The sequence below is a fragment of the Monodelphis domestica genome, chromosome 1 (assembly GCF_027887165.1).
Source record: "Monodelphis domestica isolate mMonDom1 chromosome 1, mMonDom1.pri, whole genome shotgun sequence".
Taxonomy (NCBI): Eukaryota; Metazoa; Chordata; class Mammalia; order Didelphimorphia; family Didelphidae; genus Monodelphis; species Monodelphis domestica.
In genome coordinates, this window is record NC_077227.1 from 608,737,908 (window position 1) to 608,882,086 (window position 144,179).

The following is a 144,179-nucleotide window of genomic DNA, read 5'->3' on the forward strand; positions in this document are numbered from 1 at the left end:
AAACAATTTAGAAGTATGCCCCAAAAAACCATTAATTGTGCATATCCTTTGACCTAGCAATACCACTTCTAGACCCAAACAAATGATCAAAGGAAGAAAAGGATTCAAATGGACACACAAAAAAATTTATAGCACTTCTTTTTTTATCATGGTTAAAAAAGTTAGAAACTGAGGGTTTGCTCACCAGTTGGGGTATGGGAGCACAAGTAATGGTTTACAAATGTAATGGAATGTTATTATAATATGAAATAATATATAATAAGAAATTATGAAGAACATGGTTTCAGAGAACTCTGGGAAGGCACATATGAACTAATTCAGAGGAAAAGAAGTAGAAACAAGAGAAAAAATTATACTTTAACAATATTATAAAAACAAACAACTTTTGAAACACTTTAGAACTCTGATCTAAATAATGATAAATTATAGTTCCAGGGGTCTGAAAATTAAATATTTAATTACTTCTTTGCATAGGTGATTTTTTTTTTGGTATCAAGTTAAATTTTTATATTTGTTTACTTTTAAGTTTACATTTACTATATTAATTCCTATTAACTTTCTCTCACTCATTCTATCCTTGCTTTGTCTAAGTCCAAATGGTGTTTCTCTTCATACATTATAGAGGAAAGAGGCAAGACCCATAGAAATGAATGTACAGAACTTGAGTGTCTTTACCATATTTTGAACTCCTTTTAGCTGTGGAAGTTGGTTGTGTGTGAGAACCCAGATGCTGGCAAGCAGGGTGAATGTTTAAACTGATCTCTAAGTCTGGCAGAAAATGTCCTAAAGAAACTGGTGTGAGCTGAGCATGTGCAATGTGCCTACAGAATCAGGCATGGGGTTGTTCAGAATTTTTGTTTCACCAATGCCTTTCATGCAAGAGTTTTTATTTAACTTAAACAACATGCCAGTAAAAGAAAGCATAATTCATTTCATGAGAGTTATGGTTGGCTATAAAAGAAAATGCAAAACTTTTTTCCCCTTATGGAAGGTTAAATGTTTATCTTCTAATTCTCTGGTATTCTTTCTTTCAGCATTTAAAACTCTAATTACTGCCTTGGCTCAAGCTTTGCATTTTCAACTGTGCTTGACTGAAATGTGCACCATATTAGAAAAGTTAAAGAATTTGAGCTTCACTCCTTCTGTTGTATTATTTTAAATTACACACAATGTTCTCTGCCTGGTTTCAACTCCACAGAACAAGACAGACCTGCCAAGATAAGTTAATCACTGCTAGCCTTACCTCCTTCAAACTCCACTACTTTCTTATTGGAGAGATAGAGGTGGAACCATAAGAGGTGCTACAGAAGCTAAAAATCTCTTAATGTTTTCCTTTTTAAAGGATAGAACCTGGACTCTCAGATCACTGCATATACTGTCCTATCCTGGTTAAACTCCATGGAACAAAATAGAACCTGATGGGCCCTCTCATGCCAATTTTTGTGTGCTATATTCCACCATTGTATTGTCTGGGTAGTATAGAGTAGAAAGAGAGATAGGAGCTTTTGCAAAAGTCTGATGCATGATTTTGCAAGGCAGGGTCTGTGCAGGACTTGGACTCATTATGGAATGTAAAAGAAGAATTCCAGAATTGGGGTTAGGGATAGAAGGTGGAACCTGAGGATCAAGGGGATCCTTTGACTTCTGGGAGCAGTTCCTGACTTCCTGTGGCCATCTTGTTAAAGCTCGAGGGATAAATTGACTTTCCTGACCCAACCTTGGAGTTTCCTATCATTGAGATATTTCTGTGTTGTTTTTCCACTCCTGACCCCAAAGATCATCTATGATTCTGTGAGCTGAGATATCCCTGCACCATCCTGAATTCTGTGTATATGAGCTATGGAGACCCAGTGAATTTACAAGAGAGCATCCCTAACATCTTGGTGAGGTCTCAGGGGCCTCAAGGAGGTGAACTCAACTTGATATTATTAATTTATCCTAATGAACTATTTACTTGTCATTATTTCTGAGTAGACCAGTTAAAATGGGATTTAAATAACTAGATTTTATTAGGCAGTTGAGAGTAGAGAGAGTAGCTATCATCTTCTATGAAGACAGTCTATGAGGAATCTTAGTTTGGGATTTGGGTGGAATATTTAGAGTATAAGATTTAGGAACTCCTAAACCCTGGTCCACTAACCCATCCTTAGAGTTTGAGTATTTTAATGAATCAACAAATTTTTATAACAATCCGTGAAGCAGTCAGATTTAATTGTATCAACAAAGATAGGTTAGGCCCACCTGTGGCCTCCATCTTGACTCCAATCAGCTGTGAAACATCACTGGGTTCATAGGAAGTTACTAATCAACTACTTCAGCTCCATACACTAATTAGGTCATTTATCACCTAATTATTTCAGTAGAGACCAACTTTCTCTTTCATATATATATATATATATATATATATCTAGCACTTAGTTCAAAGCCTGGCACAGGAGAGGTGTGTAGTAAAAGCTTATTGAATTGTATATATGTATAAACACACATATATTTATACATACACAAACATATGTAGTAAACTTGCATTTCAATTGCTCTGTTTTTAGAAAGTCATTACTGGAGGTGTAAAGATTAAAATTTAGGGGAGACTGAGGCAGGTAGAAATTAGTTTCTCTCTGTAAGGAGTATTATATTTTTATGAGGTTTATTAAAGATTAAAGAAAATACAGGATAAGAAACACGTCCCTAGGCCAGAGAGACCTAGACAAAATAATCTCACATCATGGAAGAGCTGCATCTGCTCCAAAACGGAAGTCCAAAAGAGACCTCAATAGGTGGAGAACTCCTTTAAATAATCATTTGTGTTCTCACCCAGGCGAGAATTCAGTGTGATTACAAAGCACTCTGGGGACATGGAGAAAAGGATTCTGGGGATTGGAGTCCTGAATTCAAGTCTATTTTTACATTCCCCATTTGATCGTTTGAAAAAAATAATTTTTTCCCAAAGGATCATGAAAACATAATCAATTTAAAGATTACAATAATTTGAGGATAAGAGAAAAAAAAAGAATAAAACCAATAATTGCTGAATGCATTGACAAAAAGCCAGTTGGGGGCAGTCCCCTTTGGCATGAAAGTATACATACAAATAAATGTTCAATCAACCACATCCTAAGTTCAATTTTGTGCAGCTGGCTGGTCTGGAGGCTTCTTCATTGTATCTTCTCCAACAGTTCAGTTCTGGATTCAGAGAGGTAGCATCTTCTTTATCTAAAATTCTTCTCAACAAGAATTTAAACTTTGCAATTTAAATAATGATATTTTTTACATTCCCCTGTTAAGAGGGTGATTGACAAATACAGGATCACTTAGGGATGCATGGCTGAGTTATGAGGTATATGAATCAATTGGCAAGAGATATTAAAAAGACATCAGAAAAATCGAAATAAAAAAAGAAAATACTGGATGAAAATATAGACTAGCAAAGTCTTATGTGTAAAAATTCCAAGTGAAAAGAAAAATAAATCTATAACAGGTCCTTGAATCAGGGCCCAATCAAAATGATCTAAGCAATGATGCATTTACCCAGTCAGTAGCCAGGACTACAGAAAGGTACCACACTATGAGAGGCACAAAAGGGGACCAGATTATCAGAGCCAATGTTTTGTTGATACTCATCTGTGAGTATCTTCAGAGTGAGTGTGGACACAAGGAAGGCCTACATCTTAACATAAGTCAAGTGTCCCAACCCCAAGTCTCACACTAGGTTCAAAACTTTTGTATTGGCCTAGAAGTGCATCAATCCATCCTGGATTGGCTTTTCTTTGGCCCTGTGCAATGGCTCTTGTGTGTATCTCTTGTCCTGGATCATACAGAATCATTAAGCAAAGTCCCATAATTTTTTTTAAATAATTAGTGGCATTGTTTTTATAGTCACAAGCTTTTTAGGGCATGCATTAGCAAATGTATCAAACTTGTAGTACTGAAAAATCAAAAGGTTAAAAAAAATCTTAATACTGGTGACATTTGCTTCAAATATAAAAAAGAGAGAAAAAAATTAAAAAACTGAAAATGTATATTGCACATGCAAGAAAAATATAATAATAAAAGAGCTTTAAAAAATTCAACAATGTAGCTTATAATCATTGACACTCTGTGTCAGATAAGAAAATATAGAATACAAGGCTTTCTCACCAAAAATGAGATCCATTTCCTCTTAATATCTGGCCATGCTCCACTGTGATTGAAAACAAATTAATTGAACAAGGTAACATTTTTTAAAAATAAAGAACAGTAGTATAAATATGTAGATATCAATATCCCCAAAATTCTCAATAGCCCAATTAATTACAATAGCAAACAAACACACTATCATATTTCACATAAGTTGCTCTATGGCATTTAAAAAAAAAAACCTATGAATTGGTGGACATTTGTCAAAAGTTTTTACAAACATAGCAATCTTTCAACCTTGGTATTCAAACATATTTTTTAAACAAAGTAAAACTCATCTTGGGTTAAGAACATAATCAAGAAATCTATATATCATTCTGGTGGAAGTAAAATAGTTAGCTGAAGAGTATAAATAAAGGGGTGCTCCTTTTTGGAGGCTTTTTAGGGGTACAAATGCCCTGAGATTAACTGCCCCAACTTCCATTCACATATTTAGAAATGCAGGAAGGTTGTGTGTTATAAAATGTATTTCACTTCAGCTACTAGAGTGAGCCTTACACCTCGTGGTAGGGGCAGGCAAAATAAGCAGAGATTGTTAAAAAAATTACAAAAATCATATTTAATAAACCCTTAAAATCATTTCAGATATTTACACATTAAATTTTCCAAAGGTTGTTATACAATTATAACCAGTCCTGAAGTCCATCTATCCTTTATGTGACAATTTACAAAGTCAAAAATAGAAAAAAAGCTGTTTTTTTTTCATATATGGGCTTAATTAATCTATGAATTTTTCAATATGGTTATAGGGGAAAAGCAACAGAATTTAACAGTAGTTAAAACTCAATACATTAAAATGAACAGCATAACAATAATATTGAATCCAGTAATATATGAACTTAACATCACAAAGTTATATCTTAAACAAAACAATAAGGAAAAATGCAATAGAATACAGAGATTTTTATAACCATTGGAGTCTGAAATGCCTTAAAATATAGCCTCTAGTCTCTTCGAAGTTCTTTAGGTGTTTTTTTTTTTGGTTTGTTTTTTAATTAATTATCCATTTAAATATCTATTGTCCGAAGGCAGAGTAGTAAGGGCTAGGCAATGGGGGTTAAGGGATCTGCTCAGGGCCCCACAGCTGGGAAGTATCTGAGGTCAGATTTTAACCCAGAACCACATGTCTTTAGTCCTGGCTCTCAGTTCGCTGAGCCACCCATTTGCCTCTTCAAAGTTAGTTGAATCTTCTCCCTGACGTGCAGGTAAAGTCATCAATGCTATTACCAGAACAGTCAAAAGGTATCCTTTTAAACAGCCCATTGCTTTTTAAGTTCCTGTTTGAAAAGTCTGTTTCTTCTCCTCTCCCCTTTTTTTTCTTCTCTCTCCCCTCCTCTGATACCTCCTCCTACCCCAGTCCACGTGGAGCCCAGGCCGCCCACATGAAGCCAATACCCCTGTTTTGTTTCCAGCTGGTAGAAATGAGTCTTCAGCGATCTGCTCCAAGGATCTGGGTTTGTTGGGCAGGTAGGTCACCAGGTGGTCGAGATCTGGATTAAACAGGGATCGGGTGCACCGGGGTAGGCCAGGAATGACAGGAACAAAGGCAGGGCCAGGAGCCGGAGTGGGCAGCTGGGGTGGGCAGGTGAGCTGCAATCTGAATGCACAGAGGTAGAAGCGGATGAGCTGGGTGGGGTGGGCGGCAAATGCAACAGGTCCAGAGCGAGCCTGTGAGCTATCTAATGGCTGGAACGAGCAGCAGCTTTGCAAGGGTAAAAAACAAACAAACAAACAAACAAACAAACCTTGACCAGAGAAATGTGGCTCAAAAAATTTCTAGGCACTAGCTATTAAAAGCTGTACTTAAGATCAGAAAAGAATCAGAAGATTGACAATATTTTTCATTTCCCCGAAGTGGTAACACCAACTGTAAAGATTAAAATTTAGGGGAGACTGAGGCAGGTAGAAATTAGTTTCTCTCTGTAAGGAATATTATATTTTTATGAGGTTTATTAAAGATTAAGGATTAAAGAAAATACAGGATAAGAAACACGTACCTAGGCCAGAGAGACCTAGACAAAATAATCTCACATCATGGAAGAGCTGCATCTGCTCCAAAACGGAAATCCAAAAGAGACCTCAGTAGGTGGAGAACTCCTTTAAATAATCATTTGTGTTCTCGCCCAGGCGAGAATTCAGTGTGATTACAAAGCACTCTGGGGACGTGGAGAAAAGGATTCTGGGGATTGGAGTCCTGAATTCGAGTCTATTTTTACAGAGGTAGTTGGGGGACTCAGTGGATTGAGAGTCAGGTCTAAGTACAGGAAGTTCTGGGTTCAAATATGGCCTCAGACACTTCCTATCTGTGTGACCCTGGGCAAGTCACTTAACCCCCATTACCTAGCCCTTAACACTTTTCTGCCTTGGAATCAACACAGTATTATTCTAAGATGGAAGGTAAGGGTTAAAAAAGAAAAATAGAGTCATTGAAAATTAAATGGTAAGAAAGTCATATGACCTGAATTTTAAAAACTTAAAACTTGTGACTGAGCAAATCTCCTCAACTATGTCTCTTATTCCTTATCTGTAAAATAAGATGTTTGGACAAGAAAATCTCATGGCTCCTTCTAGCTCTAACATTCAGTGATTTGATAACGTGTATCATAATAGCCCTCAATTGACATCAGTATCCTTTCAAAAATGAAAACTATAAAATGTAAAACACCAAGTTACCACAAAACCTCTATTTTCCCATCATACTCCACATAACTAATGCAGTTTACATCTCTAACCAGTGAGGAAAAATTCTACAAGGAATTAGGAGCTCAGAGGGGAAAAAGAACAATTTTTTAATTAACTTATTCTAAAGTCCAGAGAGTGACAGGATGAGGCAAGGCCCTGACAATTCATGGAGTCAGCCTCCTTAGGGTAGGCATTGCAAGAATTCTGGGCCCAAAGGCTTGAAGTCTACTAGACAGTGAAAACTTTTAGAATTTAGTTAAAGAAAATTAAAAGGCTAAAAAAATCAGCTTCTTCAAGCACTAAAAAATTCAGGAGCCTATTTATTCTAAGATATACTTCTTTTAGGCTCACCACGGATGTTTGATAATACCTGAAGAGAGTTATGAGGAAAGCATGGCTTTTAGACTTGGGAGTCTTGGATTTTAAGTTCTGTCTCTAAGACTTAGTACATGTATGATTTTTGGGCAAATCAGTTTCTTCATCTACAAAATGGGAATAAATAATGCTTCTGGAAAGGTGTCTACTTTGCTTTCTTTATTTAAAGGACATGTCTGAATGCATTGGAGCAGATGTGTTTGGGTAGGATGAATGGGAGAGAGGTACTTTTACATTCTCCCTTTCCTACCCTCCAGGAAGAGAAAATAGGATGAACCAAAGGGAAGAAGGATATTAATTTTCCCATGTAGCCTAAGAGTGATGTCAACAGTTTGTTATTGACAGAATTCCTGCTTCCTGAGTCCCAATCGCTTGCCTAGAAGTTGAATTTGAAAGTTCCCAAGTAGTATGATCCCAGAATCTAGCTTTCTAGTCAGTTAAGGAAGATTTCATGGGAAAACACCATGAAAATATCATGCCTAATGGATTTGAAAGTCTCCAAGGTCAAGAGTTCAGAGACCATATTTGCTAGGTTGGTGAATGGGTGAATGAATGTCTGGTAAATTAATATTTTTTTCTGTCATGAATCCCCTTGACATGGGTAAAGTCTATTCATATATTTCTTTTCAGAATAATGTTTTTAAAAACATAAAGTAAAATACATAATATTTAAAAGGAAACTAATTACATTGAAATAGTTATAATTTTTTTTTTAAGCTGAAGGACTCCATGGCAGGAACCTCTCTGTAGAGAAAAAATGGATTATGTTCTGAACTCTCTGGAGTTTTTGTGGAAAAAAAATAGGATGAACCAAAGAGACCTTCTTGACTTGAAGAGTAGTGAAGGGAGATTCATAATTTTAGAAAGCCAGTGATCTGACACTTAGAACTCAGTCCCCTCAGTTATTAAAATTGGTTGTTTAGCCAGAGGTGTTTTATTTGGATGGAAGTTGCTTGTATGTACTTACCTTCTCATGACATGATAGTGGCCATACTTTATGTCTTTAGCACCATTTTATAGCCTTATGAAAGTAGTCCAAGTCTGTTCTGTGTTTGTATACTTGTTTATGAGCTACTACAAACCTTTCATTCATCTATCTTTTCTGTAAAAGTGAACATTGTTTTTAACTTCTAAACATTGAACTACCTGTCCCAAAGGACAAAGAGAGTACATACTTTTATACTACATAAATATGAGGTTAGAAGCAACATGGTTTGGTGGTTACAGGACCAGCCTTGAAGGCAGAAAGAGCTTAGGTTAAGGTATCACTCTGGTTTCCAATACATACTAGCTGTGTAGGCAAGTCACATAATCTCTGTATCCCCAGGAAATTCTCTAAGGCCATAGATTGCAGATGAGTTAGTTCCTAACATGCATCCATGAAAGAATTTTCCATACTAGGAGTGCCCCATACTTTTAAAATCATAGATTTGTGAAAAGAAAAAAAAAACAGCTATGATTATGACCCCACCTAATCCCTTTCTTCCTCCTCTTTTACCCCAAATCCAAATACTTCATAAGAATCACAGTGGGAAATTTAGAATGCTTAGAGAATAAGATGTTCTCATGATTTTAATTTTCTGTTTAAGTGAGGATTAGCTCTAAGCCCTTTTCTTTATTTCAACTTTTGTTTATATTTTAATTTAATCCATAAGGCATTTGAGTGCTTAGAGTTCAATCACATAAAAAAAAGGAATCACCATAATCACATGTCAAATGTTAGCATTTGAAGGGAAGGAAGTTAAGAGTCCAACTCCCTCCTTTTATACATGATAAATACAAGGCATGAAGAGAGGAAGTGACTAATTAGTGACAGCCAGTTCTAGAAGACTAGTTTTCGTTTTACTACCTTAATTTTTTCCTCTCTTACATATATATGTAGTATATGAAATGTTTTTTATAATCTCATTGGAAGAATAATAACATCTTAGAGTTTGAAATTATATTAGAGATAGGCATTCCCAGACAAGCTAGAAATATGAATCCAGCATAAGATAGATAAAACTACAGGAAGGCACATGAGAAAGTGTGCAGCATTCACCAGGGCAAATCTGTGCTTGAAGAGTTGGGGGGAAAGAGAGATCTACATGGGATGGAATGATCAGATCAAATGACATCTGAGTTTTCAGTTCTTCTAACATGTTTCTTTCTGCTATCCTGCCTTAGCAACTACTATATATTATTGATGTGTTCCTTACCACAATCCCTCCATTAAATCTCTGACACTTGCTTTATTTGTCCTCTAGCCTCTATTCTTTTTTTAACTAAAAGTGGGACAAGCCTGTGGATGTGGTTGTTTGTAGGAGAGCTTGGAGAGGGGTCCAGTTGTAATACTGATAACTTCAGGATTCAAGGGTTAATAAGGAGACAGTAAATCAAGGTTATACAAAAGTTTCAATGGCTAGAGTGTTCTGGTGTCGCATTTCTTATCAGATGACATACTCAGTTTTGGGTGCCATATTTGAGAAAGAATAATAAAAGTGGAGTATATCCAGAGGAGGTGGGAGAACAGAAAACTATCATAAGAGAATTGATTGAAGGAGCGATATTGGTTAGCTTGGATAAGAGGAGGCATGATAGACATCTTCAAATTATTTAATGGCTATTATAAAAAGAAGGATTAGGTGTATTCTGCTTGGCCCTGGAGGGCAGAATTAAGAGAAATAGATTGAAGTTGAAAAGAGGCAGATTTAGACTCACTATAAGGAAACTATCCTAGCAAATATAGGTATCCAAAATGAATGAATGAAATGAGCCATGCACAGAGGTGGTGAGTTTCTGATCTCTGATGATATTCAAAAGAAGGCTAAATGATTACTTGTCAGGATATTATAGAAGAGATGAATTTGGATGTGGTTTACTAGATTACTGCAGAGGTTTTTTCCCTTTTTCTGATTCTGGAATTCTAGATTTGATGGTGAAACTTGAATTTTGCACATATAATATAGATAGTTGGATTAGCTTAGCCTTTAAAGAAAAGTAGGATCCCCAGTGATGAGATCTGGGTATTTGGGGCTAATGCAAGTCTATACTAGTAAGAAATAAACCAGGGGTTAATATACCAAGTTCAATCTGCATGATTCTCATACAGCAGTAAGAGACACCCCAAATGGGTTGGGTGTGGAAAAGACATCTTAAGAACGTCCTGAAGCATAGCTTTTAATCATTTGATGCTGCTAGGGTTTGACAACAGGAGGAACGGCCCTAGATCAGGTACAGTCATTATAAACTTTAAGGGAAAATTTTGAGAAAAGTTGTTGGGAGGACCTTCATTGGAATATTAGATGTAGAAGCATCATATCTGTAAACTGAAACTCATACTTTCTATGCATAAAAAACAAATAGTCATGAGGCAGAACTTTTTTTTCTAAATCACAATGAATATGAAACATGGTGGTTCATTTGGGGAGAGAGCAAATAGATGTTTGTTATTCAGTAGCCTTTGTGATTGTAACATTAGCTCATCAGTAGGAATCATTGGAAATATATATTTGCTTATTATGTTTAGGGAGGTAAGGAAGCACATTAAAATTTTTAGAAAGATTTCCATGAAAGTAATTACATTTTAAAATTGCTTTGGTTCTTGAACTTTCCCACTCCTAATAGACATTTACATCTAAAAACAAAACTAATAAAACAACAAAAAAAAATCTCACTTGATCCTGTCACATTCCCTTAAGATATCAGCCTTTATTTTTTCTATCCTTTTATTATAAATTCATAGAACTAATAACTTACTGATGCTATCACATCAATACTACTCACTTCTCAACTTCTGGAAATCTGGCTTTCTGACCTGATCACAGTCCTCCATTGAAACTGTTCTCAGCTTACAAATAACTTGTAAATTGCTAAATCTTACAATTTTAATTTGTCTTCATACTTTTCAACCTCTGTAGCTTTTAAAACTCTTGATTTATGGATACTCTCCTGCATTGCCTTCTATATTTTCTCTTCTGCTCTTCCACTCTACTTGGCTGATCCTTTTCTTTGTCTTTTAATTAATCATTACTCATAGTTTGCCTCTCAGCATGGGTGTTCCCCAAGGTCTAGTCCTTAGCTTCCCTTACCACCCCACACACCTTTTTCTCTCTGCATATGCTATGTCTGAAATCTCATCATCTCCTCTAAATTCAAGGATTATCTTCATTCCAGTGACTCCTAAATCTATGTATTTTCTAATCTCTAATTTCTCTCCAGAATTCTAGTAAAGGATAGTTATCTTCCTGTTTGCTGTTTCTTCTTCAGTATCTGATAGGCATTCCAAACTTAACATATCAAAGATGGAATTTAGCTTTCAAGTCTAAGATTGTAGTTCAGGTTTTGCCTCAGTCATTTATCATCTGTATGACTCTGGACATCACCTGGAACCTGTTTCCTCATCTGCATAAAATAGAAGTAATAATAGCAGCAACCTCACAAGATTGTTGTGAGGATCAAATTAGGTCATCCAAAAAAATCACTTTACAAACTTTAAAGTATCTTCTAAATATCAGACATACTGAATGCCATCTTCTATATACTCTCCTGTTTATTAAATACTCCTTAAAATTTGATGCTTAGAACTGAATAAAATCTTATGAATTTTACCATGGCAGAATAAAGTAGACCCATTACATCTTCATATTTAGATACTAAGCCTTTCTTAACATAGCTTGAACACATTGACTTTTATTGGCAGCTATATCACACAAATAGCTCATATTAAATTTGTTATCCACTAAATTTTGAGACCTTCAATGTCCTACTTAGGGAGATTTTTCCATTTTGTGCTTGGGAATTATGGGGGGGTATGTCAGTGTGAGTTTTTTAATCAAAATATAGAATTCTGCTGGACTTTGAGTTATAAAGACATGACTTTGCTATGTCCCCCCTTCAATAGTTTGACAAATATTGGTGTAAGAAACTTCCTATTAAGCGACAGTCCCAGAATACTGGGGACAACATTTTCACTAAGGCTGTCCATTTCAAGAAAGTTTCAGTTGATTTTGGGGCCAATATTTTCTACACTGTTTTTACTAAGGATGTGATACTTGATCAGGACATGGCACCTAAAGGAAAGAATTTTCAGAGGCATAGAATCAAGGACCTTGAGGATATGTCATTAGGGAAGTTTTCCTTTTCCTTTTCCCATACATTAATGAAGAATACTTTTATTATTGATGTGGCCACCCAATATGGACAGAAACCACTTGTGACCAAACCTGAGTACAAACTTAATATATAACATTTCCTAAAACTTCTAATTTTACCATAATTTTGCCTCATCAAGGGCAGCTGGGTGGTGCAATGGATAGTATAGAATATGGAATCAGGAAGACTCATCTTCCTGAGTTCCAATTTGGCCTGAGTCTCTTAACTAGCTATGTGACTTTGGCCAAGTCACTTATGCCCATTTATCTCAGTGTCCTCATTCATAAAATGAGCTGGAGAAACTAATGGCAAACCACTCTAATATCTTTACCAATAAAACTCCAAAAGGGGCCACAAAGAATCAGACATGATTGAAAAACAACAACAAAATCCCTCTTATTATCAAATATATGATTTGAGACTGAGGAAATTTTAGAACTTTAGAATCTAAGACAGGATTCCTTTCTGAACCTTTATATTTTGTCATGGACCTCTTTGAAAATACGATGAAGGGTATTGATCCTTTCTCATAATTATGTACTTGGAATTTCTGTTTTTTTTTAAGTAAAAATCATGATTGAAGGAAATGATATATTTTATCTCTTATTTTTTAAAAATGTAATCTTTCCCTCATGCATGCTCATGTACCCATTTTCAAGAGTTCTGTAGACTACAAATTAAGAGCCCATGATCTAAGATGAAACAGAGAGTTTTCAGTGAGAAGGTGGTGGAGAGGACAAGTCACTAAAAGTAGAGCCCGGAACTTATAGTTTTCAATTTTCATTTTTTATTATGTACAAAATAATGTACTCACAACCATCTTGCAAGATAGGTCACACAATTATTATTGGTAACCTTTTCTAAGCATGATCTTAGATCTTAAGTGAAAAAGAACTTCAGAACTATTCTAATTCTTTTATTTCATACTTTAGGAAACTAAGAACAGTTTCCTAAAGTCAAGGAGGTTAAGTTCGTTGCTGCTCAAGTAATTTTTGGAACCAAAACTTGGATTTATTCATTTTAATTATCTTTTTATTTAATAAATTTTAAAGCACTATGTAAACTACATGCTAATGTGTTATATGATTCTTACATGAAACTTATTTTAGGTACTTGATTTGCAGTATTTTAAATGCATCAGAGCAACTAGTCCCATAAAACCTCTCTCTTCATGTCTCTATCACATAGGAGAAGACTAATTTATCATTAGTTCAAGAAAAAGTTTATGGAAATTTTAGTTAAAGAAAAACCTCATATTACCATCATGTTATATGACCACTGAAACAAATTCATTTCATCTTATTTCAAAGTTTCAAAATTTGATTGTGATTTGCTTAGTATGGATACTTTATTTATAAATGCAGATTATGCCATCCTTCATACTTGATGCCTGTTAATTTTATGTTTTCCTAATTCATTTTCCTGTAGATAATTTCATAAAGCATAACACCAATAATGTAAGATAATCAGCTGTGAATGACAACTATTATGAGCAATGAGAAGATCCAGGGCAATTCCAATGGTTATTCTATGAGCTGTCAGTATTCTTTCAAAGGCTTAAAAGAATATGTAGCACAATGGAAAATTTTGGATTCGGATTTATTCCCAGGACTTGGGACAGCTAGGTGGCTCAGCAGACAGTGCTTGGTTTAAAGCCAGGAAGACCTGAAATCAAATCCAGTCTCAGAAACTTATAAGCTGCATGACCCTGGGTAAGTCACTTACCCATGTTTACCTAATTTTCTTCATCTGTAAAACAGAGAAGGAAATGGTAAACTACTTTGGTATCTTTGCCAAAAACAAAACAACAACAAAAACAAAATGGCATCATGAAAGAGTTGAATAGCAGAACTGAATAGCAGAAGACATTGGTTCAATTACAGGATTGATTACTAATTGCCTAAGTAACCTTGGTTAACTTCTCTAGTCCTCAGTTTCCTTATCTATAAATAAAGGTGTTGTACTAAATGATTTCTAGAATACCATTCAGTACTAAACTCTATAATTCTATAATCTTTTACTAGGTCACATCCATTTTTATTCTCTAAACTTTAATATTACATATGGCTCTGCTGTGGACCCCTAAATTTATTTTCTCTCCAATCTATTTCTTTGAAGAGGAAGTATGATATATGTTGCCTCAAATAGTAATGACCACCAGAATATGAAAGTGTTTAGACAAAGAATAAATATTTGTCATAAAATTGAGAAAAGGATGAGGTGATCCATTCAAAGGCCCTTAGAATTCAGAGTGGGAAGAGGTCTGAGAAATCATGTAGCCAAATCCCTTCAAATGAAAGATAAGAAAAATAAAATCTGGAGAGATAGAATGAAGTTATAAAAGTCTCTCTTTGGTTTCCTAACCCAAATTTTCAGTCAAGCCTTCCTTCAACTCAAAGCCTCTCTTGATACTCAAATGATCCTAGAGTACTTGTGGATTTCCCTTTTTCCCATATCTATCTAATATCATATTAATTTGAAATTAGGTACTGTCCTTTGTATTAGATTATAATATCTTTAAATACTATTTTTCTTATTTTTGTATTTCTGTTTAGAGTATAGTTATTTTCCCCTTTAAAAACAGGTGAAATGAAAGCATACTCTTTATAGTTGTCAGACATTAATACTTTAGTATAAATTGATCAGTTAGTCCATTGAAAAAACTGAGAGAAGGTTTTAGTAGAATGTAGAAACAATGATAGAATGTTTCTAGACATAGGACATTAAGCCAATAACCTAGGGCAGCTAAGAGGCAGTCTCAAAATAAGGGGGAAATATATTTATTGTTGTTGGAAAAAGGTAGGAGGGTAGATTGCAGACAAACTCTAATGACTTCACCACTTTTCTTCCCATCAGACCTAAACCTAAACAGTATCTCTCTTTAATCAGTTATTGACATCAGGAATGTTTTTCATTCATGAGTGGTGTTGAGAACATTTCCACAGGTAGGTATTTCAGGAAGCAATTGACTTGTTTTTCCAGTTTGCAACTGAAGTGGCCAATGGAATACTGTGCTAGGCAGAATTTCACTTAGGAAAACTGAAATTTTCTAGATAGAAGAAGAAAATTATTTAATGAATTCTTGTAAGTACAAGGACATTTTGGAGAAATTTCCAAAAGTATATATATACATATATACACAAATTCATTTTGTAAAAATCCTGTAAATTACAAATATAATTATTTTTTGAAATTAATTAATTAAGAATATTTTTCTATGGTTACATGATGTTCTTTCCTTCCCCTCTTCCCTCCCTATTCTTGGAGTTGATGAGCAATTCCACTGGGTTATAAATGTATCATTGTTCAAAACATATTTCCTTGTTATTCATATTTGCCATAGAGTGATTTTTTAACTCCCAAACTCCAGTCATATGCCCATAAAACCACGTGAATGATCATATGCTTTTCTTCTACATATCTGTTTTCACGGTTCTTTCTCTGGACATGGATAGTGTTCTTTCTCATACATTCCTCTGGATTTTCCTGGATCATTGAGTTGTTGCTAGAAGAAAAGTCTATTATATTCAATTGTGCCATAATGTATCAGTCTCTCTGTATGTTGTTCTCCTGGTTCTGCTCCTTTTGCTCTGCATCAATTCCTGGAGGTTTTTCAGTTCACATGGAATTCTAACAGTTCCTCATTTCTTTTCACACAATAATATTCCATCACCATCACATACCACAATTGGTTTAGACATTCCTCATTCAATGGATACCCCTTCATATTCCAATTTTTGCCACCACAAAGAGCATGGCTATAAATAATTGTGTGCCTATATTTTTCCTTATTATCTCCTTGGTGTACAAACCCAGTAGTGTTATGGATGGATGAAAGGGCAGGCATTCTCTTAAAGCCCTTTGCCCATAATTCCAAATTGCCCTGCAGAATGGTTGAACCACTTCACAACTCCACCAGCAGTGTATTAGTGTCCCAATTTTGCTATACCTCCTCCAACATCTGTCACTTTTGTTTGCTGCCATATCAGGAGGGATTTAGAACACTTTTTCATTTGATGATTGATAATGTTTATTTCTTCATCTGCAACACTCTATTCATATCCCTTCATCATTTGTCAATTGAGGAATTGCTTGATTTTTTGTTAATTAGATGTGCTTACTTATATATTTGGGAAATTAAAACTTTATCAAAGAGTTTTATTATAAAATTTCCCTTAGTTTGTTGCTTTCCTTTGTATTTTGATTTAAAATCCAAGAATTTTGATTTTTTGGTTGAGATTGTTTTTTATAAAATTCCAAGATTTTGATTTTGTTTGAGAAAAGATCTTCAAGGAAGAAACTTGATAACTCCTAAATCCAGAGAATGAACTGTTGCAGAAAGATCCTGAAAAATCTACACTACATCAAGAAGATCAAGAATGAACTTTGGATATGGTTGATTGAACTGAACTTTGATTGAACATTTATTGTAAGGGTACACATTTATATGCCAAAAGGGACTTTTGTTAGATAGTGTGTTCTTGTTCCAAAAGCTGAGATCTTTGGGTTTCTCAAACACTCGCTTGCTGAGGTCATTTACCCCTAGTCTATTTCACTGATCCACCCTTCTGTCTCTTAGCAAGTACCATATTGTTTTGATGATCAGTGCTTTATAGTACAGTTTATGATCTGGTACTGCTAGGCCCCCATACTTCACATTTTTTTTCATTATTTCCCTTGATATTCTTGATCTTTTGTTCTTCCAGATGAACTTTGTTGTAATTTTTTATAATTCTATAAAAAAGCTTTTTCATAATTTGATAGGTATAGCACTGAATAAGTGGATGAATTTGGGTAGGATTGTCATTTTTATGATATTAACTCATCCTACCTATGACCAATTAATGTTTTTCTAATTATTTGGAAACAGTTTTAATTGTGTGAAAATGTTTTGTAGTTATGTTAATATAATTCCTGTGTTTGTATTGGCAGAGAGATTCCTAAATAATTTATGTTATCTAGAGTGATTTTAAATGGAGTTTCTTTTTATAACTCCTGCTTTTGAATTTCATTGGAAATATATAGAAATGCTGATGATTTATGTGGGTTTATTTTGTATTTTGCCACATTGGTAAATTTATTGATTATTTCCATTAGCCTTTCAGTTGATTTTCTAGGTTTCTTTAAGTATATCATCATATCATCTGCAAAGAGTGATGTTTCCTTGTTGCCTACATTAATCCCTTCAATTTCTTTTTCTTTTCTAATTGCTACTGCTAATATTTCTAGTGCAATATAAAATAATAGAGGTGATAATGGACATCCTTGCTTCACTCCTGATCTTATTGGGAAGACTTCTAACTTGCCACATTGCAGATGATACTTGCCAATGGTTTTAAATATATACTGTATATTATTCTGAGGAAGGTTCCTTCTATTCCTATACTTTCTAGTGTTTCTCATGGGAATGTGTGTTATATTTTGTCAAAGGCTTTTTCTGCATTTATTGGGATGACCATGTGATTTCTGTTGGTTTGATTATTGATATGATTAATTATGTGGATGGTTTTCCTAATATTAAACCATCCTTGCCTTCCTGGTATAAATCCCACCTGGTCCGAGTGGATAATCCTTGTGATAACTTGCTGGAATCTTTTTGCTAGTATTTTATAAATATTTTTGCATCTATTTTCATTAAGTAGATTGGTCTATAGTTTTCTTTCTCGGTTTTTGATCTGCTTGGCTTTTGAATCAATACCATAGTTACATCATAAAAAGAATTTGTAAGACTTCTTTGCTTATTTTGTCAAATAATTTGTATAGTAGTGGTATTAGTTGTTCTTTATTTTTTTAAACATTATTTCACTTCGTCATTTCTAAACATTATTCATTGGAAACAAAAATCATTTTCTTTTCCTCCCCCCCCCCCCCCCACCTCTCCCATAGCCGGTCCATGATTCCACTGGGTATCACATGTGTTCTTGACTCAAACCCATTTCCGTGTTGTTGGTATTTGCTCTAGAGTGTTCATTTAGAGTCTCTCCTCTGTCATATGCCCTCCACCTTGTAGCCAAGCAGTTGCTTTTCTTCAGTGTTTTTACTCTCACAGTTTATCCTCTGCTTGTGGATAGTGTTTTTTAGATCCCTGCAGATTGTTCAGGGACATTGCATTGTCCCTAATGGAGAAGTCCATTACCTTTGATTGTACCACAGTGTATCAGTCTCTGTGTATAATGATTTCCTGGTTCTGCTCCTTTTGCTCTGTATCACTTCCTGGAGGTTGTTCCAGACTCCATGGAGTTCCTCCACTTTATTATTCCTTTTAGCACAATAGTATTCCATCACCAACATATACCACAATTTGTTCAGCCATTCCCCAATTGAAGTGCATCCTCTCGTTTTCCAATTTTTGGCCACCACAAAGAGTGCAGCTATGAATATTCTTGTACAAGTTTCTTCCCTTATTATCTCTTTGGGGTACAAAACCAGAAGTGCTATGGCTGGATCAAAGGGCAGACAGTCTTTTATTGCCCTTTGTGCATAGTTCCAAATTGCCCTCCAAAATGGTTGGATCAATTCGCAACTCCACCAGCAATGAATTAGTGTCCCTACTTTGCCGCATCCCCTCCAGCATTTATTACTTTCCATAGCTGTCATGTTAGCCAATCTGCTAGGTGTGAGGTGATACCTCAGAGTTGCTTTGATTTGCATCTCTCTGATTATAAGAGATGTAGAGCACTTTTTCATGTGCTTATTAATAGTTTTGATTTCTATGGCTGAGAACTGCCTGTTCATGTCCCTTGCCCATTTATCAATTGGAGAATGGCTTGATTTTTTGTACAATTGATTTAGCTCTTTGTAAATTTGAGTAATTAAACCTTTGTCAGAGGTTTTTATGAAGATTGCTTCCCAATTTGTTGCTTTCCTTCTGATTTTAGTTACATTGTTTTTGTTTGTACAAAACCTTTTTAATTTGATGTATTCCAAATTATTTATTTTGCATTTTGTGACTCTTTCTAAGTCTTGCTTGGTTTTAAAATCTTTCCCTTCCCAAAGGTCTAACATGTATACTATTCTGTGTTCACCTAATTTTCTTATAGTTTCCTTCTTTATGTTCAAATCAATCACCCATTTTGAATTTATCTTGGTGTAGGATGTGAGGTGTTGATTGTAACGTTTAAAAGAATGGGAGCCATAAACTGTGAGAGTTAAAATGGTTGGAAGATAGAAATTGTGATAGATATAAGAGTGGGTGAGTAAATTGTGACCGCAGGAAATATGTTTTCACTACAGTGTCTTGTTTTAAATCAATATTTATGGTGCTCACCAGGGAAATATTCCCAATTATGAATATACCCAAGACAACTGGGTTTTATAGAGAACTTAATTAATAACACAATGAGGAATCAAAGAAAGAGAGAAAGAGTAAGAAAGGAATAAGTATGCCTTGAGCCAACATGGCCTAGACCTAAGTCTTAAGAGAGAGAGATCAGTCAGTCTTTTATCACTCACCACAAGATCTGTCTAAGCAATGAATCTAGTGACACCAGACCAGCTCAATCTCAGCTGACTTCACCAGCTCAATCCTCAATCTGAATGTCCCCAAGGAAGTCTTGAGAGAGACCCTTCAAGGCAGCCTTTCCCAGCTGACTGTCTTCAAGAGACTTTTTCTTTTCCTTTTATAGGGAATTTTTTCCTTTGTCACCTCCCCTAAATTCTTACATCTACCAATCACTGTAGACATTTTCCAAAGGACAGCCCATTCTTAATTCACATTTTGTTATCACTTTCTTAATTCACATCTTGATCTCACCTTTTCTGAGTAGACTAAAACTTCTGAGTAATTCACATCAGGAAAGCTCTGAGTAAGTTTTCACCTCTTTGCTCCTTGTAAGTTCACAAGTTGCCTGACCTTTATAGGTACTTACCACCCCCTTTCTAAAAATAGGCATGTCTTAAGTATGGGTTTAAGTACTTTTCATTGTTCTGCAAGGAGTTTTTTCTTCCCTAAAGCAGTCGTAAGTACGGGTGGAGTAGTGGTCTTCACATTTCTGATCTAAGTAGAGTTCTCACATTTTAGAAGGGGAATGGTCCCTAATAGGGAATTGTCCCAATGAAAGATTCCCCAATGGGGAATTTTTTAACATTCACAAGTCTGAGAAATTTCAAGATTCACATGATCTAAACCTAATCTTTCCAACACTGTCCTCCACTTTTCCCAGCATTTTATGAAATAGTGTATTTTTATCCCAAAAGCTGGGTTCTCTGGGTTTGTTGTATACTGTCCCGCTGAGGTCATTTACCCTGAGTCTATTCTACTCATCCTCCTTTCTGTCTCTTAGCTAGTACCAAATTGTTTTGATGACCGCTTCTTTATAATATAGTCTGAGATCTGGGACTGCAAGGCCCCCTTCCTTTGTATTTTTTTTTCATTGTTTCCCTGGATGTCCTTGATCCTTTGTTCTTCCAAATGAACTTTGTTATGGTTTTTTTTAAATCAGTAAAAACAATTTTTGGAAGTTCAATGAGTATGGCACTAAATAGATAAATGAGTTTGGGTAGGATGGTCATTTTTATTATATTGGCTCGTCCTACCCATGAGCAGTTAATGTTCTTCCAATTGTTCAAGTCTAGTTTTAGTTGTATGGAGAGTGTTTTGTAGTTGTGTTCATATACTTCCTGTGTTTGTTTCGGGTGATAGATTCCTAAGTATTTTATTTTGTCTAAGGTAATTTTGAATGGGATTTCTCTTTCTAGTTCTTGCTGCTGAGCTGTGTTGGAGATATATAGAAAAGCTGATGACTTATGGGGGTTTATTTTGTATCCTGCAACTTTGCTAAAGTTGTTGATTATTTTGATTAGCTTTTTGGTTGAATCTCTAGGATTCTTTAAGTAGACCATCATGTCATCCCCAAAGAGTGATAACTTGGTCTCCTCCTTGCCTATTCTAATGCCTTCAATTTCTTTTTCTTCTCTAATTGCTAGTTCTTGTGTTTCTAGCACAATGTCAAATAATAGAGGTGATAATGGACATCCTTGTTTTACTCCTGATCTTATTGGGAATGCATCTAGTTTATCCCCATTGCAGATTATATTAGTTGATGGTTTTAGATATATACTGCTTATTATTTTTAGGAACAACCCTTCTATTACTATGCTTTCTAGTGTTTTTAATAGGAATGGGTGTTGTATTTTATCAAAGGCTTTTTCTGTGTCTATTGAAATAATCATGTGATTTTTGTTGGTTTGTTTGTTGATGTGGTCAATTATGTGGATGATTTTCCTAATATTGAACCAGCCCTGCATCCCTGGTATAAATCCTACTTGATCATGGTGAATGACTCTTCTGATTACTTGCTGGAGTCTTTTTGCTAGTATCCTATTTAAGATTTTTGCATCTATATTCATTAGGGAGATTGGTCTATAATTTTCTTTCTCTGTTTTTGGCCTGCCTGGCTTTGGGATCAGAACCATGTTTGTGTCATAAAAGGAATTTGGAAGAACGCCCTTTTTGCTTATTATGTCAAATAGTTTGTATAGTATTGGGGTTAGCTGTTCTTTGAATTAGTTGTTCTTTAAATGTTTGATAGATTTCACTTGTGAATCCATTTGGTCCTGGGGGTATTTTCTTAGGATGTTCCTTGTAGGCTTGTTCAATTTCTTTTTCTACGGTGGGATTAAGTATTCTATTTCCTCTTTCATTAATCTCCACAATTTATATTATTGTAAATATTCACCCATTTCACCCAGATTGTCATAGTTATTGTCATATATTTAGGCAAACTAATTTCTAATAATCACCTTAATTTCCTCTTCATTAGAGGCAAGATTACCCTTTTCATCTGTGATACTGTTAATTTGATTCTCTTCCTTCTAATTTTAAATATTTGATTCACTAGGACTTTATTTTATTTGTTATTTCAAAGTACCAGCTCCTACTCTTACTTATTAGTTAAATAGTTCTTTTATTTTCAATTTTATTAAGTTCTTCTTTGATTTTTAGACTTTTCAATTTAATTATCTGGGGAATTTAAATCTGTTTTTTTCTATTTTTTTAAGTTGCAAGGCCAATTCATTGACCTCCTCCTTCTCTATTTTGTTGATAGAGATAACCAAAGATATAAATTATCCCGAGTACTTCTTTGACTCTATCCCATAGATTTTGATTCATGTTATCTCCTCATTGTCATTCTCTTTAATTAAGCCTGTAATTGTTTCTATGATTTCTTTTTTGTCCCATCAGTTTTGAAGAATTAGATTATTTAGTTTCCAATTATTTCCATGGCCCCTTCTTAATTATAATTTTTACCACATGATGCTTTTTTCATGGCTGCTTGAAGAATATCTCCTTAGCTTGGTGGCCCCTGAATTTAGCTATTAGATTCCTAGAAGTTCTCATTTGAGGGTTTCTTTCTGGGGATGATCTGTGAATTCTTTCAATTTCAATTTTACTTTCTTGTTCAAGGCTCTCTATGCAGTTAACTTTAATAATTTCTTTTAATATGATGTCCAAGTTTTTTTCTTCATCATGGCTTTCTTGTAGTCCAATAATTCTCAATTTGTCTCTCCTAGATCTATTTTCTTGGTCATTTGTTTTTCATTAAGATATTTCATGTTTTCCTCTGTTTTTTCATTCCTTTAATTCTGCTTTGTTGTTTCTTGATTTCTTATGAAATCATTAGTTTCTAGATGGTCAGTTCTGATTTTTAAGACCTGATTTTCTTCTGTCAGTTTTTGGTTCTCCTTTTTCACTTGGTTTATTTCTTCTTGAATCACTTTCATTTTTCTTTCTCACATTTATTCTGACTGTCTTAGTTTTTGAAGTGTTTTTGAGCTCTTTCAGAATCTGTGTCTAGTCCATATTTTTCTTTTGGACCTTGAGTGTGTTTCCTTTGCGTTAACTATCCCCTTCTGTGTCTGTACCTTGCTCTTCATCTCCATAAAAATTCTTTAGAATTAGGTGATTTTTCATTGTTTGATCATTTCCCCCATCTAATTATAGTTAGGATTTATTTTCTGGGAAGTTGGGGTACCCTCTTAAACTTCAGTCCTTTCTTGAAGTTATTCTCAGCTCATTTTCTGGGTTTTAACAGCTTTAGTTCTTGGAGGCTGATGTTATGGTCTGAGAGCTTAGAGCTCTGAGAGCCCCCTCTCCCTGCTGATTCAATTGACCCTTGAGATGCTAATGGCTTAAGGACTTGTCTCAGGCTTGGGGCTACGCTTTTGATTTCAGTCTGAACTTGATCAGGTCAGGGATGATCAAATTCTAGCCCTAGGTTTAGCCTCAAATTTTTGGTCTCAAGGCGTACTTGGTCCAATCAGGCAAACCCTTGATTGACCTGTCCTGGAGCTCCACTCTTAGTTTTGGCAAAAAGATCCTGCCCCCCTCCTGCCCCGACTTTAAAAGAAGCCATCTACTGAGGAAATCCTCTCCAAGAATTTTCTCCATCTCTCCCTCCCCAATCTGTCCTGAACACCATAAATTAACCAGATTAGTTCAGGAGTAGGGATATGTCAGCAACTGACCAGAAAAAGGGTCAAAGTTGAGAGCCTTGACCCCTAAAAGTTGGGGAGGTCAGACTTTCAATATTTGGGGATTCCTGCCACACACTTTCCTTACCCAAACTTCCAATTTTCCCATCCCTGAGTTATTCTCTATTAAATTGTTACTATCTTGATCAGGTCTGCCTACTTTCTGACACCAAAGTAGGGGACTTAAGATTTGGGGAGAAACATACCTCTCCCTAAAGAAGAATTAACTCAAGACTAGGGCTGAGGAATGAACTCAGATCTCAAAGGGAAAAGTGGCAGTTGGGGTATTGGGGAGGATCCAGAGAAAGAAAACTCTATCCTGCCTCTCAACAACAGCTGAGATCAAGAAGGGAGACAGTGGGTCTTAATTCTCTCAAACCCTTTCCTCCAGTCCTTAATCTCCACTTCCCAAACCCAATCTCTGAGAAGACCTACTCTGCCCCTCAGGGAGATAAACTCAGGTTCTCTTCACTAAGGGGAAAAGAGAAGATCAAACTCTTATCCCCTCTTCATTCTCTCCACACTTGCTCTCCCTCTCCCAATTCACTGGTGTAGGTGAGGGTAACCTCCCTTATTGGCCTATATTACATAAATCTATATATACATACACACATTTATATTATATACATAGTACATATAATTACATACATTTATACATATTATAGATAGAGATGATAGTTGTCCTTCATAATTGAAGAGTACCAAAATTATATAATTCTGTCATGGGACAATATAGAGTATGTCTGACTGTGATTAATCAGACTAATATGAGCTCAGAAGGTTCTGCCTTAGTCAGGCACAAATAAATACTCACCATGTAATCATTTGGAGTGGAGATGTCTCTAAATCTGCACACCTCATTTGAGGTGTTTTGCTCATAGACCACAATACTTTCTTTAATGAAGGCATGCCATGCTGTACAAGTGTCATCCATGTCTCACCATCAATAATAAAGTTCTTCAGGGAGACTTTGAAACTATCATTGCATGTGTATACTCTGGAAAATATATTATCAAAGTAAATGAACTTATTTACAGCATTAAAAATTTATTCATTTGCTATAACCAATGGTTCCATATATAATTGGCATTCTTCTGGCTGGTAGAGAACCTCTGTCTTCTTGACTTAATTGTTGTCAGGTGAAAATTAGCACAAGAGCAGAGAACTGATCCATATTCTGTTGCATCTCAGTGTCAGAGGCTGCACTGCATGGATATTTGTATGGGAACAAAAAGTTGAGCAACTTTCCTTCCATTTTAGGTTTGAATTGCATCCTTTTCAAATTAAATAATTTACTATGAGTGTAGTATCTTCCCTCAATGCTGTTTTCATCCTCTTTGAGAGCATCTGATGAGATTTCAGAAAACATTATGCTAAAAATCATGAGAACAAGCACACAGCCATACTTCACTCCATTGATTACTGTTAAAGCAGGAGTGAATTGACCATTATCCCGAACTGGTATAAGCATGCTGTCATGAAGTTGTTGTCCAATATTGATGAACTTTACCAGGCAGCCAGTTTTTGCCATATTCCACAAAGCCTCCTGACTCATAATATCAAAGACCATAGTAAGATTGATGAATGTTGTATACCTCTGTTCTGCCTCTGACATTTATTTTGGAGTTGTTCGACAGGAAAGACCACATCAACTCTGTCTCAGCTCTTTTGGAAGACACATTGACTCTTGGGTAAGTGACCATCTTCCATCTCAAGGATCAGCCTATTAAGGAGGGCTCTGGCAAGAATCTTCTTACTGGCAATGACCACAAGAGAAAATTCCTTGTGATTGTCACAAAATAACCTAATTAATTTTCCTTTATAGAGATGGACAATGTAGAAATCCTTGGGGTCCTCAGTAATAACCTCTTCTTACCATTTACGTGGAAGATTTCAGTCAGTTTTTATATGAACAATGCATCTCCTGCCTTGTAAATCTCTGTAGTAATGGAATCAGTACCAGGTGCTTTGCCACATAAGTGAAAACTAATGGCATTCTAAACCTTTTCTTCAGTTGGAATTTTAGTTAGAGAGGGATTGACTTCAATCTCAGGTATATGGTCAGTGAGTTTAGCATCAATTGAAGATGGTCTGTTGAGAACACCATGGTAGAGTTCAGTCCATCTTTCCAAAATCATGTTATTAATATTAATCATTGTGGTTCAATTGGTCCTGAAAAGTTGAAAGAGGCCATAGATGTTTGGTCCATAAATAACATGATAGACATGCTTTGGATTGTTACTAAATGGGGCTACAATTATTTTTAGTGGCCTTGCTTTTTATTTTTTTACCCAGAAATTCATGATTTATAAATTGATTCTTTTTTTGAGTAAAACAGCACCAGTCTGTCCTGTACAACAATCAAATTTTGAAATGGTTCAGCTCTTAGTTCACAAGTTTATTATGAAAAATACTGCAATGACCCTGTGAAGTAACATCTTATAGCAAAAAAATAGTTAACTTTTTCAGGCAACTCACTGGTGTTTGACAGTAACAAAAGGAGAGTGTAGGCCTGAGCCTGGGAATAGACTGAGTGCAGAGAAATCATACAATTAAATTAAATAGTATTCCGTGAAAATAAACAAAACAATTTCAAAACTCACAAATAGAGGGGAGGCCTTGGTACTTATTTTTCAAAATGTTCATTAAGCTCCAATCATTGTTTGGTGTTGTCCTTATCTACAGTCATGTTGAGTAAAGCTATAGCTAAATGGAAAGTAAAATTGTATTCACACTGTTAATGTTTATATCTTAATATTTGCAGTCTGTCCAAGAAAGCAAAAGTAACTACAAATAGGCAATGCCAGAAACTTGTTTCTTGACCAACAATGTTGCCTCGGTGTTCTGGCTCATTCTAAAGTGGTCATGGTTATTAAGGTCAATAGGCTATGTATTTTTTATATGGCACATCTTTTGGTCCATACAAAAACCAGTTTTTTGAATGTTAACTTTTTTCTGACCCTGGAGTTACTGTTGTTCTTCCTGTTTCCTTTAGGTCAACATATGGTTCATGGCAATATTATACAAGTTTAGAATTTTATTACAGGAAATAGTCTGGGGTATGATGAGTAACAGGTGGTTCACCTTTATGTGGTGCTGGGCCAAATTGCAAGAAAGAGTACTTTAAGAGTTTCATCAAGTTCCATCATTGCAGCTTGGTCGTTACAATGGTAACAGTAATTTGAAGCACTAAATATTGTACTGCATTACTATCATGGCCCTAGTTATATACCTCCATTACCATCTGGTAAGGTATGGACACCAATGTGAGGCCATTGGTATGATTAAATGTCTCTGAAATATCTAGCTCAAATGTATATCGAGGATCTCAAGGAGAAATACTCCAATCACCAGGGTCATCTGGATCTGTCCATAGCAAGTCTCACATTGAACCCTCATAGGAGGGTTATTATAGTGGTCAAGTGCTCTGATATGATCCAGTGTATCTATGAATGATGAAAACCTACTATGTAGAAAGAAAATCTGACCTTCCCTCAAGGCAGTTAGAAAACTTTCTTTCAATATATTTACATTTTCTTATTTCTTTAAATACTCATCATAGAAACCTGAAGGTAGAGGAAATCTGATGTTTGTTGGTCATGGCACAATCAGAGGATCCTGAAAGATCTGGGGAATGGGGAGCTGGGGGTTGAAAGAGGAGAATCTTTTGGCTCACTTGTTTCCTGTCTTCTTTTCTTGGCTCATCTCTGTCTGCCTCAGTCTGTCTCTGTCTGTCTGTCTGTCTGTCTGTCTGTCTGTCTGTCTGTCTCTCTCTCTCTCTCTCTCTCTGTATCTCTGTCTCTCTGTCTCTCTCTTGCTCTCACTATATCTGTCTCTGTCTCTGTCTCCCTTCTCTGTCTGTCTCCCTTCTCTGTCTCTGTCTCTCTGTCTTGCTCTTTCTCTATCATAGCACCACTTATCTATATAGCCATCATTGGAAAGTTGCTGAGTGGAGGGACTGTGCTGGGTTAGTATCTGGGACTTGATCTTATTTTAAGTTGAAAAGTCAGGAAACCTTATTTCTATCTTTCTTTCTTTTAACTAATAAATACTTATCAATTTAGTATAAAGTCCAAGATTGATTTTTATTCAGAACAGGCTCTTTGGAACACATTGTTTATGACTACTTAATGCACAAGGAAACTCTTCACATGCTTGGGGCAGAGACTTATCCCTAACACAGATGAGTTCAAGGCTCATGGGCCAGTGGGAGATTTTGTAGAAGGGAGGATTTAGGAGGAAAAATAATAAATTCAGTTTTGGACATCTGAGTTTAATGTGTTCAGTGGATATCTCTTTCAAAATGTCTGAAAAGCATTTAGAGATATGATTGTAAATGACCAGTGAGGTTGGGACAATAGTTATATTTGAGTATCAGAGTAGAGAGGGTCACTAAATCCATGAAAGCTGATGAGGTCATCAGCTTAGGTAGTTTAGAGGGGCAGGAGAGGAGGGCCTAGGGCAGAACTTGTAAGATATCTGTGGTTCTTTGGGATGGTGTAGATGAGGATTTAGCAAAAGAAGCTTGGAAAGAGTAGTTTGATAGGTGGAAAGATTACTGGGAAAGAGAAGAAAGTATTAAGGAAAAGAGAGTAATCTAGAATATCAAAGACTGGAGACAAGTCAGGGGAAATAAGGATTGCAAAAAAGCCATTGGATATGGAGATTAAAATACCATGGTTAACTTTGGAATGAATAATTTAGGTGGAATGATGAAGCTATACGTTAGAATGTAGTCAAGAAAAAGTAAAAGAAACAGAAGTGGAGTTTCTTATTGTAGATGTCATTTTCAAGGGTTATAGCAACAAAAAGAAGGGGATAACAGCAATGGATAGATTAAAGATTGAAGAAGTGAGTGAGAGGAGAGAAATGGAAGTAGCTATTATACATGCCATTTTCAGGGAGTTTAGTCACAAAGGGCAGGAATATAGGAGAATAGTAAAAATGGAAAGGTCAAGTGAAGATTTCTTTTAAAGGATGGGGGATGTTTGTAGGTATGTTTGTAGACAGTTGGAAAGACCCAGAAGATGGGGAGAGATTGAAGGTAAATTATAGGAAGACAGTGAAAGAGAGGGTAATATATTAGAGAAGATGACATATATTAGGATTTCTTGTATGGGTAGAAGGTTCGACTTAGTAAAGTCTCTTCTTCATGTGAGACAAAGATGAAGGAAGATATGGCAACAGAAGGCAAATGAGTGATATGAAATGACAAAGGGGAGAAAATATCTCACAGAAAATGGCATCAACCTTTTCTGTAAAATATGAGGCAAGGGTCTCAGATGCAGAGGTAATAGAAGGGAGACATGAAAGGTTTGAGAAATGATGAAAATTTTGGAAAAGTCAGTATGAAAATGGAATAGTGAGTTATTAATGAATGAATCAATAAACATTTATTGAACACTTAGTATGTGCCAAGCATAATAGAGATATATTGTAAGATTGCCTAGCAGCATTGAGAGCTCAGTGGATGTTATATAATATACATTTTTAGTGGATCTAATCAGAACGATTGATTGTTTCTATTCAGTAGCATATGTGTAAAAGTGAAGGCTGCAGATGGTAGAAATGATTCAAAACTGAGGCTTGGCAGGGTGCAAAGGGGCCTAATGACTCATGAGAAGGAACTAATGTGGGTTAAACTGGTTCACCAGAAAGTCAAGGTGGGGAAAAAGAGGATGAGAAGTGCAGAAGAGATGCTTTGAGAGAAAAAAAAAAGAGGAATCAAGACCCGATTACAGGTTATAATGCAGACGAAGAGTAGGATTTAGAAAGAGAAAGCAGAAATTAAAAGCCAATAGATTCTGATCAAATGTGGAGATTTCAGAATTTTGGAATATGGAGGGGCAGAAACAGTAGGAATTGAAAGAACTGATGTCAAAGGGAAGGTAACACTTCTTTGCACTGAAGGTTTTCCACACTGTGATTGAGAGAATAGACTGGAAGCAGGAGATGGAAATTACCTTTTGTTGATAGATGAAAGTCACTCCTCTGGCTTCTAGCTGCCTTTCCTCAGAGTACACATACAATAGGGCACTGAAGAACTGGGGTTAGAAGAAGGCTTTGGACCTTTTTTCCCCCCAGTTTCTGATACCTGTTGTTCCTGTGAGGAGTCAATGTGTGAGGAATACATTTTTAAATTTCTCATTCAAAATAGCTAGAAGATATCAATCATTATTTATTAATAATTATGATTTTGACTATGGAAAACATCTTTGTTAGACAATGTATATTTTATAGTTAATTGGTTGCTAATAATGAGAGGATCATCAAAATTATTTCTCTTTGCATCATTAAGTAATATTTCATAATTTAAACAAATGCATTGGAGACACTTTGCTCCCTTTGGAGAGCAGGGTTTGCTCCATTAAGTCAAATGTTGTCTTTTTTTCAGTCTATAACAATGAATATAGTGGAATCTTTGAGTGCCTACACTTTCCAGTCAGTTGTACAAGTCTAAAGATGTGAGTTGCTGTAGAATATCATTTGCAGAAGTTTTCTTGTTTCATTTTCATAATTTCACTAATTATATTTGATGGATGTATTACTTTTTTTCCCTAAAAGAGAGAGAGAGAGATATTTGCTGCTCTGAGGTGATTGTCACCAGAGTCCAAATTGAAGAGGGATACTGATTTCACAAAGCCACAAAATATTTCTGTTACCATCATGAGATAAATGATTGGTCAAAAGTATTTTAAAGGATCTCAGCTAAAAGAGAGTTTTAGGATGAAGGGAAGTTTGTTGCCTATGGTTGGATGATCATTGTCCTTTATACTCAAAGAGGATCTTGATGATTTCTTTTGACTCATGCATAAATTTAATTCAAGTAAGGTACAGTTGCTTAAAGTCATCACACTTCTTCCAGAGTCATCATTGATCAGTGGCATGATAAGGTAGGATGACTAGAGATGGCCAGGGATGTAGGGATGACCTGTATGCCTGGCCAGACTCTAAGTACCCATTAGCGCCTGCTTCAGACACCCTTATGGCCATTGGAACAAATTGTTCTCATCAATCCATTCTGCCAGGGAAAATTTTTGCATGCCTAGGGTAGATACCTCCCTAATTAATTTCTGGATTTGATGCCTCAACCTTGTTTAGCTTGTCTGCCAAGATAGATTACTGGGGTATGACTAGTGAGCATGCTTCAGCTTCTTGGAATCACAGGTGAGAACTGGATGACAGATGAACATCAGAGGAGGAAAGCAGCCCTGAAAAGAGCTAAGCAAGTTCTCAAAGCAGAGGTACTGGTCTTCCTTGGATATGTCATGCACTGCTGCCTATACTACAGGCATTCTAGAGGGAATAATAGAAATGATGGGTAATGTTTGGTTTGAATTCTGAGGTGAGAAGATTTAAAGAAGTGTGAAAAATAAAAAATAAGGGATAGGCAATGGGGTTGGGTCATTAACTTATAAGGTTTTAAAATCACTGTGATGTATAGAATATGACCACTTGTGATAAAAACTTGGACAACATTTATTATATATTTATTGTGTTCCAAACACTATACTAAGGACTGGTAATGTTAAAATAAACAATAAGAAAAGCATCCCTTTCATTCAAGGATTTTTTAAATAGGGGAAACTAACACACAAATGGCATCCAAAAGAGGTGGGAGGAGAATGGTGGAGGAAGTGGGAGTGGTGACAAAGAACCAGGAGTCAGAATCAAAGATGGAGGGGAATGGAGGATTCAAGTCTGAAAATTTTCTCTTACTAAATCCTATCAAAATTGGAGGTCTTAGAAAGAACATATCAGTGATAGAAGGTGACTGATATGAAAGAATGATGTAGGGTGAGAAATTTTACAGTGGAAGCTGAAGTATGAAGACAAATTCCTACAAGAAAAAAAGACTATCCCAAAAGAGGAAAAATATGGATCAACAATTTTTCAGACAATATGTATTTGGATGGACATGCCATAGAACTAATACTTCTGAGATAAACTTTATCTCTGGACACTGACACACCAGGAAAGTAGATTGAATTGCATTGGGGAAATTGTAAGTGCTGCTTTGCCTGGTTTAACTTCAGGGAATAAGATATTCCTTTCAGGATAAGCTTATTACTTCTAGTCTCACTACCATGCTTCCAGCTCAAACCTTGATTGATACCACCTCCCTCAGTCTCATCTCCCCTTGGAATGGAGAAACAAGAGAGCAGAATGACAAACTCCTTTCAGAACCATCCCTTATAAAGGGGAGGATCTGAACTCTCAGATCACCCCACTTTGCATCTACTCCTCTTCTTGGTTTCAGTTTCATGGAATAAGATGCCCCTATACTAGTTACTTTCTGATGTTGTCCTCTTCATCTCCTGTTTTCTTTTTGAGCATTGTCTTCCTTTTTAGATTTTGACCTTCTTGAAATCAGGAACTGTTTTTTTGTTTGTTTGTTTGTTTTGCTAATTGTATCTTAACTGCTTAGCACAGAGACTGAAACAGAGTTGCTTAATTAATTTCTATTGGACTCAATTATTGAGAAAAAAATTATTTAATCCTTTTGTGACCTGAAGTTTCTCCTGAAATAAAGGCATTTTAAAAATACTTTTTTGCAAGTAATATGGTGAACCTGAAGTCCACTGAATATTAATACTACATGGGTTTTAATTTGAATGTCACCCAAAAGGCAATTCAGATTTGCCTGAGAGGTACAAGTAAACTTAAACACATTACCAACCATAAACTGTGCAAAGATAGTTGATCAAAGAATGTAATTGGAGGGATATATGACCCAAAATAGAGATGGGCTAGTCATGAAACAAAAGTAAAGGATAATTAATGGAATGACCACCTGTTCAAAAGGTATCCATACATTTTCAGAAGATCCTTAGCAAGGTCGGTTTATCCTTAAAATGTCTGTATTTTTATAAATATTGTACTTATTGAACCATAAATGCACAGAAAGTTAGAGCTGGAAGAGACTTTAGGGACTACCTGGTCTCAATGGATCTATCTTATAATTTAGATGAGCACTCCCTCCAGTGGTATAGATTGAAGTCCATGACAACTTTTCTCAAAATGTGATGCTTTTGCATGTCCTACAATAAATCCTCATTAGAAAGCTTACCCAGTATTCTTGATGTCTTCCTCTACATATAATATTTCATGGACATCAGTGTAATATACACACTGTCTAGATAGATGGGACAGAAGTTTGAATGCTGAATTTGGATGCAAAAAGACCCAGATAAATTCAGCCTCAGACACTTTAAAGCTATGTGATCCCAGGCAAAAAATTTAAACCTTCACAAACTCAGTTTCCTCATTGGTGAAATGATAGTATAGCATATACCTCACAGGCTTGCTATGAGAATCAAGTGAAATAACATATGTAAAACACTTTATATTTAAATAAAAATATAATTATTATTAATATTATATCCATTTCATCATTCAACCATAACTTCAAATATTATAGAACCCTGGGTAATATACAAATATGGCATCTCCCCAGATTTTCACCTAGATAATTCATTGCTATATATTTCTTGCCACACAGTTTCTCAGACCAAATCATTCTAACTTCTTAAATGCTTGTAATAATTTAAATAATATTTCAATCAAATTAGACTATTTAATTTCAAAGTTTTTTTTTTCAGAGTATTACATCTTTGGCATACAAGTAAATTCCCTAGGTTGAGGTCAACATTGAGGGGAGTTCAGGAACCAAGCTGATCAGAGAATGTCTTCAGAGGAAGGATCATTATCAATAATACAGAAAACAATGCCAAGTTTTACAGAGGAAGAAACTGAGTCAAAGAGAAATTAAGTAATATATTCAAAGGAATACATACTCAAATAATCTATTAAGAACAAGGGATGACATTGGCTCCTAGAGTAAAGCCTTTCTCCAGAAACCCAACTCTGAAATTTTCAAAAAAAGGTAAATGAACCAATATATTAAAGGCCTATAATTTTATCAATGTGAGAACTCCCTCCGCTGATATAGAAAGAACTCATTTCTGATGGTCTTACAGAACTTGATTGTGGTTCAGAGATTGTGACTTTTCCATGATCACATAATTAATAGTTGTCACTCTACTATAATACATTGCTTTTCATTTAGGTTAAGTTTAGTTAAAATCAGTCAAAAACAAAGGCAGCTTTAAAGAAAAATGTCTTAACCAATCAAGGAGTATAAGAGGCAGGAAGAAAAGTTGCTCAAAATTATGGACTTTGGTTTCATGATTGTGGAATGTGGGGTTAGAGATGGATGATAGGTATCAAATTCTTAATCTTTTAATTAATTAGCTTTTATATTTTTCATTTTATTATTATAATATTGAAAAACAGTAGCAAAATGAACATTTCTATATAAAAAGAAGAGAAAAGGGGAATTTCACAAGAAATCATTGATCTGCATTACTTACAGTTTCTATTTTTTAAAAATAATATATTTAACATAGCTCCAAAACTATTTAGCCTATCTGTGTTTCACTCTAAACTTCTCCTTTCCTTCTCTCCTCTCCACTTTTTGCATTTTCTTTTCTTGAATAACTATTACTATACTTTTCTCTCTCTCATAAAGACTCCTCTCCCATTCCATTAAAAAAAAATCCTTCCTTCTAATATATAATCAAGTCCAGGGCAGTGTGATTCATCTTCCTGAGTTCAAATCTGGTCTCAGACACTTACTAGCTATATGACCCTGGACAAGTTTCTTAACTCTGCTTGCCTCATTTTCTCATCTCATCTCAAAATGACCTGGAGAGGGAAGTGGCAATCTGCTCTAGTATCTTTGCTGAGAAAACTCAAAATGGGGTCATAAAGATTTGAAGCTGAATGAAACAGGTGAATAACAATAAATAATTAAGCCAACAAATTCATGAAGCATCCTGTTTCTCATTCTGCATCTCTCATCCATAACCTCACTGTTAAGAGGCGGAAACCATCATCATCTCTCAGCAATTATAGGTTTGTTTTTTATTACACTGATCACATTTCTTAGGTCAAATCTGTTTTCTTTTACATGGTTGTAGTCATTTGTATTAATTGTTTTCCTGGTCCTCCTTGCTTCAGTCCTCAACAATTATAGAAATCCTTTTAAGCACCATGAGGTATAGCCTTTTCAAAGGTGAATAACATTTGGAGATGGAAGAACCTTACAGGTCATGTTGCATTGGGGATAGGGGATGAGAAAGAGGTTCATAGAAGTCTTGTTACTTGCATAAAATTATAGAAGTGTCCAGTGATACCTCTAAGTCATTAGCTTAGTTACAGTTGAAGCAAAGACCGTTGGAGTGGTTTTGCCCTAGCCTAATCTCTACAAAGATTGCACCCAAGATCAAAACAGTGGCATCTCATTGACTACATAATTGTACACCGGTGAGACATCCAGGATGTAAAGATCACCAAAGCCATGAGAGGAGCTGAATCCTGGACAGAACACCGATTGGTTAGAGTGACTCTTCAAATGCGCATTGCGCCTCGCCATCCAAAACACGCCCAGACAGTTCGCTCATTTTACAACATGAGTCGTCTTAGAGATCCATCTTATTTGCAAACATTCCAGTCCTGCCTGGACCACAAGCTGTATGCCAAGGGACCACTCACTGGAAGCTCAACCGAGAAATGGAACCAGTTCAGAGACGCAGTGAAGGAAACATCAAAGGCAGTCCTAGGCCCAAAACAATGCAACCACCAGGACTGGTTCGAGGAGAACAACACTGCTATTGAAGACCTATTGAGCAAGAAGAACAAAGCCTTTATGGAGTGGCAAAATAACCCAAACTCTGCTCCTAAAAGGACAGATTCAAGTCTCTCCAAGCCACGGCGCAGCGTGAGATCAGGAAGATGCAAGACCAATGGTGGGAAAAAAAGGCAGAAGAAATCCAGCGGTTTGCTGATATGAAAAACTACAAACAATTTTTTAGTGCCCTCAAGACTGTCTATGGGCCATTAAAACCCACCACCACTTCCTTGCTATCCTCTGACGGTGACACTCTCATAAAAGATAAAAAAGGCATCAGCAACAGGTGGAAAGAACACTTCAGTCAGCTTCTCAACCGACCCTCTTCAGTCGACCAAAGCGCCCTTGACCAGATCCCCCACAACCACACCATTGAACAACTTGGCGTCCCTCCTTCAATAGAGGAAGTCCAAAAAGCCATTAAACAAATGAGTGCAGGCAAGGCACTGAGTCTCTACATTGTCTTCATAGACCTGACAAAAGTGTTCGACACAGTGAACAGGGACACATTGTGGGTGATCCTCAGCAAGCTCAGTTGCCCAGCAAAATTCGTCAAACTGATCCAGCTCTTTCATGTTGACATGACAGGGGAAGTCCTATTTGGTGGAGAGACTTCTGACCCCTTCAACATCTCCAATGGTGTGAAACAAGGCTGTGTCCTCACTCTGGTACTATTCAACCTATACTTCACTGAAGTATTACAACATGCTGTGATGGATCTAGACCTGGGCATCTACATCAAATACCGACTGGATGGCTCACTATTTGACCTTCGCTGCCTGACTGCAAAAACAAAGACAAGAGAGAGACTCATCCTGGAAGCTCTCTTTACAGATGACTGTGCTCTCATGGCCCACCAAGAAAATCATCTCCAAACCATTGTGGACAGGTTCTCCACCGCAACAAAACTGTTTGGCCTGACTATCAGCCTCAGCAAAACAGAGGTGCTGTTCCAACCTGCACCAGGGAGGCCAACGAACCAGCTGTGCATTACAATCGACGGCACGCAGCTTTCTAACATCAACACTTTCAAGTACCTGGGCAGCACCATCGCCAACAACGGGTCCCTAGATCATGAGATCAATGCCAGGATCCAAAAGGCCATCCAGGCACTCGGGCAGCTGCGCTCCAAAGTCCTCCAACACAGCGGTGTAAGCACTGCAACGAAGCTCAAAGTGTACAACGCAGTGGTCCTCAGCTCGCTCTGTACGGTTGTGAGACATGGACACTGTGCCAGAAGCACATGAAACAGCTGGAGCAATTCCACCAACGCTCCCTCCAGTCAATCATGAGGATCCGATGGCAGGACCGAATCACCAACCAGGAAGTCCTCGACAGAGCCAACTCCACCAGCATCGAAGTCATGGTCCTCCAAACCCAGCTACGATGGTCTGGACACGTCATTCACATGGACCCACAGCGAATACCAAGACAGGTATTCTATGGTGAACTGTCAGCTGGACTCAGGAAACAAGGCCGACCAAAGAAAAGATTCAAGGATCAGCTAAAGTCCAACTTGAAGTGGGCTGGCATTACACCAAAGCAACTAGAACTTGCTGCCTCTGACAGAAGCAGCTGGCGAGCCCACATTCACCATGCTGCCGCCACCTTTGAAGAGGAGCAACTTCGACGTCTTGCCGCTGCACATGAACACCGACACCAGGCCACAACCGCACCCCCCGTAACAACTGGCGTCCCATGCCCCATGTGCCACACACTGTGCGCCTCAGTCTTTGGACTCCAAAGCCACATGAGGGTACACTGTAGATGATAATGCGCAAAGACAATAGTCATTCTCAATCACCGAGAGACTACCACTATACTATACAATCTGTACAAAAATAGAATTGAAAATCACAGAAATATATCTTCAATCTGGTTCCTATTTGCAGACATTAAAGTCTCCATTTTACCTTTCTATCATCAGTTCTCCCAGCTTTCAAAACTGCTCAAATGAGGACAAGACAGAATCAAATAAGTCTGCTGAAACTTCCAAAAGTTTTCAACAAAACCCCACACACTGTGTCTTCAGACATTTATACACATAGCTAACCCCTTCGTCAATACAGGGCATCATTCCAACTGTACACTGCTTGGCGAACTATCAAAATGGCTTCATATTATTAGAAATCTCCAAGGCTTACAGAGGCAAAAATCTTGGACTCTTACCCTACATATTAACAGGGCTTATTCCACAGACTCATCATAAATCTTTATAACCACATATGGTTGAGTTATAAATATCATCTGTGACGAGCAATAAAAATGAGGCATACGGAAAGGTGTCTACAAAGTTTTTAAGATTTAGACAGTACTTCAAAATATATTTTTAACAAGATATAATAGACAAAAATAAAACGACTAATGAAAAAGAAAGATCACTAGAAGGATCTTTAATATAGTAAGGAATTATTTTAACCATGATATGATAGAAATTCAAAATACTATACTAGGACATTTTAAAATAAAATAAAATACTCCAAAATTATATCTCTTGCACAAAAGTCTTTAACTGACATAATAGTGGTAAGGTTTTTATTGCTTATTTTTTTCTGAAAGGGGAATCAGGGTTTGGTTCTAATAGATCAGCGAGAATGGATACTATCACTTTTTTTTTTTTAATATGGGCAGTACAGTCAGTGAAGTGAATTAATTTACTCAGTCACACAAAGAGTTAATGCTTAAAGCTCAGACTATAAGCTCTCATTCCCAAAAGGCCTCTTTATTTTTGGACCCACTGAATGATTCTGTTTCACGGAACATGAGAACAACAAAATATTAAAGAGGTAACTCAAAGATTCTGGCAGTTTTTCAGTCACTGACTTCTGAATAAACTGTAGCTTCATAGTTCTTAAACATTAACTTTTCTTTGTCTGTTTTTAATTACTTTGAAATAGTTAATTTGTTGGTGTGAAATGAGTAGTTTGGCTTTTTTTGAGATCATGCTGAAAAACAAATATTGTTATTTGGAAATAATTTGTTTAAATGAAAATATATTTAAATGAATATTTTAATAAATGAATATATTACTAAATTAGTAATTTTTTCCTTAGAAATGAGAGATTTACTTTCTATCAAACTTCTTCCCATTTCTAATGTTTCCTCTTTATTTCTGGAAAATTTGTTTCTAAAAAGTATTTAGTAGTTTCAAGTTGAAATAGATATTGCTCATAATAAATTCTAAAACAATGGTCTTTTATGTTCCCAGAAAAAAAGTTTTCTAAACAATAACAAAAATGTTTTTTTCAAACTGTAGAGAATATTATGCTCCTCCTTTCTCTTGATTCCATGATTATATTTTGTATCAGATTTGATGTGATACAAATCACTCAAGTATGGAAGAAGTCTCATATGTGGAAAAGAATTGTCCTTGGGAGTCTTTTGAACTAATAAGTGCATTCATAAATGTATCCTTGTTGCTTCTCTCAGTATGAGTCTAAATGAATGTTTTATAATCCATAACTAAATTTAAATTAAAAAAGAAAATAGAACCATATCTTAGCTATGTTGCATTTTTGTTAAGTAAGTACAATTTATTATTAATAGGAAATTGGAAATAAAATTTCATTAATAAATATATTTTGAAATTTTAAAAAATCTATGGAAAATTACTGCTTTTTAACACTTGTGACAAAACAAAAATAGTTTTGTTTGCTCCATTTAAGCTTTATAAATGATTTTATATTGTAAAAAATGGTTAAAGAAACCTAATCAAATAAAATATGTAATTAATTTATGGGGTAAAAATAATGCAATCAAGTTTATAAACTCTAGAATAATAAGTACAATTCCTTCATAGAGAATAGAGAATATTTAATAAAAATATTTTAAATATTTTCTTGGAAGACATAAATTTGAATGTGTCTACTGAGAAAATAGGGATATTATATTTTTAGTATTAATAGAACTCGTTGAAAAGTGAATGAGTCATACAGCCAACTGTTTTGCATCTTTGCAAGTGTTTTTTTCTATCATTGTCAATATTATGAAATATATGAATTTATCTTTTGTAAATTGTTTTGGTGCTACAAAACTAAGTGAGTTCACCTCATCTTATACTTTGTATTACTATAAGCTGTGTAGCTAATAATTATTTGTCTGAAATTTGAGAAACTGTATTATTGTTAGTCAAATAATAAACATTTTAATCATCCTAGATTCTTAATTGGTACCTTTCACAGTGTTTTTCTCATAAATATTTGTAGGAGAAAGCAAGGAAGGGCAGAAAGAGGGAAGGAAAGGAGTAAAGGGAGAAAAGGAATATTTGTTCAAAAATCTTTAAATTTATTAATTTTTAAGATAAATTGCTCTGCCTTTTTAATCAATGGCAAATTTCACACTGGTTGAATATGTCTTCCCTATAATTTAAGGTGTTAATGGAAACTTCTCCTTTGTGGTCAATTAGCTATGCATTGTCTGACATCTTGAAATTTCCCATAAGGCTCTCTTAGAAATCCTGACACTACACCACATTTCAACAAATTGTTACAAAGTTCTATACAGGACACATTGCTATATTTATGGTAATTTCCCTCCAACTACCCCAAATCTATTATTTCCAAGTTACATGATTATGTTTCCAAATGACATATTTACAAGTTTAGTTAGTAGATTTTTTTTTGGAAATGAGACGACCATTGTGTATCATACATCTTCTTTCAGATTCTTCCCCTTCTACCACCAAAAGCTATTTTTTTCTTAAGAATTAAAAAATGGGAAGAAAATAACATGTTAACAGTCTGGCTGCAAATGTCCAATGCCAGGGAATTCAAAATAGGCTGAAGTTCTGGGCTCAGTTTACTATTTAAAAGATTTGAAGTTTATATGGAGAATGAAAAATTACCCATGGTTCAGGGACCTCTATAGTATCTAGGAACCAAGGGGACTTGTTGAGGAAGAAATTTCTTCCTTGACTTGGAGTTTCCTGCATTTTGCTGTTTTAAGTTGGACATTTAAGAGCTGTAATAACACATAGAAGTTTTTATGCAATATTACATTAATTTTTCATAATCAGTAGATAAACACGAATTCAACATAAACCCGGGTTCTTGCTGATGCTTGTCTGTCTTCTGGATTTTATATTTGCTGACACTGTACTTGAGATTTCTCCTCATGGCATATCATGAATTAAGTAAAGAATTTCAGTCCCAGGTACCTAATCTGAGCAAAGTACTGATCTATATTCTGGGGATACACCAACAAAAAGAAAAATTATCCCTGCCCTTAGGGACTTTATATTCCTCTGTACTTAAAGGGGAGAGCTTTACTTTTGGGGTTAAGTGTGGTTCAAGGAATACAAGACTGTCATGATCATACTTAATTCACTTCAATAATAGGATTTTTATAAAACTGGAAATATTTTTTTTTATTCTTTCAGAATCAAAACTGATTTCCCCCCAAAGGAATATCAAGCTAATAATAGTAACTGACCATTATATTTTGATAGTCAGTATCAGGTAGTAGGTAGAAAAATTTATCTTAGTGTGAGAAAAGCCTGTGTTCAAATTTGGCCTCTGACACATACTGACTTTCTGATCTAGAGAAAGTCAATCAATTTCTCTGTGGTCTAGGCTACAGATGTCAAATATGTGTTCAACAGGCCACAAGTGATCCTCATTACCCACTAGTGTAGCCCAAACTAGATTAAAATGTAATTGGGAAATATTTAAGAAAGTAAATTAAAATACAATAAAAGAGATGACATTACATTTAAAAACTAAACCAACATATTGTTCATAGGAAGCCTTATATAATGAATTAAAGGTTCCTATTTTGATTAGGGTTTAATGCCATTTCTCTTGACAACTATAAGGTGAAGAGGTGATGCTGACTTGCTTTGTGGTTTCCTCTACCAGTGAAATCACCTTTTTGATCCCTCTTCCTTTATACTCAATATTTCATTTGACTCTCGCATTTTGTAGATGAAGCTGCTAGAGCAGCCTCTATAGTTTGACTGTGATCAGTGCTAGAATTTGAACCTAGTTATGTCTTAATTCTAAAGGGCCTATAACTGCTCTAGCATACTGCTCCTTCATACTGAATTGATTTGGAATAGACTGCATTTTCAAGTCACACTAAGGAAAAAATCCTTTAGTTCACTCAGGTGAGGAGGGAACACCTTCTCTTAACCAGGATGGGACATAACTAATTTCTTTTAAACCCATAAGTACATTTTGAGATGCTATTTGTCACTTAGTAATCCTCTTTGACTAGTTTAGGGAAGAACTTTCAACACGTTTTCAGCTAAGTCTCAAAATTAACTTGGAGAAATTTGCTATATTTAGATATTTGAGCAGGCATGTTTTGTAGATAATCCAAATCAGGGTGTTGGCCCTGGGTGTCCACTAATTTTTTCCTAAAGGAAAAAAAGTGCTTACATAGTCCTATTCTGCTCTGCATAAGTGATCCCCTCTCATCAGGCAGCACAGTTGGGGAGAAACTCCTAAAGATAGCAGCCATGCAAAACACATGTGCTAAAATAAGCAGACCTTTCACCAGCATGTTTGACTGAGCCCATTCTACACTAAATTTGTGCCCCTATCCATTTCCAAAAGCCTAGAATTTGTGCTTTGTTTGAAAAAAATGATGGAAATAAATAGAACAAACAGTCTTATAGAGGAAGGATGGCAAAAGTATATGTATATATATATATATATATACACATATATATATTGTATATGGCCAACTGATAATCAAATTGAAAGCCGTGTTCTACTGAATATTGGATCTATGTAGAGTGAAAAAGCATTTGTCCTCATTTTATAGGCCTCAATGCATTTTCCAAATGTAATTGATTCTAGAACCATTCAACATGGATCAATATCCAGGAGCATATTTGAACTTTTTTTGAACACATGATTTTCTTAGTATTAATAACACAATTTGAATGTGTGACATGAATTTAATATATATGTATATATATATTACTTAGAGGGCATCAAAATAAAATAAAGCAAAAAAAAACCACCTACTATGTGCCACATACCACTATTATTAAGGACATGCTATGTACCAGTCACTATGCTAAATGCTGTGAATATAAAGAAAGGCAAAAGAAACTCCTTTCTTTCAAGGAGATCACAGTCTACTGGGGGAAAACATGTGAACAACTGTACAGACAAGGTACCTATATTTTTCACACACACATATATGATATATTGGTAATGACCTTAGAAGGAAGGCACTAAGTTTAAGAAAGACTAGGAAACACTTCTTATAGAAGGTATGATATTGAAATCACTTTTAAAAGACTGATATATATTAATTTAAGGTCACCAAGGATTTTACTTATGAAAATCCTAAATGGAATACTCAAGTCAGAATGGAGTTTTATGGTAGTTTAATCACAATGGGAGTAAGAAAGGAGAGGGAAAGAAGGAAAGATGGGGAGAAGGAAAGAGATTAATTCAACCTTCTGGCAGAGCCAGAGGGAGTGTAGGCCTTGGAAGGCCAAGGTAGAGAAGGGAATCAGTCCTTCACTCATGTGACTGATCAGAAGGAAAGCTGCCTGCAGGCCTCTTCCCTGCTCAAGCTTCTAGAACCAACTGGCACCTAGCCCTGATCGCAGGAAGTCCACGAACTCCAGAGGCTGTTCCCTCCCTCACTTCCTGCTCCTCACATGTGCCAATAGTGGCTCAAGCTTGGCTTAGGACAGCCCAGGTGGGCAGTTAGTTATTTCTGATTTGTCATTGACTAGCACATGCCTGTGTAGTGTGGGTGTGCATAATTTTGGATGCTAGACCAAGCAAGATGGAGATTTAAAAGTCACAATCCCCCCTGATGATGATTGGGGGACCAGTCTGCCCACTTGATCACTAAACATAAGAGTCCTGCACCCCTAAAAATTCTATCTGCAGGTGTATACAAAATTTTACCCTCTAAGAGGAAAACTACAATAGTTGTAGATAAGGGGAAATAGAGGAGAGAGAGACAGCAAAACCAATGTTTTGCTTGGCGCATTGACAAAAGCCAATTAGGGGGCAGTTCTTTTTGGCATAAGAGTGTACATTCAAAATAAATGCTCAATCAACCATACTCCAAGGTTCATTCTGGATCTTCCTGTAGTGTAAGGGTTTAGGTATCTTTCTGCAAACAGTTAATTCTCTGGATTCAGTTAGTTAGCAAGCTTCTTCTCTGAAGATCTTTCTCAAACAAAATTTAAATCTTGGATTTTATGAAAATACAATCCCCCTGAAGAAAGTGTTGAAAAAAATACCCAGTACAGCTGAGGATGCAAGGTTTAATTATGGGGGTGTGTGAGTAAAAACACAAAAAACAAAAACAAAATTGAAAACAAAATTTAAAAAAAAAATGTGGATGCATCCTGTACATGATTTATTTAAGAATTGGCTTGTAAGTTCCATAACCAAGTTTATGAATTTACTAATAGGTGTTTCTCTAGGATGGCTCTTCTCAGAGACTTTATGGCTATATGTGATCCTCGCACTTCTCTTCCTTGGGATTTTAATTGTTGGAGTTGTAATAATATATCTAATTTCCTCTAAGAGCTCCCTGGAAAATACCTTACATAAGATAGAGACACAAATAGGATTATGTCAGTCTCCCCCTCAAGATCATGTTTCCCAACCAAACCAAGCACTTGTTCCTTCTATTACTCAACAATTTGAGGAACAAAATACTTTTATTACTCAACAATTTGTGGAACAAAATACTTGGTTTGAACTTATGGAGAAAATATGGGGGAGTTCATAGCTTCTATGCAAAGCATTAATGGAGACTTAAGGGCATCTCTCAATAGGAGTGATTTATCTCTCCATCGTCCATCATTATCAGATTCCCTGTCCCATCCTGCCCTATGAAATTTGGCTCCTGATTTTCAAATAGCACCCCCCACTTCTAACCAACCCGCCCCCCCACCTCCTCAGCCCTACCCCCTGCTCCCCCTGCTCCCTTGGCTGACCAACTGGCAGCCCCCCTGCCCCCTGTTCCTGCCCAATGTCTTGCCCCCTCAGGCCTTCCCCCTATATGTCCAGCCCCAAGTCTTGCCCCCTCAGCCCCAGTCCCTCCCACCCATGCCTTTTACATTGCCCCCTCAGCCCTCCCTGCCACTCAGGCTCCCATTCCCAACTCCTTTTCCCCGACACCCAACCATCCCAACCCTTTCCCTTCTCTTACCTACCCCATTGAAAACAGAGCAAGAAGCCTAGAAACAGGAACACTAGATAATTTGGATAGAAGTTTATTTCCATTGAGGGAAGTACCCACCTTTAATAAAGATGGTAACACGGTATCTGTAAGATACTATGCACCTTTTAAACCTGACGATTTAGAAAAATTCAAGCAAAATGTTCCATCATTTGAGGCAGAACCAATATTAAGTATAGAAAAATTAGAAAACATATTCAGGACCTTTGACCCCTCTTGGTTGGATGTGGAAAATTTGTTAGATACATTTCTGACAAAGAGAGAGAAAAATAATGTCATCTCCCTAGCTAATCAGAAAAGAGGTAAAGTAGCACACCATCAGCCAACTGTAGATCCACACTGGAACCCCAATGTTGCACAAGATCACACAAAACTAGCCCTGGCCAGAGAAGCATTATTGAAGGCCATGAGAGATTGCTCTGATAAATCTGAAACATGAGAAAAATTTGAACTGTCCCAAACAGGAAATTGATGAGACCCCCTCCCACTTTATGGACAGACTTATTGAAGAAGGAACTACATATATGGACCTTGATTTGACCAGAGAAAAGGACATTAAACATATATGCAGACAATTCATTAAGAATTGTTCAGAAGTAAAAGACTACTTTAAAACCAGCTGTCCTAATTGGGACTCTATGGACCTTGAAAAACTGAGGAAAGTAGCAACCTATGTCTATAAGGGTCATGCAAAAAAACCCAAGACTCACAATAAGTCAGTGAATGACTTAATGAAAGAAATTGAAAGGATACAGGAACAATTGAAAAATAAGGGAAAGACCATAGACCCTTTGTAGGAATCCACAGATAAATCATTAACATGCTCTTTAATATCCTCTTTCTGTAGGAAGAGAGGCCATGCAATGATGGTCTGTAGGAGCTAGCTACAGGAAAAAAGAAATGATAACAACTTTAGGAATAATAACTATAGGAACCATAGTGCCATTCAAAATAACGACAGTGCTCCAAATGCAGAAAATGATAATACTCAACACAATGCCCAACAACAATATATAAGAAATGGAGCTCGACCACGCTACACTCAGGGTGAATACCCCCAACAGTGTGGAGAATCTCAAAAAACTGCCCAAGCATCTTTATGAAGGTGTGAAGGAGTGGGGAGGGCCTTGAAATCAAATAATGAAACCCTTGATTTTCCAGACCCTGATATTTTAATGCCAATAATCCCTATGCATTCCCCCCAAATAGTAAGGAACCTCATGTAACTTTAAAGATAGGAAATTCATACTATGACTGTCTTTTGAACACTGGAGCATCTAGGTCAGTTTTGGTAAGCAATTATTGGTTTTGTTCTTTTTTTCTCTTATCCTCAAATTATTGTAATCCTTAAATTGATTACATTTTCATGACACTTTGGGGAAAATGTTTTTCCTAAAAGCTCAAACGGGGGATGTAAAAATGGAGATTTGAACCCCTGACTTCAAACCCCAGAAGTTCTTGCTCTAGTTCCCAGGATACCCTCTAATCTCACTAAGATTCCCATCTGGGCAAGATAAAAAAAAAATTCTATTTAAACTGGCTGTAAAGCCTACTGTGTCTCTTCCTACTTCTGCTTCTTAGCAAAAGCAGCTCCCTACCTAGCAGGCAAGATGTGAGTGGTTGTGAATGGGCTCTCTGGGCCTAGACACATGCTTTTTTATTTTGTATTTTCTTTAATTTTTAATCTTTAATAAACCTCATAAAGATATATTTTAACTGTTACAAAGGTTAGGTTAAATCTTAGTTAGGTAGAACATGAAGAAAGCCAGAGAATTTTAGAAGTGACGAGGTGGGAGGACATTTCAGGCATAGTGGACAACCAGTGAAAATGTCCAGAGTTGGAGATGAGGAATTATACAGGAGAAACAGCAAGGAGCCAATTTCACTGACACAGTATATGTGGTAAGGAGTAAAGTGTAAGAAGAATGGAAAGGTAGGAAGAAGTTCATAGAAAAGGTTTTAAAAGCTAAAGAGAAGATTTAATTTTTGACCTTAGAAGTAATCATGAACCATTGGAGTTTATTAAATTGAGGAACAATGTGGTAAGATCAAACTTATTTTATAGGAAGATGAAATTGACATCTGAGTAGAGGATAAACTATTTGGAGGAAATACTTGAGGCAAGGAGTCTGACCCACAGGGTGTTACCAAATTTTAGGAATAAAGAAATGAAGATTCATACCAGTATAGTACCAGTATCAAAGGAGAGTAGGTGATGTATTCAAGACCTGTTGTGAATGTAGACTAGACACGACAAGGAAAATAATTGGATATGAGGGAATGAGAAAGAATGAGGAATAAAAAGTAACCCTTGGGTTGTGAGCCACGTTGATGGGCAAGAAGATGGTATCCTTTACAGAAATAGGGAAGGCAATGGGCATTTAGATAGCAACTATTATGCCAAGTGCTTTACAAATATTATTTCATTTTGTCCTCTCAATATCTCTGGGAATAAGTGATATTATTTTCCCCATTTTAGAGTTGAATAAATTGAGGCAAATAAAGGTTAAGTGACTTGTCCAGAGTCACTAGCCTAGTAAATGTCTGTGACTGAATTTGAATTTGAATCCTCCTAAATCCAAGCTTAGATTTCTAACCATTATAACACCTGAAATTCCTAATATGGGAGTTAAGATGTAGGTAAAGTTTTGAAAGAAAATAATAACAGTAATAATAGTAAACTTTTGTATATCACTTATTTTATACCTAGCACTGTGCTAGTATAATTATGTTTATAATTTATAATTATTACCTCATTTCATCATCATAACAACCCTGGGAGTTAGGTTCTATTATCCCCATTTTACAGATGAGGAAACTGATGCCAATAAAGGATTAGTGATTTGTCGAAGGTCATATAAATAGTAAGTGTTTGAGATTGGATTTGAATTCAGGTTATCCTTACTCCATGACCGGTGCTCTGTTCATTGCACCAGTTAGCTGCCTAATGCATTATGTTGTGGACATGCAGAATCCCAAATGTTTGTAAGACTTCCAGTTCAAGATATCCAAGGGGTATTTAGAGATGTGAGACTGTAGGTTAGGAAAAAAGTTAGAGCATGATAAATAGATTTAAGAATCATCAACATGAGATGACAGTTGAATCTATGGGTACTAATGAGATGATCAATTGAAATAATATGGGAGGAGAAGAGAAGATGGTCAAGGTCATTGATTTATGGAATATAATAGAATATGATATATCCTATTTTCTTCTATTTTTAAAATTAAATTAAAAATTTTTAATTAATTAATTTGGAATATTTTTCCATGCTTATATGATTCATGTTTTTTCTCTCCCCTCTTCCCTCTCCCCTCTCCTAGCTGACAAGCAATTCCACTGGGTTATACATTTATCATTGTTCCAAACCTATCTTCATATTATTAATATTTGAAATGCAGTGATCATTTAAAGTGAAAATCCCCAATCATATGCCATCAAACCATATGATCAATCATATATTTTTCTTCTGCATTTCTACTCCCACAGTTCTTCCTCTGAATATGGATAGTGTTCTTTCTCTGTTCTGTCACTCAGAATTGTCCTGGATCATTGCACTGCTGATAGTAGAGAAGTCCTTTACATTAGATTGTGCCACAGTGTATCAGTCTTTGTATACAATGCTCTCATGGTTCTGCTCCTTTTGCTCTGCATCAATTCCTAGAGGCCATTCCAGTTCACATGGAATAATTCCAGTTCATTATTCCTTTTAGCACAATCACATTTTTCATCACCAATAGATACCACAATTTGTTCAACCAGTCCCCAATCGATGGACACCCCCTCATTTTGCAATTTTTGCCACCAAAAAGAGTGTGGCTATAAATGTTTTGTACACACACTTTTCCTTTTCATCTCTTTGGGGTACAAACCCAGAAATGATATGGATGATCAAAAGGTAGGCAGTCTTTTAAAACCCTTTGATCATAGTTCCAAATTGTCCTCCAGAATGGTTGGATCAGTTCACAGCTGCACCAGCACTATGCATTAGTGTCCCAATTTTGTCACAACCCCTCCAACATTTATTATTTTGCTTTGTTGTTCTATTGATCAATCTGCTAGGCTTGAGGTGGTACCTCAGCATTGTTTTGATTTCCATTTCTCTAATTATGAGAAATTTAGAACACGTTTTCTTGTGCCTACTGATAGCTTTGATTTCTTCATCTGAAAACTTCCTAATCATGTACCTTGACCATTTATCAGTTGGGGAATGGCTTAATTTTTTGTACAGTTGACTTAGCTCCTTATCAATTTGAGAAACTAGACCTTTGTCAGAAGTTTTTAGTGTAAATATTTTCACCCTAATTTGTTGTTTCCCTTCTAGTTTTGGTTACATTGGTTTTGTTTGTAAAAAACATTTTTAATTTAAATCAAAATAATTCATTTTATGTTTTGAAATATTCTCTATCCCTTACTTGGTCTTAAATTTTTTTATTTTCTCATAGATCTGACAGGTATCCCATTCTATGTTCACTGAATTTACTTATAATTTCCCTCATTATATTTAAGTCATTTATCTATTTTGATTTTCTATTTTATCTATTTATCTATTTTGATATTCGTCTATTTAAACTTTATTTCTCCCACACTGTTTTCTAATTTTCCCAGCAGTTTTTTTTTTGGTCAAATAATGAGTTCTTGTCCTAAAAGCTGGCGTCTTTGGGTTTATTGTACATTGTCTTGCTGAGGGCATTTATTGCAAGTCTATTCCATTGATCCACCCTTATGTCTCTTAGCCAGTACCATATTGGGTTTTTGTTTTTTTAAAACCCTTACCTTCCATCTTGGAGTCAATGGCAGAAGAGTGGTAAGGGCTAGGCAATGGGGGTCAAGAGACTTACCCAGGGTCACACATCTGGGAAGTGTCTGAGGCAATATTTGAGCCTAGGACCTCCCATCTCTAGGCCTGGCTCTCAATCCTCTGAGCTACCCAGCTGCCCCTACCATATTGTTTTGATGATCACTGCTTTATAGTACAGTTTAAGATCTGGTACTGCTAGGCACCCATCCTTCACTTTTTTTATTAGTTCCCTTGACATTCTTGACCTTTTGTTCTTCCAAACGAACTTCATTACAATTTTTCCTAATTCTATAAAAAAGTTTCTCAGTAGTTTGATAGGCATGGCACTGAATAAGCAAATTAATTTTTATAATATTGTCATTTTTATTATATTAGCTTATCCTACCCATGAGCAATTAATTTTCCCTATTATTTAGATCTAGTTTTGTTTGCTTGTTTGTTTGTTTGAAACCCTTACCTTTTATCATAGAATCACTACTGGGTATTGGTTCGAAGGCAGAAAAGTGGTTAGGGCTAGGCAATGGGAGTTAAATGACTTGCCTATGGTGGCATAGCTAGAAGTGTCTGAGGCCAAATTTGAACCCAGGACCTACTGTATATGGGCCTAATTCTCAATCCACTGAGCCACCCAGCTGCCCCCTTAGATCTAGTTTTAATTGTGTGGAAAGTATTTTGTAGTTGTGTTCATATAATTCCTGTGTTTGTCTTGGCAAATAGATTCCTAAGTATTTTATATTGTCTTGGATGATTTTAAATGGAATTTCTTTTTCTAAATAATTGCCAAGATATATTGGAAATATGCAGAAGTGCTAATGATTCATGTGGGTTCATTTTGTATCCTGCAACTTTGCTAAAATTGTTGATTATTTTCACTGGTTTCTTAGTTGATTCTCTAGGATTCTTTAAGTAGACCATCATATCATCTGCAAAGAATAATAACTTGGTCTCCTCACTGCCTATTTTAATACCTTCAAATTTCTATTGCTAATGTTTCTAGTACCATGTTAAATAATACAGGTGATAATGGACATCCTTGTTTCACTCCTGATCTTATTGGGAAGCCTTCTAATTTATTCCCATTACAGATGATACTTGCTGATGGTTTTAGATATATACTGTTAATTATTTTTAGGAAAGGACCTTCTATTCATATACTTTCTTGTGTTTTCAAGAGGAACAAGTGTTGTATTTTATCAAAGGCTTTTTCTGCATCTATTGAGATAATAATGTGATTTTTGTTGGTTTGCTTGTTGATATGGTCAATTATATGGATGGTTTTCCTTATATTGAACCATCCTTGCATTCCTGGTATAAATCCCATCTGATCATAATAAATAACCCTCATAATCACTTGTTGGAGTCTTTTTGCTTGTATTCATTTTAAAATTTTTGCATCTATGTTCATTAATGAGATTGGTCTGTAGTTTTCATTCTCTGTTTTTTATCTGCCTGGCTTTGGAATCAGTACCATATTTGTATCATAAAAGGAATTTGGTAGATTCCTTCTTTGTTTATTTTGTCAAATAGTTTGTATGTAGTATTGGTATTAGTTTTTCTTTAAATGTTTGCTGGAATTCACTTGTGAATCCATTTGGCCCTAGAGAATTCTTTGATAGCTTGTTCAAATTCTTTTTCTGACAAGGGATTATTTAAGTATTCTATTTCTTCTGTTAATCCAGGCAATTTATATTTTTGTAAATATTTCCCCACATCACCTAGATTGCTGTATTTATTGCCATATAACTGGGCAAAATAATTTTTAATGATTACCTCAATTTCTTCTTCATTAGAGCTGAGGTCTCCCTTTTCATCTTTGATGCTGTTAATTTGGTTTTCTTCTTTCCTTTTTTTAATTTGATAAACCAATACTTTGTATATTTTATTTGTTTTTTTTTTCAAAGTACCAGCTTCTAATCTTATTTTTTAATTCAATAGTTCTTTCACTTTCAATTTTATGAGTTTCCTCTTCAATTTTTAGGATTTCTAATTAAGTTTTCATCTGGGGATTTTTAATTTGTTCATTTTCTAGTTTTTTTAATTTGCATGCCTAATTCATTGAATTTTACTCTCTAAAATTTGTTAACATATTTACTCAAGCATATAAATTTCCCACTGAGTACTGCTTTGTCTGCATCTTACAGATTTTGATAGGATGTTTCATCATCATTCTCCTCAATGAAATTATTAATTGTTTATATGATTTGTTCTTTAACCAATTTTGGAGAATCATATTTTTTAATTTCCAATTACTTTTTGATTCACTTCTTCATGTATCCTTACTAATTATTATTTTTATTGCATTATGATCTTAAAAGGTTGCATTTATTATTTCTGCTTTTTTGCACTTTTTGCCATGATTTTATGCCCTAGTACATGGTCAATCTTTGTGAATGTATCATGAGCTGCTAAAAAGGTGTATTCCTTTTTTGTACCTATTTATTTTTTTCACATACCTATTAACTCTATTTTTATAAGATTTCATTCACATCTCTTACCTCTTCCTTATTAATTTTTTATTTGATTTATCTAGATATTATAGTGGTAACTTCATGTCTCCCACTAGTATAGTTTTACTATCTATTTCCTCCTTCACCTCCATTAGTTTCTTTTTGGATGCTACATCATTTGGTTCATCCATGTTGAGTACTGATATTTCCTCAGTGTCTATATTGCCTTTTATCAGGATGTAATTACCTTTCCTATGTATTTTAACTAGATCTATTTTTACTTTGGCTTTGTCAGATATCATGATTGTAAATCCTGCTTTCTTTTTCTCAATTGATGACCAATAGATTTTGCTCCAGTCTTTTACCTTTACCTTGTGTGTATCTACCTGCCTCATATGTGTTTCTTGTAGACAACATATGGTAGGATTTTGGATTCTAACCCACTCTACTATTTGCTTCTGTTTTATGTGTGAGTTCATCCCATTCACATTCAGAGTTATGATTACTACCTGTGTTCCCCAACATTTGATTTCCTCTTTGAGTTCTGCCACTTTTTTCTTTTGCTATTTCCTTTTAGACCAGTGGTTTGCTTTAAATTTGTCCCCCTAAACCCCACCCTTATATTACTTCCCTTTCCTCCGTCCCTTTTGATTTCCCTCTCATTACTTTCTCTTTCCCTCCCTTTTTGTAGTCCCTACCCCAAACCCCATGTTGGTTTTCCCCTTTTCACTCTCTCTGTAGGGTAAGATAGAATTAGATACCCCAGTGGATCTAAATTCTCTTCCCTCTCAGAATTGATTCCACTTAGAGTAAGGTTTAAGTATTATCCAATAATATTCTTTTCCTCTCCTTTTTATAATAGTATATTTCCTTTTCCCTTCCCAAATTCCTCTTTGTGTGTGGTATAGATTATCTTATTTTTTTCTTATACCTTCAAGTTTCTCTTGGTGCCATCTTTTATTCACCCCTTTTTGTTTTTTCATATCATCTAAGACCACTTAGTACCCCAAACTTTACCTATAAATAATTCTTCTAAATACTATAATAGTGAATACAATTTTCTGAGAGTTACAAATAATATTTTTCCATATAGGAATATAAACAATCTGACCTTAGTGATACCCTTAAAGAAAAAAAAAAGTATTTTTTCTTTCCCTTTCTTAGTTACTTTTTCACTTTTCTATTGATTTTTGTGTTTGGATACCAAATTATCTCTTTAGTTCTGGTCTTTTCTTTACAAATACTTGGAAATCTTCTATTTTGTTGAATGATCATACTTTCCCCTGGAAGTAGATGGTCAATTTTGATGGGTAGGTGAACATTGGTTGTAGACCCAATTCTCTTGCCTTTCTGAATATCATAATCCAAGCCTTGTGGTTGTTCAGTGTGGAGGCTGCCATATCCTGCGTAATCCTGATTGGTGCTCCTTGATATCTGAATTGTCTCTTTCTACCTTTTTGTGATATTTTCTCCTTAGATTGGAAGTTCTTAAATTTGGCAATTACATTCCTGGGTATTGTATTTTGATGATGTATTTTCATGTAGAGGATGATCTATGGATTCTTTCAATGTTTATTTTGCCCTCTTGTTCAAGAACATTTGGGCAGTTTTCTTGGATAATTTCTTGTAGTATGATATTAATGTTTCTGTTTATTTATGGGTTTTCAGGTGGATGAATGATTCTCAAAATGTTTCTTCTAGATATTTTGTTTTCCACATCATTAATTTTGTCAGTGAGATATTTCGTGTTTCCTTCTATTTTACCATTCTTTTGACTTTACTTTATTAATTCCTGTTTTCTTCTGAGATCATTGGCTTCTACTTGCCCAGTTCTGTTCTTTAAATACTGTTTTTCCACTATGATCTTTTGATTTTCCTTTTCAGTTCATTCTATCCTGCTTTTCATGGCTTCCAGATGTTTAATTCTGGTGTCCAATTTGCTTATCATGTCATTTGCTTTCTTCATTTCTTTTTCTAAGTTGGAATTTCTGTCTTTTAAATGGTTATCTTCTTTTGGAACAATTTTCCCATTTTTCTTGCCAAGTTTCTTCTATCTTCCTCATTTGATTCATCATCTCAGATTTAACCATTTCAAGAGCTTGTGGCCAATTTCCAATTTTTGGGAAAAGTTTGGGTGTGTTTACTTGTTTGTTATCCACTGCTATCTCCTCTGTAGTCTGGATTTTTTCTCCATAAAAATTTATCCAGGGTCAATTCCTTTCCCTTGTTCTTTTTTGTGATTGAATATTGTATTTCTTGGGCATTGCTGGCCATTTCTATGTTGGTTATTTCTTCCCCTCCTGGCCAGAAGTCTTAGTGATGAGGGAAGGCTCTCTGTGTATCAAGCTATGGAACATTTTTTTTGCCTGAGACTACTTTTTGAGTCTCAGTGGTTTCTGGGAGCCTTCCCTCTCTGCTCTATCTCTGCACCCAAGGTCCATATTCCTCAGCCTCCTGGGGTCTCAAATCTAGCTGCTCTCAGGGGTAAGTCCATGGTGCTCTTAACCAGCTCCCAAGTGCCTAGAGATTGCCCAGTGCTCGCTCTGATTCTAGCATGCTAACTCTGACTCTGGTGCTCTATTTGGAGTGGGAGAGGGTTGATCACCTTGCATTTTTGTAGGAGTTATTTCATCCATTTATAAAGTAGAAATGCCCAAATCCCACCTAACTTTAATGCTGTGCCCTACTATGGATCCCCTTCGCTCAGCTGAATTTATATCAGTCTGTGGTGAGGAGAGGAAAAGCCCTACCTCTACACTGCAGCCATCTTAACCCAGAAAACTTTGACTTTTAACTTCATGTTCAATTTGGGTACTACTTATGTGTTTGAGGGGGACACTGTTCTAAGCTTCAAAGTGTTTGTGTGTGTGTGTGTGTGTGTGTGTGTGTGTGTGTGTGTGTATGCATTACTGTTTTCTGTTAGTTCTAGAGAGCCTGAAAGTTTTCAGTTCTTTGAAGGTGGTATTACTGTTCTTTTGTCCTGTGTTATAGACTAGGATCCTCTAAAGCTCTCCTCTTATATGATTGAAAATCTGTCACCCTAAAAAAGAACTACTTATTCCAAAAGTCCACTGACTTCCTGTCATTATGTACTTCCTGTAGACAGAAGATAAAGGGCATAGGCTTTGGAGGTGCATTCTTTCTGATGTAGAATCAGCATTGATGGTGGTGAGTGGGGATGACTAAAAATTAGCTAACCAGCCATGGGCATGTGGTCTTTATTTTGTATCTTTATTCCTTGATTTCTATTGATCATTAATAAATCTCTTAAAATATAATGTTATTATTGAGATTTAATTTTAACTTTTACACTCTCCACCAGGGAACTGTGACCAGGAATCCTGCTCCCTCAGGACTCTAAGCACAGTATACCAGCACTACTTTTTACCTTCCATCTGAGACTAATAACTATGTATGGGCAATGCAACAGGGCTCTACAACCAGAGGTAGCAAAGGTTTTGTTTGTTTGTTTGTTTTAATATTCATATTCTTCTGACCACTTACTCAACTGATGGAGGCACCCCAAGGCATAGCCTGTGGTGACTGTGCTTCACTCCCAACAGACTACCACCCCAATGAGAGAAAACTTTCTTGTTAATACCTTAAGTTGTCTTTGGATAGAAAATTGTTTCACTTCACCCTTTGGTTGGTATACAGATTCCCTTTCTGGTAGTAGATGCCTCATACTACACTAGCAAGAGAAGATGAATCTGAATTAGCTCTCCAGGACTGGAGGCCTCTGACCATGTCCCCTTTATTATCACTAAACTGAGAGCTCCCAAAGCTGTTTTTGTGGTGGCTGTTGTAGCTACTTCCAATGCCTACTGCTCAGCTTGCACTGTTGTGCTCTTGATCAGTGCCTACCATGGTGTCACAGATCTCTCCAACTGGCCCCTTAAATTATCTTAGGCTAAAGGAAAAAATCTTATTTTCACCTTTTGTTGACATCAGTAATCCAAAATTTGATTTGAAGAATTATTTTAAAGTTGTTTGGAGGAGAATATATGGAGAGTTTACTTGCATTGCTGACAGTACACCAGTAGCTTGATTCTGTCCACCTGTAAAATGTTATTTATGTTATTATGTTATTTCATTGGAAACTTGAAGCAACCCTGTGAGGCAGGTGCTGTTATGATTCCAATTTTACAGAAAAGGAAATTGTGTTCAAGAGAGATTAGGTAAAATTCCCAAGGTATTACAACTTGTTCTGCTCAGGTCTTCCTAACTCTGAGTTCAGTTCTCTATTCATTATATCACCTAGCTATCATAAAGTGAACCTCCAGTATGGCAGATTCATTCAGAACTCATGTAAGAAAAGAAAAATAATTGTCCTTTAACTTCCATCATGGGCCAGGTGTCAGTAAGTATAGGGCTTCTTTTTCTTGCCAGCTATTTTCTTTTGTTATCCTTTATCTTTTTTCAACACAATAGTCATGCCTCATAACTGATTCTGAGTCTATTATCATTGGTGTCTGTTGGCACGAAATGGAGTACTGTTAATTTATCAACATTTGGCTGTGAATATGAAGGAGTGTAGTCCCTTTATTTCCAATGACTTGGAGAGGTTTTAATGGACTTTAAAGCCCAGGTGATAGGCTTTTGGACAGAAACTTTGTTTACCTTCTACGTTTGGCCTCTATCAATGAACTATGGATCTTAATCTGAAAATCTTATAGTTTGCAGATAAGAGTTACCAACATGGAATCCAAGTTAGCACAAAATTACTTGGTAACTTTTCCCATAAAGGAGTGATTTATGGATTTCCCCTCCTTTGTGATATGAATCCATTGCTATAGATATCTTTGAGACCAAGGATGAATCTAATCTTCCACTTTGAACTTTCCACTAATATTGTGCTATATATCTTCTTTTAGTCTCTTCTCCCTCTTCACTCTCCTATACACCCCAACTCCTTCTAAGCAAAGGGAATCTTTATTTCCCTATGTAAATACAAAAAACAAATACCCCAGTGTAAGAAGCAAAAGTAAAGAGGTAATGCATTCCAAGTGGTTGGGATGGCCCCGGTGCACTCATATGTATGAAATGGAATAGCAAATTAGAGCAAAGAAAGTAGGACAGTTTGATTGAAACAGATGATGGAAAGAGAACAATACAAATCAGTTTAGAAATGTGTAATGTAGCTATATGATAATGGACTTTAAATGCCACACTGAAGAATTTGTATTTTATCCTAGAGGCAGTAGGGAACCACCATGCATTCTTTAGCAGGGGAGTAAAATGGGAAGGAGTATGCTTTTTGGAAACTTATTTTGGCAGCTAAAGGAAGAATGTATTAAAGAAGAGAGAGATATTAAAAAAAAAGATATCAAGTGAGAGGTGATGAGGACCTGAATTAGAGTGGTGAGTGGATGGAAGATTGAATCAATATTTTTTGTGTTAGAACCATGTGGAGAAACTTTTTTTTTAATCCAGCTGATCAAACATAGACCCTCTCTGTAGGCAAAGATCTGGAGATACTGGCTACTGATTATACCTTCTGGTTGACAAGACATAGCCAAGTGGTTCAACAGAAAATTATACTTGGAACCATCTTGCTGCAGTTTGGCTTTTTAGCATATGGATAAGGCTAAAATCCATCTGTTTTATGAGAGAGATGATATACCATGGAGCACAGGTGTTAGGCAGGCTATATGTGATACACTTAAGGGCTGAGATCTCTGTTCCCATTGGGTTCCACAGGGGTCTGTGCCTCCAGTTTTAATAAGAGACTTCTGCAATCTTGATGCTACTATATCTAGTGTTGAAAGATCTTGCACTAAAGCATTTCAACTTACACCTACTTTTCTTACAGTATTTAGAGCCTACTCCCATGACCACCTACTGACTTTGAGATTTGTCAACCATGCAGAAGGAAAAAAAAGTCACATAAGACAACTTGGTATAAAAAGAAAAGTATGTGAAAATGCCCCAGTGTGTTGGGAGATATGCAAACATATTTTGTTGGAAAGAGGATCTCCAGTAAGGGTGAGAGACAAATGTTGTGAAAACTGATGGAATTATCCCCACTTTATCTAGTGTAGCTACCATTATTATCATGAAGGAATTGCTGTTTATAGAGGCTCATATGGTCCTCTAATTTAACCCAGATGATCTTTAGTAGAGATTAGGTTCATTTGCAGTAGTGAATGACACACAGAGCTACACATTAAAATACACACATCAAAATAAAGTTTTCAATGAAGCTGTCCCACAGTCTTCATTGACATTGGCTCAATTATTTCCTTTATATTTGGGAAAGGGCCAACAAAACTATTTTCTTTTCAAATGCAGAAGTAAAAGTGTTTCTTCCTACTCTCTAGTATAATTCCCTTGGATCAAGAATAAGTTTTTGAGCCATCATGAGCAGTTATACCAGAATATCAGAAGGGCAAAAAATTTGATATTTTGATGCAATTATAAACTCTTCAGCCTTATATTATAAACTGATACTGCCTTTTGTTGTAAGGAGTTACTACTCTTTCTAGATAATTTGTATAGTATGGCACCACTATAAGATGTCTTCTTGGATAGGCTGTATTCTGTGACTGTTAACAAAAGATGGTTTTCTTGGAACAGTCTTTAGAATTCCAACTTGGGCAGGAGTATAAAAAATCTATTTATTATAATAAAAAAATCATACTAAGGAAAGGGATAGAAAGCTGTATGACCCTGAGCAAGTCATTTAATTCCCATTGCCTAGCCCTTACCACTGTTCTGTCTTAGAATCAATTACTAGTATTCATTCTAATATGGAAGATAAGGGTTTAAAAAAATAAAAAATATTTAAAAAATTTTGCATAAAGAGCATTCAAATTCTACATCAATTATCTCTTACATTTGCTACATGGCTAAATATTCACTATAACTCCTTGCTAGTCATCTCCTAGATGATATTTTTATATAGTTCTTTTATTCAAGTCTTTCTTAGAAATGTGTAGCAACCAACTTGAACCTATAATATGCCTGTCCATTACTCTTTGTGTGACCTCTGATTATAATCCTTTGGATATCATGTTATTTCATAATTCACAGTCATAGTTATATATGCATATGTGTGTATATTCATATATATCTATGCATACATATATGTATGTTTATAAAAACACATACATATATGGTAAAGATGGGCTACGGAATTCTAAGAAAATGGCATAATGAGAGGTAGCCTACTGCAGTGATGGTAAATCTTTTAGAGACTGAGTGCTCAAACTGTACCCGCATGCCACATGTGAACCATCCCTTACCCCAGACAGAGGAGGGAAGAAGCATTCCCACTGAACTGCTTGGAAAAAGGGGTTTGAAAAACCTCTCAGTCATGGTGGATAGGGAGAAAGAAGGGAGCAACTTTCTCTGACACACATATCAAAGGTTAGGGCCAGGGGTATAGTTCCTCCTCCAAAACTAAAGGGTAATTACAAATTAATTTCATTGAAGTAAGAGAATGAATGAAGTGGAAGAGGGGCAGGATGATATGCTGATTTGTTATCTAGAAGGGGAATGGTGTATAAAAAAAACAAATAGAGAAAGTAATAAATAATAAAAAAGCAAACTTAAGCACTGAGTATTAGGCAAGGTTATAGGAAGGAAAGTGGGGGAAAGAAACCAAAATCAGATGAAAAGTAAGGATTAGGCCTTTGATATTATTGCTATAAAGAGAAACCACTATGTAATCCTCTCTACCAAAGCAAAGCAAAAGCTTTTCTGAAATGTATAATCTGAGAAAGGTGACTAGAACACTGAAATTGTTAAGTTACTCATCAACATAGCTAATTTAGGTGAGATGTGAGGTCTTCCTTTACTTTAAGGTCAGCTCTTAATATGTTATAGTACATTGCTTTTCTAAGAGAGGATAGTAGAATAAATCACATGAACTTCATAAGCTGAGTATTAACTTAAAAAATGAAGAAATTCACATATATGCATGTATACATGTACATATATAAGCCTATGTGTGTAGGAGTAAAAGCTTATAGGATATAATCACTATATTAGTATATTTTAGTGAATTAAATTCCCCTATAAAATGATAAAATAGAGAAATTTATTTTTTTAAATGAAGAATTTTGGAATTTAAAATATTGGATATCCCAAAAGTCTTAGTAGCTTAAATCTGCACTAAGACTTTTGGGACTCCTTGTAAATAGACATATAAAGTGAGGAATTGAAGAGTTAAGATAAAATCTATTATGTTTAGGTTCCACTAAAGTGGGAATTAGACAATTTAAAAAACTAGATTATTGTCAAGGAACTTAAGGTAAAAGCATAGAACTTGTTTAGAAAAGGGAATCCAAATAGATACTTTAGAAGCTTTAACTACTTAAAGCATAAAAAAGAAAGAAATTAATAAAAGGGTCATGAACAAAAGAATATATAGTGTTCACTTACCTAAAATTTAAATATATAAAATATATAACATATGTATATAATTCAAAGATAAATCATGAAGAAAATGAAGTGAAAAATTCTTTTTTTTAAATGAAATAGGAAAATACAATAAAACAAGTTATAGAAGAATAGAAGCAGAATTTTACTCAACTACTGACAGGAAGGGCTTGATGGTGGTCCTTAAAGGAGATAAGAAGAATGACAATAACACAATAGGATCAGAAGGCCAAATTGCTGTTAGCAAGCAAGGCAACTTTATTGAAAGTTACATCTACTTTTATAGGGGGAGAGAGAAAACAGGGGCTCCAGCACAAGCTTTTCACATACACAGTAAAAGGTAATGATTAACAGAGAGAACTTAAGTGGTTACAATATAGTCTACATTCCTTATCCAACTTTAGACAAAGATTCTATGAAAGAATAAAAACAACCTATCCTTAGAGTTCTAAAGAATGAATATATCAGTAATTTGTAGAGAAAATCTTGTGGGGATGGGGAAGAAAGGGGAGATCTTGAGGCTACAGGTCTAAGGATAAGAGGGGAGGTACTTGAAAAACATCAGCTGCTCAATGGCCCAGGGTTGTGCTCAATAGGTCTCAGGTTTTGTCTGCTACAGACTATTTAACATAGAGAAAAAAGATAAATAATTAAAAAAACTAGCAAAAAGCAAGGAAGAAAAAAGAACTATTAAGTTATTTAGCAAAACTCTGAGACAGGGAAAGGAATAAAAAAATAATATCCAAGCAAATAGGGGAGGTGAGGGTTAGAAGAATAAATCAGGTGATGATGAGATTCCCTTAAAGTAGATTAAGCTAAAATAACTGCAGATGCAAGGTATTATGTTTATAAAGAAAGAAAGAAAAACAAACCCCTCTAATGTGTTGCTTACAGGAAACATTTTTTAAAGGAATGTGAAATACAAAAATGAGGACTAAAAAAAAATTACTATATATCAGGTTTTAAAAATCTAAGAGCTTTTTTAATTTGCAAAAGTTTTTTAAATTAATTAATTTAGAATATTTTTTTCATGGTTGCATGATTCATGTTCTTTCCCTCCCCTCCTCACACCCCCCTCCAATAGCCAATAAGTGAATCCATTGGGGTTTACATGTGTCACTGATCAAGACCTATTTCCATGTTATCAATATTTGCGTTAGGGTGATCCCTAATATACCCATTGACCAGTGTGATCAAACAATTGTTTTTCTTCTGTGTTTCTACTCCCACAGTTCTTTCTTTGATTGTGGATAACATTCTTTCTCAGAAATCCCTTAAATTTTGTCCTGTATCATTGCATTGCAGCTAGTAGAGAAATCTGTTATATTCCAGTGTGCCACAGTTTATCAGTCTCTGTGTACAATGTTCTCCTGGTTCTGCTCCTCTCACTCTGCATCAATTCCTAGAGGTCTTTCCAGTTCACATGGAATTCCTCCAGCTCATTATTCCTTTGAGTACAATACTATTCCATCACCAACATATGCCACAATTTGTTCAGCCATTTCCCCATTCAAAGGTTATCCCCTCATTTTCCAATGTTTTGCCACCACAAAGATCATGGCTAAAAATATTTTTTTGTATAAGTGTTTTTCCTTTGTTAATATGGCGTCTAGAAGCCCCCAAAGTTGTAGCCTACAAAGATTTAATGAGTCCCAGTTTACTTAGCTTAAAGGTGAAAGCCTCAAGTTTGACCTTGTTACATGAGAGTTCCTCCCTGAGGGAAAGTCCAACTTCACTGATCTTGGACTAAAAATAGATCTTAAGGTAGTTTAGGTGGGAATAGCTAATCCCATCAGATGTTAAATTCTCCCCTTAGGCCAAAGTCCTTTACCAAGGTGGCCCAACCTTTGGCTGGGTCTTTCCCTTTTGTGTCTATTGTAAAGCATCAGCCCCTCACTGCTATTCCTGTCTGGGGCTCCTCATTTTCCCTTGTTACCATTGTAAAGTCAATTAACTATCCCTCTCAACCTCAGTCCCCATGTTCCCTGGAAAGGTATTTAAGCTTGCCCACTTTAATGGCTCCTTGGAATTGTCCAATGTAGCATGGTTGGCTTTCTCAGGAGTCAGGGATCAGAGCTTCCAGAGTTTAGTCCTTAGAGTCTTTAGAGGCTCTGTAGAGGCCTAACTCAGCCCTGCACTTCTTTCCTTAATTAAAGACTGTTTTTTTGACTATTTAATAGTTCCCCAGTCAACACGGTATTACTTCTTTTAGGTATAAACCCAGCAACAGTATAGCTGGATCAAAGGGCAGGCAGTCTTTTAGCGCCATTTGGGCATAGTTCCAAACTGCCCTCCAGAATGGTTGGATCAATTCACAACTCCACCAACAATGAATTAATGTCCCAATTTTGCCACATTACCTCCAACATTTATCAGTTTCCTTTGCTGTCATTTTAGCCAATCTCCTAGGTAAAAATCTAATAGTTTTAATACAAAGGTAAAACAAATATTCACAACAGAAAAAATAAGAAATCTATATTATGACAAAAAGAATCATAAATAACTGGCCAGTGTAAATATTAAATTTATATGATTCACATGCAATAGGATCTAAATTTACAAAGGAAAAATGAAGTACAAGTAGGCATAAACAATATAACAATGGTGATGGAAGATTTCATTGTCTCTAAAGTTGCTACAACTCTAACAGAAAGATAACAAAAGGAAAAATAAGTAATTCAATAAATTGCTGGAGACATTTCTAAATGCGAATGTGAAAGAATATATGCATGCTCAGCAACACATAGAACTTTTACAAATGTTACCATGTATTGGGGAAAAGAGATAACATGAATAAATTTAAAAGGCAGAAATAATAAACATTCTTTGCAAATAATAAAGCAATAAAAATAGTAATCAGTTTAGAGACCAAACACAGAGGACTAAGACCCAAATGGAGATTTAACAATGAAATCTTAATTAATAAGTGGATCAAAGAACAAATGCTAGAAAAAATGAATTACGTGAAAGAAAATGATAATGATGAAATAATATAGCAAAATTTCTGGGATGCAGCTAAATTAATCCTCACATATGGAAATTATATCTATATAAATATACAGTAACAAAATAGACATGGAGAAGATGAATGACCTAGATATACAGTGAAAATTAGAAAATCAAAACACAAAAATATGTTAAAATTAAAGAATTAAACTCCAATTTAAAGAAAAACATTCTAAAGATTATAAGTAAAAATAAAATCTTTCTAAATACAAAATAAATAAACATTTAGTTAAAATAATTAAAAGATTATATTATACAAAATCAAATCAATAAGATAGCAAACTAAGTGAATTCAAACCAAAACAAAAATAAAGAGAATTATAATAATTTTATATGCTGTTATATGCTTAGAAGTAAGACCACAAAAGAAATAAAAGAATGCTTTCAAAATATGAAATTAATAAATTAACCTAACACCAAAAAAAAAATCTTAAATAATTCAACCTCAGAAAAATAAACAAACAAACAACAGAACTAGTTCAAAGGTCACATTCCAAAGGACAGAACAAAACAAAAGCCATCTTGCTCCTAATGGCCTTACAGAAGATCAAACTATCAAATATTTAAAGAAAAATTAGTATAATACTAAAGAAAGTATTTTTGTGAGAAAATTGAGAAAAAAAAACTTACCAGAATTTTGGTACATATGAACTAAAGAGATGGACCAAAAATTATTAATACATAATCATTAAATAAATTTAATAAAATCCTGTCAAAGGCTAAAATGATTCATCCAAGAAATAATTTATCATAATTTAAATCAGAACTATTTCAGGGATGCAAACAATTCAACATTAGGAATATAAGCAACATAATTAATCATATCAAAAGGAAAAAATATTCCCAAATCATGATTATCTAAATGCATACTGAAAATTTCCTGAATAAAGTATATCCATTTTTGCTGAAATTTCAAATAAGAATATTTTAATATGTTATAAATGATTGTTTTTAATATTCACCATGTTAAATGATTATAATTATAGTTACTGTTGTTAAATTTATATAAATCATTATATTAGGAAAACTGAATGCTTGAATCATACCAATTTTTTCACTTAAGTTTGAATATTTTCTTTAAAGAATCATTATTAGTCATAATATTATTGCATTTTGGTCAGTAATATGAATATAGTTAATACTATAATATGTGACTATCTTTTCTTTTTAAACCCTTACCTTCCATATTAGAATAATTACTGCACATTGGTTCCAAGGCAGAAGAGTGGTAAGGGCTAGGCAATGGGCATCAAGAGACTTGTCCACGGTTACACAGCTAGGAAGTATTTGAGGCTATATTTGAACCCAGGACCTCCCATCTCTGAGCCTGGCTCTCTATCCAATGAGCCACCCAGCTGCCCTGAACATGTGACTTTCTAAAAACCCAAATCAAGCATCATAAGTAATGATGATATACTCGAATTTTTTTAATAAATAGCAGAGTGTAATAAGAACTACTTTCATCACCATTATTCGATATATCCACAACACAAATAAGGAATAAACAAACTGCTTTATTATGAAAGGAACTATGAACAATTATCCAATATTAATATTAAATTCATATCATTTAAATGTGTTATGATCTAAATTAACAAAGGAAAAATGAAATATAAGAAGATAAACAGTAACACAATGGTGAAAGATTTTGTAAGTGGGAAATGGAGTTTATTTTTTAAAGGATTGTTCTTGATTATTTAAGAGTTTGGTTGGCAGGAATTTAATTAATTCCAAAGAGATTTTATTTACAATTTATTTTCAAAATGTAGAAAGAATGAAGCAAGAAATGAGAGAGAATAAAGTAAGATATCTCGATTGAGCACTAAGTAATTTACTCCTGGCCCCTCTGGGCAGGGAGAATTAGTTTCAGCTGGCTGCAGGACCCTGGAAGTCTCTTCAGAAAATCCAGCAGTTTAGAGTCAGCTTTTCACTCACCAAGTGTCAGTCCAGTCAGCAGATTCTTCTTGAAAGCGTGAAGAATTGCAACCAGTAGAAGTAGAAGTCCAAGTTGAACTCCAGTCCAAGAATCCCCCAAACTCTGTGTAGCACTCTCTCTTTTAAAGGAATTTTCCCTTGTGTCACTTCCCCTAATTCCATGTCTACCAATCACAGCTGACACTCTGTTCTAGGATTGTCCAGAAGGCAGTTAGTCAATTTGCACATGTGGGTCACAGACCTCTCACTTCATGATTAAGTAGGATATTTGCACTTTTGGTGATTAGAACTAAATGGGCTGATCTCCATACTTAACTTTTAAGTAGGGTATTTACACATAAGGTGATTAAAATCTAAAAATAGGAATGAGTTACAACTTAAATCTTCACAATTAGGGAAGAGCTAAGTACCTTCATTGTTACAATCAGAGGAGAGTCAAATTCAGTCTTCACAATTTTAATGTTGTTGGATATTGCTAGTTTTCCAAGGGCCAGCCATAACAGAAAAATAGAAGAAATAAATTAATGGCATAAAAGTAGGTTAAAGGGAGATAAATTGACCCCTATTTGTTTTAATATTTCTACTTTGTTACATTTATTTATAAAATGTTTGTAGCTGAGCACATTGTTATTCCTTTTTGTAAAATGGCCAAAATTGAGCAATATGCATAATACTTTCAATTCTTTCAGTAATCACCAGGTATTTATTATATTAGGCTTTTCTAAATTTATTTTCAAGTACTTCTTTCTTGAAAATTTGTTGTTTGAAGTAGGGAAAAAAATTTTATAACAAAAACCTCTGACAAAGATCTAATTTCTTAAATTTATAAGTAGTTAAGTCAATTATATAAAAAATCAAACCATTCCCCAATTGACAAATGGTAAAGGGACATGAATAGACAGTTTTCAGATAAAGAAATCAAAACTTTCAATACGTACGTGAAAAAATGTTCTAAATCTCTCATAATTAGAGAAATGCAAATCAAAACATCCCTGAGGTACTATCTCACACCTAGCAGACTGGCCAATGCGACAATAAAGGAAAATAATAAATGTTGGAGGAGTTTTGGCAAAATTGAGACAGTAATGCATTGTTGATGGAGTTGTGAATTAATTGATTCAACCATTCTGAAACGCAATTTTGAACTATGCCCAAAAGGTTTTAAAACAATCCAGTAATATCACTAATGGGTTTGTACTCTAAAGAGGGAATAATGAAAGATGTTTGTTCAAAAATATTTATAACCATGCTCTTTGTGGTAGCAGGAAATTGGAAAATGAGGTGATGTTCCTCAATTGGTGAATGGCTGAATGAATTATGGTATATGATGGTGATAGAATACTACTGTGCTGTAAGGAGTGATGAACTGGAAGATTTCTATATGAACTGGAAGAACCTCCAGGAACTGATGCAGAGTGAAATGAGTAGAACCAAGAGAACATTATACACAGAAAGTGAAAAATTGTGGAACAATACAGTATAATAGATTTTGCTAATAAAAGACAATCCCAAGGGACTAATAAGAAAGAATACTATCCACTGATAGCAAAGAATGCTATTGCAAAAATGAATAATATGGAAATAGTGTTAAAGGTAAATTTTAGGGTTTGTAAAGATGAATTTAGAATTGTGACTTAAAATCTAGATTTAATTATTAGCCAGGGGAAATCCCACATAAAATACCTAAGTCAGTCTGGTATTTTATAGTAATTTAATTAATATAGACAGAAGGAATTAAGGAGAGGGAAGGAAGGGGATATAAGATTTCTCCTGCCTGGCCTGTGCCAGGGGGAATTAAAAAATCCCTGCCTCTAGGTCTCTGAAGAAGATTAAAGGCTTCTAAGAGGATAAAGTTGGAAAGTAAAGGAGGAAAACTCAGCCAGAAACTCACTACTGTACTGGACAATAGCTTGTAGCCATGCTAAGATCCCAAAAGGCTCAGCACACTCTTCTCAGCTAACTCTCCACCTCCAATAAGGGAAAGAAAGTCCCTCCAATTAAGATCCTTTTGGAGATAGCAAGAGAGCCAAATATATAGACCTTTCTCCCTTGTGTCTCCTCCTCTAAATTCCCATTCCTAGCTCTCATCTTCTTTTGATTAGATTATATCTTTAGGGTTACTTCACACTTCTTTGTTAAGTTCACCTTTTGTTAGTTACTTGACTTTTTTGCAATTAATTTAACCTTTATGGTTACTTAACACCTTTTTGTATTAGGATACTAAAAATAGACTTAGCTTAAAGTTCTAGCTTCACTATAAGGTGAGAACTAAGTACCTTCATTGTTCAATCAGGAGATTACAACTTTATCTTCCCCTAAAGTAAGGTTTAAGTAGGGTGGAATAATTTAAAGTTTATAGGTTGAAACTGAATATATTATTTAGTGGTCACCAGGGATTTAAATTCTAAATCCCAATGAAATACTCAAGTCAGAATGGAATTTTATGGTGTTTTATTTACAATAGAAGGAAGAAATTAAGAAAGAGGGATAGAGAGTGAGAGAAAGGGAAGAAATACCCTGGCCTGGCTTAAGCCAGGGGGAATCAGAGGCCTCAGCCAAGGGGCCTTCCCAGAAGATTAAATTTAGCTCAGCTTCCAGCCATGAGGCCTCCTCCAAGATGAGGGGCCTCCTTGGAGGCTGTTGCCTTCAGAAAGGGAAAGGGAAAGGGAAGTCAGCCTTAACACTCACTACTTGGTCACCTAAGGGAAGCAGTCTCATAGCCAATGTTCCACCAAGTCCAATTTCACTGTCAAAGTCCTCAAAAGCCCTCTCTCACAGGAAGTGATGTGAAATATAAAGGCAGTTCTTTACATCACTTCCTGTGTGTCACATGTGCCAATGGTGGTTTAAACTTGGCTTAGGACAGCCCAGGGGATCATTCAGTTGTTTCTGATTTGTCACTTGCTAGCACATGCAGGTCACAGACCATCTTCCCCCACACTTAATCCTTAAGTAGGGGTATATGCATTCCTGGTTGCTAACATTCTAAAGACTAAGCAGGGTGGAATAAATCTAAAATTCACAATAGACATAAGTGATAATATGTGTATAACCCAGTGGAAGTGTTTCTTGGATCCAAGAGGGGCTAGGGTAGAGGGAAGGGAAAGAAAATGAAATATGGAAATATGGAAAAATATTTAAAAAATAAAAAAAATTTAAATAAAATCTTTTTGTCTCAAAAAAAGAAAACGTGTTTTTGTTTTTGTTTGATTTGCATAGATCTGAGAAGGATACATAATTTTCCTATTTATTTCTCAATTAATTTTCTTTTTATAATTTTTTCCTTTAAATATTTAGATGCTATAAAGTAGCTAGTAATAGATAAACCTTGTAAGGCTTACAAAAGACTTGGCATTTGTAACCTCATTTTATCCTCACAATAACCATGTGAAGTTGGTGTTATTATTGTTATCCCAATTTTATAGTTGAGAAATATGAGAACTAAAGGAATTTAAGTGGTTTATCAAGAGTATTACAGCTAGTGAATGTCCAAAGCAGAATTTAAATTCAAGGCTTACCCTCTCCTAAAAATAGCATTCTAAACACTAAGCAACTTAATTATTCTATGCCCACATATTAGGTATTATTATTACTAATATTATTATTATTATTTTGCTATCTATGGCACTACTTCCAAGACCTCTTCCATAAACCCCTCTCTTTTCCCCTTGATTTTGATGTATTTATATATTAAACAGTATGTGTTTTACCCTCTTTTGATGATGGAATAGAATAAAAAGAATAATGCTTAAGAGAAATGAACTTTTTCTTTTTTAAAATAATAATATTAATAACAAGACTTCAGTCTTATTATTTATACTAGACAGAAGAGAGGCAAAGGCTAGGCAATTAGAGTTAACTTGTCCAGGATCACATACCTACCAAATACCTGGCAACAGATTTGAACTCTGGTTCTCCCAATTCTAGACTGGACACCCTAACCATTCTACTACCCAGTTCCCTCAGTATGAAATTTTTCTTAACAGATGTGGAATGAAGCTTGATTGTGCAATTGGATTGAAAGAGTCAAAGTCCCTATCTTATTAACTCAGACATCATCCCATTCTGTTTCCTTGAATTTGATGGATGAGCATTATTTGGTCCTGAAGTTGGAAAAAGATTCTGCTTCTGGCTTACACTCATTCAGCTATGTCTGCCATCAAAGTGCTTATAGATTTTAGGCTATCTTGTGAGCACCATATCTCCAGGGCCATTTATTCTATTTCAGACCACTGTGCTTGGATATCTGGAGGCATTGGGGCTTCCCAGTTTGAAGGTTATTGGCTCTCAGAACAAGTCTATGTTGATAGTGTTAAGACTTCTCAACTGGGTTGCAGATTCTAATCTGAGCACTTGTCTTCCTAATCCTCAATTATTGAGCACTGAAGATATTAGGCACCTCTGGAGTAATCTATGTTTACTGACCTCTATCTTATTTTGCCATGTGGGTTTTTGTGGTCAAACTCCTTTCATATTGATCCTAGGAGTCTAGTTACCCAGTTCAGCATTCATGGACTGTAAGAAGCTACTTTTGAAATATTCTCTTTAAATTTCATGGTCCTGTGTGGTTTGACAGTAATTTTAAGTTTTTGCCAAAATACATAAATGAGAAGAAAGGTTCATCTGGGACTCTTTACATAACCATCTTACCTAGAAGCTACCTCTTGTTTTCAAAATTGTTTTGTAAAATGGAAAGAAGTCTTGGCTCTGGGCTATTGTAAAAACTTGACAATAAACCTTGTTACATCCTCCAATTTATTCCTCATAATCTTATCAGAATAATATTTTTATTCTGTGAATTTTAGATTTTCTCCACCCTGATTAGTCTTTAAAATCCTAGCAAGCAGGAAAGTATTCACCCCTACTTAAGAATTAAGTGTTGAGGAGGATGGCCTATGACAGACATGTGCTAGCAAGTGATAAATAAGAAACAACTGACAGACCCTGTTGGCTGTCCTAAGTTAATCTTTTTTTTTTTTAATTTTAAACATTATTTTATTTGGTCATTTCCAAACATTATTCACTGGAAACAAAGATCATTTTCTTTTCCTCCTCTTCCCCCCTCCCACCACCTTTCCCTGTCCCATAGCCGATGCACAATTCCACTGGTTATCACATGTGTTCTTGACTCGAACCCATTTCCCTGTTATTGGAATTTGCATTAGAGTCTTCATTTAGAGTCTCTCCTCAGTGATATCCCCTCCAACCCTGTAGTCAAGCAGTTGCTTTTCATCAGTGTTTTTACTCCCACAGTTTATATTCTGCTTGTGGATAGTATTTTTTAGATCCCTGCAGATTGTTCAGGGACATTGCATTGACACTAATGGAGAAGTCCATCACCTTCGATTGTACCACAATGTATCAGTCTCTGTGTACAATGTTTTCCTGGTTCTGCTCCTTTCCCTCTGCATCACTTCCTGGAGGTTGTTCCAGTCTCCATGGAATTCCTCTACTTTATTATTCCTTTTAGCACAATAGTATTCCATCACCAACATATACCACAATTTGTTCAGCCATTCCCCAATTGATGGGCATCTCCTCGTTTTCCAATTTTTGGCCACCACAAAGAGTGCAGCTATGAATATTCTTGTACAAGTCTTTTTCCTTATTATCTCTTTGGGGTACAAACGCAGCAGTGCTATAGCTGGATCAAAGGGCAGACAGTCTTTTATCACCCTTTGGGCATAGTTCCAAATTGCCCTCTAGAATGGTTGGATCAATTCACAACTCCACCAGCAATGAATTAGTGTCACCACTTTGCCACATCCCTTCCAGCATTCATTACTTTCCATAGCTGTCATGTTAGCCAATCTGCTAGGTGTGAGGTGATACCTCAGAATTGTTTTGATTTGCATCTCTCTGATTATAAGAGATGTAGAGCACTTTTTCATATGCTTATTAATAGTTTTGATTTCTTTGGCTGAGAACTGCCTGTTCATGTCCCTTGCCCATTTGCCAATTGGAGAATGGCTTGATTTTTTGTACAATTGATTTAGTTCTTTATAAATTTTGAGTAATTAAACCTTTGTCAGAGGTTTTTATGAAGATTGTTTCCCAATTTGTTGCTACCCTTCTGATTTTAGTTACATTGTTTTTGTTTGTACAAAAACTTTTTAATTTGATGTAATCCAGATTATTCATTTTGCATTCTGTAACTCTTTCTAATTCTTGCTTGGTTTTGAAGTCTTTCCCTTCCCAAAGGTCTGACATGTATACTATTCTGTGTTTGCCTAATTTTCTTATAGTTTCCTTCTTTATGTTCAAGTCATTCACCCATTTTGAATTTATCTTGGTGTAGGGTGTGAGGTGTTGATCCAAACCTAATCTTTCCCACACTGTCCTCCAATTTTCCCAGCAGTTTTTATGAAATAGTGGATTTTTGTCCCAAAAGCTGGGATCTTTGGGTTTGTCATATACTGTCTTGCTGAGGTTTCTTGCCCCCAGTCTATTCCACTGATCCTCCTTTCTGTCTCTTAGCCAGTACCAAATTGTTTTGATGACTGCTGATTTATAATATAGTCTGAGATCTGGGACTGAGAGACCCTCTTCCTTTGTATTTTTTTTTCATTATTTCCCTGGATATCCTTGATCTTTTGTTCTTCCAAATGAACTTTGTTATGTTTTTTTCTAAATCACTAAAGAAAATTTTTGGAAGTTCCATGGGTATGGCACTAAATAGATAGATGAGTTTGGGTAGGATGGTCATTTTTATTATATTGGCTCGTCCTACCCATGAGCAGTTAATGTTCTTCCAATTTTTCAAGTCTAGTTTTAGTTGTGTGGAAAGTGTTTTGTAGCTGTGTTCATATAGATCCTGTGTTTGTCTCGGGAGATAGATTCCTAAGTATTTTATTTTGTCTAAGGTAATTTTGAATGGGATTTCTCTTTCTAGTTCTTGCTGCTGAGCTGTGTTGGAAATATATAGAAATGCTGATGACTTATGTTGGTTTATTTTGTATCCTGAAATTTTGCTAAAGTTGTTGATTATTTTGATTAGCTTTTTGGTTGAATCTCTAAGATTCTTTAAGTAGACCATCATGTCATCTGCAAAGAGTGATAATTTGGTCTCCTCCTTGCCTATTTTAATGCCTTCAATTTCTTTTTCTTCTCTAATTGCTACTGTTAGTGTTTCTAATACAATGTCAAATAATAGAGGTGATAATGGGCATCCTTGTTTCACTTCTGATCTTAATGGGAATGGATTTAGTTTATCCCCATTGCAGATGATATTAGTTGAAGGTTTTAGATATATACTGTTTATTTTTTTTTTAGGAACGACCCTTCTATTCCTATGCTTTTTAGTGTTTTTAGTAGGAATGGGTGTTGTATTTTATCAAAGGCTTTTTCTGCATCTATTGAGATAATCATGTGGTTCTTGTTGGTTTGTTTGTTGATGTGGTCAAATATGTGGATGGTTTTCCTAATATTGAACCAGCCCTGCATCCCTGGTATAAATCCTACTTGATCATGGTGGATGACCCTTCTGATCACTTGCTGGAGTCGTTTTGCTAGTATCCTATTTAAGATTTTTGCATCTATATTCATTAGGGAGATTGGTCTATAGTTTTCTTTCTCTGTTTTGGGCCTGTCTGGCTTTGGAATTAGTACCATGCTTGTGTCATAAAAGGAGTTTGGTAGAACTCCCTCTTTGCTTATTATGTCAAATAGTTTGAATAGTATTGGGATTAACTGTTCTCTGAATGTTTGATAGAATTTACTGGTGAATCCATCAGGCCCTGGGGATTTTTTCTTAGGAAGTTTTTGATGGCCTATTGGATTTCTTTTTCTGATATGGGATTATTTAAGAAATCTATTTCTTCTTCTGTTAGTCTAGGCAATTTATATTTTTGTAAATATTCATCCATATCACCTAGGTTGGTATATTTATTGCCATATAGTTGGGCAAAGTAGTTTTTAACGATTGCCTTAATTTCCTCTTCATTGGAGGTGAGACCCCCTTTTCTTCCTTGATGCTGTTAATTTGCCTTTCTTCTTTCCTTTTTTTAATTAGATTGACCAGTACTTTGTCTATTTTGTCTGTTTTTTTCAAAGTACCAGCTTCTAGTCTTGTGTATTAGCTCAATAGTTCTGTCACTTTCGATTTTATTAATTTCTCCCTTAATTTTTAGGATCTCTAGTTTGGTTTTCTTCTGGGGGTTTTTAATTTGTTCGTTCTCAAGTTTTTTGATTTGCATTTCCAATTCCTTGATCTCTGTCATCGCTAATTTGTTAATATATGCACTCAGGGATATGAATTTTCCTCTAAGTACTGCCTTGGCTGCATCCCATAAGGTTTGAAAGGATGTCTCGCTGTTGTCATTTTCTTCAAAGAAATTATTAATTGTTTCTATGATTTTTTCTCTAACTATCTGATTTTGGTGTATCATATTATTTATTTTCAAATTAATTTTTGATTTGGCTCTCCATGTACCCTTGCCGATCAATATTTTTATTGCCTTGTGATCTGAAAAGGCTGCAGTTAATATTTCTGCTTTTCTGCATTTGAGTGCCATGTTTCTATGACCTAGTGTATGATCTATTTTTGTGAATTTGCCATGTGGTCCTGAAAAGAAGGGGTATTGCTTTTTGTCCCTATTTATTTTTCTCCATATGTCTATTAACTCTAATTTTTCTAAGATTTCATTCACCTCTTTTACCTCTTTCTTGTTTATTTTTTGGTTTGATTTATCTAAATTTGATAGTGGTTGGTTCAAGACTCCCACTAATATGGTTTTACTTTCTATTTCCTCCTTCAATTCTCCTAGTTTCTCTATTTAAAATTTGGATGCTATACCATTTAGTGCATACATGTTGATTAGTGATATTTCCTCATTGTCTATACTCCCTTTTAGCAGAATATATTTACCTTCCCTATCCCTTTTGATCAGGTCTATTTGTGCTTTGGCTTTGTCAGATATCATGATTGCAACTCCTGCCTTCTTTCTATCCGTTAAGGCCCAAAAAGTCTTACTCCAACCTTTAATTCTAACCTTGTGAGTGTCAACCCGCCTCATATGTGTTTCTTGAAGACAACATATGGTAGGGTTTTGGGTTCTAATCCACTCTGCTATTTGTCTACGTTTTATGAGTGAGTTCATTCCATTCACGTTCAAAGTTATGATTGTCATTTGTGGATCTGCTGGCATTTGGATATCTTCCCCTAGTTCTGACCTTTCTTCTTTAGCTATTTCCTTTTGAACCAGTGATTTACTTTAGGTCAGTCCCCCTAGTCCCCTCCCTTGAGATGCTTCCCTTTCTAGCCCCTCCATTTTTATGCTCCCTTCCCCTCCCCCCTTTCCTTCCCTCCCTTTTTATACTCCCTCCCCTGTCCCCCTCCTTAATTTTCCTTTCTTTCTTGCCCTAATGGATAAGATAGAATTCAGGATCCCACTGGATCTAGATGTCCTTCCCTCTCAGATTTGATTTCACTGAGAGTAAAGTTTAAGTAATTCCACTTCATGCTCTATTCCTCTCCTTCTCATATGAGAGTTCCTCCCCTCCCCTTCCCATGTGTATCTTTATATGGGAAAGATTATTCTATTAAGTCCCCCCCCCCATTTCTTGAAGTAAATCTTAGTATTATCGATGGTTCCCCCCTCCCTTTTCCTTTCTTTGCCCCCACTTTCCCCAAATCTTCTTAATGCCCCAATCTTTCCCTATGCATGTTTCTTCTAACTACTCTTATGATGCTACAATTTTTGAGAGTTACACAAAACATTTTCCCCACATATTAATATATATAATTTGATATAAATGTAGTCCTTATAAAAGAGAGTTTGACTTAAAGAAAAAGATAAGATTCATCTCATTTTTCCTTTCTTTCACATTTACCTTTTCATGTTTCTCTTGCTTTCTGTGCTTGGATATCAAATTTTCCACTAAGTTCTGGTCTTTTCTTAGCAAATGCTTGGAAATCTTCTATTTTGTTGAATGCCCATACTTTCCCCTGGAAGTATATAGTCAGTTTTGCTGGGTAGTTGATTCTTGGTTGGAGACCCATCTCTCTTGCCTTTCTAAATATTGTGTTCCATGCTTTGCGGTCTCTTAGTGTGTTAGCCGCTAAGTCATGGGTGATCCTTATAGGAGCCTCCTTATATCTGAAGCTCCTCTTCTTGGCTTCTTGTAGGATTTTCTCCTTTTCTTGGAAGCTCTTAAATTTGGCAATTACATTCCTAGGGGTTGTCTTTTGGGAATTTAGTATAGAGGGTGTTCTATGAATTCTTTCTATTTATATTTTGCCCCCTTGCTCCAGAACGTGGGGGCAATTTTCTTTTATAATCTCCTGTAGAATAATATCGAGTTTATTGTTTATCTCTGGTTTTTCTGGGAGACCGATAATTCGGAGGTTTTCTCTTCTCCCTCTGTTTTCCAGATCTGTGACCTTCTCAGTGAGATATTTTATGTTTTCTTCTAATTCATTAATTTTTTGGGTTTGCTTTATTCATTATTGCTGTTTTATGATCTCACTTTCTTCGAGTTGCTTAATTCTGTTCGTTAGGGATTGGTTTTGCTTTTCAGCTTTGTCTGCCCTTCTATTGGATACTTCGAGCTCTTTTTCCAATTGAGCAATCTTATCTGTCAGACTGCTGATCTCTTTCTCCCATTTTTCTTTCCAGGTTTCCAACTTTTGGATAAGTTCCAGTTTGAGATCTTCCAGAGCTTGTTGATAGTTTCCATTTTGGGAAGCATGTTCTGATTTTTTTTGGATTTCCTCCTCATTCTCCTCTTTTCCTTGGGTATTTCCACCATAAAAGTTTTCAATAGTCACCTTTTTCCCTCTCTTCCTGGAGGCTTGATTTTGGGCCATGTGAGCCATCCCTTTGGTGGTTTTATTCCCCTTTCCTTTTTGGTCTGGGGTCTGGGTGATATGGGCGGTTTTTCTGTGAATTTAGGTTGCCTCAGACTGGTTCTTCCCAGCCTCGGAGGTTTCTTAGAGTGCTGGGCCCCTGATCAGGGCCAAACTGCCCAGGTGTTCAGCTCTGCCCAGATGTTCAGCGCAACAGCCCCAAGTACAGCTCCGTGGACCCCCCTGCTCAGAGCTGGGTTCTCCCGTGAATCAGCCCTGAGATGTTTTTTTCCTGGCAATCCCCAGATCCCAAGGACCCTGGAGTGTCCCACCCCCCCCCCCCCCCGACAGATACGTTCCCCACTCACTTGCTGTCCTGGTGAGCACTCAGGTAGCTCACTCTGGTTTGGTGGGGGAGGTGGGGTGTGGGGAGAGGGCGGCTCAGTTCACTTTTCTGTGCAAGCTTTACCTCCTTCTTATTATAGTGTGGAAATGTTCAAGCCCCACGTACCTTCGCCTCTGTGGGATACTGGGGAGTCCTGTTCCGCCAAAGGTGATTTTTATGCTCCTTTCATGTAGTCTATTTTGTTCGGTGCCGGGGAGAGGAAGCGTGTGGCATCTAGATTGCAGCCACGATTACCCGGAAGTCTGTCCTAAGTTAATCTTTTTTTTTTTTAAACCCTTACCTTCTGTCTTGGAGTCAATACTGTGTATTGGCTCCAAGGCAGAAGAGTGGTAAGGGCTAGGCAATGGGGGTCAAGTGACTTTCCCAGGGTCACACAGCTAGGAAGTGGCTGAGGCCGGATTTGAACCTAGGACCTCCCGTCTCTAGGCCTGGTTCTCAATCCACTGAGCTACCCAGCTGCCCCCTGTCCTAAATTAATCTTAAACTACCCTTGGTACATGTGAGACACAGGAAGTGACGTAAAGAATGGTCTGTATATTTCTCTTCACTTCTCTCCAGGTTCTCTTGCGGAGACGTGGCTTTCTCTCTCTCTCTCTCTCTCTCTCTCTCTCTCTCTCTCTCTCTCTCTCTCTCTCTCTCTCTCCTTTACCTCCTAAATCACTATCCTCTTAGGAGGCCCCTCATCTCAGAGTAGACCTAGTGGCTGGAAGTTTTATGAGGAGGCCTCATAGCTGAGTTCTCTGAACTTCCCTTGGCTTAGGCTACGCTGTAGAAAACTTATGCCCTTTTTCTTTCTCTGTTCTTCATTCCTTCCCTCTAATGTAATTAAATGACCATAAAAATCCAAAACTGACTTGAGAATTTTATTGGGATTGAATTTATCCCTGGCAACCACTAGTATAATATATCCAGTCAATAACCCCTAATTTTACCCCTTATAATGCATAAATCTGAAAAAAACATTTTTAAAAATTATAACCTTTGATTATAATAAACTCTCTATATTTGAGAACCATTCTACTATTTTAGCTTTATGCTATATAATAAGTTGCAATATTCCATTATTATTATTCCTTTGTTTGCTCTAGACAAACTGGATTAGCCTCTGACCTTTAAAAGCTCATTGTGCTTTCTTTAGTTTGCTTATTTGTGTAAGCTTTATCCTGTTCTTGAAATATTAACCCCCCCCCCCCCCCTTTGCCAATGGAATCTGTTATCTTTTGAAGCCATGGGTAACAAACTCAAATAGAAACAAATCCCAGTCAGTCACACACTTAGAAAATGGCACATTAACATTGTGTTGTATTATATTTTTATTTACGAAAAATTTCCCAATTATATTTTAAATAAATTCACTTGCACTTGATACCTCTTCTTTAAAGATCCACTCAAATACCACTGCTATGATGAAGCCTTCCTAAGGAAGTGGAGGGAAGGGTAGTGCTGGGTGTATGGTATGGTCAATAACTATGGGGTCTTGCTTTTTTACCTCTTTAAATGCTTTTATCATCTATAGTTATTTATACATGTATCTCAAAATGATCATCATAACTAACACATATGTCCTTAGAAGTTTTTAAGTGCTGTATATATGTTATTTGTGAAGGGAAAAGTAGTTATTTTGTAAAAAAATATGTTGGACTCAATTATTTAAGAATAGGGTTGCCAGGAATTTATATTAATTCCAAAGAGATTTATTTACAATTTATTTACAAAATATAGAAAGAGTTAAGTGAGAAAATCAGAGAGAGAATAGGGTAAGATATTTAGCCTGAGCACTAAGTAATTTACTCCTGACCCCTGACTCAACCCAGGCAGGGACAGTTGGTCCTTAAGCCTCAGAAAAAGCAGAAGACCTGGGGAAGTCTCTCCTGAGGCTAGTCTCTTCAGAAAATTCAATATGGAAGGAGTCAGCCTTTCACTCACCACTTCTCAGATCCAGTCAGCAGATTGTCCACCAGCCTCAACTCCAAAGAAAGAAAGAATTGTCAGTAGAACTGAACTCAGGAAGTTGTCACTCCCTTTTAAAGACACTTTCTTTTGCCCTGTGCCTTCACCTAATTTTACCGTGGACAAATCATAGTCTAAAGCCTTGCTTAGAACTGCCCAAGAGGCAGTCAGTAGATTCTGATTCATCACCCACAATTGCACACATGGGTCACAGACCTCCCACTTAATGGTTATGTGGGATGTTTACACTTTTGATGATTAGATCTAAAAATGGGCAGATCTCCTCACTCAACTCTTAAGTATAATGTTTATTCTTTTGGTGATTAAATCTAAAACTAGGCAGGGGTTATAATTTACTATTCACATATTTCATTTGATTGTCAGGACAATCTTATGGAGTAGGTTACATTATTTCCATTTTACAGATAAATAGACTAAAACTGAGAGAGGTTAAGTGACTTTCCCATGCTCACAGAACTAGTAAATATCTAAAGATGAATTTCAACTTGGATTTTGTGTAAAGTCCAGCATTCTATTATGCCCCTTAGCAATGGAAGGAAGGAAGGAAGGAAGGAAGGAAGGAAGGAAGGAAGGAAGGAAGGAAGGAAGGAAGGAAGGAAGGAAGGAAGGAAGGAAGGAAGGAAGGGAGGGAGGGAGGGAGGGAGGGAGGGAGGAAGGAAGGAAGGAAGGAAGGAAGGAAGGAAGGAAGGAAGGAAGGAAGGAAGGAAGGAAGGAAGGAAGGAAGGAAGGAAGGAAGGAAGGAAGGAAGGAAGGAAGGAAGGAAGAAAGGAAATATTTCTTTAGAGCAAATTCCTGCATCCATCAAAAAACAAAACAAAACTGAGTAGTTGGCAAATTAATATGTTTGGAGTGGTATCTGTGTTGGGAGAAGAGTTATAAAATCTAGTAACACTGAAAGCTAATGCCTCAAAATTTCTTTCTGAGAAAAAGTGTTAACAAAGTGTTGTCTCAATGTGACTGTCTTGATGTAAGATACCACAGAAACAGTTTCTTACCAGATGTACTAAATGCTAACTCTGCTCTTTTAAAATTTTTCAACTTTATAATGAGAATAGGAATTATGTAAACATTTTGACAAGTTTACGGCCACCACACTTGATAGCCTTCAATGAAAGATTTCTGCCATTAAAGTTATTAACTTCCTTTTATTTTCAAGTTTCAGGTTTTAGACTTTGGAACTTTGATTCTAAGGTAAAAAAAAATGGGCAATTGTTTCAGCCCCTCTTTCAGTTGGTAAGCCTCTGAAGAGCTAAAAATGCAATATGTTAGGTGAGAACAAACACTTTGTGCTACCTGATCTCCAACCACTTTAGTGAAGAGTGTGACAGAAATAAGCAGAGACGTCCCAGAAACACCTGGGTAAGAAGGGACAAGAGAGTGACTACTCACTAATTCTCCTGTGTCCTTATACCAGCCAGATGCTAAAAGTGGATTCTAGAAAGGACAAAGAAAATACTATTTAGAAACTGCTCTATTGGTGTCAATGGCTGCTATTTGAAAATTGAAAGTAAAAAAAGGCAAAGGTAAAGAGGTAAGAAGGGGAATATATTTTGAGGAAATTATATATCCTTGGAGTTTTACATACTACTCAAAATGGGAATGGGGAAATATGCATTTAAATTTGATACTTCTAAAGGAAAAGGTTATGATGTAAGTAGTGTAGTTCATATCCAAATCTCCCTACAGTGAAAAGAGATTTCTCTACATGTAAGATTGAATTCTAAACTTGAGGATACAAAAAATTGCAATTATGTTATTTATTTATTTGCATGTTTATTTATTTATTTATTTTGGAAAGATGATTCAGTGAAAAGAAAACTTGATTTTCAATCAGAAGGCCTGGGCTAGATTTTTGATTATCACAAACTGTATCTGTGACACTGGGTAAGGCTCCTCCCTTATTTGGTCCCTGCTTCCTTATACATGAAATAAAAAAGGAGGTAGTGGACTTGATGTCCTTTTTAGATCTATAATTGTGATCCTAATTAATATATATTTATAAAACCCATGATTAAAATGTTTACTGTTTCAGGGCAGGTACCCTCTTGCCAATTTGAAGACGGATAAATAATTTGAAAATGGACCAATTTCTCCTCAGATCTTATTATTTATAAGGTTTTCTTCCAATGAGGAAAGTCAAAGAATCAGAGACATATCTGAAAAGGATCTTAGAAGTCACTATGCCCAACCTCCTCATTTTACACATGACTAACCTGATGAACAGATTGTTTAAAGAACTTGTCCAAGGTCTTATGGAAAATAAAAGGTTTAGCTGAGATGAAAGCCCAGGTCTTCTAAATACAAATCCATTATGTCTTCCATGGTATCACACTCCCAGGATAAAAGCTCTATGAGAATGGCATTCATTCTTTTTCCTCGCCATCACTTCATTTTTTTTATTAAAACATCTTTGAATTATTTTTTCTCATAAATATAATTTACATTCATAATGAAACATTATCTGAAGAATTTAGTTTATTAACAAACTTTATTAGACTTCAGTATTATTTTCCTTCTACCACACATTTCTTCTTATATTTTTATAAATGTTTAATGGTCATTATAAATTTAATGATTGTTTATGCTTCAGATTTCTCTGTGGTGAAAAATCATAAGGAAATAGAAATGATGGCTATATCTGAAGAAAAGGATAACCTTTAATTTCAATGCATTGGAAAGAATATTATTTCCAAATATGTTATAAATAAATATGTCCTGGCTCTTTGCAACAATGTTTAGAAAGCAATCTATTTTTCACTCATTTGAAATTTGTCTAATCATGTGTTTATGGATTGCATTATAAGGAAAGTACTTTCCCCAGCCAAAACTGGTTTTCTAGTGAAAAAATCAAAACTGTGTTTAAATTGACCTTGAAATCCAGCCTTGAGTTAAATATTTCCCTTGTGAGTAATTTGATTTAAATTTTTCTCTTCAGCACAATGAAGAAATTTTGGAAGGCCAAGTGCTGGCCTGGCTGTTGTGGGAAAAGTGCCTTGAAACTATCCCTTTAAGGATAGAGTGAACTGCTTGTTCATTTCATTTATTCCACTTTTTAAAAGATCATTTTCTTCCTGATATTTAAAACAGGATATTTGGGTGGGGGAAAGAAAGTACAACTTTTTAATACCCTAATATGCAGGTATTTCCTACATGCTGCAAGAATAATCTGTTCTTCCACTTTTAAGTATAAATAAACTCAATGATTGTTTATTTGGGCTGAGCAAGCATTCCTTGAAAGATGAAGTCCTAAAAAGTATCTACTGTCCCTTCTCTCTTAATGGGGAGGAATGAGTGAATGAAAACATGAATGAATGAATACATGAAAAAAAAAAAAACATTTATCAAGTGTTTACTATGTGTTAGGCAGTGTGCTAAGCTACAGGAATAAAATTACTAAAAACAAACAGATGAAGAAACAAACATTCTCTACCTTCAAGTTTCCTATATTGTGAAAATAGAAAACCACCAATATAGAGATACAGCTGGAATTTTTGTTCTAAAGGTGGGAGAATGTCAATTAGAATGTGAATGCATAGTCTGAGGTCTAGGGCCAGCCAATAAATGTGGACTAAGTGGGCTAGTTAACACTCACTTGGTTTCTAATTAATTACATTAGGCCTTAGGATGGGACATTGCAAAGGCTTTTCTTCATTACATATATACGTAAAATATATTTACTGTTACTGCACAGCCATTTTTATTAGAATCCAGTCAGACAACCAATTTTGGTGGAACTGTGAACTGATCCAACCATTTTGGAGAGCAATTTCAAATTACAGTTCAGCAGTTATAAAACCATGTATGCCTTTTGACCCAGGAATACCATTATTAGGTTTATTCTCTAAGGTAATCAAAGAAAAAGGAAAAGAAGCTATATGCTCTAAAATATTTGTAGCAGCTCTTTTTGTGGTGGCAAAGAAATGGAAACTGAAGGGATGTCCATCAACTGGGGCATAACTAAACAAGTTATAATATATGATTGTTGTGGTACTATTGTTCCACATGACAAACAAGACAAGATAATGACAAACAAGATAATCGCAAAAACACCTGGAAAGATATATAAAGTGATACAAAGCTAAGTGATCAGGAAGAGGATAATGTTGTACACAATAACAACAATATGGTGTAGTGATCAACTTTGGATGACTTAACAGCTATCAACAAAGCAAGGTTTCCAGACAACTCCAAAGAAATTATGATGAAAAAAGCTATCCACTGCCATAGAAGGAACAGGCAGAGTCCAAATGCACATTGAAACCTATTATTCTTCATATTTTCTTCATTAATTTTTCTCTAGTGTAAGCAATATGTGTCTTATTTCACAACATGATGAACAGGGATATATGTATTATATGAAAATATGTCTGCAACCTATTTCATACTACCTGCCTTCTTGTAGAGAAGTGGGAGGAATATAAATATATATGTATATATATATACAAATATATATACATAGTTAATTTGAAAGTGTATTTTTCTTAAATAAGCATATTTATTATATATTTATAACAAATCATGTATATTACTGCTGTTTTATTATTATACATTTAAATAAAAATAAATAAATGATAGTTCACAAAAAGAAAGAAAATTAATCCAGTTAAAAAAAAAACAATCTGAACAAAAGGAATTCTTCATGCATTTGTTATTTCTTGTAATTAACTGTCATAGAGAAGCTGTATTACTCACTTAAGGATAGACATATATTCATCAGTGGGACTAGATTGATGAATTAACTTGCAGACATTCTAGTCAGAACTTCTAGACCTAAATTTGAATATAGATTTAATACTTACAAAATGTGTAACCATCAAGTTAATTAGCCTTTTTATGTCATTATTACCTCTTCTCTAGTGTGAGGATAATAGTTTAAGCCCTGAGTGATAAAAGTAGCCAAACTGATCCCATTCAAGGATAAAATGAGTAAATTCTATACTCACCCTCAGAGCTACAGCATTGAGCCCTGTTGGAGAAGTATTAAAATCTCCGTGGTTTTCAAAGAGGGAGCAGCCTTCTGTTTCCCAAATCCATTTCTCTCTGGGTTGCATAGCCATCTCATCAATCAATAAATATTTATTAAGCACCAACCATGTGCTAGTCACTGTACTAAGTGATAGAGTTTAAAAAAAGAAAAAAATATAGTCCCTGACATGCAAACAAATACATGTAAAGTGAGTTACATTCAGGATAAATAGAAAATAACTAAGATAGAAAGCACTGGAATTAAGAGGGATTAGGGAAGGCTTTCTGTAGGACAGTCATGGCAAACCTTTTATAGACTGTGTGACATGCCCCACCTCCCTCCAGAGACCTTCCCTCTGACTAGGCCTAGTGCCCATTTTTAACTATATCTTCTGTTTAAAGAAAAAAAAATATTGGTAAAGGCTCATGCTCAAGAAATTAAACTTGTATATTTGGCTGATTAAAATATAAATTATCATATAAAAGTGAAAGATCTACCATTGGGCTGCTGATCAGAGGGAAAAGTCATGTGAAAAAATGTCATCAGGTGTGGTAGAGAGGGGACAAGGAGCAGCTCTACGTCCCTACGACTTCCTATTAATGAACTCTGGGAGGGGGGTTAGGGCAGTGAATATGCCCACAGAGGACTTTGCATGCCATCTTTCACACCCATGCCATAGGTTTGCCATTACTACTGCAAGAGATGGAATTTTAATTGGGACTCAAAGGAAGCCAGGGAAATGAGTAGTTTGGGGGAGAGAAGGGAAAGAGTTCTAGGCATGGGGAAGTGTTAGAAAAAAAACGGATGAACTGAGAAATGAAGTTTCTTATTTTTGGAATAGCTAGGAAGCCAATTTCTCAAATCAGAGTATGTATTAGGGAATAAATTAGAATAAGATTAGAAAGGTAGGAAGGGGTTAGGCTATGAAGGCTTTTGAAGGACAAATAGAGCATTTGTATTTGCTCCTTTTTAGGAAAATAACTTTAGTGGTTGAATGGAGAACGTATTGGACTGTGGTGATAATTGAGAGATGTGTACTCACCAGCAACCTATAAAAATGATAAAGTCCTGAAATAACTATACTAGAGAAGTGGTAGTATCAGAAGAGAGAATACGGGATATTCAAGAGATATTGCAAAGGTGAAATCATCAGACTTTGATAATAGTTTGAATATGGGGAGGTGAGAGATAGTAAAGAGTCTAGATGACTCCTAAGTTACAAACCTGAGGGATTGGGACAGTGGTGTTGCCCTCTATAATAATAGGGAAGGTAGGGTTAAGGAAAGAGATAATGAGTTCTGTTTCAGACATAAGATGTCTAATGGACATCCAGGTCAATATTTCTGAAAGTTTGTTGGAGATTTAAGATTGGAGATCTGCAAAGAGAAGGGAAATGTAACAATTATCAGCAAAGAAATGACAAAGCAATCCATGGGAACTGATGAGATTACCAAGAAATAAGAGAAGAGGACCCAAGCCTCTTCTTTCAGATCACCCAAACAGTTTGATCTGCAAAAAGATCCAGAAAAAAAAAGAGAAAAGTTACAGTCACATAGGTAGGAGTAAAACCTAGTCTAAAGGCAGATTCATGCAGATACAGCTAATCAAATCAGAGCCTAGAAGCAAAATTTAACTCATATCATCATAAAATCATAGATTTCAGATTGAGGGGCACATATGAAGTCATTTAGTCCAAACCTTTTATTTAACAGATGAGGAAACTTCATGGAGAAGCTAAGGTTAAACCACACATGGAGAGAAACTTTCTCTCTGCATTATTCACCATCATGATTTCTCTCTCCTTCATGGCTCCAACTTTGAGTTCTTCAACTCAAATATCTATTGACAAAGATTTATGTTCTGTGCCCCCTCAGTCTCTAAGTCTTCTAAGCCTTTTCAAGGTTCTAGGTCTTAATATATCTCCCTCCACTCCCTTGAGTACATGAAAAGAATATATGAGCTCCAAAAGGTCTAGAGCAATTCTAGCAGCAGCTCTGCCTCAGTTGATGGCAATGTCCACTCCACATCAGAAGCCAAGGACACTCTAAGTGAGGTGAGAAAAGTAATAATGAAGGCTCTATAAAGAACCCAGAAGAAAAGTTAAACTATAACTAAGTAGAATAATTGAGGATTCTAGTAAAGTGACTTCTAACAGCTATGTATTACCTCTTTGTCACATTTGCACTAAACTTTTAACCAACTTTTCTTTGGATTTTTTTATTTACTAATGGGAGAATATGTCATGAACCATTAGGAGTTTGTTCTGTACCAATTTTCCTTACTCTACCACCTGTTCTTAAATATGACTAGCTGATATTAATTGCACGATGGGAAACATACTGGTGGGGACACAAGAAAAGACAAGAAAAGAAAAATAGTTTTTTATCTATATGTGCCATAATACTGTGTGTGTTTGTGTGTATGTATAGTGTCTTTAACCTTTTTAAATCATAAGTTTTCTGAGAGCAGATGTTGTATCATATTTCAACGATTTTAGAGTTAGAAGGGTCCTTAGGGAATAACCAATCCAAGCTCCTCTTTTCAGCTAAGGAAACTAAACCCTAGAGGGGGTCAAATGGCTTATCCAAAGTCAGAGAGGTAGCAAGTGGCACAGTTTGGATTTCTATCTAACTAACTAATTCCTAAGAAAATAGTACTCTTTCTGGTATGCCATACCACTCCTTAAAAAAACTTCATCATTTTATTCTTAAACCCCAGTAAAATGCCATATAGCTTACTTGCTTAACAAATATGTAGTCAAACCTATGTAATGATGGGGAGTAGGAAAAAAGAACCATTGGGGGAAATGGAATGTTGAGAGCTCTACAGTTGCATGAGGCAGGAACAATAGTTGGCATTGATTAAGCACTCCCTTTGTGTCAAATATTAGTACATTCCTGGAGATATGAAGTCAAACCAGTCCTTACCCTCAAATAAATTATAATCTATATATTCTAATGTCTGTGAAATTTCTTTGTAAGCAGTCACAATTTGACATAATCATGAAGACAGGACTCATTAGAAAAGATCCTGATGTTGGGAAAGATTGGAAGCAAAAAGAGAAAGATAAGGCAGAGGTTGAGATGAAGCTATGGTGTCATGAAAATAACTGACATGTACTTGGGCAGAGAGATAGTGGAGGTTAGAAAGACCTGGTGGGTTATGCTCCATGGTACTGAGAAGAGTCAGACATGATTGAATGACAATGAGACATTATAATACAACTTTGTGGGAGGATCAGAAACATAAAAATAAATCTTATTTATAACTTTAAGTAACTTTAACAAATTAATGTTCCTATATCACATTGTAAGAATACCTATGGGATTTCAAAATTCTAGAATGTCACTTAGTACAGTTTTGCTTTTCAGACTTTGACCCAAAGGTATCTGTATTCTAGAAAAAATTCTGATGCTTCTCAATATATTATTCCTATCTCTCTCAACATGCTCATTTTCCCCATATTTCCCACTCATTTATGCCCACCTATTAATTTTGTTTCCTACCTCAATTTTACTCTCTGATAGCAAAGATAATATCTTACCAATTTACTAATAACAGAGAGTGAGAAAAATAATAATAACAAAAAATGGAGAAATATCAATAGTAGCAATAGCAGTAGCAGTTGTAATCATCATCATAATTGTGGTCATCATGGTAGTAGTTGTAGTAGTAGTAGTAGTAGTAGTAGTAGTAGTAGTAGTAGTAGTAGTAGTAGTAGTAGTAGTAGTAGTGGTGGTGGTGGTGGTGGTGGTGATGGGGATGATGATGATTATGTTAGATTTTATAAATTGCCTGGGATTAGATGTCAAAGTTTAAGTCTACATCCATGAGTTGTATGCCATCAGGCATTTGCATCTCCAGAGTGTCCCATGCACTTGAAAGTGACCCCTGGGGATATTCTAATGGAGACCACCATGCTGAAAGACTATCCCAGTAGTTCTTGTTCAGAACATATTCTATTTTGGCAGGCAAGAGAATAAACGAGACAGGATGTGAGAAGTGAAATGAAGTATGAAAGAAGAGAAACAGTTTATAGAAGCAGCAACGAGGTAGAAATGGGAAAGAAACTAAATGGCATTTAGACTTTCTCTAAATAAGACAGAAAGGTATAGGGTAAATGATCCAGGGGGGAAAAAGCTACAATGTTGTGGAATAGATTTAGCACTGAAAATGTAGTTGAGAACATGAGTTTGACTCCCATTTCGAAAACACTGCTTATGTGATATTGGGAAAGTTATTACTTTTTCTCAGCCTTGTGCCTGCAGGATTAGAGAATTATACTAGATGATTTGACACACCAAATATTTATATTGGAAGTATCATGTGGGGACACAAAGACAAAAAAAAACTCAAAGAGTTGACATTTGCTCTATGGTCTTCTCTAGGTAAAAACTCTAAGATCTCTCTTAATTAACAATATATTTTGTGACCCTATTTTTGTTTGTTTTTTTTTTTCATCCACCCATGTAATAAAATGGAATATAGTATTTCAAGGTAAAATACCTATGTATGAGTTACATGTAAGAAATGAACTGGAAGTAACGTTGTCAGACATTCAGTTCAATCCCTACTTTAAGAGATGAGGAAATTGACTTTAAAAAGGAAATTACTTACTCAAGATCAATCAGAAGTTGTTGATTTATTTCAATTGTATCCAACTCTTTGTGAGCTCATTTGAACTTTTCTTGGCAAAAGTCCTGGAATGGTTTGCCACTTCCTTCTCCATCTCATTTTACAGATGAAGAAACAGAGGCAAACAGCATTAAGTGACAGAACTAGTTAGTGTATGAGGCCAAATTTGAACTCAGATCTTCATGACTCCAATCCCAGATCTTTATCCACTGTGTCACCCTGCTGCCAATCAGAAGATTTGTGTTCAAATCCTTAGTCTGCCACTTTGCAGTCTGCAAAGATAATGATTTGATCTTTCTTTTCTGTAAAATAAAGAAGACAGTCAGCACAGGGAAACAGAAAAATCTATGGTTTGGAACCAAAGGACTTAGGTCCAAATCTTAGTTATGGCAGTAGAAAAAGGTGATATTTGTTTGTGTAATCTTGTATAAGATGCTTCATTTTATGGGGGCTTCACTTTCTATTTTTCAATTTCTCAGTTTACTCATCAGTAAAATGACAGGGTTAGACTTAATGATTTCTAAGATCTCTTCCAGATATACATTTTCCATCCAAAGACCCTTTTACTTATTTGTGAGGGATTGCTGTGAAAAGCAAATGAGATCATATGTTTGGAAGTACTTTGTAAACCTGATTCATTCAGTATAATTCTAACAAAGATTTATCAAGCAACTACTATTGTGTTGGAAGAAGGGGCACAGAAATAGTAAAATAAATTGTCTTAGAATTCAAGGAGCTTACTGGGGGAATACAACACTTTGACTTATGAGTAAATATATTTTACAAGGGAAAAAAGTACAAAGAATTAGAGTTTCAGAAATGGTTTTCTGTAGGATTTTTTTCCTAAGATGAGTCTGTATATGCTAATGTCCTGGTCTTTGACCTCTAAGGAATTACAGGTGCTGCCTAGGGTTAGTAGACATCAAGAAAACAGGAGAGTTCATTGTTAAGTCCATTTAAGAAGATCAACTTTCCTATAAGATTGTTCCCTTGGTTTTTCCTCCAAAGTGAATATAGGGTTGTACTACCGTTTTCTTAAAACAATTGGCTTATAACAATCAACCACTGAAGAGTCCATGAGACTGCAGTTCCACAGTATAGGAGACAAAGGATAAATGAAAACTGACTCTCCATAGGTTTGTTATGTTGATGTAGTAATAACTGTGTACTGGGTGCATAGGGGGCAATGGATATAAACACAAAGCCTTTAGAGAGATGAATATGTTACTGACATAGAACAATAAAATTTAGATGATGCTAATAGCACTTAGAGCCATAGAAACAATTGAGCTTAAATGAAGTAATGAAGAATAATGAACCCAAATATGATGCTCCTAAAGGGTGTGCATTTTCCAACCCCTTCACCATGAGCCTATCCACAGGTATTCAGGGAGTCAATTTCCTGGCACTTTAGATTCAGTATTAGAACAGAATGTGATGATTCAACAGTTAAAGTGAGAGTCACTTAGCTATAGCCAAAGGTTATTCAAGAAGGAAAGGTATCTTCAATTGATTCAGCTGTATAAATCTTTTCGGTGGTATGAACTACACTACCTTCGCATCTGAGAGACCCCCCCCCCCCCAATATTTTGTCACTATACTTAGATGAGGAATAAGTGACATTCACAGTCTGAATCCTTCATCCCCTGAGATGGGCAATGCTTGAGGATTTCTCAGTATCTTTTAAGGTAAAACTAGCTCAACCTGAATGAGGAGATGGGTTAGGCTATCAGTCCTATCACATTGGATGACATATTCTCCTGCCCAACTCTAATGTCCGCCACCTTTTCCCCATAATCATCTCTCTGGAAGTAGCATTGTGGTATTCTGGAGTCTTTGTCTCAACCTCATGGGGCAAGGTTCCAGACCTCCAATGAATATGTCTTAAGATGTTCACTTGAATGTTTATTTTGATCTGTTTGACATTATTTTGCAAAATTTGTTCCAGGTGCTCAGATAGCTAATCATAGATTAGCTTAGTCAATAAAATTAGAGTTCCTCCCTCATCCTATCCCTGGATTTTTTTAAATCAATAAGTAAACTAAAGAGGAAAAAGATGGGAATATTCTGGATTAGGATGGTTGGTGGAGAAAAGCAACTTTTGGAAGAGGCACAGAGTGTTGGTATGAGAGGAAGATGAGCTAAGGGTAAAAAATAGTATGATGACAGATTGGGGAATGATTTGAATGAAAAGAAAAGGAATTTTATATTAGGGCACCTTTTGTGTTCATTATATTTGATTTCAGGGTCTTAGTAACTGTTATCTAGGAATTGCAGTAGAGAAATTTGGTTTCTGTTGAATTCTTACTATATTTGTTCATTTTTTTTTGTTTTGGGGGGTAGGAATCCTTGAGATAGAAAATGAATAAACAATTATCCCTGTGAATGGTTTATGATGCTTGACTTCTGTCTTTGTATCATTTGTTCTTTCCTAATTTGGAAATAGAAATATTTCTATTTTAATAGACATAAATAGATCCTGAGCTCTAGAACCTTGATCTATGCTTCCCTTTCCCCATTTGTTAGTGCTCTTGCCCTCTGGAAACTACTCTGTAGATATTTTGGCATTTACTTATCTGCATGTGTGTTTATTTTTCCTGTAGACTATAAAGAAAAATTTTTTTAGAAGGAAGGACCTTTTTGCTTTTTCATCTTGGTACTTCTAACATCTTTCACAAGGTGCTCAATGCTTTTTTTATTAAAATGAATCAAACTGAATCAATGAAGGGCAGTTTTTCAAGACATTCATATAGATTCCACCTATTGCCCAGAGCCTCTACAAAGTATCTCAACTCAGAGAGACCAGATCTGAACCTAGGACTTAGCCAGAAAGAAGTCCTTTTTCTTTTTTGGCTCATTGTTTCTACCTGGAGTTACCCAGTTTTACAAAACAAAACTTTAAGGTAAGGCTCATGTTTAGAATTGTCTATATTCCTCAGATGTGGGTAAAGGAATTGCCCTGCTCTTATACAAACATGGAATATTACAAATGCAAATGGGGAATAAGTAGCCTTTATTTTCCTTATTAACTTCACTGATACAGGAATTAAATTTCAGTTTTCCACTGTGCAAATCTTTGATATTTTGAATATTCCTACTTTTTCATCAGATTCTATATAATGTCCCAAAGATTTAAAAAAAAACCTTATGGTTTATATACCCATAGAAGATGCAGAAAATGAAAGCATGAGAAGAATCCCACAAGTAGGTACAGGAAACATGCAAAGCAATCAAATAGCACATAAGATTCCCTGAAAAGGGAACTAAACTTTGTGTTTCCACTGGGGCAATTCTTTGACATTTTGGTGATTTCCTCTTTCCCACAGAACATACATAACATGCTGAAGATTTGAAGGACCTCCCTATGGTTTAGACCAGTGGAGTAAAACTCATATAGAAATGAGGGCTACTTATCTGGTACATAGAGTCCTTTGGTACTCATATTAACTTAGAAAACCATATTATGTTAACATCATCTATGTTCTATTTCTTTTTTAAAATAAAAAAATCATATTTACATTTTAATATGGTTTAGGCCAAATTATGAAGTAGATGTTGTCCACAAAGCATAAGCTAAGTGTTTGACAGGTCTAGTTTGACCTTTATCGAAAATGTAAATATTCTTTGAGGAATGCTGATTAGGCAATCCCTACCCAATCAAACTTGCAATATTAAGTCTAAAAACTGAGGCTGACAAACTGCAGATTTCTTGCCCCAATCCCCTACTTCCATATGTCTCTGTTTTCTAAGAAGATACTGTTCAGGATCTATGTGAACAATATTTTTTTTCCCATAAGGAAGATGCTTTTTAAGGAAATCCATTCTCCAGAAGATAAAGTATCCAAAGAATTTCTAAACTTGGGAAGTTTCAAACTTGGGGTTAACCATTAGACTATCTGAAATCCTGTAGTTGCCCATGAAATCTCCCTTCTCTGGCTAGAAAGTAAATTCCAATGACTTTCTGCCTGGAAATTGCTTAGGACTTTGATCTCTCCTTTCCTCTATGCAGGATATTCAAGTTCCAGAGTACTCTCCATTCATTGTACTCTTAGACTTTCACATAAGCAGTGATTTAATACTATTGAATACAAATAAAAAACAAATACTATTCAATCAATGAATAGTAACAGACTTTCTTTCAAAGTAAATACTTCATATACTACATAAATACTAATAATTCACACACTTATTCAAGCAATATAGAAAAATCTTTAAGTCTTTGTTATGTGTCAGGCTAAGTGCTGAGGAGACAAAAAAGGCAAAAATATAGTCCATGACATCAAGGAATCTTTATGTACATAGTCGTTGCTGCAGGAAACCTATCAATGCCATGACTTTTTCAGTCTCTTAGACTAGGCCAGTCCAGTTTGAGTCACTCTTCTCAGACCATTTGCAAACACATCCTGATATTTGCTTCTGTTTCAAGTTTCCATCACATGCTACCTGGAGAGGACGAAGAAGAAAAATATTTTTTTCCAACCATGGCACAACAGAAACTAGATAAGCAAAAACAGCAAAAAGAAAACTGAAAACAACTAGAGAAGATATATTGTCACTCTTTTATAGGTCTTCACAAGAGCATAGATCATCTATCAAGAAACTTTTTCATTATGTCTTAAACAATTAATTATCTTAGAGTCATCTTTAGTCACTGAATACTAGTTAGGAATTTCTGTATTCTCTGAACAAGGTACCATTAGGCATGCTTACACTCTAAGGTCAGACGTTCTTGGTCTTTTTTTGTGTCATAGATCTTTTTGAAGGTCTGGTGAAAACTATGAACACATTCTCAAAGGAATCAATCTATGTGAAAATAGAATTATGGATCCTTTTTTTTTCCTTCTCATTCCCAGGTTCCATGGTAAGAACCTCTGTTTTATGGGGAGGTTCTTTCTTAATATAAAAATGTATTAAAAAAAGATCATGAGCTACTACTCATAAAATCAGAAGACGCCCCAAATCAACCCCCTCATTACTTAGAAGTGGTCCCAATTCTTCTCCTACATTGACAAATCCCATTTTGATGGTTCATCCACAGAGGTCTCATATATCCCATGTAAGAGCAGCTTGATTTATTTCCTATGAAGAAGAAAGTTTTGCAAGTTGCTCTTACTAATGGTTAACCCTCATCCACTGAACTAGATAACTTTTATTCATAGCATGGCATAGGAAATGGAATTCCTTTGTGTATTTCTGGGGCAAACAGTGGAAAGATGTGTCATTACTTGAGAGTTGTATTTGGTTAGATGACAAGATTTGTCATTCAGAAAGCAGAGTGTGAGACAAAACTTTCTCTCATATTTTTTACCCAATGATGGTAGGGAATTGGTGAAAACAGAAAAAAAAAACCCATTACAACTTCACTTTCATTGTGTACTTTAGGTCAAAATGTGTTTCATCATCCATGATGTGATTTGATTATCCCAAACCCCTGGTAATGTGTCCCATAGAACATTTGAAGCAAGTTGTTCTTTGCCCTACTACTTATTTTATTTTACTGTTTTATTTAGTATCAGTTCCAGAGGCAGATTTAGCTATGATTAAATTATCTAAGAGAGAGGTTTTCCAAAAGAAATGGAGATGGATTTGGGAGTTATGCCATCTTTAATTCCTGTCCCAGGATTGTGCAACAATTTTGTTGTGGTGAGGAAAATACTATGACAGTCAGAGGAATAAAAGCATTTTTGTGTTGTGGATCAATTTCTCCTCCCTCTTGAACTCACATTTTCCTTGGCCACAGTGTTGAGCTATTTGAGTCAATGTGTCTAATCATAGCTCTGTCAGTGTGTTGCCAGCACCTCCAGAAGGCCTTCTATTCTTTGACTTTGGAATCTACTGACCCTGACGTGGCTACTCTTCTTGTTCCTTTCACTATTTTTCCTGGCTGTGCTTTTCCAAAGAGGAAATAAAAAGAGACGAGATGAAATCTGGAATCTTTCATTTATCCACATTTGCACTCTCAGAGGAGAAGAGGGGGGGAAAAAAGCAATTGTAAAAAAATATCGATTCAGACTAGGCGTCATGACTTTTATGTTGTAAAATTATACTGAAGGTCAGTATCAGCTTTAGGATCATACCTTAAAGGTCTATGCAGTTTGGTAATCTACAAAAGTTAGATAAAACTAAAAAGTTGTATCAGTCCTCTCCAGGACCTTAAAAGAAAATGTACTCGGAATTTGTATTCATCTTTAACTTAGACAGAAAACATAAAATCTCTATTTTTTTTTCTGCTGTGAGTTAAGGAAAAAGTCATTTCTCATCCTATATTAGTGATGCTTTTTAATAACAACTACTGATATGTTCCAAGACACAACTGCAATATAATCTTACTCATGATATTTAACATCTCCTAAGACTCAATCATGTTATCTTTAACATGAGGCTGTTGATATTTGTACAATCTACCTTGAAAAATTGTGAAGATCATTTGAGATAATGTATGTGAAATCAATCAATTAGTACACATTTATGAAGTACTTGCTATGTGCTGGGCACTGTGCTAGGCAAAAAGGATAAGAAAATAGAAATGAAAAAGTTTCTGGGGTCTAGAAGCACAAATTCCACTGTGATATCTTAATGTTTTCTGTCATAGCAACTCAAAAATACCATTTCCTAAGGCAAAGTGGTTTTAATCCTCACTGAGGAGAAAATGGTTCCATGAAATATTGAAATATATCATCACTAAAAACATTTCAATTTCCCTCAACCAGAGAAAAAATCAATAGATAATTTATATCAAAGTATCATATGGGGTCTGAAGCTCATGGGTTATTAGGCATTTGCTCCACAAACTTAAAGTTTTCCATAAAACATGTGGTAAATTATCATATTAAAAAGGTTTTTAAGTGAAATAAGTGAATATAGGATTCCTAGGAAATGTACAACCTGATTTCAGGCATAATAAAAACTCTCCTCCTAATTGTGCCTTTGCAAATGTTGATGCTGGAGGTCTTAGAAAAATCGATAGGAATGATCACCTGAGCTCTTTAAATAAGATACTATGACTGGGAGGAATTGATGTGAGGTATTACAAAGTGATTAAGAAATATTAATCATTGAGGGGCCAAACTGTGGTTGATGAAATAAATAATATGTCTGAGTGCTAAGCTAAAGACTACACAGAATACAAGAATATTAGATCTGGCATTCTAAGACCTTCATTCTAAGAGGGCACAGTTTTACTATATTAGCTTTGACTTCTTTCAGATCTTGATCATAATTAATTGGACTATTGTTAGAGTCACTTATTGCTTTCAAATAGTTCAACTTTTAAAAGAAAAAATTCCCTGATGGGAAGAACTATAACTTTAAGAGTTTGTAAAATGATTTTCAAATATTTCCTAATTTTACCCCCAAAGGTAATTGCTATTATCATCTCCATTTTTCAGATCTTGAAACTGAGGCAAACAGAAGTTAAGAAACTTACCTAGGGTCATATAGATAGAAAGCCAACTGTTTATTTTGATCATTGATAAGCTAAGGGGCCCTCATATTAATCAGAAAAATAGGCTATATGTGCCATAGAAATGTAGGATTTTAATTACGTATTCTGAAAGCTAGAGAGTAATACTTAGATATGGTTTTTCTCTGGAAATATTATTTGAATATTTGTGAATGAAATTATACTTATTAGTAATAGTATAATAATAAAACAGAAATATGATTTGAAAAACACTTTTACATGTATGGTTAAGTATCATACCAACTCAATGAGGTATCTATTATGAATATTATTCTTTACATTTTCTAGATGAAGAAACTGAAGAACATAAAGGCTAAGTAATTTGTTTATAGGTATATAGGTAATAAAGTCAGAGGTAGAATTTTCAACTAAGTTTTCCTAACTCCACTTCTAGGACTATTCATTACACCTAGTAGTAAAAGAATAGTAATTTGAAATAATATAGTCAATGAAATACTTTTAAATAATTTTATTTTTCTTTGCTTAAATTCTCTTCGTGTCAAATAAAATGCAAATCGAAATGGCAGTTTCTTCTTAAATATATGTTCCCAAAGTATATGTGATCAGAAGCTTTAGGGAACTGAAATTAATGTCTGTCTATATTGCACAAATAAAGTGGAATTCTGGGGTGATTCATAATCATCTCAGATCAAATATCTACTTTACAATGTAGATGAATATAGGCAAAGCACATGTGTTTCCCAGAAGATTAGTAAATGTATGATATGATAGTATAATTTTTTAGTCAGTGTAGTATAATGGTAAGCAATATACTGAGATCAAGAAAAAAACATCATCAAATAATGCCTCTTCCAGTTCACAATGATTGAGCCATGGAAAAGCTTCTAGCTTTTCTGGGCCTCAGTTTTTTCATCTGAAAAATGGAGATAATAATATTTGTGGTATCTATTTCACAGAACTATTGTGAGGAATAAATATATAGAAATACTCTGCTAATCTTCAAACACATTATTGTTATTATTATTATTTTACATTTTAAATATGATGATGGTTTTGGGCAAAATGTTGATTTTTCATTAGTCCTTATATCTACTTTTTTAACAACTTAAAGGAAAGGGGATAAGTTGTAGTTTTAATTATATATATGTATATATATTGATATTGATATTGATATGGGACACTTTCCCACTTGGAAACTCTCTCCATTAATGTCAATTAGCAACTCATTTAGAGTTTAGTCTTAGTTGACTTGGCAAATAGAGCCCTGCAGTTGGTATGTCTCAAAAACTGAATTTGAACTCAGGTCTGCCTGACTGCAAGGATTGCTCTCTATCCAAAGTGCTATACTATCTTTATTTCAAATTCAAATACAAATCAATTCAGAAATATTTATTAAATTATCACCATATTCAATGTGCAGGTATAGGTCATAAAGATAAAAAGATGGAGTGACATGGTCCCTTTCCTCAAGGATCTCATAATCTAATGAGTTATTAGATATCTTGAATGAAACTTTGAAAATGTCTTCTACACAATATCTGGAGAGTTTGTATAGATTACTTTCACTTTCAGTCTTATTAAATACTGTAAGATTAAATGTCATTTTACTTTTTTCAAACTGAAACATCATTAGTATGACACTTATAAATGTCTATCAAAACCCTCTAAATTAATAACATCTTGGAAATTTACATGATAATTATTACCAAAAATTATATATTTTTCCTAACAGTGGACTTTTTAAAAATAAAAAAGAACTTTAATAATTTAACTGAAATGAAGCATAGATTAATTCATTCCTATAAGTTTGAAACAGTCCATTTTAATGAAATATATAAAAATTAATGTTAGGTCTTAATTTTAAAAAGAAAATATAAATTTAAATATTTGAAGAAATTCATCATACAATATAGTATATAAAGTATTATTTGATATTCTTTATTTTCTAAAATATCATAATTATTTGTAAAGAGAATATTGCTCATAAAGATTTATTTTAAAGTAATATATTAAGGGAATATACACAAAATAAAACATGTATATTTCACAAAGTCAAGGTGTTTCCTTAGAAATCCCCAAAAGAGAGGATTTTCAATCAATCATCTTATTAAAATAAATTGCCAATTGAAATTAAAACAATCAGCAGTGTCTTAATGTCACGCTATTTGTTTGGATGTGCTGAAAAAGGTATATATCCATGGCTCCAAAAAGTGCTTTTATCTTATTTAACTAAAATCTTCACTTTTTTTTTTTCATTTCTTGATCTGAATCCTATCCTTTTAGCAGGCTTAAAAGAATTTTGAAAATACCAAGAATAATAAAGGTTCCAAGAATTTTGGTTTTACTAACTTATTTATAAAAAAGGGAAAAATCGGCTTTACTTCATGAAATGTAGAATCTGACTGTACTAATGAAGATCTCTCTGAAACTGACTCGCACGCATATGGATGCCATTTGTAACTAGTGGTGAGAACGCACAGGTCAGCCTGCACTTTGGTGTCTGTCTATCCATCTGTTTTCACATTAGTTGCAAATTATAGAATCCTCCAGACCCAAATGATCATAAATCAGGACTATGAGCATGTACACTTTTCCCATCTGTCATAAAACAATGAATTAAATTCATGCCTGTCAAAATATGCTGCTGCGAATTCGCCTTCTTCTGCCGTTGAAGGAATACAAAGCTTCATCTCATCGCTGTAATTTATGGTCTCCTTGGGAGACTTGGGTGATTAGGGCTTGGCCCACCAACACAGAGAAAAACAGTAGGAACTCCAATAACTCCAAATGGAAATCTTGGGTCAAATTTATCAAACAAATCAGAGAGAAATCTATTTCTGTTTGGAAAAGGAGGAGATATATTGCATGTTTAGTATACGAGGACGGCTTTGGAACATTTGCCTATTCGGTATTTGTGAGTTTTGGAATTTCTAGCTTAAATAGTATCACCAAAGGACATGTGATGTATTAGACATGAGCACATTTTTAGCCAAATAAAATATACAACCGCAAGCAAAGAGGTTTTTCAATGTTAACAACAACATATCTGTGCAAATGATGTAACTGAAAATTTTCTAGGTAGAACTAAAAAAAAAAAGGAAAGCTTTAGTTCTGGAAAAATACACTGGAAGAAAATGAAATATGTTCGAAATAGGCAACTAAGAAAAATACACAGCCAGACTGATAAGGTGTATAGACTTTAACCATTCCATGTCAATGGATTTATATCAGTCCCATGGCACAAATAAGTGTTTCTTTAAAATGTTTTTTCCCTCAAGCTGCATAAGGCTCAAATATGGCTCTGTATCTGAAACCAGAGAGACAGATCTAATGCAGAAACATTCATGCCCTCCATGCAAAGAATGTTGGTCACAGTCCTATGTGATGAAAAATAAACAGAGATAATTGGGGAAGATTGCAAACAAAGACACATGTGCTACAAATCCATTGCGGGATTTTGGCACTTGTCCCTCCTCAGCAAGCCACAGTATGTTTGAACTGGTGTTTATCATGAGGGCTAGCAGGCATTTATTCAGTCGGAAAGTCGTATTTCTCCCAACACCCCCTGCTGTATTAGAAATTTTAGGCAGAGTTACAACCAGCCAAATGAGAAGATGATGTGGTTTAATACTGTCTGTCATAGATCTGGCTAATACCAAAGAGTGAATTATTGCATCTGTAGGGAGAAAAAATGCTGGGTATTCAATATCACTTCTGAACACACGGCACTACTGCTGAAGTGCAGCAGGCAGGTAGGCTGCAAGATGTTGTACCTGCCAGAAGAAATGAATCCTCTATTCCTACTACCAATTCAGTTTGCCTTCCCTATTCTATGTAGCTGGAAGCAATAGGAGACTGTATGTCAGTAAGTGAGTTCTCTGGATCCGTCACTCAGCAGGACTTTATGGTGGAAATGCCTTTCATTTCATTGACTACTTTGCAGATCAACAATATAAAGACAATTCCCTTCTGTGCTTAGAAACCATGACAGCAGTCCAAATCATTGGCCCAGTGAAATCCCACTCCCAAACTGAATGGAGAAATCAAGGTTGTTTTCCATTATGACATATCATATAAGTAATTTTTATAACCACTGGTTTATTACTTTGTACCCAATAAAATAAGTCACTATTTGTTTTATTGTAGCCCTATATTTTCTTTTACTAGGAAACCTAGAGTAGCCCCCATTACCTGCAAAAACTGACCACCAAATAGCTATAGTGGCTTATTTTGCTTCAGAGAGAATTTATTAAATAAGACCATATGTTTAAAAGAGGCAAGAATGTGCCATTGAGATTCTATTCAACTTCTTTTTATGTCCCAATCCAAAAGGTTATAGAAGCCACTTGCAACTGATTAAATCTCCATTTTGCCATCTTAACCTATGGCAACTGGACTGGTCAAAACTAACTGGTGAAATTAAGAAAATCATTAAAGTTACTAGGCATAGAGGTTGCATATGGAAATTATTTCAGGACAGTTATTGCTCACAAAGGGACATCATTAGGCCCTTTCCTCCCTAGAATTAACTGGTATATCTACTTCTGTCCTAATACACTTAAGTGCCCCTCCCCCAAATTTAGGTGAACAATCCTTGCCAAAAATTAACTTTTTGCTCTCCCAAATATTTAGAGAGGTTCCAAATATTTAAAGGAAAACTCTAGCATCTATGTATACATTTTATATCATCTAATGCTTATGGTATTAATGTTAATTAGTTTATTTTTTCCAATGTTTTCCCTTGTGTATTTTTCCAAAAATCAATTAGACATTTTTTCTCCTTTAAATTTTCTATTTCAAACTTATGGAAAATAATCTTTCTCCCCCAACATGAAAACCATGTTTAAATATACATGCTAACTATGATATTTTTGCTTTGTAATGCATTCAACTTGATTATATCATGACATGTCACAAAATAAGTTAATTCAATTAAATTCAAATGTATTTATTATGATGCCTAATGTATAGAAAATCCTATGTAAGAAAGTATACTAGGTCAATATTTTAGTGGAAAGAATGTGGGATGGAAAAAATAATATTTATTTCATCTACTATAGTTTATTAGACATTTGCATTATTTATTTTGGACATACAAATATGTATGTCTATTTTCCCATTATATATTTTCCCATATATTTGTATTAGACATACAAACATCTGATACCTAAAGATTGCTCCACTTCTTGAATTAGTTTAAGTTCACATGCAACAACAGTACAGATTCACAGGTGACATTAATAGCTTGTTAAAATTTAGATTTATAATAAAAATTCTCTTAGAAGGCCTTAACCCAAAAAAGCACATAAGAACAGGGAACCACAAGCAGGAAAGTTCTTGCATAGGTTTTTCCAAATAGAAACCACAATAGTGTTTAAGGATTCAATTCAGACAACCAAGGCAATTTCAAAATGTCCGTAATAAGAGATTTACAAGGCACCAGGTCTTTATAGAACACTATTAGAAATCATTTATTTTCCTTTTTTTTCATCTATAATATCATAGGTAGTCAGTTCAGCCAATCAAATTATAAAAAAGTAGAAAAGACTATCTGCTGCATCACACAACAGGAAAACCACAAGTAAAGCTTTATAAATCCAGGCTGACAGCACAATGTTGGAAATAAACTCACAGCCATCCCTGGGGATGGTTAATTTGAGCAGTCATCAAAGTCACTATACTTTCAGAGGTCCCAAAAGTGACTTGGGCAATTCCTCTATATGAAATCTTTCCACAATCACAATAACAAGACCTTCCCCTTCCTTTTAAAATCCTAACCTTCCCCAGTCCTAGACTGCATATTACCTTGCAGTAATGTTTTGTTGTTTGCTTTAACCCTTTAACCCTTTCAGATAATCTCTTCCAGAACATTTTTACAGTACTTTTATATGGCTACTAATTATGGAATACCACCATCTCTGAAGAATTTCAAGGGACAGTGGAGAGACACATGGTAGGCATAAAAAAGGCTGCAATATCTTAACAATGAAGAAATGCACACCTAAAAGTCCTCTCATCAAGAATATACTGATGAAGAAATGGATTTTTTATGAGCAAAGACTTATAAATTAATGCCCCATGTTCTCTGTGTCTTATAATGGCAAAATCCCCGGTACTGGAGAAAGAGGATATTAGTTCAAATTTTACTATTGACAATTAATAACTATTTGACCTTGTGTAAGTCTCTTTATGTCTCAGTTTTCTTCCCCCCCCCCACATATGAAGTAAGAAAAGAACTGGCACATGATATTTCAAGAAAACTGCCCAAACCTATTAAAAGGGCATAGAATCAACTTATTACTTCTTCAAAGTAAGCTCCAAATAAAATCTTCTCTGCAGTTAGGAAGACTTGGGTTCAAATGTGGTCTCAAAGGCTCCCTAGCTATACATCCATGGACAAATCACTTAAGCCCAATTGCACAGCCCTTACTACTCTTTTGCCCTACAACCAATACTTTGTATCATTTCTAAGATAGAAGGAAAGGATTAAAAAAATCCTCCCAAGAATGTTAGAATTTCTGTTAAAGAAAAATACTATAAGCAGTCAGATAGAAAAAAATAATAAATCACCCAGTAGCCACAGATAGAATGATATAAGATAAAGCAAGCACTGGTCAGTCAGTCAACAATCACCAGGTATTTTACTAATTACCAAGAGATATAAAGGAAGTCAAAAGACAGTCCCTCTTCTTAAGAAATCCAAGCAACACCGGAGGCAGAGATGAGGAGTGAATTCTAGGCACGGCAGACAGTAAAATAAAAATGTACCTCTATAAAAGTGTGAAGAGGTTATAATATGAAATTCCCCAAATATACATTTCTGTATATACACAAATATCTATGTATCTATGTATCTATCTATCTTTCTATCTTTCTATCTATCTATGTGTGTGTGTGTAGGCTTATAACTAAGAATACAACTTACCTATCAAAAGTAAGCATGGGGGAGTAGAGGGGATAAGTATTAATGAAACAGAACTTTTAAACATTTCTGAAGAAAAGTCAAAAGCTGAGATGAAGAAAAATATCATTAAGTAAAAACTTAGTGAAAAAATAGAATAAGATAAGAATGAAGCCTTTACATTCTTTATTAGAGAGGGGAGTGCAAATGAAACATATCTCAGAAGGATATGGAATCAAAGATTAAATAAGACACAGGGACTAGGAATTATTTTGTTATGTTTTGATGACCTTAAAAGAGAAAAGAGATGGGCAGAAGGGACATACTAAAAATGAAAGAGGTATAAAGAATAGAAAAGTTTATTATTATTTCACTTAATATGGGTGGTCAAGTAGAAGTCTATACATATATAAGGGGGAGGGAAAGTGTGAATCATGTCTTTGTTTTCCTCAAACTGTATCAATAAGGAAAGAAAATATACATATAAAGAGCTTTGTATAGAAATATATTCATTTCAGCATGGAAACTGAAGGAAGGGGGGAGTGAATAAAAGGGAGTATAGATTGAGAGATGGATTAGTTGTAAGCAAAACAAACTCTAAACTCGGTGAGGTTGATTAAGAAGAGGGATTGAACAAAGAAAATTAAGAAGGGATAAGGGTTTATGACTGAGGCATAGGTGAGGGAAAGGGAAAAAGCACAGAGAATCAGAGGAAGATCAAATCAAGCAAAGAGCAGATGGTAAGTATAATCCTATTCTTTTCTTTTTTCTAAAGGGGAACAAAGAGAAGAAGAAATATGAGAGTAAAATAGAAGGAAATACATAATTATGAATGATAATATGAATGAGATAAATTTACACATAAAATGGAATGAGGGCAAAATTAATTAAAAATAAACTAAAAATAAATCACTTACAAAAAGCACATTTGAAATATACTCATAGTTAAAATGAGGGGCTGGAGATAATCTATTACGAATACATTTCTTGGCTATCTATGGCAACTTTATAACTAGGTCATACAATAGGCAACAAATACATAGATCTTGAACCAGTGGAAGAGAAAGGATGGAGTGTATGAGAGAGACATTGTAAGCAGAATCATTGAATCTCAACTTAGAACAGGCCTGAGATCATCTGTTTCAAACTGTAATGGTAATGATAATACTTTTCTCATCATCATGCCCTACAAGTGGCAATACTGCTTCCACATGAAGCCCTCTGATTATGTCTTTGTGCAACCAACTCCACTAATCAGAGCAACCAAGAACTCTGTTAAGAATGTTGAGTACTTGTTTGTTTTTTTTTAACCTTATCTATAATCAATCTTAAGTCTGTATTCCTACAGGATCCATTCATCTCTCCTACTTCTAGCCTTTCAGAGAAGCAGAATAAATCCTCCATATGAAAACTTTTCAGATATTTGAATATATATATTGCTGCTACTAAGCTTTCTTTTTTCCAGGCTAAACTCACAGTCCCTTCTATTGAACCTCTTATGCCATGGTTTTGAATCTCCTCACCATTCTGGTTCACTTACTCTAGACCTATTCTAACTTGTTATTGCCCTTCTTCCTAAAATGTGTCACTTAAAATTTAACACAATAATTGATATATAGCCTGAGCAAAGCCAACCAAAGCAACAACACTGGTTCCAAATTCTGGATAATGGCACCCCAAAACTTAGATTGTTTGGTTGCTATGTCATACAGTTAATTTATTTTGAGCTTGAAGTCCAGAACTGTTGTTTAAATCATGTCCTTTACTTCTGCTTATGCTGTTTTGTTTTGTTTTTTTGGAAGAGTGCAACTGACTTAGACATGGTAAATGTCATCTTACCAAAATTGTATGGTTTATTAGAATTTGTCCATCATTCCATCATTTCAAAAATTTTTTGGATGTAAATGCTATCATCCAACTTTTTCACAATCTCTTTGAACTTCATATCATTTGAAAATTTCATAAATTTTGATCCAAATTAATAGAATTTATTGTGCCTGTAAGAAATCCCACTGAAGTCTTTCCTCCCAGCAAATGTTAACCATCAGCCTTGGTGGAAATATTTTCCAGGGTAACTTACTTTAATCTTTTCTATATTGCCAACAAGGATATTAAATTTTTGGTCAGATATCTTGTTGAAATCCATATTGGCTATGTTGGTTGTCTTCCGCTAAACTAACCCTAGTAAAAAGAGAAAGACAGACAGACACAGAGAGAGAGACAGAGAATGAAAGAGAAAAGAAAGAAAGGAAGGAAGGAAGGAAGGAAGAAAAAAGAAGGAAATGAAGAGAGGAAAGAAGGAAGGAAGAGAAAGAAGAAAGAAAGAAAATTTCAAAGAAGAATTAGAAAATTAGAAAAAAGAAATAGGAATTAAGAATGAAAGAAATATAATATTTAGTTATTGGGGAATTGATGTTATCTCTGAATACATCCATCTTTAGTTATTTTTAAAATAAGTTTATTTTTACTTTCTTTTACTTTGTCAAAAGGTGAAGTCAAATTCAACAGCCTATATAGTATGAAAACATCACTTTTTCCCTTTTAGAAAATGAGAACATTTCCTGTCTTCAAACCTTTGGCTGCTTTCTTCTCTAAGAGTATTTAAGGTCAACTTAAAGTAGTTTTACAATTATGTCCTAAAGTTCTCTCAATACTTTTAAATATAGTGCGTTTTTTTGTGTCTGGTGACTAGAACTCATTGAAGACAGCATAATGCCTTCCTACTATCTTCTCTTTCATTGCATACTTCTATTAAACTTTTTTTCCCCTATACTTTCTAGGTTGTTCATTATTTTTTGATAGAGAAACAACAGAGGCATACTAAGAACAAAGAAGATCTGTTCAACTAACTTATCATTTCTTATAATCCTAGTCACTTTAAATAGTAGAACTACTTATTTTTCTATTTTAATAATAATTATTATAGAGGTAATTATGTAGTGCCTATTATATGACAAGCACTTCACAAATATCTTATTTTATTATTGTAAAAACTCTTGAAAGTAGTTGCTATTATTAACCCTATTTTACTGTTGAGGAAACTGAGACAAATAGCTATCATTAGTCTTATCTTATCCAAGGTCTCATAGCTGGTAAGTGTCTGAAGCCAGATTTTAACTCAGGACTTCCTGAGTCCACACTCAGTTCTCTATCAATTGCACTGCCTAGCTTATCCCCAAACAAAATTTAAAAAGTCTTTGTTCTTAGCTTTACCATTCAGTGCCATTGTCACCTCATTTCTGGGACTGAGTACAGCTTACATTATTCTTATAGAAATAACATATTTCTTTCTTTTATTTGTATAATTGTTTTCTCTTAAGGTGCCCCTGTGTTCTTGATATGTCTTTTAAACGTCTAAATTGTTATATCAGTTCCGTGTATATACTAGTATATACTGGTTTTCTTAGACAAATTCCTCTTATCTTTCTGATGGGATTTATTTGTCATTGTAGGTGGCAGTTATTATAATATTTTTTTCTTTAGGCTATCTTGTCACTCTTAAAGTGATTTCTCCTGTAGGATTATATGTCATGGCATTTTATCAGTCATAGCTCCAAAATTTACTCACCCCAAATCTACATTGGGCTTTTCACTCCAGATCTACCACAAATGTCTAGCTGGCATGGGCCATTATTTTGAGGTAATGGCATAATACCATCAAAAGAATCATTGGATTTAGATTAAGAGGACAAGGAAGACAGTACAACTGTCAAGGTAACATATGGTCAATCATCTCCATATAGGTCTATGTAGAGGTAGCTCTAATTGGCTTATGAGGATCTATTGTTAAATTTTCAATGTGAACATTTACATTTTGGAAATCAGCAAATATTACAAATTAAGGTTTGATTCATAATCTTGCTTATTTTGACTTAAGGATGTTGTCTCTCCCATTAGATTGTGAGTTCCTTGAGCACAGTAGATATTTTTACCTTTCTCAATGTCTCCAGTAATTAACACAGTGTGTAGCACATAGTAGGTGCACAATAAATGCTGGTATGACATTGGCTGACTAATACATCGTCCTGAGTTCATGGGGGGAAATGATATAATAACTAAAAAGCAGTGATTAAACTTGTTTAAAGGCAGAAAGAGAGGAATCTAAAGTGAACTCAAGATTTTGAATTTGAGTTACTGGGAAAACCATAGTGTTTTCAAAAAACCAAGTCTTTTTCAATTGTTTAACTAATTTGTATTTAATGTGACTGGTAAAGTCAACCAAGAAACTAGCCAAGTCAATCATAAACAGAGTATGAATATAAACGTATATACATACATATGTATAAATGGAAAGATAGGTGGATAGATTGATAGATAGATTTATAGATAGATAGATACTGCACTGCCTACCCTAAGCAAACTAGTATATATTAGTACCAAAGGGTCAAAGGATGACTGCCTTTGCATAATATAAAACTTACCAGTAAAAACAGTATCTTAAAAAAATTAAATCTTGTCTTAGTCATCTCCTCTCTTTGCTGTTCAATTTCTTCATACTCTATCCATGTAGTTGCAAACCAATCTTCCAGAATCAGTTATACAATATTTTAAAAACAAATAAGAACTCCCTTTCATTTATAATGGTGGCATGTTTGAATATTTATTTTTTCTAAATTGCTGCTTTGTCATTGTAAAGACACTACCCTACAATAAAATTGATTTCAGACTGGGATCAGTTTTCCAAAAGCAGATTGCCTCCAGAGAAGACTTTTACATCCAAGTTGCTGAAAAGAAATGTGGTATGAAAAATTACAATTACCTTCTCAATTCATTTCCAAGCATCTGGCTAAGAGTCATTTCCTTTTTAATTTTTCAAAGATAGAACTCATCTAAGATATTTGTGCCAAAACATGTAATTAGAAAGGACTGGTTTAAAGGAGAAAAGTGATTACTATCTAGTTGTTTTTTTTTCTCATCTGAATCACTACCCTCTTTTCCTTTACCCTCTCCAACCACTCAATATGCTATTGGGTAGGATTTGTTTTCTAAGTTTTTTTAAAAATAATCTATGAAAATATTGGGCTAACATTTTTGAACACCTTCATGGCAAAGTGCATAGATGTTTGCCTTGCTTAAGATGGGAACGTTTTTTCCAGTAATCAACTTAGTAGATTACTTATATAAAGGATCCTGTGTAATTAGGAAGTTTTGAATCTTGCTCAATACATTTAGTTTTCTTTAAACATTTGCCCATTACAGTTGCTTGATGGGACAAACACTTCATTTTTTTAAGAAGAGAGAGTCCCAGGGGATGGCAGTTGGAGCAACATAGAATGCTCAATCTAAAATCATAGACCACAACTCCAATTGCTTTTACACGACTGTAAAGACTCTAGAAAGCAAACAAGACAGCCCATTGAAAGCTAGGCAAGTGAGTATTTTGTCCTGAATCAGATCTCAATGATTATTTCCAAAACAAAATTAATTCTGATCAGGGTTATGCCAAAAATATTACTCATAAAATTTTATTGAACAATATAAGCAATTAATAAACTCTGATTTAACTTCTATAGACCTGACTAGTTAATTCATTTAAGGCCTATAAAGTCATAGAATGGTCAGAAGTCATCTAGTCCAACTCTTTCAATTTGGAGATGCAGAAACTGAGGACTACAGAAGTTCAGGGATGTGGTCAAATACATGGAACAAATCAGTGTCAAGAATGAGACGTGGGGGAGGCAGCTGGATCGCTTGGTGGATTGAGAGCCAGGCCTAGAGATGGGAGGTCCTAGGTTCAAATCCGACCTCAGGCACTTCCCAGCTGTGTGACCCTGGGCAAGTCACTTGACCCCCATTGCCTAGCCCTTACCACTCTTCTGCCTTGGAGCCAATCTCCAAGATGGAAGGTAAGGGTTTAAAAACATCAAACTTAGGTTTCCTAATTTAAAATCCAGTGCTTTGTTGGTTACTTTTTTTAAATCCATTTATCCCCAAACATCAATAAAACATTTATTATGTACATAATACACAATATTTGTGATATAAAATTGGTCTCAGGGACTTTCATGAGTATAAGAAAAACATATACACAAATAACCATGATCTGTAATCTGTATAAGGAGACTGAAATAAGAGCAAATGATAGATAAATAATATAGGCTTTCACCACTTTTAATTTAGGATACATAGCTCTTTTAGTAGTGGAATTGCAAGAAGGAGGAATCAAGGAAGATTTTATGTCAGGGGTATCACCTGAGGTGGCTATCAAATTAAGGGAAAAAGCAGAAAATTAATTTCAGGAATAAGGATAGTATGAATAAAGAAGTCATGAAAGAAGAAACAGTTCATTTCATAATGGAAGATGGAGAATCAACCAAGAAGGAGGGAGATATAAACTCAAATGAAAAAATTGTTTAGATTCACATTATGAAGACCCTTCATTTCCAAGATCAGTTCTGGAATTCCTAAACTGGTACCATGAGTTCCTAATTTGTGAGATCCTCCTGTATTTCTCAGGCCTTAGACCACCTATCATATTTCACTCTGCCTACTATGCCACCTTATTGCTGCAACTGATATATTTTCCAAATCCATTTGCAAATCAGATCTTACCAGGCCATTCCAAAGTGGAGTTAAATCACTCAAATTAGAACTAACACACTGGAACTGTTCTAATCTGATTAAGGAGAGTCCACTCTATTTTCCTGATCATAGACCATCAATTATGCTTCATCCTAAAAATCTTTCTTCCATGTCATTGGACACCACTGCACTCCCTACTTCACTTCCACTTTTGGATTTCTCTAGGACCAGTTATGCAATCAATACTATTATTCCTTCTTGCAAGGAGTGCTAATCTGTTTCTCTAGGCATCATTTTAATATGTAAGTCATGTGCTATTAATTGTTTGCAAGTAAGCTTCAGAGGTCTGAAAATGTTTCTTTTTTATATTTGTACCCCCAGTGCTTAGCATAGTGATTAGTACTGCTTTTTTTTAAGTTAATAATTTTTCTTTTTCTAAAAATATTTTAATTTATTTTATTAGGGCATTTACTAATAGCAGCTCCCTATTTTAACTCTGTGTCTGTCTCTCTATTTCAAATGTGTTTCTTGTAAACAATATATAGTTGGATTCTGGTTTCTGCTCAGTTTTATTATCCACTGTTTTATGGGTGAGTTCATCCTACTGAATTCACAGTTATAATAATTAACTGTCCATTTCTCTTTATTCTGTTTTCTTCCATTTAGATTTCCCTCTGTCTGTTCTCTCAAGTTTGTTTTGCTTTTCAACACTGCCTTTTATTTCACCTCCCTTTTTCACACTCCCACCATTTCCCCTCCTACTTGCCTGTTGGACACACATTTCTCTCTCTCTCTCTCCCTCTCTCTCTCTCTCTCTCTCTCTCTCTCTCTCTCTCTGTATGCATACATTCATAAATATATATATATATATATACACACATATATTCTCTCTTTAAACCAATGAAATATAAAGTTCAAATCTTGTCCCTCCCCAACATTCTTACTCCACTATCAAAGCTCTTGCACACCTCTTTTATGTGAGATTATTTTGCCCATTTTTTCTTTCCCTTCCTGCTTCTTCCAGGGTATCCTTTTGTGCTTATCCATTTTGTTTACATGATTCCAACATATTCCACTCACACACTTTTTTCTATGTAGAATTTTTCTAATTGCTCTAATAATGACAAAAGTTCTTTGAAGATGCATGTATCATACTCCCAGGTAAAAGGTAAATAGGTTAACCTTATTAAATATATTATTTCTCTCTCCTGCTTAGCTTTATATGTTCCTCTTAAGTCTTGTAATTGAAAAATCACATTTTCCTTTCAGCTCTGCTTTTTTTAAAAATCAGGAATGCTTGAAAGTCCTCTATTTCATTAAATATAAATTTTTCCCTGAAGTGGATTCTTTATTCTTTAAATAATTAGGGACTATTGAGGATTTTTTAACAGAATAATGATATGTTTCAGGATTTTGAAAGTTGCTTAGATAGCAAGTGATGCTTGAATTAGAAAAGTGATTTACTGGAGAAATGAACAGGATAATAATGTGAATCAGAAAAATGGATTAGGGCCTGAACAAGGATAGCTGCAGAGGACACCAAAACTTAAGGATGAATTAAAGATATTGAGGTTATAGAATTTATGGTGCTTGGAAATTTATTACAGATGACATTGAATCAAAGAAATAAAAAAATATATTCTTAAGGTCTTAAGCCTGGAGATTGTTTTGTATGTTCCCAGCATCTAGCACTATTATCATAATCATCTTCCTGATATAATGGATCATCCAGAATCTGAGGTTTCAAACAAAAATTAATTTTACCAAAACATATTGTAATACTCTAAGGTAAAAGCAGTTCATAAGGTAGTTAAGATAAGTTCAGAAAGATTAAAACAAAACATCCCCAAAGTATGTTAAAAGTAATAAGAAAAGTGGTCACCTGGGATATTAGGAGTTTTCCAGTAAATATCCTAAATATTGCTTTTATATATTCTTCATGTACTAAGTGTCCCCAGATGAGTTTCAGATCTATCTACATGAGAGAAAAGTTAACCTAAACTTCTCTATACCTGTCCTTTGACATCCTTGCTCTTATCAGTCCTTATCACATAGCAAATACTTAATTTTATCTTTCCTATTGTGGGGCAGTACTATCATTAAAAGGAACTCAGAAGGTTGGGAAAGTCTGGATTTCTCGAGGAAGACATCGAGTTTAATGTGGCATATGTTGAATTTGAGTTGGTAGTGGACAATTCATAGGGAGTAATACATCAAGGTAGTCTTATATACATATATATATATATATATATATACATGCTATTTTTCTTTGATTTTTCCATCTGGGTTTCATGATCTCATGAAATTTCAGGATTTAAATTTCCTATAATATAGTATATTAGAAATTAAACATGCAGAAATTATATTGAAAGAAATTTTTGAAATAAGGATGAGTAAGAAGTTATGAATGAGAACAACTCTTTTGAACCAAAAAAGCTAGAAATTACTAAATCAAAATGTCAATAATCACCAACAAAAAAAGGAAGAAAATCCTCAGTAGTTAATGGAAAACACAGTTTTCAGGAAAGAGCAAAATACCAAAAGTTCCTAACACAATGGAGAAATTTGGGGAAGGAGAATGACTGGACTCTTAGGGATCTCTAACTCTGAGGCAGCAAGAGGTAGTACAAAAATGATTGCTTCTCTTTTACACAGATCTGAGGTCTTAAGTCCTCTTTTCTGATTCAGAGCTGTATCTGTTCAAGAAGAGATCTCACTCTGAATTATAGCAACTAATTATGACAAAACCTTATAACTATTATTTCTTGAAATATAACATTTGGTCTTTTACTTCCAAGTAGTCCTATAATTTTAAATTTTCTTTCCCTGATCTCTTTTCCATGTCAATTGATTTTCCTATGAGATAGTTCTCTTTTTGGACTTTATTTTATTGTTTCTTGATGTCTCATGAAATCATTTCCACTTGAACAATTATAATTTTTAAAAATTTTTCTTTAGTAAGGTTTTGTATTTCTTTTATCAGTTATCTGGTTTTGATTTTTCGTGAATTATTTTTTTCAATACTTTTTTGTCCAACCATTGATTCTATTTTCACATTATTTGGCATTATATTCATTTCTTTTTCTTTTTTTAAAAATATACCTTCTGCCTTAGAATCAATACTGAATATTGGTTCCAAGGCAAGAGTTGCAAGGGATAGGCAATGGGGGTTAAGTGACTTGCCTCAGCTCATACATCTAGGAAGTGTCTGATGCTAGATTTGAACTTAGGATCTCAATCTCCAGGCCTGGTTCTCTCTCTGCCTAGAGCCACTAAACTGCCCTCTTCAATTTTATTTTCCCAATTTTTCTCTAATGATCTTATTGGGCTTAAAAAATTGTTTGGTATGTGGGTTTTTCCCTTTCTTTACCTCTGCTATGAATTCTTGTTGAGCTTATGTCCAATCTACATTTTTTGGGGGGGCCAGGGGAGTGAGGGAACTCTGCTTGGCAATGTTTTCAATTTACTGTCTTCTGAGTTTGTCTTAAGCTTCCCTGTTACCCAAACACCTTTTTTATGTTCTGATTCTTTTTGTTTTTTTAATTGTTGCTCTTGTTATTTTGTTGTTTATTAGATTTCATAGCCTATTTCTTAACTTTGCACTTTATATTAGAATGAACATTTATATTCGAATTCTACTCACCTTTTGGGAGATGGAGACGAAGAAGTGATCACTCATCTGAGCTTTTGTTTTTTTTTAATTTTTACATTTTTTGCATGTTTAACATTTTATTGGCCACCTGTCAGTTTTGTCCATCCTATGTGTGATTTGGGGAAAAGTTTTTTCATTGTCCCCCAAGCTCAGCTGTTGTCCTTACTCAATAGCTAGGATTCCTACTCTGTTATGATTTTAGCAGTCCTTTTCTATCATAGAACTGTGATTTGAAAGAGGGAAGGAGTAGTAGAACTGCCAAATGGAATGTAGTCCTGAACCCTGTGCCAGTACAAGTGAACTCTAGAATTATTTCTGACCAGGTACCCTGTCTCCCTACCATCCCGAGGCACTGTTGTCAATCCAGCCCACAGTTGGAACTACTTCTATAATACTGTGCTTTAAGCTAGGTCTGATCTTGTCAAATGCCCATGAAAATGACTCACTGTGACATTTTTTTTTGCTCAGAATTTGATTTGATGCATTTTTTAATTTTTATAGATGGGCTATGTTGGGATGTTGGGAGAGCTTGAAAAGCTGCTAGCTTCACTCTACCATCTTGGCTCAACTCTTCTCCCCCAAAATGATCTCTCCATAGTCATAACAAGGCAATATATACTTGACTATTAATTACAAAACATTCTGAGATTCAAGTTTCCTTAGTTATTACCTGCAAGAATTTCTAATTGATAATATGCAAATAAACAGCTAGTAGACAAGGCATTAAGGAAGACTTGCCCTAAGTGTGTTGTCTCTGTGAGCTGCTTTCTCATTGTTTTTCATATATATAAGCTTTATATTTTCATTTTGTTTGTACTTTTTCAGTCAGGAAACTTTCTAAAGCCTGAACAGGAATTTGTGACAAGTTCTGTTTTTCAGGAAAATTAGAACAAAAGAGAAATAAATCACTGGAATAGACTACATAAATAAACAAACCTAAAAGCAAATGCATACAACAATCCGGTGTTAACAGGAATGACTGTTGAAAGTTCTTCATGAACTTCAGGAAAACTGAAAAGTAGACTGGACAAAAAAAAAGCTTAGATCAACATCTTATACACACATATACCATAATAAATTCCAAATGAATACATAATCTAAGTATGACATAATATAAAAACATTTTAAAAGATTAAAAGTACATTTTTTTCATAATGTTGAATGGGGAAGAGTCTATAAGCAAATATGAAATAGAAAAGAAAATAATCAATCAAATAGGTATTCTTGAAAGTAAGAAGGAAAATCTCTTAAAGAAACAAATTAATATATCTAGTATCAGAAGAAAAAATAGATTATAAAAATATATTTGTATTAAATATTGTTGCCAAAAGTATGGCATCAAAATATCTCCAGCAAATTTACACAAATATATTTGTTCTCCAATTAACAAAGATATTACAAATAATTTTCAAAAGAAAAAAATCTATCTGAAAATGGTGAAATTTACTAATAAGTAGAGATACATTGTTTTAATCCAAATGTACCATTTCACATTGGTAAAGTTTGGAAAACTTACTGATGCTCCCAAATTGGGAATACAGGCATAGTAATTCCTTGCAACTGAAGCAAATGTAAATTGGTTCAATCATCCAGAAGATAAATAAAGTTTTGAGAAAGTTGTTAAATTTTCATATGCTATGGCCCAGAGATTTTACTACAGTGCTACCAGAAATATAGGAATGTACTGTTAAAATTTTAACAATTTCCTCTCCAGAGAAATAAAAAAGGACACAACAGTCTTTTTTTTTTAATTTGTATTAACACTTTCTAAAGTTTAGATTAAGAGTGTCAAACTCAAATAGAAACAGAGGTCACTAAACCTTACATAGGAATTACTGCATAGCATATTGACTTAGTTTTAACATGTAGTATTTTCTGTTTGCTTCAAGTTGTATTCATTTTGATACTTGATTTTATATTTTAATATGGTTTGGGCCACACCCAGGAACATTGTGAGGCATGTGTTTGATGCCTTTGATTTTGGTAATCAACAAAACAATAAATCAAACCCTGATTTGTAGACTTACTGATTTCTTATGTTTAAATGCTCACACTGAAAATTAACAATTGGCACTCAGAAGCTGGTTTAAGCTGGTTCCAGTGTACTTCTACACCAAAGTAAAGGACCCTCTGTTGCTTCGACATGAACATTTAAGAAGTTTACTTTACTATATTATACAGCTGGTTTAAAAATACCCACAATTTACTAAAAATAGATCCCTGACAATGAAAAAAGAATCAAATATACAAAAACAATGATAACAACATAATTTGTGATAACAAGTGAGAAAATATTGGGGTGGGGGGAAAGCATTTAATAGGAATTGTCTATGTGCTAAGCACCAATATAAGCTTTTTACAAATATCTCATTTTATCCTCACAAAAATACCAGGAGACACATATTATTGTTCTCCTTTTATAGTTAGGAAAACTGAGGTAGAGAGAAGTTCAGCGAATTACCCAAGGTCACACAGCTAGTAAGAGTCTGAGGCTATATTTGAACTTAGGTCTTTCTAATTCCAGGCTTATCTCTCTCTTTACAGTATCACCTAGCCAGAAATAATATGTGTGTGTACACATATAGAAGTGTATATTTATGTATGTTGTGTGTATAGGCACATGCATGCCTATATACATGCATATCTGTATGTGTGTGTCTCCTAGGATTTGGGAATGGCTAAATTATGGCATATATGTAATTCAACAGTACAGTAACATAGTGGATTATGCAAATGAAGGATTCAGAAAGAAATGGGGAGATGTGCCTATGTAAAGTGATGTAGGAAGAAGAAAATAGAGCCTAAAAAAAATATACACAATGAAAACAATAATGTTGAAAAGCAGCATAATTCTGTCAAATCCAATAGTGGGTAATAGAACCATCATTAAAGGAAACAATTGTCCTTTCTAATAATACATAAATATGAATAAACAAGAAAAATTATATAGTGAACATATTTTGATATCTGTTTATGACTATACCTTCTATTTATGCACATTGTGACTGCTCCTAGATTTCTCAGTTTGATCTATATTATCCTTAATAGTCCTTGACAAAGGATATCTATAATGCATCAGAAGCATTTCTTTAGTAATTTTAGTCTATTGAGAATTCATTCAGCTCCTTGAAGGTATTCATATACCATGTTTTTTAATCTCTTATTCATGCAATATATACCAATAACATCATAAATTTAAATTGAAAGGGTACTTAGACATAATTGATGGAAACCTGGTCATTTTACTGATGAGAAACTAAAGCACTATGAAATAGTGATTTGCCTAAAATCATATAGGTATAAAGTGGTGCTCTTGAGCTCAGGACTTCTGACTCCAAATTTAATGTTCTTTCTACAACTATTATCTCATTTTATCCTTATAATAACACCAGAAGGCACCATTATCCTCATTTTATAGTTGGGGAAACTGAGGTAGATAGTAGTCAAGAGACTTACCCAAGGTCATATTATTAATTGACTATATGTCATATTATTAGGTCACCTAAGTTTCTAGACACACATATCCTTCATATTATTTACAACACTTCCTGAATATTACTATTTATAACAAACATTTGTCATTCAATTGCCCTTTGAGTTATTTAAGTCTCATGAGATCCTAGAATTCTATCATTCACGGTCATATAACATCACTTGTAAGAGTTTACTTCCAAAACTATCTAAATTGGGATTAGAGAGAACAATAGTTTTCCTTGGTCAATTGAATGAAATCTCCAACTAACACCATTCATCCATTAATTCAATGATATGCACATTAGTGAACAAATTGGAAGACTATCCCTTCAGTCACTTACCATAATATGCATTAACATACATTTTCCTTTGACTGTGTGAATGGTTAGATCAATTTCTTTTCCCTTACCATGGACATCACATGTACTTATGTACACTTTGTCAAATGTCCTGTAAACTAAACCAAATCTTATCTAATTACTTGTAAATGATAAACAAGTAATAGCCATTAGCAAATTAAATAATTAATTTCTTTTGTAAAGAACACAAAGAAAAATTAGTTTAAAAAGTGAGCATTACACTGAAAAACCAATGCATATTTTAAATATAAGAAAAACTTCTTTACAATCAGAATTAATCCAAACTGGATTGAGCCACCTTGGAATGCTATGAATTAACCAATATTAAAGATATTCAGGAAAAGTGGATATCCAGTTCCATTCAATTCACTGAATATTTCTTAAGTACCAGATCTTTTGCAAACAATTAGACTAGGATTTAAGGATAAAAAAGTATCATTTTTAAAATGGATCCTTATTTTAAGTATTTAAGTATTCTAGAGGGAATTTCTGTGTTAAATAAAATAATAAACTATATGACTTTTTCTCCAGTTTTGAGATGCTAATGTTTTAAAATTCCTGTGCAAAGTATAACATTTTGAGTGTTTTCTTGCTGAAAATCGCTCAAGTGCTTGAGTGGATTAGATTTTTCTTATCACTGTTTTTCTGGGATACTCCATGTTTTCTATCCTTACTTTCCATCATGTCTCTCTCTCTCTCTCTCTCTCTCTCTCTCTCTCTCTCTCTCTCTCTCTCTCTCTCTCTCTCTCTCTCTCTCTCTCTCTCTCCTCTGTCTTTCCCCTTCACCCTTACTGTGCCCCTTTTTTATCCTCTCCAGGATTCATTGTGCTTTGTCTGAGAAAATCACTGAATTCCTTAAGATTGTGGCTTGACCTTAACACTTTCTTTTGCATAGTATTCCTTTGCTAGCAAAAAGCCTTAAAAGGACACGCACATCCATGCTTTGTGTTCATGGTGTTTGGCATCAAACAATTCATAAGTGAACAATGACACATCTCCTCAAGAATGATGAACTTTCACCTGAGATTAGTGTGTGATTAGGATACTTCTCAGAACCTAACCAAATTTCAGTCTTTTTTAATACAAGTTGTGAAATTTTTAAACCTAATGCTGGACAATCATAAGAATTACAGATAGCAGACAAGAAAATCTCTCTCAAGGAACATGGATTACACCAATTCATCTATCAAGTCTGTTTGTTTCTGGTGGGAGAAACCTTCTCAAGCTGCCCAGTCTACTCCAATAATCTGATAAAGGCTGGCCAGGGAGATAACTTAGAAGTAATGGCCATGGAGATAGAGAAGCTTAGGATTGTTTGTGAAATCATGGGATAAAATTGTGAATAGATTTGGCAGCATTGTGGGAAATTGGACTGGATCCCACCCAACTGTTTCACAAATCACGCAAAAGTTTTCAAATTTAGAGAAGACATAAAAAGCTAACCTACAGAAAATAAAAGATGCCTTCTACAAAACACAAGCCAAACAGTCATACATTCTTGGCTTGAACACCTTTAATGAGAGGGAATGCATTACCTCCAGAAGTACCTAATTCCGTCCATTATTAGAACTCAATAATTAGCTCTCATTTTTATGACTTTTGGTTTTAGTAAACAGTAATTTTATCTCTGCAACTTTCACCTATTATTCCTAGATTGACCATTTTAATGTCAAATTTATCTTATTGCCAGATTTTAGTACTTCCCTAAGGCCCCATTAAGCATACCACAGGGAAGCCTGAGATTTTGAAGCATCCTTACTCATGATAAGCAGAAAAAAAACTTTGATGTCCTTTGCTGGTATATACCATTTTGTTGAAATTTCTGGTAAATTTTGTTTTACAAAGCTGGGAAGATGGATGGGGCAATTTATTTTTTTTACTCTGTTTCCACCCATGCTGCACAAAATTTCACGTCACTGTATCACTCAATAAATTCTAGTCAGTGGCTGCCAATCAAATCCAAGATCCAATACAAATTCCTCCTGTACTCAAAACCCTTCATAATCTAACCACACCTTCTCTTCTAGTCCTACCTTTCCCATATTCTTAAATTTTACTCCCTGCTGTGTACACTTTGATCTAGTGACACTGGCCTCCTTCCTGTTCCACAAACAAAAAATTCCATCTCTCAACTCTGGGCATTTTCCCTGGCTGTCCTCCAAGCCTGAAATATTCTCCTGGTTGAATTCTCTCTGGTTTTCTTCAAGTCCTATTAAAATATCACCCTCAAAAAAAAAGATTTCCTAACCCCTATTTCTTGGTTTATCTCCTCTTTTTAAATTATTTTTTTATTCTTTTTATTTTTTATTTTTTTCTTTAGTCTTATTTTATTATTGTTATTATTATTAGAATTAGAATTATTATTCTTATTTATTTATTCTTTTATTCTTATATAGCTTGTTTGTATATATTGTTTATTTGTTGCCCCCCACCCCCTCCCACCCCAGGACCAATAGATTTTAAGCCTTTTTCTCTTATAATCAGAGAAATGCAAATCAAAACAACCTCACACCTAGCAGATTGGCTCACATGACAGCAAAGGAAAGTAATAAATGTTGGAGGGGAATGCAGCAAAATTAGGACATTAATACATTGCTGGTGGAATTGTGAATTGATCTAGTGGTTCTGGATGGCAATTTTGAACTATGCCCAAAGGGCACTAAAAGATTGCCTACCCTTTGATCCAGCCATAGCACTGTTGGGTTTGTACCCTAAAGAAGTCATAAGGAAAATGACTTGTTCCAAAATATTCATAGCTGAGCTCTTTGTGGTGGCAAAAAATTAGAAAATGAGGAGATGCCCTTCAATTGGGGAATGGATGAACAAATTGTGGTATATGTTGGTGATGGAATACTATTGTGCTCAAAGGAATAATGGCCTGGAGAAATTCCATGTGAACTGGAAGGACCTCCAGGAATTGATGCAGAGTGAGAGAAGCAGAACCAGGAGAACATTGTACACAGAGACTGATACACTGTAGTAAAATCGAATGTAATGGAATTCTCTACTAGCAGTAATGCTAAGAATGCAATGATCCAGGAAAATTCTGAGGGTCTTATGAGAATGAATGCTATCCACATTCAGAGGAAGAAAACTGTGGGAGTAGAAACATAGAAGAAAAATGACTGCTCAATCACATGGGTCGATGGGGATATATAGACTCTAAATTATCACCCTAGTGCATATATCAATTGTATGGAAATGGGTCTTGATCAATGACACATGTAAAACCCCAAAGGAATTATGCATCAGCTATGGGAGGGGAGTTGTGGGAAAGAAGGGAAATAACAGGAATCTTTTAACCATAGAAAAATATTCTAAATTAATTAGTTAAATAAAAATTAAAAAAATATTGTAAGTCTTTTGAGGGGAGAAACATGCATTTTCCCCTCTTTTTGTATTCCCAGTACTTATCCCAAAACCTGGCACATAATAGGCACTCAATAAATGTTTATTGACTAGCAAGATTTTAACAAGAAAGTCTGGGTTCACTATAATTGTAGCCCACAAAGTCTGGATGATATATTGTAGATTCAGTTAACATGAATCTATATGAACACAATTTTTGTTCAGGAAAGAAATTTGCAGGAAAGATACTTTTCAGCTAACCTGAGAGCTTTGTAAACTTTCTTTATAACAACAATATAAATGATCCCATATTAGAATAGAAATATGTACAACCACTGAAGGGTTAATAGTATTCCACATCTTTTATTTTATGAAACCATTCCTTTTTTTGGATACATGATTTAGAAAGATAAAGAGGAAAGAAGGGTAATAGCATAAGCAATTTAGGGGAACACAAAAGTTTACTTCTTAAACATATGTATAAAGGAAGAATTCATGACTAAACAAGGCATAGAGAATGTTGGGAGATGTAAAAAAAGATAACTTTGACTACATATTAAGAAGTCTTTGCAGAAACCAAATCAATGTAAGCAAAATTAGAAGGGAAACAACACACTGGAGAATTTTTTTTTATATCAAGTATCTCTGACAAAGGCATCGTTTTTCAAATATATAGAGAATGGACTCAAATTTGTAAGCATACAAAGAATTCTCCAATTGATAAATAGTCAAGTGATATGAACAGGTAATTCTCAGGTGAAGAAATTAAAAACATTTGTAGTTATATAAAAATGTTCCACATCACTATTAATTAGAGAAATTGACATTAAAACAAATCTGAGGTACTACCTTGTACCTGCTAGTCTTGCTAATATAACAAAAATGGAAACTGATAAATGTCTGGGGTGGGGTGGGGTTGGGACACTAAGACACATTAGTGGAGCTCTGAACTGACACAATCATTCTAGACAGCAATTAAAACCATGCTCAAGGGGCCATAAAACTGTGAAACTGTGAATATTCTTTTACACAGCAATAAAACTAGTAGGTCTATATCTTAAAGAGATTAAAGATAGGAGAAAAAGACCTACTTGTAAAAAATGTTTATAAGAACTCTTTTTGTGTTTGGAATTGGAAACTGAAGGGATGTCTATCCATAAGGAGATGTCTAAACAAGTTGTGGTATAAAATTTTAATGCCAAACTGTTGTGCCATAAGTAGTGTTGAAAAAGATATCCACAAACAAACATGGAAAGACTCATAACAAGTGATGCAAGATAAATTGAGAAGGACCAGGAAAACATTGTATACAATAATAGCAATAATGCATGATGATAAGCTGTGAATAACAACTATTATCAGCAATGAAGGGATCCTAGACAACTCCAAAGGACACATGATATAAAAATCCATCCACTGTCAAAGAAAGAACTGATAGAATATAAATGTAGAATGAAGTATACCATCCTTCACTTTATTTCCACTTTATTTAATACAAATGTCTTCTTTCATATCATAAATAGCATGGAAATATGTATTTCATGTTAGCACACATATAACCTATGTTGTATTACTTGCCATCTAGAATGGGGGAAAGGGTGCCTAAGACTCTACACACTCTAGGCCTGGTGGAACAATAGGTGGTTAATAAAGGTTCTTTTATTTATTGTTGCCTACAGCAGATATAGACCAGTCCATATACAAAATAGCATTCGGGTACTTGAAGATATCAGGTAAGTTCCTTATGTTCATTTCCTCTCCTCTAAATTAAACAATCAAAATATTTCCTTGGAAATTTTCCAGTTCTCATATGGAATTATCTCAAGGCCTTTCATTAGTTTGATTGTCCTCAAATGTCCTTCCTAAGATATGACACACAGAAACAAACATACTGCTTTCAGATAACATGGAGAATAGCAATGGGACTATAACCTCTACCTTTTTATCCCCTATCTTCTAGCTTTGAATTTGGAGTCAAGAAAATGTGAGTAAAAAAGGCCCAAGGCACCTATTACCTATGTGACTCTAGCAAATTACTTAACAACTCTAGACCCAGTTTCCTTATCAATCAAATGAAGCAGGTTGTACTTAATATTATTAAAGTCCCTTCCATCTCTAATGTGATCCAATGATCCTGTAACCAAAAATTCCATTTCCTTTCTTTTTTTCAAAGAGACTTCCAATTTCTTTAATCCTTAATGTTTTCTCAGGCCGTTATCTATGATGAGACTTCACTTTTCTTCTCAATTTTGATTCCATTGTTGATCAATTCTGTTTCAAAGTGTTTTCTACTCTCAAATCTCTTGTTTGTATCTTTGTCTTATCACAATTCTAGTTTTGTTCTCCCACAATTCTGTATTATGAGCATAGCACTCCTGTGCTGCTGAATGGAGCTAATGTAGGTCTCAAAGTCAAGGTGTCTGAGTCTTCTAGAAATTTATGTTATTTTACTGCAAGTGGGGCTTTACTATAATAATATATTTATACCTCCTAGTTGATTCTCTGTTCTCTACTCCCTGAAGACTGTCCTAAACTTTCTATTCATTACTCAAACTTTCTATATCTTCTCTGCTCCTTTATTCCAGTCTGAAGAATGGATTATCCATTTTTGCACCAAGATCCAACCTTCTATATAAACTGTGATCACAAATGTCCTTCATTTCTTTTGTTTTAGGCTTCAATTTTTAAAAAAAAAATTGTCTTTTTAAAACCTTGAGTTCAGATTCTCCTCATTTCATCTCCTTTACCACCTAGAAATATGATAACCATTATGCATGTGAAATCATGAAAAACATATATCAATGTTAGCCATGTTGCAAAAATGAATAGTAAGAAACATAATTGAAAAAAATATACATCAACTGTCACTCAAAGTTCATCATTTACTCTTTGGAGATGAAAGCATTTTTCATCATGAGTACTTTGAAATTATTATAGTTTTGTATTGATCTGAGTTGTTAGTTCTTTCATAGTTGACCATTGTAATAATATTGTTCTTTTGAACAGTGTTCTTCTGAGCTCTCTTTACTTTGCCTCAATTTATATCTATTCACAGGTTTTCCTGTATACATACTCATCATTTCTTATAGAACAATAGCATTCTACCAAATCATATACCACAATTTGTTCAGATATTCTGTAACTGATGGCCATCCCCTCAATTTCCAGTTCTTTGTCACCATAAAAAGTACTGCTATGAATATTTTTACATGTTCTTTTCCCCTTATCTTTGATCTTATGGTAATAAACACCAATATTAGCATTGCTAAGGCAAGTATACTCAGTTTCATAACCCTTTGGTTTAAAGCTCCATATAATTCTCCAGACTGGTTAGACCAGTTCACAACGCTACCAACAAAGTCCCAGTGTTTCTCAGTTTTTCCAAATCCTCTCCAGCCTTCATCATTTTCCTTTTATATTATGTTATGTTATTTTAGGTATAAAGTGGCATCTCAGACTTATTTAAATTTTCATTTCTCTATTTAGTAGTGATGTAGAGTACTTTTAAATGACTCTTCATAGCTTGTATTTCTGAAAATTGTCTGTTTATATCCTTTGGAAATTTATCAATTGGCAAATGGATATTTATTTTTTAAATAAATTTAAAAGTTCCCTATATATTTGAGAACTGAGCACTAAATAAGAAAACTTTACCGTAAAAATTTCTTCTTTCATTATAATTTTAGCTACATATGTTTTGTTTCTGAATTTTTTAAATTATGTAATAAAAAATATCCATTTAATCTTCTGTGATCCTCTATATTCATTATTTGGTTCCAAAGTTTTTCCTTAGTTATGATTATGATGCGCATTTTTTTCTGACTTCCACTAATTTGCTGATGATATCACATTTTATATCTAAATAATGTACCCATTTTGACCTTCTCTTGGTAGATAGTGTGAGATATTGATCTATGCTATGCCTAGTTTCTGCCAGTCTGCTTTCTTGTTTTCCCAGTAATTTTTGTTAAATAGTGAGTTCCTATTCACAAGTACTTACATTTGGATAATAAGGTTTATCAAACACTGAATTACTACAGTCAATTACTTCCATGTATTGCATACCAACTCTATTTCACTGATTAGTCACTCCATTTTTTTCATCAAAAATCCAGATTGTTTTTCTGATTACTGCCTTGTAATATATTATGAAATCTAGTACTTGTAGGCCACCTTCCTTCACATTTTTAAAAATTGGTTTCCTTGGTTATTCTTAATCTTTTGTTTTTTTCCATATATCTTTTGTTATTTTTTCCTACCTTCAAAAATACTTCTTTGTTAGTCTATGTAATATGAATGCTTTTTTTTTAATACAGCATATTCCCAATTTAAATGATGTTCTAATTGATTTGGGAAAGAAAGAACATTATAACAGGCTCACGACATTTGAATATATATTCACCAAAACATACTTTCTTTTTTTTATAACATTATTTTATTTGGTCATTTCCGAGCATTATTCATTGGAGACAAAGATCATTTTCTCCCCCCCCCCCCATGTATCCCATAGCCGACGCGCAATTCCACTGGGTATCACAAGTGTTCTTGATTCGAACACATTTCCATGTTGTTGGTATTTGCATTAGAGTGTTCATTTAGAGTCTCTCCTCAGTCATATCCCCTCAACCCCTGTAGTCAAGCATTTGCTTTTCCTCGGTGTTTTTACTCCCACAGTTTGTCCTCTGCTTGTGGATAGTGTTTTTTCTCCTAGATCCCTGAAGATTGTTCAGGGACATTGCATTGACACTAATGGAGAAGTCCATTACATTCGATTATACCACAGTGTGTCAGTCTCTGTGTACAATGTTTTCCTGGTTCTGCTCCTTTTGCTTTGCATCACTTCCTGGAGGTTGTTCCAGTCTCCATGGAATTCCTACACTTTATTATTCCTTTAGCACAATAGTATTCCATCACCAACATATACCACAATTTGTTCAGCCATTCCCCAATTGAAGGGCATCCCCTCTTTTCCCAATTTTTGGCCACCACAAAGAGTGCAGCTATGAATATTCTTGTACAAGCCTTTTTCCTTATTATCTCTTTGGGGTACAAACCCAGCAGTGCTATGGCTGGATCAAAGGGCAGACAGTCTTTTATTGCCCTTTGGGCCAGAATGGTTGGATCAGTTCACAACCCCACCAGCAGTGGATTAGTGTCCCTACTTTGCCACATCCCCTCCAGCATTCATCAAAACATACTTTCTAAGGAGAGCATAAAATAGTTTACCGGTCAAACATATGGATAAAGGAATAATTAATGATCAAAAACATCATGGAGGACATTATGAGGTGAAAAATAGATAATTTAACTCTATTAAATTAAAAGGATTTTGCATAAAAAGTAAAATAATATAACCAAGATTAGAAGGGAAAGAACAAATTGGGAAAATAATATAACACATGTCTGACAAAGGTCCTATTTTTCAAATATCTCGTGTTAAATTTATAAAAATAAAAAGCTTTCCTCAATTGGCAGATGATCAAAAAACTGAATCTGAATGACTTACTTATTACCTGAAATGCAAGGATCCAAGATAATTTTTTGAGGGACTTATGATGACAAAGGTTATCCACTGTCATAGAAGGAACTGATAGAGTATAAATGCAGATTGACGTATGCTATTCTTCCTTTTATTTCCTCCATAAAATTTTCTCTAGTGTAATATATGTCTTCTTCCACAACATGATGAACATGGAAATACGTATTATATGATAACACATGTATGACCTATATCATGCCCATCATCTTGGGGCAGGATGGGGGATGGGAGGAGAAAGCATAGATCACAAATTTTCAGAAAATGACTATTAAAATTGTATCTATATGTAATCTGGAAAAATATAAAAAATATAAATAAAAAGCACACTTTCAAACTGGTACAGATTTTAGGGGACATCCATTTAAAGGAGAGATTCAGAAATTTTAAGATTTCCAACTTGAAAAACATCTTTGAATTTGGAAATGATTAAATATATAAGGAGATTCTGAAATCATCTAGTTAAGCATCCTAATTTTTGAATGAAGAAACTAAATATTTTATCAGTTAAGTGACTATTTGCCTAAGATCATAGTTAGAAATTGATTTGAACTCAGGTCTTTTGAACTATAAGCTTAGGTTTCTTTCTACTAGACAAACTGAATTATTCTGTTCTTCCAACTGATAGTAATATTTCCAACCTCTGCTTCTAATATGTTCTTAATGCTTTAAAAGATATGAGTCCATAAGAGTTTATAGTTAGAACTGACAAAGTATTCTGATAGAGTTATTATGGTCAAGACTGGTCTATTATATAGTAGCTTATACTATTTTATTTGAGGTACTATAAAACCATGACTGCACAAGAATAGTTCCTTTTCTGGTCAACATGATGTGACATCTCTCCTCCTGCTTGAAATTCCAACCATCAAATTCAATAATGCACTTAGGCAATAAAAGTAGAAATCCAAGAGACACCCCATTAAAATTCATGGATATCTGAGAATTCTGCCATAAAATTTTCCTTTTACCATGTACTAAGTTATCTGATTAGTTAATTAACACCTTGTTCCCTAAGTAGATAGAGAAAATGGCATATGACCTTGAACACATTTGGTTAACTTCCAATGGAGACCTGCTATAAATGTCAAGACAGAGCTCAAAAAACAAAGCAAAATAAAAATGCAAAAAAAATAAACAAAACCTACGATCATGGAAAAGGGACATTGAAAAGACATTCTCTGTCTCACTCATATAAGATAACAACAGACAGACATTTAGGGTAGGGCTTGCCCCAACCTAGCTCTAGACTTCTTTAGTGATTCTTCTTTTGTAGCAAAATATTTATTAAGGAGAACATGCGATGTAGAACTTTTGGTTCTTTTATATTGCCCATGAAACCTTTAATTTGATAATTAAGTTTTAAAGTTGGACTTGGGCATTTCATGAATATTAGAAATTATAATAGTCACTATAAGGTCTTAAAAAGAGAATTTGGTGTTCAGTAATTAAACATTATGCACGTTAAAAAAAATAAAGCCATTTTATTTTAGCACATAGATTTCATATTTCTGTGTTCACCTCCTCATACCCACATTTCCCCCAAGTCAGAGGATCCAACAAGTCAGATTCCTAAAATCTCCTGTGGGAAAAATACTCTCTGCATCTGAAATTACATTTTTTTTCTCCTTGTTAAAGTTTAAAAGTATAAATTCAGAGGGAAAAAATCTTATTTTAAAGAGAGGCTTATTGAAAAATCCTGCCAGAATAACTTTATGTTGGTCCAAACAAGGTAATACATTTCCAAGGGGAAAATAGTTCAAATTCATGAATGTGGCCATTTAATACTGTATTAAAACCACCTTTCTTCTTCAGGAAAAATTCTCTCAGGAGAGAATTTTAAATACAAAAAGAAGTATGGGATATGTTTTCATGCAATTTGGCGAAATGCTTTACAAGCATAAAATTCATGAGATTATTTGGACATGATGTCCTTTGAGACTAGATGATGTGAATTTTTTTTTGCTTTTGAGGTTAGCTTCAGGATAAAACAAATTATGAACATTTACCTAAAGTGAAAAAGATGATGTTTACTAAATATATCTTTGAAATTTATCTTCAGAAATATACTAAAATGATGAATTCCCTTATTGATCCAGTTAAGAGTGAGGAAAAGTGAGATAAGAGGGGTGAGATGGGGAAAGAAATTCAAGTTTTGGTTATTTAATGACAATTAAATTTCAGTCTTCTTAATTTTATAATTAAAACTTTGGCCTAGAAAGAATGGTAACTAAGAATAATTTCACTGGGGTAAATTCAGTTGCTGGGAGTAAGAAGAATATGGGGCAATAACTATGATAATCTCAAGTCCAGTTTATCTGTAGATACATGTGTAATGAGATATGGCAGCTTTCCTTATAAAAGAATAGTGCAGAGAGTGGCAGAGCAATGGGGGAAGGGAGAGGGTGCCTTTGCCACAGCTGAGCAAGGCCAGCCAGAGGAGGATCTTCTGGGGACAGGTAGTAGTCATCAACTTCACTCAAATAAGGACAGATGATTTTGTACCTTTTCTTTCACTGGTGATATTATTTTTATCATTATAATTTTAGTTAATCTCTTATAACACAAATAAAATATTTTAAAAATCAGTTTAGTAAAACTAAAACATCAACCAAAGCTAATGATATATGTAATAGTTCATAATATAGTTGAAAGTTCCTGTAAAGTAGGAAGATATATTTGCTAGCAGTCAACTTTCTGGGATATTTTAATTACAAAGCAACCATCTTCTCATAAAATTATTCTTTCAACTTGCATTATATTCAATGTATACATAGTTATCCAAGCTATTATTTCATCCTATAATAGTCCATGTTAATCACCCCATACATCATTGAATTCTTAATATTCAGTATTTCTCAAAAGATGATAATATTAAATTAATGCATACACTGTAATTTGTTTAGCTATTCTCCAATCAACAAACATCTACTTTGTTTCCAATTCTTTACTAAGTGATGGCAGTTATTATACAATAGAATTGCATTGCTCTTGTTACCTCCCTCCCCTTGGATTCTATTCCTTTTTTTGTTCTTAAATTAATAAATAAGTCTGATTCTGGAAAGCCACTGAGGTACTCCTTCAAGTGGCCTTGTATATCACTTTAACTGTTTAACACTATTTCCTAGATCATCTGTTCTCTAGAAGGTTAATTCAAAGCTACTCCCATCTAGACCACAGGATAACACTTAAAAATGTTAGAAACAGCTTCCTGGAGCTCAAAGTCGATTCCTTTTTGTCTCTCTTGGAACTCAGTCCCTTTGACTCTTTGTGTCAGATAAAGAGTTGAAATATAAAAACTATCAAGTACCTTCCAGTCTGACAGTATATGAATTAATCGTTGGTGAGAAGAGTGATTCATATCTACAATAATGAATTTCTAAAAGCAAGCCTTTTATCTACTGGTCTTTGTGTTCACTAGGTGCCACTACAACTCCACAGAAAAGCATTGACAGAACACATATCCATCAAAATAAATCATTTTTAACTGCAAAGAAATTCTCTAATAAGCAGCAGAAGTAACACGTTATCATGATGAAGAAAAGATGCAGCTTTTCTACATTCTTGCTTGAAAAAAAGCAATTCATTTGGCACCTTACAGTAAACATCTGGCTGTCTCCAATCTATATCAGAAAGAGAAATTATGGAAAGGGGCTAGAGAAGTACGTCCTACTCTTCACATACAGTCTCTTGTTCAAAATTCACTAAAACGAAGGCAGCGTCAGGAGGAAAAGATTATCCATCAAATATTGAATATGCCCAACCACATCAGAGGCCAGATCAGAAGGGTGATGACTGAATATTTCAACAGTTTATGCACCCTCAGCTAACAGAAAGGTCACCAAATCACCATTAGCAATCCAAAATATCTTCAAGTTTGAGAGGATCCACTCCCCACCCAGACTGCATACTTTCCGAGGTTTCACCACATTGGTTGTTTTTTGAAACATGTAAACTTTGTTCCCATGTGTGTCATGCTGAGCCAAGAAGAAACATTCATAACTTTCCAAAGAGTAAAGACTTGAAGCAGTTTTATAATACCCATAACCCCTGCTTACCATACATATATACAAACACAAAATCAGAGACACTGACAAAAAAACCAGAACCAGGATGTATGCATGCTAAGTTGGTGTTGAATAGTATAAAAGTCAAATAACTCTAAATTCTAGATGTAACCCTTGTCAAGTATATCTTTATGTTGAAAAATCAGTTGAAAAATCAAGAAGTAAACTCAGTTTGTAGATACATGATGTTTGTTATGGTACAACCTTAGTTGGGTCATGAAGCAGGTATTTTCCTTCCTCCTTTCATGTTCCTTCATTATATTATCCTGAGAAAAGGTAGCAGAGGGAGGGGATTTATAGAATGAAATAGAATAAACATTTCTTAAGTGATCAATGTGTCAAACATTGTGCTAAGAGCTTTGCAAATATTAGCTCATTTGATCATAGATTTATATGTAGCTGGTATCATCACCTATTTCAGCACTTCCATTTTTTTGGGAGGATGAAACTGAATCCCCAGGAGGTTAAATTAATTACACAAGACACAGAGGATGTAATTGGCAGAGCAGGAGTCTGGAACTCAGACTTTGATTCTAAATGATTTCTCTATTGGTTAGTTCTTATCTAAATAATCCCCAGAAAGATATCCAGCCCTGAATTGCTTGGCTTTGGAGATGCAGTAAGTTTTGGTCTCAATGGAATTCAATGTCAAATATCACAGAGGTTAGTTATAATTGCCTAAATAACTAACAGTCCATCATGGAGCTCAGTACAAATTTACAGCTTTTTAGGAAGCCATAACAGACCCCACTTGTTTTTTTTTTATATATATTTGTGATTACTTATTTGTTGACCCAGGCTCACCTTCATAGAATATCCTTTTACAGGAATCAACTATAAGTTAGCTAACTGAGGTATCAAAGGTAAATCTTAGTCATTAAAATTAAGAGTGGCAGAGTGAGAAATGTCTACCATGATAAAATTCTCCCATTGTTTATACAGAATATTTAAAATTATATGCATCATAGTGCTAAAATGTATAGAATAGGTATTGAGTTTATGATAAGTCGTTAGTCTCCTTAAATCATAATAAAAAGATCATTCCTCTAGAAATATCATATCATGGCAAACCATGAAATACCACAATTCTTGATGAATCAAAATTGCAGGTAACCTAGAAGGCAAGGTATAGCTAGATAAGAGGCCTAAGTAAGTTGTAGCATTTCATTAACTATGAATTGTGCATGAAAAGTGACATAAAGGATAATGTACAAAATATATTAATGGAAAATTTGGGTGGCTTGATGCAACAGTGAGGGATAACAAATTGACATACTTTGGGGCAGCTAGGTGGCTCAGTGGATTGAGAGCCAGGCCTAGAGATGGGAGGTCCTGGGCTCAAATTTGACCTCAGACACTCCCTAGCTGTGTGACATTGGGCAAGTCACTTAAACCTCAATGCCTAGCCTCAATCACTCTTCTGCCTTGGAAACAATACAAAGTAGTGATTCTAAGATGGAAGGTAAGGGTTTAAAAAAATGCTTATCCTCTACTGGGTTTAAACTTCAGATATGTCCTACTTGCATGATCCAGAGCAAGTCACTTAACCCCAATTGCCTAGTGATTCTTTATTAAAGTTATTACTAAGATAGAAAATAAGAGTTATTTTTCAAAAAATCTGTTTAAAAAAGACTCATCTCTACATGGTTCTCTTGTAGGTATTTTTCCTATGGGAAGATGATAACACTGATCCAATCTAAGTAAAGCATATGCTTTTAGTTGTTTCTCAAATGGCAGTGTGATTCATATTTGCCATTTCCCTCTGGCCGCCAAGGGCATGCATTTGCAGAATAGTTGGCTGAATTTAGAGGCATACTCTAGGACCATTGACTAGAAAAATGATGACAGGGCTAAAATATATGTCTGATTGCATTAGCATCAGTCAACTAAGTGTTTCTGAAGTCTACCACCTTGATAACTGCCAAATATTCCACCTACTTACCTATCCAAATGGCCTTTAAGTTCCACAAGAATGTGCTAAGTTTTTCTTTTTTTTTTCCAACCAGAAAGAGGATGATGACTTGTTTAAAATGATCACCAATGCCTGACAGAGTGATGCTCCTCCTCTAATAGAAGCCAGGCTTGAGAAGTTGGTCCTCCCCATTTGGAAGTGCCAGTACCATAGAAATGAAGAATTGGAAACAAGTTTGTTTACTTGTTTGTTTGCTTGTGTATATTGCTTGTATATTGCTTATAGAACCCCAACCCTCTCTCTTTCTTATACAATACATTACAGTATGAAATCTGAGAGTAAAAGTTAAGGGATAGGTTACATTTCTGCCCATTTGTAGAACTCCACCCTTCATCTGATAGCCCTCTTGTGCATTTCACAGAAGTCAGACACAGAGGTTATTATTTCCACAATAAACAAAACAATAGCCATTTATTCAGCATATACTGTGCTGCTAGACTATTTTTGGGATTTGGAGGTGCTAAAATTAAAGTACTGCAACCATAACCTTAAAGAAGTTTATATTCTATTGAGGAAAATGTAGATCTTGGACAACATCTAGTACAGTCCCCTCCTTTTTACTTATGGAACAATTGAAATATGTGATTCACCCCTTTAACAAATTAAATGTTCTTTCTACTATTCTGTGCTTTCCACCAAGCATTATGTCTCTATTTTTCTTCTTTGATCATATCTTCTATCTTTGGTGACACATAGAGAACAGAATTCCTTTGCAGGTCATGATTTTTCTTTTTAGTAATTGTGAGAAGCTGAAGGGAATTAGACAAATGGATAGGTTCAATCCATTACATTCAGAGATGGCTATCATGATTAACTTTTCCCCTAAAATTCTATTTAATTCCATAACTTCTTTTCAGTTTATTTTTTATTAGATTCATCTAGGTAAAAGAGGAGATATATAGAACCTCCTATGTAGAATAGATTTACTAACTTTGTTTTTTTTATCAGTAACTCATTTTATTCCTCATTATGTATGTGTCTGCTATGTTATTTGATGAATGTTTTCCATTGAATATGTTTTCCATGATTATCCCTTTATATCAAGTATATTTTTGTTTTGAATTCTATAAGAGCATTATTGCTATTTCTGTCATTCCCTCTCCTACATAATATTTTAAATCTGTGAATCTTTCTTTTTCCTCAGGCTCATTTCATATATTATATATATGTATATATATATCAATCATATATTATTGGATTCTGCTTGATAATTAATTTTTCTACCTTCTTCCACTTAATGTGTGGATATAGTTCATTCATACTCACAGGTATGATAATTAATAATGTATTTTATTTTACCCTATTCTCCTATATACATTTCTTTCTTTATTTCCCATCGCTTCTTTAATTTTAATATATTACTTATTTTTACCCCTTTTTCATTTAAAAATTTGATTTTAAAATTCATTTCCTTCATCTCACTCTCTCCTTTACCCACTGAGGAGGCAAACAATGTGACACAAATTTTACTTGTGAAACAATGCAAAATATATTTCAAAAAAGTTAGAAAAATAAAGTAATAAGATTATTCTTCAATTTATACTTAGAGTACTTCAGTCCTCTTTCTGGAGGTAGATTGCATTTATTTTTTAAGTCATGAATCTTTTGGAATTACTTTGGATATTTTTATTGATTAGAGTAACCAAATATTTCACAAACAATCTTCGTTACAACATCCATGTAACTCTGCACAATGATCTCATACTTCTCACTTCCCTTTGCATTAGTTTATATTTCTTGTTATGTCTTTCTGACAAACACATCCCTCATGATTTTTCACAACACAATAATACTCCAGCATAATGATATACTGAAACTTCTATAGCCATTTCAATTGAAGAACATCCCCTAGATTTCCAAATCTTTGCCATAGCAAAAACTTTCTATAAATTTATTTATACATAACGATCCTTTTTTTGGATTCCTTTGATATCTTTGAGATATAGATCCAGTAGTGATATCGTTGAGTGAAAGACTATGCAGAATTGTAGAGTACTTTGGGTCTATTTCCAAATTGTTTTGCAGAATTATTGGGCCAATTCACTATTCTACCAATAGTTCATTAGTGTATCTATTTTCCCTCATCCTTTCTAGAGTTGATCATTTATGATAGATATGAAATGATACTTAAAAATTGTTTTAATTTGCCTTTTCCTAAGCAGTAGCAATTTAGAGCATTTTACATCACTATAGATAGCTTTGATCTCTTCTTCTTAAAAACGGGTTACTAATAGTTTTTGTCCATTTATCAACTGGGAAATATTATAGATCAACATCTCATAAAATATATCAAAATAAGGGCAAAATGGGCAATGATTCATACATAAATGGGTGATATCATAAGTAAATTAAGGGAGATTGAAAAAATGTACCTATCAGATCTATAGATGTGGGAAAAGTGTATGACCATACAAGAAATAGAAAGGATAATGGAAAGTAAAATGGATAATTTTGATTATATCATATCAAAAAGATTTTGTACAAACAAAATTATTGCAGCCAAATTAGAAGGAAAATTAGAATCTGGGGAGAAAACTACAGTATGTTTTTCCCCTGATAGAGGCTTCATTTCTAAAATATAAATGAATACATATATATGTAAATAACTGAGTTAAATTTATAAAATATTCAATCCATCCTTCAATTGGGAAATGGTCAAAGGCTATGAAGGAAGAAATGACAAATTTGGTAAAACTGAGTCAGTAGTAGGAGAGCAAGTGAGTAGCTGAGAATGATACAGATTGTGAGTCTTGAAGTCTGAGAGGTTGGTAATGAATGTGTCAGTAATAGGGAAGTTCAAAAGAAAGCTTCATGGAGGGGAAGTAATGATTTCTATTTTGAATGTTTGAGTTTGAAATGTCTATAGTACACACAGTTTGAAGTGTCCTAAAGGCAATAGTGATATTAGAATAGAAATCAAGAGAGAAGTTAGGGCTATTATACTAATCTCGGAACCATTGGTATAGAGATAATAACTAATGTAGCTAATGGGATCTTCAAGTGAGAGAGCATAGAAGGAGAAGGTAAGTGATCTCACGAAAAAGCCTTGGGAGGCATCCTTCATTAGTGGTTTTGACCTGGCTGAATATTAAGCAAAATCCAATGAGGAGTAGTAAGTCAGGTAGGAAAAAAAAAAAACAGGAGAGAGAATTATCACACAAAACTTGGGAAAGAGAGTATCTAGGAAAAGAGAACAAAGATTGAGAAAAGGCTATTAGAGTTGGTAAATAAACATCATTAGTAACTTTGAAGAGGACTGTAAGGCTCAACTCCAGGGTTGGCCAGCCCTGTGTGACCTTATTTGGGGTAAGGAAATGAAGAGTAATGAGTGGATGCTATATGAAATGCATAGCGACAAAGTTTATTGGATTCAGACAAAGCATATATAGATTAAGACCCACAGGAAGATATGATGTTACCGCCCAGCAAGAGCAGGAACCAATAATTGGGCAGATTCATAGGAATTCATGACGTTACCTGCCAGGCACAAGGAGGAACTGAGAAGATTCCAAACAAGGGCAGAGAAACAAGTTTCCCACAGTCTCTCACAATTTCTCACAACCATTATCAATCCTCCCTCTGCTGACTATTCCAACCTTGAGCATGCAGCTGGGCAGGTCGTACACAGTTCAACCCACAACCTTGACTATATAGCCCAAGCAGGGAGAAGAAGAGGGCTTTAACCCTTACGGCAATGCCTCGACTACAGAGGACAATTAAAATTTTGTAATTTATTGCATTACTTGATTCACACTATATCAAGTACTAACTTTTTTTTGATAGTGTTCATATTGCAAGGGCAGCAACATATAGTAGTGTATAGAGCACTGAGTCTGGAATCAGGAAGATGAGTTCAAAACTGTCCTCAGATAGTTACTGGCTATGTGACCCAGGATTAATCATTTAACATTTGTGTCAGTTTCCTCACTTGAAAATGGATGTATTAACACTTACCTCCCCAGGCTCTTATAAGAATCAAATTAAATAATATATGTAAAACACTTAGTATTATGCCTGGTACATAGTAGGTTCTATGTTTATATTAGCTACAATGTTAATGATGGGAATGACATGAAACTTCTATGCAATCTGTCATTAGTTTCTTATTCTTTCTGATTTGTTTTCTCCTACATTTATTCCTACTCTCAATTTCCCCATCTTTATACTGAAATCAAAAAGCATCATAGGATATATTGATTTAGCTTAGAAGGTTTTATGTCAAGTTCTTTTTGACTATCTCAACTACTTCATCCTTATCAACTCATGTTATTGAATATACTATAACTAGTTTCATGGTGGCTTTATTGCCAACATTTGTCATTACAAGATATCAAGACCATATGTCCTATAAAATAATGTTTCTTGTTTCTTTTCAGAGTTTAATAATATCCTCTCTGCTGACTCTTTTCTTTGCCTCTCTAAGAAGTATCTGTAAATCATTCTTTTATTTGTTTATTTATTATTAATAACAAATTTCTATGTACATTTTTCTGGAGTTTTATAGCCTATATCCTCTCCCTTCTTTCTTCTCTCTTCCCTTCCAGAGCTGACAAGCTATTCCATCTGTGTTAAACATGTATTATCATGCAAAACCTATTACTATATTAATCGTTGTTGTAAGTGAAGAATTTTACAAAATCAAAACCCCAAATCATATACCCAAATAAATAAATGACAAATCATATGTTTTCATCTGCATTTCTACTCCAATAGTTATTTCTCTGGAGATAGCTTACTTTTTCATAAGTTCCTCAGAATCATCCTGGACCATTCTATTGCTGTTAGTAGCAAAGTCTATGACATTTGATCATTCTACAATATTGCAGTTACCATGCCTAATGTTTTGCTAGTTCTGTTCACTTTACTTTGAATCAGTTCACATGTCATTCCAACCCTTTCTGAAATATCCTGTTCATTGTTCCTAATAGCACAATAGCATTTAATCACCATCATATCCTACAATTTGTTCAGGCATTCCCCAATTGAGGGACATCACTTTAGTTTTTAATTCTTTGCCATCACAAAGAGAGCAGCTATAAATATTTTTGTACAAACAAGTTCTGTCCCATTTAAAAAAAAAAACTCTTTGTGATATAGACCTGGTAGTAGTATTACTGGATCAAAAGCTATGCATTCTTTTATAGCCCTTTGCATATAATTTCAAGTTGCCCTCCAGCATAGTTGTATCAGTTCATAACTCCACTAGCAATGCATTAGTGTCCCAATTTTGAGACATACTCTCCAACATTTATCATTTTTCCTTTACTGCCATATTACTTGATCTGATACATATGTGGTGGTACCTCAGAGGTTTAATTTGCATTTCTCTAGGGAGAGGGAATTAGAATATTTTTCATATGTTTATTGAGAGCTTTGATTTCTTCATCTGAAAACTGCCTATTGAGATTTTTCAACTATTTATCAATTGGGGAATGACTTGTATTCCTATAAATTTGACTTAGTTCTTTATAAATTTGAGAAATGAGAACTTTATCAGAGAAATTTGTTATAATTTCCCCAATTTTGTTGTTTCTCTTTTAATATTGGTTGCATTGGTATTGTTTGCACAAAATCTTTTTAATTTAATATAATCAAATGTTCTCTATCTCTTATTTGGTCATAATTTTTCCCTTCTCCATAGATCTGACAGTTTCTATTCTATAGAACCACTAAATTAATCATAATATTACTCTTTGTGTTTAAATCATATACCCATTTGAGCCTCATCTTATTATATAGGGTATGAGATATAGATATAAATGAAATTTTTTGCCATACTGTTTTCAACTTTTCCCAGTTGTTTCTGTCACATAGTGAGTTCTTATCTCAAAAGCTGGTATCTTTGGTTTTATCAAACACTAGATTACTGAAGTCATTTACCCCTAATCTATTCAATGGATCCACCCTTCTATTTCTCAGCCAGTAAGCCAGTAGTGGATTCCTGTAAATCATTCTTATTTTTTTACAACTTTATCTTCTTTTATTTTTATTTCAAGAACATTGAGTTTGATATGATTCAGATCGTTGTGTTACATGTCTGCTTACTAGAGAAGAATTTCATATTTAGAATAATAATACAGAAATTAAAAGTTATTGAGAGTCTATAAGCTATGTGATACTTAGCAGCCTCTGATCCTTTTCTTACTATACTACCAACCTACCAACATTCCTAGAGAAGCAGTAGGAGCTGAAGTCAGCATCATTTTTTTAATTTTTCCATGTTTCATGAGCTACCATGGCCAAATTTTTTATTCAATATCAGACAGATAGCTTACCAGTGACATATCTCTTTGCAGTTAGTTGATAAATGGAAAAACCAGTGAACAACATATTTTAAGCTTCTTCTCTGTTCCAAGCAATTTGCAGAATGCAATCTGTTTCAGAAGTCATACTCAAAGTCTTCTTATTTTGGCAGAATCTACCAGAGCTCATTATGTGTTGCCAAAGCCCACAAGTAGTAGTATATGCTTCACAACTAGAGGTACCTCCACAGCCTAATGAAGCTTCAGAGTGGGATTTCATGAAGCAACATAGGAGATGCTTAATAAATAAATGCCAATGAATTGGACAAAATTCCATTTTGTCTCAGAACACACAAAAAGTAGCAAAAAGTGAAAATTTCAAAGAAGCAGATTTAGATTCAGTGGTCTGAAAAAAAACTTCCCTAAATCAGAGTTATCCATAAGTAGAATGAGCTCCTATGAGAGATCATGAATTCACTTCTATTTAAACAAAAACCATATGACCATTTTAATGAGTATTTTATAACGAAGATTCTTTTTCAAGAATGTATTAGCCTGGAAGCTTCTGAATTTCCTTCCAAATCTGAAACTCTATATTTTTTTTTCAAAATCTATATCATAATTAAGCTAGATTTACAAAAATAAGGATCATTCCCATGTTGATAATTTGTCAAAGGATATGAACAGGTAATTTTCCCAAGAAAAAATTGAAGCTATCAATAATCACATAAAATATTCTAAAATACAACTGATTTGAAAAATGCAAATTTAAAAAAGTCAATGATACAAACTTGTACCTTTCAGATTGGATAGCATGACAGAAAAATAAAATAACAAATGCAGTGGGGGATGTGGCAAAATTGAGACACTAAAGAATTATTGGTGGAATTGTGATTTAATCTGACCATTCTGGAGAATAATTTGGTATACCCAAAGGCTTGTAAAACTGTTCATATCCTTTGGTCCAGAAATACTACTACTATGTCTGTATTCCAGAGATAAAAGGAAGAGCAAAAAAGACCTATTTTAGTATAAATATTTATAGTAGCTCTTTTTGTGGTGGCAAAGAATGATGAACAGGATTGTTTCAGAAAAATCTGGGTTGACTTACATGAACTGATGTAAAAGTGAGGTGAACAGAATCAGCAAAACTTTATATACAGTAATGGCAATATTGTAATAATAAATAGTGAATAACTTAGCTATTCTGATCAAGACAGTTCCAAAGGACTTGTGATGAAAAATTCTATCCATCTCCAGAGAGAACTGATAAGCTCTCAATGAAAATTCAAACATTAATTTTTTCTCTATTTTTCTAATTTTTTTCTGCTTTCTTTTGCAACCTGGCTGATATGGAAATATAATTTGTATGACTTCATATTATAACTGATATCAAACTGTTTTCTCAAGAAAGGCAGGTAGAAGGGAGAAAATTGAGAGGTCAAAATTTAAAAATGAATATTAATTTTTATGTGTACATGGGAAATATTTAATGAAATAAACATATTTTAAAAATCTATATTAAAAACAATTTTACAAAAATAAACATGTGAAAAGGGAAAGAAAATAATAGTAGACTGATCATCCTTCCTCTACTCTTTTCCAGTATAGAAATGATAGCTACAAATATTTCTGCTCTCTTCAATTTATACAACATATGAAAAGATATGTCAATATGAATATTCTGCCTTTTGACTTACATAAAGACTCAGAGAATTGCTTAAACAAAAAGAATGAGAAAGGCAAGCCATTTTTGGAGACTAAGATTCAGACTCTAAAATTCTGGTGGCTTCTTTATTGATTGCTATTAAAGATTTTACTTTTTCATTCCATCCTTACTTTTTATAAAGATTTTCTAAGATAAAGTAGATCAATTTTATCAAACTTCATTTTTTTCATTTTCATTTTTTCATTCTCCATATTTAATCATGTCTTCTGGTCTGGTTTTTGTTTTATACAGTGCTATTTCCCCCTATTAAAATTATTGTAAGAAAGAAAGATATAGTCCCAATATTCTAGTCTTCAACTGTAGAGTTTATATCATGAAATATTATAAAAACCAGCTTTCATATTTCTTCCCCTTTATATTTAACCATGACCAAAAACACACATGTAGCTCAGTGTAAGACACTTAAAAAAACCTTCAGTCATGCAACACAGGCATACAAATGAGCTCCAGGATTTATAATCAATTCATCCCTTCTATCCCTTTTCTGGGTTTGTTTATGTTAGCTTAGTCGCCATCAAAATGATGTCTTAATTAAATCTGAAGAATGGCCATTTGCCTTTACTTTAGTGATGATTTCATTCTGCCATGGATATCCATTTAATAGATGTGTAACAGACACATAACACAACATGGTTTTCACTGTAGCAAGCATAGGTTGATTTTTATTTTTAAATCCTGTATAGGACTTTGGAACATTTTAGTTTATTATAATATAAAATATCTTTCTGTCCAAGTGCATTTGATTTGTTAAGTCAAATTTTAAGGAACCTTGATACTATATTGTTGTTGAGATTCTCAAAAAGCAACCTGAGAAAAATAGAGTCAAGGAACCACATACTTAATCGGAATTTCTAATTGCAGCTCCTTATATACTTAGGACTCTACATTCCTACTGTAGTCGATCTCTACTCAGTGCCTCACTGAGTTCCCTCTCTCCAAATAAGGAACAGAGGCAGTTAAAATGTGGAAAATTAAGAAAATGCAGAACACATCATTAAATCATATACTCAGGAAGCTGTGGCAATCTTTACTTCGACTCACATAAGGTCTACTATAAATGAAATATATATTTTAATTATTTCCAGTTTGGATATTCCCAATGTGCAATATGGAGCCTCAACTGCTCACTGCAGAATAAAGGAAAATTGGGTGGTAAGGAAGAAGAATGTCGCAGCTAATGCAGAACAGTTGCAAGTTATATTCTACATCGCCCTGAGCAAAACTCTTCCTTTTATTTTGGAGAAAAAGCAATTGGTTTCCCCTACAGTACAACGTCTGTGCTCATAGTCTGTTTACTCATGAGCTCTGACAGGTTTACCCAGAGCAGCTTTGCAAACCAGCTGCTCTCCCAACAAGCACTGTGGTAGTAATTCTTTAAAGTTGCAGGGATAGCCCATAATGATACATGGCCTTTCATGATGCTAGGCAGGCAAAGGGAACTGTTGACATATTTTACTTTTTGCGTAGCATTTTCAATTATAGAGAATGGAAAAAAAAACAACTCTGAACTTTTTTGTTCAGTGCCCCTTCTCAGTAGACATCCATCAGGAAGCATGTAGCATGCAAACTTATTTAAATCCTAACTCTCTCTTCTCCTTAACCTTCTGGATATATGCCTATAATTTTTCTTTGTCATTCCTAACCCAATCAGAATCTTTTAAGTGAACTGGGAGCTATGTCCCTGATAGTTAAACTACTGTGATGGCTCATGTCAGGGTAAGAATTAGTGCAAACCACAAAATTGTATGCTATCCTGCTTTCAAAATCATAGAGCCAATTTCTTCACTCTCTCCTCCCCCCCCTTTAGAAATAATACTAGTCAATTTGTAAAAAGAGTTTGGGTGGGTGGGAATAAGCTTGAAGAACCTGCCATTCTAAAATCCCATCTTTCTAAGGCACAATTATGAAATTTGGAGGATTTTTTAGTTTTCTTTTTTCCTGAAGAGTGTAGGGTAGTAGATTTGGCTCTAGTCTTATCCTTTGCCTACAGTTCTTGGGAATGATTGCAAAGGTGGCTTAGCACTTTGGAACTTTGAGATTTATAGCTCTTGTATTCTGTTGTTTTCTTGGGCATTCATTTAGTCCAAAGTCAAATGGGTGGATCCTTATGGGAACCTATATCTACAGCATACTGGAAAACTGAGAATAGATAATCTGTTCAAGAGGATGCCTCCCAGGAAAAATATGAAGAGGGAAAAGAGAGTTGCCACAAAAATGAAAAGAAAATAATTTTATTAAGGCTAAGGAAGTTTTAGCATATTTCCAGGGGTAAGATAAAACAGAAATAGAAACAATTTAATATTAGTTTGTAAGAATTAAACAATCCCATATTTATGGCAAAAAAGGACACTTCCACAATCTTAACTCTCAAGTTACCACAAATTACAACTGTTCTTTCTTGTTCTTTTACAAGTAGGATCAAGAGAAAAAATTTTCATAATTAAATGCTTTAGAAAGTATGGAGTTATATTACAGAAACTAATAAAAAATTAATTTTCTTCACCATCAAATTTTGAAATCCCAGGAGAGAAGATTAATCCTTGTATACTTTCTCCTGGGATAATCTTTTTTTGTTGCTGCAGAAAGTACAGCACAAACATTTATTTTTGACAATGCTTTTCTTTGGTTTAACTCCTGGGGTGGATCAACCCCTCTCACAAAATCTTCCCCAGTGAAAAAAAAGAAAATTGGTAGGAAAATATTATCATTAAAAAATTAATAGATTATAACTCTATTTCTACACTAAAATTTTATTGTCCAAATTGAGGTTTTCCAATTATCATTTATTAGCTCTTTGGTCCCAAAGCATTACACAATTTTTTTTATTTGAATTATATTTTCCTACTATTAGGAAGTAGAAATAGAAGCTATTTTGTTTAAAGAGTAGCAAAGAAGGATAGTATAAGAATCATTTCCACATGCCTTCCAGAATAAAATGTCAGCATTTAAAAAATTTCACATACTATAATGAAAATCAGAGCCCTAACTAGGAATTTTTTTAAAGAGCAGAAATTAGATTAAGGATCAAGGAGAGATAGGTGGTAGTTACATAGAAGACAGTCCAATCACTAGTACTTTGCACCTAGAGAGGGCACTCTCACCTTTGTCTCTGAAAGCTTTAGGAAAAGGGCAGGGATGCCCTAAGCAAGATCAATGAGAGTCAGAGATGGAGTTTGGGGACAGTTGTTCTATTGTATACTAGTAGAGACAAGGCCAGTAGTGACTATAGGAAAAAGAACATAATCTTGGGAAATTGATTCCTTGAAATAAAGTACAATTTAACTTGTGTCAGTAAAACCTCTGATGAAGTTTCCCAGAGAAATCAATCAATTAATTTAGATGCCCTCACTTCTAGGTAACTCTTCCTATTTCCTCCAATCAGTACTGATCTTTGAACTTGCATAGCATTTGCCTTCTATCTTTTTTATAGAACTTATTAAATACTAATTTGCATGATAGTTTATCATATACTCTTAATTAGGAATTAAATTCTTGAGAGGGGAAACTGTCTTTAAAATCCTTGTAGCTGCTATAACACATAATATAGTATTTCTAATATGTGCCCAATAAATACTTATCTCTGTGCATGTAAACCCAGAAACAGAACCCTAATTTCCTTTCCAATGCTCAAATTCTATGATCTGTATGGATCTGTGAAAAGAAACAGTTTATGAGGTATCTGATAGCCCAACTCCTCTGTAAGATGCCAAGTCATCATTGAAAAAATGTGCATCACATTGTACATTAATGGAACTACTGCTCTGCCAGTCTGTTATTTACTAGCACATAATTCAGCTATCAAATTGCTGCCCGATATGACCTCAGACCTAATCCATATCATAAGATGAAATGCAACGTATTTCATGCCAATTTTCAAAGTTGCCTCTTCATCAACCCAGATTCACTCTTTCTATATTCCCAAAGGGAACTCATTGTAGGACTCTCTATTTTATGACTCTTTGGGATAGGTACATTAATGTGTAAATATCAAGGTGTTAGAGAGGGTTGTTTTTTGTTGGTTGGAGGTAGGGTGTGTTGAAGACTGTTTCTTAGGAAGATACATTTTTTACTTTGTAAAAAGAAATAGGGATGCATCTGTAAACTCCTCTACCTCCCTTAATATTTGCCAGATCTGAGGTCACTTATTGGAGGCACTTTTGCTATGAAAGGGCCAATTAGATTGTATTTATACCTCTGAAGATAAACTAACTATCTCCTAATGTTATTTAAATGAAAAGATAAGGATTGGATCTCCCATTTCAATGTTGGAGGAATCTCAAAGAGGAGAACACATCTGCTACCAATATAAGGTATCACTTGGGAGCAATCTTTTTTTTTAAACCCTTACCTTCCATCTTGGAGATTGGCTCCAAGGCAGAAGAGTGGTAAGGGCTAGGCAATGGGGTCAAGTGACTTGCCCAGAGTCACACAGCTAGGAAGTGGCTGAGGCCAGATTTTAACCTAGGACCTGCAGTCTCTAGGTCTCTAGGCCTGGTTCTCAATCCACTGAGCTACCCAGCTTCCCCCTTGGGAGCAGTCTTAATTAACTTGATCTCTGGGAGGTTAAACTAGCTAGTTCACATAGTATGTCAGAAGTGGGACTAGAACTAGTGTCTTGCTGGCCTTAATGTTTACTCTTTCTCCAATAAGCCAATCTTCTCTTAATGTAGATTAAATTATATTCAAATATTTAAAGTATTTGTAAAAGTAAAGACCACCAAAATAATATAGTTTGATGTGATTTAAACTCAGAAAAGTGTATAAACACTAACATGTCAAGAACTCTGGAAGTTTGGGAGACTACCAAATGCCAATACTTGCTTTCTTTCTGCCTTAGAAAGTAAATATCTTCAAATCTGGAAGAGGATAACAGTGATTTAGTAGTCTTGTGACCAACAAGATAAAGGACTAGAAACTTTCTCTAAT

At 34.7% G+C, this 144,179-nt stretch overlaps 1 pseudogene; it reads right to left on the bottom strand.

Annotated features, from left to right (window-relative positions):
- Positions 1-26,875: 26,875 nt before the first annotated feature.
- Positions 26,876-83,484, bottom strand: LOC130457310 (serine/threonine-protein phosphatase 2A catalytic subunit beta isoform-like; annotated as a pseudogene).
- Positions 83,485-144,179: the final 60,695 nt, after the last annotated feature.